This window comes from Ochlerotatus camptorhynchus, unplaced genomic scaffold (genome assembly GCF_037179485.1).
Source record: "Ochlerotatus camptorhynchus isolate MF236.1 unplaced genomic scaffold, CSIRO-AGI_Acam_v1.1 ptg000450l, whole genome shotgun sequence".
In the NCBI taxonomy this organism is placed as follows: Eukaryota; Metazoa; Arthropoda; class Insecta; order Diptera; family Culicidae; genus Ochlerotatus; species Ochlerotatus camptorhynchus.
Genome location: NW_027040936.1, coordinates 100,974 through 245,152, shown reverse-complemented (window position 1 = coordinate 245,152; position 144,179 = coordinate 100,974). Strand labels below are relative to the sequence as shown.

At 41.1% G+C, this 144,179-nt stretch overlaps 7 protein-coding genes and 2 pseudogenes across 11 annotated transcripts; 5 read left to right on the top strand and 4 right to left on the bottom strand.

Moving 5' to 3' along the window:
• Window positions 1-23,315: 23,315 nt before the first annotated feature.
• On the bottom strand, window positions 23,316-24,893 carry LOC135711984 (uncharacterized protein K02A2.6-like). The gene has a single exon (XM_065234955.1). The coding sequence runs from the start codon at window positions 24,891-24,893 to the stop codon at window positions 23,316-23,318; it is 1,578 nt and encodes a 525-aa protein (XP_065091027.1).
• Window positions 24,894-29,294: 4,401 nt separating this feature from the next.
• LOC135711998 (uncharacterized) lies at window positions 29,295-30,230 on the bottom strand. Its single transcript, XM_065234970.1, has one exon. It carries the CDS (start codon window positions 30,055-30,057, stop codon window positions 29,395-29,397), a length of 663 nt encoding a protein of 220 aa, XP_065091042.1. The 5' UTR covers window positions 30,058-30,230; the 3' UTR covers window positions 29,295-29,394.
• Window positions 30,231-31,027: 797 nt separating this feature from the next.
• Window positions 31,028-38,083, top strand: LOC135711983 (uncharacterized; annotated as a pseudogene).
• A 7,762-nt stretch (window positions 38,084-45,845) lies between these two features.
• LOC135711990 (uncharacterized) lies at window positions 45,846-68,672 on the top strand. 4 transcript variants are annotated; one of them, XM_065234963.1, is made up of 9 exons: window positions 45,846-46,227; window positions 46,336-47,091; window positions 47,158-48,576; window positions 48,899-50,246; window positions 50,306-50,519; window positions 50,589-50,831; window positions 50,907-51,227; window positions 51,288-51,404; window positions 66,051-68,672. In XM_065234963.1, exons 1-9 carry the CDS (start codon window positions 46,203-46,205, stop codon window positions 66,177-66,179), a joined length of 4,572 nt encoding a protein of 1,523 aa, XP_065091035.1. In that variant the 5' UTR covers window positions 45,846-46,202; the 3' UTR covers window positions 66,180-68,672. The 4 variants fall into 4 exon arrangements, with proteins under 4 accessions (XP_065091035.1, XP_065091033.1, XP_065091034.1 ...); XM_065234961.1 differs by having other exon boundaries at window positions 50,571-50,831; XM_065234962.1 differs by having other exon boundaries at window positions 47,155-48,576.
• On the top strand, window positions 58,730-60,204 carry LOC135711996 (uncharacterized; annotated as a pseudogene).
• A 10,343-nt stretch (window positions 68,673-79,015) lies between the features above and the next one.
• Window positions 79,016-97,228, top strand: LOC135711991 (dihydroxyacetone phosphate acyltransferase-like). 2 transcript variants are annotated; one of them, XM_065234965.1, is made up of 6 exons: window positions 79,016-79,292; window positions 94,116-94,379; window positions 94,446-94,622; window positions 95,009-96,415; window positions 96,478-96,650; window positions 96,713-97,228. In XM_065234965.1, the coding sequence occupies exons 2-6, from the start codon at window positions 94,146-94,148 to the stop codon at window positions 96,843-96,845; spliced, it is 2,124 nt and encodes a 707-aa protein (XP_065091037.1). In that variant the 5' UTR covers window positions 79,016-79,292; window positions 94,116-94,145; the 3' UTR covers window positions 96,846-97,228. The 2 variants fall into 2 exon arrangements, with proteins under 2 accessions (XP_065091037.1, XP_065091036.1); XM_065234964.1 differs by having other exon boundaries at window positions 94,113-94,379.
• Window positions 97,229-111,226: 13,998 nt separating this feature from the next.
• LOC135711989 (large ribosomal subunit protein eL6-like) lies at window positions 111,227-112,216 on the bottom strand. The gene has a single exon (XM_065234959.1). The coding sequence runs from the start codon at window positions 112,163-112,165 to the stop codon at window positions 111,371-111,373; it is 795 nt and encodes a 264-aa protein (XP_065091031.1). The 5' UTR covers window positions 112,166-112,216; the 3' UTR covers window positions 111,227-111,370.
• A 9,926-nt stretch (window positions 112,217-122,142) lies between these two features.
• Window positions 122,143-123,819, top strand: LOC135711988 (small ribosomal subunit protein uS3-like). The gene is made up of 3 exons (XM_065234958.1): window positions 122,143-122,273; window positions 122,725-122,921; window positions 123,284-123,819. The coding sequence occupies exons 1-3, from the start codon at window positions 122,244-122,246 to the stop codon at window positions 123,789-123,791; spliced, it is 735 nt and encodes a 244-aa protein (XP_065091030.1). The 5' UTR covers window positions 122,143-122,243; the 3' UTR covers window positions 123,792-123,819.
• Window positions 123,820-123,832: 13 nt separating this feature from the next.
• On the bottom strand, window positions 123,833-126,835 carry LOC135711987 (ribosomal protein S6 kinase delta-1-like). Its single transcript, XM_065234957.1, has 5 exons — window positions 126,506-126,835; window positions 125,716-126,439; window positions 124,580-125,654; window positions 124,202-124,520; window positions 123,833-124,144 (listed from the first exon to the last, which is right to left on the bottom strand). Exons 1-5 carry the CDS (start codon window positions 126,608-126,610, stop codon window positions 124,037-124,039), a joined length of 2,331 nt encoding a protein of 776 aa, XP_065091029.1. The 5' UTR covers window positions 126,611-126,835; the 3' UTR covers window positions 123,833-124,036.
• Between the last annotated feature and the right edge of the window lie 17,344 nt (window positions 126,836-144,179).

Below are 144,179 nucleotides of genomic sequence, written 5' to 3'. Positions count from 1 at the left end.
GAGATATTTTTTGAAGATAATAATAAAAATAATAATTTTAAGTTGCCATGTGTTAACTGTTTTCAATTTAATTTGAAAGCGATACGTATTGCTTTTCTGTAATTGGGTTCTTTAAGGGTATTGAGGTAAATGCAGATTCGTAATCTGCATTAAAAATGGAATCCAAACCCAAAATTTCATCAATTTTGGTACACTGGAACTATTTTAAATAAGAACGATTACATTTGCAAAAATCACCTTATTAGCGCCCCTTGTTGTCGCTTTGTATGGGAGCGAGCTGTCAGTTTGTCAGTTTAGTGTCAAACAGTGAAGTTATTATTTTGCTTTAAATCTTGATTTAAAAATCGAGATAAAAGTGTGTGGGTTCGAAAAAAATATCGCTGTGCTCAGAAAACGAAGCTTTTTCAGATGATATATAAAAACCGATATATTTTTCAAAATTAAAGAACCCAAGTATAACCAAAAATTGAAGAAACTCCAAGCGAATACTTGTTTATTTCTTTAAATTTGCGTTTTTGGAGAAAGAATACGACTGCACAAATTTGGAGTTTGATGAATACAGTTTAAAGTAGCAATATTTTGGTACAAGTGTCCTGGTTTATTTATAAGTATTGCAAATCTAAACAAGCTTTCAAAGTCCTACCACCAGTATAAAAATAGCTATACTGAAAAAAACATAGTGTGCATTGAGAAATTGAAGTATATTTGCTGGCGATTCTTGGAAGCCTTGTTCATTTGATAGCTGTAGTGGAACTTCTTCTTCTTGGAATTAATACGTAAAACAGACATAAATCTCTGGATATTGTGGAAAATATGCAGTGTTTTGAGTTGACCTTGCATCTTTCCATTCACAGGAATTTTGCAACAAGGATGACAAACGAAATCGAGCGCATATCGATACCTGTAATACCCATGGTTTCAACCCTCTCTGTGTTTCTCAATTGCGTAAAATTGAATAATTCTGCTCAAATCCCAACACAAAGATCTACTGACTGGTTATCTACAATATGACTGGTTAACCACGCGCTTGATTGACTTCTGACCGACTTGAAAACACGCGTTAATAAATTCATTGATAAGCCCCCTGTGCCCTAGAGCTATAGTCTAAAAAATAATGGCCGCATTACCTTGACAATTCTCGCTGAGCATTGCAAATGGTCCTATCTGCTTTGATCGAATCTCTTCATCGACTTTCTCTTTTCATAACCGCTGCTATGCAAACAGATTTCGCGCGAATTCTACCACATAGTTTGATAAAAAAAAAGGTTCTTATCTAGCGTCCAAAACGTTAAATACAACAGGGAAAGGTTTTGCAGCTGAGTTATTGACGAAAGAGAAAGTCGATAAAGAAAATCGATCAATGCAGATAACACCTTTTGAAATGTTTATCTGTGTTTAACTCTGTAACTCTTTACTCCTATGGTAAAATCCCATAAGCGAACGTCAGTCTGTGCGTGAAAGATGTTAGACATTACCGTACCCTTTCACTCCACACAGAAATTCAAAACAACCCAAAATTAAGTTCTTTTCACTCATCTCCCATGTTCCGTACACGCTAACTTGAAAGTACCCATTAATGGTTGAAAAAGACCCATTTTGAAGAAAAGTGGCTTAACTCATTAAATGAATAAATTTTTTACCCATTAATGAGTATCTGTTACCTATTAATAAGTAATTGTTAATCATTAATGGGTAACAGATACTCATTAATGGGTAAAATTGTTTAATCATTAATGAGTTAAGCCACTTTTCTTCAAAATGGGTCTTTTTTTACTCATTAATGAGTACTTTCAAGTTAGCGTGTACGATAAGCCAAATTTGGGTAAACCGGCTCAAAGTAGTTTGCATTTAAGCACGGCAAAAAAATTACCCATCGCTAAGTTATTTTCAATTTTTTCTACCCAAAATTAAGTTCAATTAACTCAAATTTGGGTACATCGCATATTACTCAATTTTGGCTTCTTGTACGGAACTAGAAGGTTGAGTCGAATCTTTCATTCTATTTTTGACAACAATAGCGAGAGGAAATGAAACGGACAGAGGTCAAATAACTCAAATTTGAGTTTAAAAAACCCAAGCGGTGGGTAGTTTTGTTTTTCTGTGCAGGGAAAAATCTCATAAGATCCTGTTAATCTTTGCATGAAGAGACGGTGGCTCGCAGGTACCGCATGGTGGAGTGAAGAGATAAGAAAAATCCGCTAGATTTCAAACACATATTGACAGATGCTTTTGGGATTTTATCATAGGAGTAAAGAGTTAACCTTCTCAAAAATGGGTAAACTATGTTGGGAGTTACAAGCTGACAGGAGGGCAACATTGTCATGGATCCGACCGACGTTGTTCAATTGTTATCCTGTCACTCCCAACATAGTTTACCCATTTTTTAATAGATTCAGTTTTGACCGATCAGGGTGGGTTTTACTCAAATTTGGTTAGTTTTCAAATAGCGTTTAATGAGCATGCAACCAAATATCTGATTTTCTTTCATATGGGCCAATGTCACAAATTTAAACACTGACTTTTCCACGAATTTCTGGAGAATGAAAACTCGCTCAAGTAAGCCATCACATAGTAAGATTTTTTTTTATAATCCATTTATTTGTCAAGGAACATAGTAAGATGTTTGTGTAAAGGGAACGTCCCTATAGCTAGATAGAATTGCTGGATTACATGAATTAACTTTGAATTACAAGATATTTACGAAAGAAGCCATTGCTTACGTTTTCGACATGCCCCATATGAAGACTCAGTGTCGAATCACGAAAATTTAATTTTGACAGATCGATGTCCAACTATACCAGTTATGCCACTGAGGAAACACAAAAAAGGGGTCAACTGTTAGTCAGCAGTTTTGTATGAAGTTCCACATATGTTATGTGGCTATAGTCTTCTTCAGCTGCTTATAAACTTCTCTAACGTTTGTGAAATGCCGAATTCACTAATACCTGGGGTAAATTATAAGTATTAGTGCAAGAAAACCTTTGAATTTGCCCAAAGTTCTGCACTAATGTTTGTGCAATTCACAAACGTCAGAGAAGTATATGTATTGTATAAAAGTTGAGCTGTCAAAATGCTATGGCCTTCGCAACGAAAAGTGGTCAGGTTTTGACCACTTATAACTCTATCAATAGCGGATGGATTTTAATTCTAAAAAAGCCATCTTGAGCCAATCGAGCAGAGAGAACTGTCAAAATGTGAGCCAAACCAGCATTTTCATTAGAAATATTCAGAGATTTTCTTGGAGTTGAAAAGAATTTTAATCGAGGTGAAATTAATTTCAACAAAAAGTTTATAAATAGAAACAGAAAAATGTTATAGCAGTAAAATGCGTAAGTTAACATAAGAGAGTTTTAAGCATAATTAACAGTTAGATAATAAATTGTGAATGGATGATTCATATAGATTTTTCAGTTAAGTTATTTTTTCCTAATGCATCTGCAACTGGACAGCCCCAAAAATGTAAAAAGTGTGATAACAGTGCACGATTCCGTCAAATCGTTTTGGTGTCTTTGGAGCATTTTTTGCTTGTATCATAAGGAATGAGAATGAGTTTATTTTCAGCTTTTCGATGATGGAACGTCTTCATATTTATATTATAATGATCCACCATTATGTCAGGCAAATCTAAGTATAATGCATGATAACACTGACTCATTTAAAACCATGGTCGCATCACTTATCACCTGATCCAACGAACCCAACTTACTAACAAAATCTCCTTTCCTATGTCTTTGGTTGGGGTGCAGAGGTAAACATGGCCCACAAACAACAAAGGTCAGTCTAATATTCCTTCCCTACTCCCACCTGATTGCAAGGACGTGGCCGGCGCCGTTATTGATCTACAAAATATGATGTCACTGAAACTTGTACAATGAGAATGGACGGTCACTCCCAGCCCCATTCAGTTGATTCATTGTACGATTTCACTGATTCTGATCAATCACGGAGTAGCAACCATTGATATGTGCAGTCAGTCTAAGCTAAGCTAAGCTAAAACTCCAACCATTTTTTGAGAAGTTCAGCGTATTTTGGAAACCGGAAGAAAAAACACACATTGTTACACTTTGTTGCACTTCCACGACCACGCTTAGGGCAAAAATAGTTCACCAGTTCACTGAGAATTCAACAACGTAAATAAACAAAACTCGTAGCGTAGACAAGGTAAGCGTATTACCTCTCACCCCAGCAGGTCTGGGTTCAATCCCAAAGCAAGTAAAGCCGTTGGTCCCCGGTTCATGAGTTGATGGGTCGATAGGTAGGGTGCAGGTGTGGGAGTTGCCTCCCTGGCGTCGGTAGTATTGGTGCTCAGCACAGAAAACAAGATCGACGAAAAACAAATCAAGGGAAAAAACGACAAAGTCAAGTCAGCTTTTGTTAAAAAAAAAAAACAAATCATGTTATAAAATCGTCTAATAATATTTCCGCGAATCTCTGTCCATATGATTACTAATCACCGATTACCTGCAAAAAGTGCTTTCCCTAACACAGATTTCAAAATCGAATTATATCCAATAATAGCTCAGAATTACTCAAACATCACGACAAAACGGTCCTTTTCAGAACCACCATAAATTTGTTAAAGAGTATTTTCTACACATTTGTCAAGGTCATCAATCGAATGTTAGCTCCCATAAGTTTAAATGTAACATACCATGTATTTTTAAGGCAACTTTGGGGTGCAATTTCAAAAACCAATGTCCGTCGCGGCATGAAAGTGGTTTGATTTTAATCCAGAAATGATGGGTTTTGATTCTTAATACGCCAATCGATAGGAATTTTTATAACGAATCTCTTAAAATTAAGGGTATCAATTTTCAAAAGTCACTATTGAAAATTGAACGAATGTGCAACTATTGCTATCATAGTTAAAATTATCACCGATTGCCTGCGAAAAACGCTTTCCCTAACACAGACTTTAAAAATCGAATTACGTCCGGTCTCGCCGAACAGTGTTTATTCAATCATAGCGTGTGGTAAGTGGTGGTGTCCGGTCATCATCAGCAGCAGCAGCAGCAGCACTGCTTTCGGTGCGTGGCGTTGTACATTTTTCTCTAGTACGCAACGAAAGGCTCCACTCAAGCAGCTAGCTACGACGGGCACGCACTAGTCTTTCAATACTACGCAGCCTGTTAACCAAATATTTAAAATCTTGTCATTACTGCTTTCCTTAATTTAAATACACTCTAAATCTCATTAAATACTTTGAATATTGACAAAATTTAATACTTTTATTATTATAAAGACATTTAAATTAGTTGCCGTTACATAAATTATCGTTAATTATATGTTGATTACTTTCATTACCCTTAAAAGTATTCAAAATAGAATTATTACTGTCATAAAAGTATTTAAATTACTACGATATATTTTAAATATCACGCACTCATACCTGGTAGTGCGCGTCCTTCGGCTAGCTATCAAGGCTGCCCTCAATAGCCCTCAATAGCCCTCGATTCACCGGAGAAGGAGAAAGAAGCTGCTGATTGGATTCAGTTGCTCGTCCTGAGCCGTGCCAAGCGCGTCACACTCGTTCCAAATAGCTCGCCAGCCTCATCCATGTTGAACACCCTAATAGCGCAGCAATACTCAACCATCACAACCAAACGGTTCTTTTCAGGACAACCATAAATTATTGTTATTTAAGAGTTAATTTTCATTGAACGTTCACTCGCCTTGCTGCCAGCCACATCACCACCAAAGCTCTTTGATAATGTACCCAGCAACCAAACGTTTGTAGTCAAATGCGTAACAGTATTGAAGTGGTACATACAAATTCTCGCAATGACCGAATACCACATGACCTTGTCAATTAACCAAAAACACTTCGAATTAAGGTAGGGTTTTCTCAACGACGCTAGAAAAAAGAATCTCGAAATTATTATTAAGGGCCCATGCATTAATTATGTCACGCTAAATCGAGGAGAAATTTACCCCCCCCCCTATCATGACGTTTTTCCTATACCTAATGCATTGCTTGTCACAAAACCTTAGACCACCCCCCCCCCCTCATAGCTTGCATTAAATTGCCAAAGTTCAGTTACAATATAAATTTTCCACAACTGACTAGGACTGATATCGAAAGCAATCACAGCTTCTATCGAAATCAATGGAAACTTTTAGCCTAATAGATCATACTTACCAATAAAAACGGACAAACATTTGAACAAATATGCTGCTACTTGAAATGAAACTGTCTCCATTGTCAACGGAAGTTCAAACGGAAATTTTCACAACGTTTGGCTATTTTTAACATAATTACTGTCAACTGTTACTATTTTTTCCAATGTCGAACTCTTTTTGAAATTTTCGAAACTGTGAACATAACCAACTTGCAAAGAACACTGGATGTAATTACAAAAGAAACGAATATTTGGTATTTCCCCGGCTCTAAGATTGAGCCCATTGCTAAAAATCTGCTATTTATCAATTTTATCGTCATTGGGACGGTACTAATGGATATTTTTGAACGCTATTGATAATTTAGTTGATTGCTGAATTTATGTATGGGCCCAAATTAGGGGCATTTAGGCCAAAATTAAGTCCATTTCCCCTATATTGTCCTTTTTTATTGTAATTTTCAATAATTTGGAATCCTTTAGATAATTTAAAAAAAAAATAAAAGTCTCTTGTAAATATATATTCAGTAATTTCAGGGATATAATTATACAAATCTGAATATATTTATTCAATTTCATCGAGAGTCTTTATTTACGTCCCATTTACGTGTTACATCACAATGCAATAATTGTTATGCGCCCCTGTATACAGGTAAAATAGTAAAAAATATATACACCATGATCTGTAACTTAAAGCTTTAAACTGTAGTGAAGAGGTTCGATAGATCGCAATCCACAGCTGAGTTTAGATGCTACTGGTAAATTTTCATGATAAACACTCAAATTCAGTAGAATAATTAGGGGCAAAATAAGTTGGACGTGGACCAAATTCCGAGAAGTTCTAGCTTAAAATTATGATTCAGTTGGAGGCTGTACCTTTTCTACGACTCAGACTCCATCTCCTTATCCCCAAAAATACGTCTTCCTCCGACTCCGACTCCACAGCCCTGATATTAATAAACTATAATCTATCTATATATATACTTCAGAAACATAAAACTATTGCCGCGGATACACTTGTATGACAAACTCTGAACATGAGCATTATGTGTATAATAAATTATGAGCACATCCTAAAACTATACATGGATGTGCTCATAATTTATTATACAAATATGCTCATGCTCATAGTTTGTCATACAAGTATATCCGCGGCATAAGTCATTCGAATAACTATCCACCTACCTTCTCTTCTACTGCTCTCCCGATCACCTTGACCGCAGAAACTGTCCTCGTCGCAATTGCCGCGCCGCTTCCCGAATTATCTGGATCTCCAATTACCGAACACACCGTCGTTGATAGCACTGATTGTATAGAACCGGCTATCCAGAGCCAACAAACCAGAGCACTTTTTACGTCGATTCTCACACTCACCCTATCACAGGCCCCGCAGTACGCAAACACTTTGGATAAAGATCTATTTACAGCGAGCAACTGCTCGGCGGGCGGCAATTACATTGAATCATTAGTGATTTTTCCGCGCACCACTTTTCAACTTACACGCTTAATCTAAACACTGATAACGATTTAGCTTAGAGCACTCTCACAGACAAGCACACCGAAACACGCACCGACCGGCCGAGCACGTGTAGGAACACCCAAGGGAAAAAGGCGGGGACCTTAATATGTACTGGAATTTCTCTGATGCTGCTACTAGTTCTACTCTTTTCTTCTTTTTTTGCAATAATTAAAATATTCGTCTAGCGAGAAAAGCGCGCACACACACACAAACGCACACCGTACACTTTGGCAGCAGGCAGGCGGTATCTACTGGGTGCCTACCACACTGCCGGTAATACTGAGTTTGCACAGAAAATATTTACTCTAAAATTTACCATCAACTCTTATTTATTTATATTCTCGGTGCTGCAGAAACCAACTTTCAACGGGGAACTTGAATAAACTAGAGACTATAGTATTTTCCTTTGCGTTCTTCAACATTCGGCTTCATCTGCCTATACAACTCGGTAAATAAATAAATTCGATGGCGCACTCGTTTCAACTTGTATGATTACATCCTTTGTCGACGGGCGGGCGGTTTTGTGAATGCAGCAGCCGAAGAAATCCGCGCGCGATCTCATAAACAGTTAGTCACCGTCCCCACCGAAGTGCACTCCACAACAAGCTACTACAGCCAGCGAACAACAGGTGCGTGAATGTTCCATCAATCAATTCGTGTCCTCAAATCCAAACCGGCAAGCACGTACTTCCACGGCAACCGAGAATCGGGTGGCAGGCGGCGATGGGTGGTGGATGCTATTCTTGGAAGGACCAACACTCACACACACACACACTGCACCTAAAAAAACTAAAGTGGAGAGACAATCCTGACGCGACCCGGAACAAAAACGCGTTCACCTAGCGCGACGTCCACGGACAAAGTGAGGCTGCGAAGCCGAACCGTCGGGATCAGTTAGCAAGCAGCAGCATTCCGTCCGTTCGACACACCGGATGTTCGGAAAACATCGCATTCGCGCCTTGACCAGCTGGAAAATTTGTTGTTGATCTCACTCTCCCGACCCACCACTCTCGCTCGCCAGAAGTGGGTGAAAGAACAGAAGAGTGCTGTGTGAGTTCTCGCAGGCTGCTGCGCGGCCAATGAAAATACCCCAAATTTGGGTTTAGTTTACTCATAAATCGCGAAGTGCAGGCAATCAGCGATGAGAAAATTTGATTCTCGAATATGAGAAAAGTAAAGTTTGAATTCTCTCCGTTTATTGGTACTACTCTTAGACTGAGAAAAATTTTCGTCTATTTTCCTTACTTTCCACAGGAAAACATGAGGCAAATTTACATACTTATCGCTGAGTTCCTACACTTTCTGCGATCGTGAGTAAACCAAACTCAAATTTGGGTCGTTCGTATTGCCCGTGCAGAGAAAGATAGTGGGAGAGAGAAGGGCACTCGAGTGAAAAGCAAGCGTGGGAAACGTTGTTTACATTTTCCCATCACGAGCGACGACGGGGGACGATTGCTTCGATTGATGCTGATGTCGGCGAAATTGGTAATCAATGCTTGATGGCTATCATTTGGGATTAGAGCTAGCTGATTTGGTGTTTAATATTTTCATTTTGGCTACTGTTACTAGGCGGGATCAGACCGACGCTCCTGCAATGCCCTCGATTCCTGGTCTAGGCCACGGGGACAATTGAGGGTGGTCTCTCAAGGGTCATTTTTGATAAAACTGGCAAGCTCGGATCATATGGCCTACCAAAAACAAACTAACTTTAAATACATAGGGGAAATGGCTCTAATGTTGGCCTATGGATCTAAGATTGGGCCCATCGCTAAAAATCTGCTCTTTATCAATTTTATCTAGATGGTCGCGTCATTGGGACGGTACTAATGGATATTTTTGGTCGCTACTGAAAATTTAGTCGATTGCTGAATTTATGTATGGGCCCAAATTAGGGGCATTTAGGCCGACATAACATCCATCACCCCTATATGATTAATAATTTCAACTACCGCTACGCGCGCAGCAACTATCGGAATTCAGGATGGATTTTAATTTTGAATTCCTTGATTTTTCACTGTTCTTCAACATACTAGGAAAAAAATAATACAACGTTTAATCAACTTCAGTTAAATAGAGGATAACAATGAAGGTTATAAGAGCATATTTCAATCAAGTACGGACTGAATTTCGATCTTACATGGTGGGAACTAGAACGTTGAACCTAAACGTCTACCGTACCGAGAATCGAATACATGTTCTGCCGTGCCTTGCCTAGGCAATTGAGAAGCTCTATTCGTCCCATTACAAGCTCTAAACTATCATCTAAACATATTCTGTTTTCGCAAATAAGCTGTCATAACAACACCACCCGCTATAATCATCTCGAACAAGCGTAACTACTCGAGTCAAGCATCAAGCGCCTCCACATGCTGACCGTTCACCACCAAACCCACCCACCACCCATTATTCCCATCCGGGTTCCCACGGTCCACTAAACAACAGCTTCCACACTTCACGGCAACCTGTTGTACGTTGTTCGCGGTCGGATATTTTCTGGTTACGCACTTACTTCACCTGCTCTGCCCCATAGTTGCATTTGAACGAGGATAGATCTATTGGAATCGCATCATGCTCGGTCGGTTGTTGAACGACTGAGAGGAAAAACATCGCCACAGACCCCCAAAGAATCAACAGATATCTGTTTTCGTTCTGGCCCTGTCACTCGTGGTCGTATCTCCAACCCGGCGTGAGTGAGTGTTCCATTCTCTCACTTGCTGATATGCTTGGCGAAAGAAAGACGTGTGCGGGTGCGGAGGCTGCGCATTGCGAGCTGTGGGTATATACAATCTGTTGTTGTTGAGTAGAGGTGAAGAATGCGCGAGAAGAGAGTGACCGCCGCCCTTCTCACGAGATCCGGATTTGCTGATAACAGCTTCAATTGCTTGATTCGGGGAAAATATAGGGCTGATCAACAATTCTTAACGACTAAAGTAACTAAATGCAACAGTGCAATGAGGGCTACAATCTTTCAATTCCATTAATATTTGTGAAATGATGGAGACGCTTGGTCGTTAAATATTTTTTTTTTTAGTCACTCATAATTCGACCTTTTCTATCCTTTCGGATCATTCGAACTTTTGTCCTTTCAGAGCTATTTCCATCTATTAACGTCTCTTTAAACAATAGTTTTCAAAACTCTTATAGTTCATTCAAGACGGCCAAATCGTAACCAGCACCAAGCCGATTAGCATCCCAGGTAGCGATAATCACGGCTTACTTAGAGTTGGCTATAACCTATTTTATTATTATTATTATTATTATTATTTCTTCATCAACAGGCTTCTTGGCCCCAATGATGGATAAGTTGTTGCCAATGAACTAAATTAATATACATTAAAACTACACATATGTTTCAAATTATCTAAAAACATTAAGAAATCTAGCCGTAGCAAGTCACGGAGAAACGTTAAAATCAAATTGACTGGCAACCCGGTTGAAAACTCTCTGTATCCCAGAAATGGCACTGTTCATTCCGTAATTGGTGCGGTGAGGTTGAGGTCGTAGCATCGCATTATTCCGTTGAGATCTTGGTCGCACATACAAGTTGATTCGTTGTACGATTTCAGGACAGTCAACTCGACCCAGCAAGACATCAGAAACCAGCATAGCCTTAGCAACGTCTCTTCGTGTACTAAGTGTATCCAGACGAATTAGCTGACATCGGTGCTCGTAGTTTGGTAGACGAAATGGATCCTGCCATGGTAGTCGACGAAGTGCGAATCGAACCGCCGTTGCACTGATTCTATTCTCTCAATTCCATTTTGGTAGTGAGGGCTCCAGTCGAACAGTACTCCAATGCCGACCGAACTAATGCACAGTAAAGCGCCTTTAGACAGTAAATGTTCATGAACTCCTTTGTTAACCGGAAGATAAAGGCTAGAGATTTTGAAGCTTTATTCACTACGAACGACACGTGCTGCTTGAAGGTCAACTGGGAGTCGAGGATAATTCCCAAGTCCTTGATTTCGTTCACTCTTACCAGTGGTACTCCAGAAAATGAATAATCGTGGAGTTTTGGATCTTTCAGTCGAGAAAACGTAATAACTGAGCATTTTGCAGGATTTACGGTCATACGATTCATCTGGTACCAATGAGCGAATGTATCAAGTTGTTGTTGTAGAAACTGAGCGTCAGCCTCAGAACGAATCTTGACATATAGCTTGAAGTCATCAGCAAACGAAAGCCTTGGTCCATCCAGCACTGCATTGACATCGTTGAAGCATAAAAGGAAGATGAGTGGTCCAAGATGACTTCCCTGCGGAATCCCTGACGTGATTGGAAATGAACCTGAAGTGGATTCGCCGATGACTACTTGCAAGCGACGACCGTTCAAGTAGGAATGGAACGAATCCAAAAGAGTTCCATGAATTCCAAGCTTTTCAAGCTTCGCTACAGCAATTTGATGGTTGACCTTATCGAATGCTACGGATAAGTCCAAATATAGTACATCCGTTTGTGCTCGTTCAAGCATACTGTCGGTTACGTAAGAAGTGAGACATAAAAGGTTTGACGCGGTTGAACGACCGGGAATGAAACCATGCTGTTCTGGGCTTAAAAATTGCCTGCAATGAAAGAATAATTGGTCCATCACAACAAGCTCAAAGAGAGCTATTTGCTATGTCATCGTCATCACTGACACTAGCGACTTATAAACAATAGTGCATTCCATTAAAAAAAAATTGCACACGTCATCATCATGTGTCTCACACTTAATTTTGTGCTTATTGTGAAACACATCCATATCATGTGTGAATCTTATGCTATGAATCATGCCTGAATACAATGGATTTGAATTGTGACACACTTGGATTCTATGTGCCTCATTTGGTGATATCAATAGCTTTGCACATCATAGTTCAATATTCTACAATATTCTACTTTATCGACTTCAACTTAACGGACTCTAAAAATGAATCGACAAATATATTAACAAAACTGCCAGAGGGCAGAACTTTCACATATCTTTTTAATGGGTCTGATTTGGGACTCGATCATGGACTGTTGGGGTGTGCTGCTGCCGGAGTCTTCGTTCGATCTCACTGTGCCACGGTTGTTCTAATATATGAGGCGGGTTGATAGGATAAAGTCACAAGTCTTGTTTTCGATGTTTACCTTTCTGAGCAAGCAATTCACATCGCATTGAAATGCAAAACACTTTAAATCTATCTGTTTTGAAAAGTAGTGTGGTTCAATGTGCAATACACTTGAACAGATAGTGAAAGATTTTCAACATTTCAAAGTTTGAAACACTATAAATTAACGTGTATAACACATTGAACCAAGGTGAAATACACTTAAAGTAAATGTGATTGTGCATTTAAAAAAAATCAAGTGTTTAAACACTTCGATCAAACGTGTGGAATTTTTTGAGTGTAGTGACGACAATGAACCCCCGTTCTTGTTCGCATTACTGACGGCAAATATCACCGCCAGCAATCCCACCGTGCACCGCGTGGAGGTAAGAATCGGAGTTCAGGTGCACAGAGGTCGCAAATCGCCGATCAGGGCAGAGCCCAACAACCATTGATAGGCGTTCTTATGCACCTGCATTACCCGGCCTTTCAGAGCTGGTGATGAGTCACGGTGGCAATAAGTTTGCTAGACAACATCCGGAAAGGGCAGAAATGACAGAGCTTCTGAGCGGCCATAAAGTACATCGAGCAACTACAAACCGTCGACTAACAATCATGACTAACAGATGGCCAATCAAATGTGGAATCCGGTGAAGAGGAACCACGTGTACCAAGACACGGGGCCAACGGTTACAGAGGTGGACAGGACGAAGATGGAAGAGACAGCTACGAAGAATCCTTATCGAGCTACGACAACGGCAGTTTCAGATACCCCCATCGACGAGATACACACCGTCACAGACGTTACGCTGGCCAAGAGCGTGTGGAGAAATGGAAGCTGAGATCCTCTGGGAATACACGCGGAATGTCAGTAGAAAATTTCCTCTACAAGATCACCAAACTATCTGAGCGAGAAGGGATACCAAAACATAAGCTGTTGAGGGATTCACTGGACTGGTTTTTCACTTATGTGGACGGTCTGTTAAAATGGGAAGACTTCCAAAACGGAATTACCTACCGTTTCGGTAACCTGAACAAGGACCAAGGAATGCGATCCAGAACCCAAGAACGGAAACAACAGCGAGGCGAATCGTTCATAGCTTACGTATCCGAGATCGAGAAGCTCAACCTGATGTTATCACAACCGTTATCAAGAAGACGGAAATTCGAGGTCATTTGGGATAATATGCGGCAGCACTAAATATCGAAAATTTCGATCGTTAGATTGCGGGATTTAAATCACTTGATCGACCTGAACTATCGCGTCAAATACAACTAATTTCTAGAATCAAAAATAATATTCTTACTTTATTGATTAATCGATCTTTGTTGGTTAATTAATGGCACCTAGAAATGTGCAAAATATTGCGATGCACTCAATTATGATTTTGCACGTAGGGTAAACAGTAGACTGATTCAAAATTTGACTTTTTCGCTCCAATGGTTTCAAATCGGGTCCTGATTAGTCTCTCAAAGTTACAACTCATTTGGTTAGAAACAGACTTCGCACAAGCCATTTGAAGTTTACATGTAAATTAATATGGAAAATCTCAACTTTTTGTTCATTGTCTTCTAGTCTTTTTCCATATTGAGCTGCGAAACAGTTCGAGAGCCATTCCTATAGAAAATTTTCTCAGCTAAAACTTTGCTGAAAATCGTTTATATGTAAAACGAGACAGGAAAAAGTTATTAATTATTTAAGAGATTGGTAAACTTATGACATGATCAAGCAGCTGCTCTGTAAGCAACACTGTATTTAGCAGTGTGACATAGTAGCCATGATTTTTGCGTCCTATTCAACGCCCCAGAAACACCAAACACCAACAGAACCGTTGATAACTTTCGATCTTTTAAATTTAATCAAAAAGTGGTCTTCAGCAAAGTTGTAGCTGGAAAAATTTCCTACAAGTACAGTTGAAAGCTTTTGAAGCAGACCGATATGGTGAATTATTAGATAGACATGAACAAAAAACTTGGTTTTACCATAGTAATTCCCATACAAACTTCAAATGGTTTGTGCCATCTCAGTTTCTCACCAAATGGGTTCAAATTTTGAGAGGTTAGTCAGGATCCGATTCGAAATCGTTTAAGTATTGTGGAGCAAAAATTTCAAAATTTGCATCACTCTAGTAAACAAGTATAATATAGATTATATTTGTACAATTATCACTTCAATCACTGAATAAAATCTCAGCAGATAAATTTCAACCCAAAGTGGAGAAATTTCATCCAGATCTCTTCCAAATTAGAATAAAATATAATTAGCGAGATAGTTAGTGCAAACACTTTGGCTAATAGCAAAGATAGCTAATTAACAAGATATCCCACTAATCAATTCCTCATACAAGGCATATAAAGGGTGTCCACGATGAAATTGCCACACACAAAATTGATTCGCAAAATTCGAGTTTTCATCCGATTGCCATCAAATTTTCAGGGATTGAGAAATAACTATTAAACTTCATTTTACCATTTTACTCGTATTTTATTTACAGTCCATACGCAAATGCCCGCACCTTGGCCTTAACCCCGGCCATAAGATTCTGCACAACCTGTGAATCAACCGTTTTTTGCATGTAAACCCATACTTTCTTCAGTTCCTCGACTGTCTTCACTACCTTAGGTCGTTTAAGAAGGTGCTGCTTCATAATCGCCCAGTACTTCTCGATGGGGCGGAGCTCCGGAGTGTTGGGAGGGTTGAACATTTTCGGCACGAAATTGACCTTATTGTCCGCATACCACTTCAGCACGTCCTTGGAGTAGTGGCATGAGGCCAAATCCGGCCAGAAGATTGTTGGGACGTTGTGGGCCTTCAGGAGAGGAAGCAGCCGCTTCTGGAGGCACTCTTTTATGTACACCTGTCCGTTCATCGTGTCCTGGGTCACGAAAGGTGCACTCCGCTTTCCGCACGTGCAGATGGCTTGCCAAACCAGGAATTTCTTCGCAAATTTGGACATTTTCTGAGTGCGGACATCAGTGTTTGAAGTTTTCACTGTTCACTGAATAATTCACGTGTATTTCCGCAACCGTTGAACCCCCATGTGTCAGTAAACTAAACTGATTTCATTGTATCGGCGGGACAACGAATCATGGCACATAACGAAACAGAGAAAAATAAATCTTGCTGCATCGATGATCAAATACGTTCACACAAACGATTTCCTACTGACGGTATCATCGAAAGAATCTTTATATTCGTGTGTACCATTCGGCATGGATTGTGTGCGTTAGTTACTGTTCATGATACATCTGCGTATCGCAGTATAACACTGGCGAATGGTTCATATTCAGCAACATGTAATGACACTGAATATGAATGGTCAAAAGCTGTTGCATAAAGTGAACATTAACTTTTCACATCGAATTACGTGGGTTATTAGGGGAGATTTTGTATTGCCAAGTTCCTAATTTTGCGTATATATTCTTAAGAAGATTAACCATTGAAATACTATATTCCTGAAAACTTTTTCAGAGTATTTCCAACAAAATATAATCCATAGTAACCATCATGTTCTTGACTGAATTTTCTTTATTGGTCGTGATGTTAAGGTGTCGTCCACTGTTGTGGTGATGTGGCATGTGCTAGCAAGTCAAAACATCATGAAAACATTCCTCTCATTCCACAAAACATGCATGCAACCTCGGTTAATGTCAGACACCCACTACCCCACTACTGTGGCGGCGATGTGGCATGTCAAAACATTATGCTGAAACATTGCATGTGGCGAACGTCAACATGATGTTAGTCAAGTTAGTTTCTGATATGGCGGCGGAGTGGTATCTGTTAGCATGGTAAAAAAGCTTGTCGAGGTTTGCCTTACGCCACATTTCATCCACATGATCTTTTGGCATGTTGTATGATGCCGCACCGTCGCCACAACAGTGGGCGCCTCGTCTCGTGTCCGAAGTACGTTGTTCTAGAGTTTTTTTTTCCGATTACACGAGTGAATCCCGTAAATTTAATACACGTATCATGTGGAATTTGATTTAATTGGTTCAAAAATGGAATACCACGTGATGCCGGCGATGTAGCAAGTTACTGTGTTCGGCAAACATTTTCAGGTGACTAAGATCTTTCGGATGGTGGACATATAAGTTCAGAGTTCAGACACTAGGTGGCGTAAGTGTATATATGAGATTTTTTATGTGCTTTATATCTCATGAACCTGACATTCATGGAAAATACAGTCCTCAATTTTTTTTCCCCTGTGGACAGATGGATCCTCATAGTGAATAAAAACCACATTTATGACAAGGATATCTCGAAGGATAAACGAAGTTGGAGGAAAAATTCAAGCGATGCTAACGACCGAAGGGAAGTCGATTTCAGTAAAATTTAGTTCTTTAGCACTTTAGAACCAGCACGTCCGGCGGAACGGGTACCATCAAGCAAAATGGCTTTAGATAAATACAATTCAGTCTGCAAGTTTTCTTCAAAAAAGCCATTTCAAAACCTTATGAATTTGTTAAAGATTTCTTGAAAGCAAAATAACTTTTTCACAAATGGCCCATGAAAATCAACTTTTATGCCTCCACCATATTACAATTATTTCGCTTGTTTTTTTCGAGAGGGACGAAAGTCCCAGATTTATTCAAATGTTGCCAAAACTAACTCTAAAATTCGATGAATCGATTCATAGTCGAACAAATCCATTTTATCGATTATATCGGATATAATCTAGCTTAAATCTCTAAACACGGATAATATCTGTTTATATCGTTCACATCTCTGTTATAGGATCACATCTTTATAATTATCATGACAAGTAACGGTGACACCCGTCTGTTTATAAGAAAGAAACATCGTGGAATCTCGACCAACAATACAAAAAGGTGAATTAGCTTTTGTAATCAAAATTTTAATGCTCTTTCCTCGTGAACCGAAGCTTGCCTGGCATCCGGTGAACATAAGCATCGATATGGTATCTATGGTTTGGTCATGTTTGGCCATCAATGCCGGTAGTAAATTTGGTCACCAACTCTCCATGCAGATATTTTCGTTGCTTCCAGAGTTGGTACTTGTACCAATCAGCATAATGCTCGATAATTCTAACACATTGAAGATTATCGATGAATAGTGGATGAAATCGGATAATATCGAAATGCGCGCGTTAATTCAAAACGAATCGATTGATTGGCCGATGTTTTGGATAAACAAATTTGAGAAAATTAAGCAAATTGAATTGAAATTCGTTAAAAGAAATGTAGAACAGATTACTTTCGTCCCCTCAGTTTTTTTTTTACAATCTTCGATTTTCAATCTATATTTCTTTGGATATAACTTTATTTAAATTAATTTAGCAATAAGAGAATATTTAGAATGCAAAAATCATGAGAAACAAAAATCTTGGCTAAGCTTAATGATCGATCTGAAGAATATATTTTTTTCTTAATGTAAAATAATTAGTAAAATCGATGTTTTCCGTGGGCGGACTCAAGTTTCTCGATGTTTTCACGTACATTTCACATCAAATTTTATATAGCTTGTGCATGTATCATATCTAAAGATTTTGGCAACTGTTCACTGCAAAGTTGTTCTGATGACCAAGGTCACTGCAAAGTTGTCCAAAAAATATATGAAAACTTTCCCGAAGACACCCATTCACGGATTTTTCATACGTTGTAGCAAGCTTGATTAACTATTTTATGGATAATCCGGATCATCTGGACAACTTGTTTGTGACCTCCAGTGTGCATAATTTGGCCTCAATGCCAAATTCAATCAGATAACACATCTACAAGTGCTTGCGCAAAAAAAACATGGGGCTCTAGGACCAGTTTAATTTATTTACCTCTTTTACGGATGTTCCGGATCTTCCGGAGGACCAGACTGTGATCATCAATATTCTGGCCACAATATGAAATTAATTCGAAAAACACATAAACAAGAGTGTTCGCAAAACAAAAATGGAGCTCTAGAAACAGTTTAATGAATTGACCACTTTTACGCATGTTCCGGATCTTTTAATGGACTAGCTTTAGTCCTCCAGGGTACATATTTGGACCAAAACCCCATATTTTTTCTTAAAACTCACCAATAAGTGCTTCCGCTAATAACTACGCAGCTCTAACTCCAATTTCATGAATTTACCACTTTTACGGATGTTACGGTGTCCCCGCTGGAAGACTCATTGTACCAAAAGAAGGACAGTTAACAATTTCCCCGAAGATACCAGGAAGTTATCTATTCATATAACTTTAATATCAGAGTTTTCTTGACAGTATATATTTTTTTTTTTTTTTTTTTTTTTTTTTTTTTTTTTTTTTTTTTATAGTCACTTTAACGCTCTTGGGTCATTCGTGACTTGTCCGGGGGTGAGATTTGAACTCGTGACTTTGGCGTGAGAGGTATGGATGCTAACCACTACGCCGGGGTCGCCCCCATTGACAGTATATAAATTTAGATTCATTCATTTAAAACCGACCATGACATTGATCCGTGTTCATTATAAATCAAAACTAACTAACTTATCCGCGTTCCATTTCTTCGATTACGACGAAGGAATGTTTCTTATGTACCTAGCTGCGCTGTGCTACTGCCAGAGTTGGTGCGGCAGAAACATGACGTTTGCGATTCCTTATGTATCATCCACTGCTTTGTATGGATCTGTACGGCAATGTTGTGCGGTAGACACGAAGAGAAGATATGTGCAGTTCAAAGTTGTATACAATCATTGAACGCGTTATACGGTGAACAGTTGAGATCGTTTTTTTTTTGTGCAACCATCGTTCTTCGTTTTGTTCATTCATTTGGTGCTATATGCTGAATACTCTTATTCGGCAAAGGTGTCTGACACTTCACTCATTTGTGAATATCTATTCATGACCAGTTACAAACCTGACTCACGGTAGTTCAATAGCATGTTGACAGATTTCCATACACTGGCGGACATGCTCCGGAACGCTGAACTTATCCTTGGCCGTGAAAAACAGGTTGCCGGGGATCTGTTTGAAGTCGGCCTTCACATATGTTTCGTCGTCCATGATGCAGCATTCAACTTTCGTCAGCATGTTGAGGTACAACTTCCTGGCACGGGTTTTGGCGGACTTGTTCTGCTTCTCGTCGCGATTAGGGGCATTTTGTACCTTGAACGTTCGAAGCCCAGCCTTTGTTTTGGCCTTCTGGACAAAACTTCGGCTTAGGTGCAGCTTCTTAGCCACATCCCTAACGGAGGCGTTCGGATTTCGGTTGAAGGCCCCAACTACGCGGTTGTGATTTTTGGTGTTGTACGGAATATTTTTTCCTTCACTTCTGGGCTTCCGATCGGTGGTCAACCGTTCCTCGAACCGCTTAATCACTCGCGACACCGTGGAATTCGCGATTCCCAACGTTTTAGCGATGGAACGATGCGAGAGATCCTTGTTCTCGTGATGAATGCGCAAGATTTTATCACGCACGAGCTGTTCTTTCGACTCCATTTCCGCGAGTTTTGATCACAGGACTTTAAAACTTGCAGGATGTAAATAATGCACTATGAACTAAATCCACTCAAATTTTCATTAAATTCTACCCAACGGTTAAAAAGTTAGAGCAATTTCATAGTGTGGCAATTTCATCGTGGACACCCTTTAGCTACCACCCTTATGTGATCTCAGTGCTATCTGTTGATGGCACATTGAAACTGTTGGGAGTTCCCCGCCAACTTTACCACCAGGGCTCAATAACTGTCAGGTGTCATCATGAGAGATGTCAACGCGGACGTTGATGATCAGCCGAAGCCGAAGCCGAGGGAGGAGGACGATATCATCCTCGAAGTCATCATCATTAAATTACTATAGCAAGATTCTTACTTGTTTGTGATTGCTTCGATTTTCAGTCATTACCACTTTATACGCAACAGAAACACTTGAGAAGACAATCACATATCCAAGCGCGCATCATGATGTGCTTGTAATATGGTTTGCTTTCGAGTGAAAGAGTTTCCAATATACCACCTAATAGTAATTGATGATTTACGGAGCTGTTGTTCAACATAATCTTAATAAGCATAGAAGTAAACATAGGAAACCCTTTCTCTTAAGAATTATTCCAACACCCCAGCTACTGGAAATGCAACGTATCGAAATCATTGCTAAACGTAATAAAATATGTCGTCTTCTTTGGCCAACGCAGCACGCAAAAATTACGTTGGAATAAACATTACTTTCCTATTTTATAACGTATGAAGTATTTGACAACGCCGGTGAAAACAAACGCAAACGGGAGTAGCCGAAGCTAAATGATGACGATGAGTGATGACACTGCTTCGTGTTTTGATTTGCGCTGTATCGTCCGCTCAGTTGTGTGGGTTCGTACATGTACACTCAGGTCTTTTTTTACACGGGGGATACGTACCGTGTAAAAAAAAACCGTGTAAAAAAAAACCTAGGAGATTTTGATTTTTCGCATGTTTAAATGTTTTTAAAAAATCGGATTTTGATGCCATTTGTAATTAAAGCATGATATGGTCCATACAGACATATTTTAAAAATTTGTGTATTTACACCAAAAATTGTGATTTTTTTCTAAGTATGCCATTCGATTACCTATAGCTTGAAACGGATAATGTGATTGGAATCAAGTGGATAGGTTGTACCGTTGTCGAGAAATCGTTAAAAACGTACCGTGTAAATCGTGGAAAACCGTGTAAAAATAACCGTGTAAAAAAAAACCACGTAAAAAAAAACCGTGTAAAAAAAGACTTCAGTGTATAGATGTTGGTGTGCGTGTTTTCTTCCAACGCAGCAGTTCAACGTTGTCTCGTCACAAACCGTTTGGCGCTATTATCTGTCTCTATAAATTCCAAAGAGTGAAGAGGGTCTGCTAATAGGCTACCTTTAAAAATTACGTCAATCAAACCGTTGGTTTACATCAGAATAAGGATTTTTCGCAACGCAAATGAAGGCCTTATTCATTGAACATCTTGCCAATATCCATCGGTAATTGTCTTATTTTTCGATTTTCCACATATCTGAACTATTTTTGTTTGTTTTATTATTGTTTTATTCGATAAGGCTCAGTCGAATTAACTTTACAAATCTGAAGATTCTTGTTCACTATACAAAACATTGTAAAACTAGAGTCAAATGGTACAACACAATAAACAATTTATCTTCCGCTATCAATAAGCCTTCTCCATCAGAATAGGATCCACTTCGAGTGGTTTCATTGTATGGCAGTATCACCAACGGGGAACAGAGCGCTTTCATTGTAGCAATGGACGCAAAACGTGGTCATCACTCACACACTCATTACGAAATGGTTGCCTTTCAAAGTCGACGACGCATCGATCAAAAGAACAACCAGCAGGACCACACAATGGTTGCTGCCGAGTAAACATACGATAGATCTATTTAATGCACCACCAACCTACGTGCGCCACACGAGTTCGAGAGGAAACGTCAACCAAACCGTTTGTTTACATCAGAATAAGGATTTTTCACAATGCAAATAAAAGCATTTTTCATTGAACATCTTGCCATCAGTAATTGTCCTATTTTACGATTTTCCACAAATCTGAACTTATTTATACCTCAGCTATTAACACACAAGAATTCCGGAAGATCAAGGCACTAATCTAATTTTCAATTTTTCTCATCAAAAATACTCCTGTACACCAGCAGGATCCTTTCAAGAACGGTACAAAATTAAATTTTCCAAACTATAGATCAAGTTTTCGAGCATCTCAGATGAATAAATTTATCAGGAAAAGTGAAAAAGTGTTCCGCTTCCTATGTACCACGGTTCATTGGTTAAAATATCTACTCACAACATTATTTTTTGTGTTCTCCTACTCACCACCAGAGGCTGAATCTATCGCTTAGTTTCTATTAAAAAGGCGTATCGCGTGACACACATCGAGAGTGGCCTGCTTCAGAGACGTTGAATAGAGACACGCAAGACTAAGGCAAGAAGAAGCAAACGAACTGTCAAACGCTGAACCAAACGAGCAAAGTAAATAAACATTACTGTTCGCTCAATAAGGCTGTCCACAAGACAGTTGCGATCAGCTGACTTTATTGTTTACCAAGAACTTTTGACAGATCACAGTAGACCTGGCAGTTTATTTTCATATGAATTTCTGCTTTGCTTATGTTGACATTCAGCACCATTAACACCAGATCACTCACACACTCTAGATTTACCGCTGTCAGTTCCACTGAGAAACGTCTCTTGGATCACCTTATTTACCAGAAAGGAGTATTGTGCTCAATGATGAAAAAAGTGTTTAATTATTTTCACGAAATATTTGATATCTGTTATATATTTATTTATTGTTGATTCAAAAAATACAGCATTTATTAGTGATTAAAAACTATTTCAAATCGGAACGTTTCATTTAGTTTTGTTAATAAAAATGATTGCGCTGCAAGCAAAACAGTAAAATATGACAAAATTTATACTGTCATGGAGCGACTGGCATGCTTATTTGATCGAACTTCGTACGGCGCATGGCTTCTCAGCCTAAAGGTAACTGAAGTGTTCTTCTCAAAGAATAAAGAAAGTTTGAGTGCTTCTAACTATACGTTTATTCAGGTTGACATCTACACTTCGAATCCTAATTTTTCCATCTCGGTCGCAGCTGTAGGTTGCTGCGATTACTTGAATGGAACATCTCCCCTCTTAATTCATCCAGTACTCCTCGAATCTAGCTGGTAAACGAGTCTGCCGGTGTTCCCTTGTTGCTGGCGGAACTGGTACTGGATCTTGCTGTGGTGGATTGTCTGCCTCACTATCATCCGGAAAATACTCCGCCTCATCACTTCCAAGCTCTTCATCAACTGGACCAAGTTGGTAGGGCACTGCAGCCCGACGTCTAGGCCAAAACCGTCGAAGAATACCGATAACAGACAAGGACCTTGGCTTGGACTAGGATCACGACCAGATTCGACCGCACGTTGCTTCAGTTGATTGGCATGAGAACGGATGAGCCGCTGATTATCCTCCAGGAAAACGTTGTAGTTGACTTTTCCGACACGCTCGATTACTGTGGCAGCCTGCCATTTCCAGGAATTTGCTTGATGGACTTGAGCATATACAGCATCACCCGGAAAGAACTGCCTCGAAATCGCTCCATGCTTCTTGTTGAAACGCTTGTTTTGCTCGTCCGCTTTCGGTTGTGCTGCTGATGTACGGTTGTGTTGCGGTAGTAGCATTGACGAAACTGTGCGGACCGGTCGTCCGAACATTATTTCTGCAGGAGACTTTTCACCTAGGTCAGCCGTTGGTGTTGACCTGTAAACTTGCAAAAACGTCTGCAATGCTTCCTCCAGTGTGTCTCCTCCCGATCGAATCTTCCGAAGAGTGCGCTTCAAGGTGTCCACGAACCGTTCTGCTAACCGATTTGATTGAGGATGGAATGGTGCTGTGCGGACGTGGTGAATGCCTTGATTCTCACAGAAATTCTTGAACTCGTAGCTGGTGAACTGGGTACCATTATCTGAGACGATGGTTTCTGGCACGCCAAATGTTGCGAACGTTTGAGTAAGTAGCTTGATTGTTGTTCTTGTCGTTGTGGTTTTACTTGCGTATACTTCGGGCCATTTGGTGTACGGGTCGACAATTACCAGGAAAAATACGCCGTCCATAGGTCCTGCGTAGTCAATATGGATGCGTGACCACGGCTTATCAGGGATGGGCCACGATTCAAGCGTTGTTTTGACTGGTGCTTTTCCAGCAGTGCAGCAGGGAGTGCATCGCCGGACGAAATTCTCGATGTCGTTGTCGATTCCGGGCCAGTAAACGAAACTGCGTCGTGCAACAGACTTCATTCGTACCATGCCGGGATGTCCGCGATGAAACTGCTTCAGGATTTGCCTTTTGAACTTGCTCGGAACGACTACCCTGTCGTGGAATAGTATACAGCCATCGACGTTGGTGAGAGACTCCCGCCTGTTGAAGCAGACTCGAATCTCTGGATCTTCGACTGATCGTGCATCGTTTGGCCAACCCTCACGAATGAACTGCAGCACCGCTTGTAGTGGTTCATCTGCCTGTGTTGCACTTTTGATGTCTGTGAACGAAACTGGTACCTGCTCGATAGTGTTTTGAATAATGCTCACCATGTCTTTTTCTAGGGATATCGCTGCCACAACATACTCCTCTTCTTGCTGCTTGGAACGGTCGATGAGTCTTGACAGCATATCGGCGCATCCGAAGTCGTTGGTAGACACGTGCCGAATGTCGAAGTCGTAGTTGAGAAGCATCAATGCCCATCTTTGAAGTCGATTTGCGGTGTGCAAAGGAATGCCCTTCTTCGATCCAAAGATTTATAACAGCGGTTTGTGATCCGTGAGCAGAGTGAATCTGCGCCCAAGGAGGTACTTGTGAAACTTCGTTACCGCATATATTAGTGCAAGTGCTTCTTTTTCCGGCTGCCCGTAACCTTTCTCCGCTGGAGTGAGGGATCTTGATGCGTGCTGGATTGCCTTCAGATGTCCATTCGAAAATTCATGGAAGATGACTGCACCGATGCCCGTGCTGGAGGCGTTCGCTGCTACGATGATTGGTAACTTCGGGTCGTAATGCGTCAGCAACATATCGGACTGCAGGACTTGCTTGAATTGCTCAAAAGACAGTTGGCAATCGGAATTCCACTGCCACTTCGAATCCTTCTTGAGTAATTGGTCGAGAGGATGACGAAGTTCATGGATGTTGCGCACGAATCTGCCGTAGAAATTAACGGCTCCCAGGAACGATCGCACTTCGGAAACATTGGTGGGTGCCGGAATAGAGGCGATGGCTTGAAGCTTCTCTGGATCCGGACGGATGCCGTTTCGATCGACGATATGTCCCAAATATCTGATTTCGGTTTGGAAGAAATGGCACTTTTCCAGCTTGACATGGAACCCATTTTCCCCTAGACGTTGTAGTAGCTTGTCTAGTGACGCCTTGTGTTCCTCCCAGGTTCTTCCGAAGATGATAGCGTCGTCGAGAAACGACTGAACACCAGGCTGGTCGGCTATCATGCTGTCAACCAGTCTTCGGAATGTTCCAGGCGCTGACTTCACCCCTGGAGCGAGCCGGTTGAATTGGAAGAGGCCTCGATGCGTGTTTATGGTGAGGAGCTTCTTCGATTCTTCATCTACTTCCACTTACAGGTATGCATCGGAAAGGTCGATGATGCTGAATATGGTGCTTTCGTTGAGCTGTGCGAAGATCTCCTCCGGGGTAGGTAGAGGATAGTGGTTTGCTTCAAGCGCTTCATTGAGTCCCGTGGAGTAGTCCGCACAGATGCGAACTTTACCATTCGGCTTGCGTACTGCTACAATCGGAGCGGCCCACTCTGAGAAATCGATCGGCGTGATGATTCCCAGAGACTGAAGACGTGTTAATTCTGCATCCACCAGCGGAATCGTGTTGAACGGAACTGGTCGCTTCGAACAGAAAACTGGTTTGGCGTTAGGTTTGAGGAATAACTTTACCTTGGTTTTCTTGCAGTGGCCCAGCGAGTCGTCGAAAACCGCCGGATGCTCGGCTTGCAGCTGTGTTCTAGCTTCGGCGAAACATGGTCTGGATACAGTAGAAACTTGATTGCAGAGAGTATCGAACGGAACCGACCACAGGTTGAACATGTCGATCCAATCAATACCCATTACGTTGAGATCTGGTGATGACGTTACGAAACACTGACCACGCTTGACCATGTCATTGAGGACTGCTTCACAATGGAATTCTCCGATGAGAGCGAGTGGTCCACCAGATGCGTTGGAGGCTTCGATCGATGATGGAGTTAGCTTTGGTCGTCTCAGTTGCTGACAAGTTTTCTTGGAAATCACCGTGATATCACTTGCAGAATCCAGTTGTAGCGAAGTCATGACGCCGTTGATGATGATGGTCACATACTTGCGTTTCCGGTTGCTGTTTGCGATGTGCTTCACGAAAATTCCCTTGGCTTGAGATCTGGGACCGACCTTCTTCTGGAACTGCTTCTTCTCTCGAGGTTGAGTTGAAGAGTCGCTTGAAGACTTCTTGATGCAGCTACAGTAGCCTTCTTTATGACCGATGCGGTTACATACCTTGCAGAGATGATCAGAAAATGGACAGTCACGGACGTAGTGCATCTGACCACACTGCCAGCATGGAGTACGAGGAGTGGACTTGCTTTCCGTTTTCAGTGGACGATGCTGGTTTCCGGGTTTCTTCTCCGAAATGCTATGGACCGAATTCTTCGAACTTGATGGATGTTCGATCATCGTAGTGTCCGACTTGATGTTGACGAGCCGCTGGAACTCGTCGATCAGAGTTTGAATTGTCACCGGAGCATCAGCCGTTTCACCTTCAATCCGGGATAGAAGCCTTGCTTGAATGTCCGCTTAGCGTGGTGCTTTGAGACCACAGACGAAAATCAAGCGCTTGAAGTGATCAATCTTCAAATTCTGGAACTCGAACTCTTCACATGCCCTGTTGACTTTTCCGCCATAGGTAATTATGTCGTCGGCCTCGGACTTGAGTAGCTTCATGCACTGGTAGCGTTTGTGGAATACGGAAGTCTGTCTGCCGAAGATCTTTGTGAGTGTCTTGACGTTGACGTTGACTGTGAGAGGACGTGTCCAACTTCAGGAGCAGGAGCCTAACTTTTGCTGCGTCGTCCAGACTTCGTGCGTCGCTTTAAAACAAATCCGAGTAACGGGCAAACCATTTTTCGAATGTGGTGCCGTTCTCCGGATCGAAGCAGAACTCGCTGATGTTCGTCGACAGGGATTCCAAAACTTGCTCTGGGTTCGTTGCTTGTGGAACGGCCAACCGCTGGAGAAGCTGCAAAATCACTGCTTGGAGTTCTTCGTTTGTCGCCGCCATCCTTCCTCGGTTCGATTCTGGAATTTCTTGAACTTGTGAGCTTCCAGAAAAATCCTCGTCGCCAACTGAAGTGTTCTTCTCAAAGAATAAAGAAAGTTTGAGTGCTTCTAACTATACGTTTATTCAGGTTGACATCTACACTTCGAATCCTAATTTTTTCCATCTCGGTCGCAGCTGTAGGTAACAGTAACGAAACGCTTTATTCAGTTCCGGTCCATTCAAATTTCCTCAACAGCATTGCGGCACTGTATAAAAGTCATTTGAAGCCACTCGAAGAAACATGGTTGCTAGTGACATTGCCAAAAGATCCCTCAAAAACCGTGCTGCTGTTGTTGTCTATCACCGTCTCTGGCCTGCTTCTGTCGACAGCCGAGTGAACACCAGGGGGTAGGTCACTCTGCCCCTTTGTGTCTGTGCTTATTGTGTTTCATGTGTGTTTTTGAGTGCCTGAAGGTGTTTCTGGGTGATGACCGAGCTGTCAAAACTTCTACCCAAAAACTATATTTTCTGGCAACCATATCCTCAACCATAACATAACGTTGAAAATGACAGCGCCCTCTGCGAATCCTTTGCTGTTATTTGTTTAATGAAAAAGCAAACCCGACGCGAAATTATTTGGAGCAAATACCACCGACAAACCGACATGAATGATCATACAAAGTATCATCAAATTTCTGATCAAAGCACAAAACTGACATCTGCCGTCTTGTTCGCGAAAATTGTGTACTAAATATATGAGTTGGTTCGTGTCTAATCTATTCCGGGCAAATTATTTTTATCTAGATAACAAATTTATATGGTTTTGACAAATGGGATCGCTGCACATCCGCCGTTATGGATTCTCGATCAAGAGTTAAGTTTTAGGGTTTTAGTTTCATGTCGGTTTGTCGGTGGGGCCGTGATTGGGCTGCTGCTGGTGAGAACCTACGATTTACAAACTGTTCCGTTGCGTTTGTCTTGGTTTTCTTGCGAGACATTTACCTTTTTTAGCATCTGTAACTCCTGATGCTGCTGCTTTCGTGGATCCCAACCTGTTTCGGATTTCCTTTTCTTTATTTCAATCCAGTTCCAGAATTTTTTTTTTTTTTTTTTTCTTTACCGGCAGGATGGTACGACATTTTTTGGCTAGTTTTTTTTCTGAACAACAAAATAACAATCTAATGTAAACAGTATTTGCAGTGGTTCGATGAAAACTTGCGAGTGTTATGTCTGTTTGTCTGTGCTACCTTCTTCGGGTATGGAGATTTTAGTTCAAGTAGTCCCAAATTGGGTCCATATTCAGAGTCCTCGTTGGATTGATTTCGTACCACCAAAATCTACTCCAGAAGATCCTTCCACAAACATGTTTTCCCAGCTGTACTCAGCGTCCAGGGTGTTTCTTCGCGGCCAATTTTACACAATGCTATCGGTTGGTTTTTCCGAGAATATTTTTCACAATGCTATCGGTTGGTTTTTCCGAGAACAATTATTGGACAAACTACTCTGGTGTAGGGATTTAAGCTGGATGCAACATTAGAAACTAGCAGTACATCATCATACAGAATTTCAATTTACTGCAAAACGTTGAAAAAAGCGTGGAATTATGGTACTTCACGGAAAATCAAGAGGAAATTATAACATCAAAGCAAATGTATTGTCGGGCAAAATTTCTAAAGAGCATAACCAAACACGCTGTATTGTAGTACGATATTTATTATTCCTATGTCTAATGTACACAGTAAAGATATCAAGTCAACATGAAAAAAAAAATTGCTTCGATTCGCAAATTAAAAAAAATAATTAAAGATTCTAAGTCGATTTCTACAGACTAGGTATAATAATTCATGACTGCCTGTCTGTCTACATATATAGTATATGAATACACTTATGAAACATGGTCAATACGCAAATCCACCCGAAGCGAATCCACTAGCTCCCGTCGTCCTCATCCATCTGGCCAAATTGATTGCCAGCACTGATCAAACCCTTCTCCTGAATTGCTGCCACAACGGCCGTCTCGAGCAAATCCATGCCCTGCTGATGATGGTCCAGATCCATTCGACGTCCCTCGGCACCATCTCCCATCGATCCCGAACCGCCTGCCGCCCCATCGCCATCTTCCGCATCGTCTCCGAGCGGCTGCACGGGTTGCAATCCTCGTTCGCTGATAGCGGCCATTATTGCACGGTCTTCTATCATTTCCGCTTCTGGCTGCTCGGGTTCCATCTCGGCTTCCTCCACCGGATCGGCTACCACCCCTTGTGCCTCCACTCCGTAGTGGCGTGTTTCGAAAAAGTTCAAATACTGCTCCAGCACCATGTTGATGGTGTTGTCCTCAATGCACGCTGCGATTTGAGCCTCCTGCCAGCTGGCCAAATCCGGTGCCATTCCCGGACGCATGTCCACTAGAGCAGGCTGACGCACGTTGATTTCCTCCAACGAACTTGATGAAGGCCCAGCGGCCATGGGGGCACGACCACCGTGATTCACTGCAACCGACTCGGACGTGGGCCCCTGGAACGACAGCAGTCGGGGTCGCTTGAAACTGGATCCGTTGTTAATGTTACCTCGTCCGGGATTGTTCTCGCTCATTGTGATGGGTACTGCATTATATCCACCGAAGTTAAATCCAGCACTCGCGAATATTGGACAATATAATTTCAATTCGAAGATGGGAGGAGCTTCCTGCCAAGGGATTTGTTTTTATTTACGTTTTCAGTTTTGCGTTTGGCAGTCGCGATCGATTTTGGCTCGGGAAGTGCAGTGATGTCAGACTTTGAGGCAAACTTGGCTGATGATTTTCCTAATTATTTTTGTTCAATTTACGAAACTGACAGATTTATATGGATAACTACGGTAGGAAAAAAAGGAATGAACAAAAAAATGTAATGTATATGGAACCATTAAATCAACTGGATTCCTATTCTGGAATTTAAAATATTATTCACAATCAATCAATAATTCCTGAAAGAAAAAATCTGTAGGACCAGCAGCACTGCACTGGGGTGTGCTTTTTTCCTTTGTTTATGTTTTGAAAGAACAGCTGAAGGACTTTAGTACAATTTATGCAGGGTTGCCCTTATTTAGAACACGGTTAGAAGAGTGCTATCACGGTATGAATAAAATAACCAAATTTAAGTATATTTCACCCAACTTACAAGAAAAACAGAATTTAATATCAACGTAATTTCGGTCAAGTTGGACACCGGAAAACCAAACACGCAATATTCGATTTTACTCTAGTTCTGTACGTTAAACATAACGTTGGCCTAGCACTATAGCACATCATTGTGCGAATACAGCGAATACACTATGTTTAACGTACACTCAGGCAACTAGACTAGCAAAATTCTTAAGTTCCGCCTTATGAAGCTGCACAAACATTCAAAATCTAGAATTCATAAGGCAACTATGCTTTCCATATATTATTACCTATGATTATCTTTACAACAACGTAATATTTGCTTACGTCATACATTGGATTTTCATTGACGCGCCTTATGAAATTCAATGCTGTCATTTGTGCGAAAAAGTCATAAGACAAACATATGCAAAGGCAAAAATGGCGCCTATCGTAGTAGACGAGCTAAAGCTAATCGCTGATTTTTTGGACGGAGCACCCGGAGTCAACTTGGAAGTATTCCGACGTAAGTTAAAATAAATATTTTCAATTTATTTAATAAATAATCATTGTACCTTCCTTCATTGAAGAGCACCTATTACACGGATAGAAATCTCCTTATACCTTTTGGCAAATTTCCATTGCTGATTATTCATAAAATGTATAAGTCAACTAATAAGCAGACGCCTTGCAAAAAGTTAATAAAGATCATGTGTCAAATGAAATGTATAAGCGGTCACACATACCTTTTATGCATTCTTATAGGACCTATGTGGTTTGTTTTATGGAATGTATAAGGCTGATGCTTTGGCAAAAATGTATAAGTGAAACAAATGAATTAAATAATTGATTTTCGTTTCGTGTAGCATATAAGGCAGAAGAAAGGATTGAATCGTTTAGCGTGGTTAATTTAGACTAAATCGATGGATCACCATTAAGCATTCATGAAGTGAATAATAGATATTAATACAGAAATAATAAAGGTTTCTGATTTTTATATTTTTAAGTAAATAAATGTATTGCAAACAGATAGAAAGTTTAATTGAATATTGTTTATTTATAAATATATTTTTATAGTTTCAGATGATTAGATATTGTATATCGCCTCCTCATTAATGACCTTGGTTTATGCAATACACGGATGTAACCTAGATTTGGGTGTATATAATAGAAGTCGTAGAAATACAGGCGATAAGAAATCTAATTATTTGAGGATTCAAATTTGTATAGAGTTTATTCAAATTGAGATCGACATTAAAAATGTTCAATTTTATAATCAGTCATTTTGAAATTCATATAGCTGAATATGTATTTTTAAAAGTTTAAAATTTCAAACTTTATAAGGCTGTCGTATAAAAAACTTGGTGCATTCAGTTGATTGATTTTGGCTCGTTTAATTAGGCAATCAAATGGAAATCATACTGATTTCATGTGGCTAAAAAATATAAGGCATTTTAATGAATTTCGCTAGTCCAGTTGTCTCAGTGTACAGAACAAGAATAAAATCGATTTCCGAGTGTGGACCACCGACCAGGGTACCGACAAAAATCCCAAAAATCACCATCTTAGCCGAGGTGCAGAGTTAAAAGTGAGTGGTGCGGAGTCACTACACTAAAAAAAACAAAAATGGTTCTTATAAAAATATTGCCATTTCAAATTAAACGTTTTCCGAATTTCGTAGTTTACACTACACACAAAAACTAAAATTGTATTAATAAAAATAAAGCATTTTTAAATTAAAGGTTTCCGAAAACTCATAGTTTCAACTGCGAAAACATTCAAAATTAAATTATATTTTTTTTAATTGAAAGTGTTTCTTTCACTTTTGATTCGTAAATTTAAGAGTGTTTCTTTTAAATGAAAAGTTGTACAACTGTCAAAATACCGATTTTTTTACTGGGAGCATGGAACCAATGGAACCCTCTTTTACTGTTTTTTCCGATAAAATAAATCAAGTTGAATAATCTCAATATCATTATGGCAGTGGAGAATCTTTGTGTCCAGATGATTGGGAACTCGATGTAAGTATTGAAAATGAACAAATGAAGAAGATAAGCTATCACACCCGTCCATCATTCCTGTGGCCTCGATTACCGGCAATTTGCGCTGAATGCAGGAGCAAACTTCCGGAGGAAGAGATGATATTCCCACGCATGTAAATAACTCACCATCCTCACAAAGATAAAACAGTCACAAATAGGTAAGTGGGGGCCGTCCCCTGACTGGCAAGGAATGCTTCTATACAAATCCATTTTCAGTTACCCGTTTGAGCGGCCGTCATTACTCCCTGGATACCATAGCTATTACCTTAGCCTTGCTGGCAAAAAAACAGCAACGCTATGAATTCTTCAATGCAAGAAAGCATCGTTCTGTTTAAAAAAAATTGGCACTAATCTTTACATTGGTATGTGCTTTCTTATCTCACTTCGACAATAAATATCATAACTAACTTTCATTTCATTCAGGTAGATCATACACCATCGGACAGGTGATTATAGGTGATCCTCTGGCATTCACATCGAAGATGATCCTCTGCCGGAATCGCTGATGTTAAGTACCTACCACTTCATCGACTACGATTAAGCTGTGCAATATACAAAATTACGGAAGTAGAGTGATGGCAACCACGAGAAACAAGGAGATTTCGGTAGAATTGTCACACAAAATGCTTCAACCTTTCACGTCGAGGTAACGAGAAAGGGAAATTCCGCTGGCAAATGGTACACGAGAAAAGTGAGCTCCGATTTGGAATGAACGATTTGTCCTCGGAAACTGCGAGATTGTCCGTGAATGATGCCCTGGAAGTCTATTTCTTGGGGTGTTGCTTCCCCTGTTTGGAGCAGAGAACTACAACTACTGCAAGAATCTGGTCACAGGAGAAGACCTCAACGTTGTTCCACACGCTTTTGCCAAACGAATATTACCTCCGGGCGAAAGAGGTCGACTTCGAACTAAGCTCCAAGATTATTCAGTTCCAACGTTAAACGGTGAACTGCGCGCAACTTTACTGGTTTTTTCATTTTCAGTTTGATCATTATAGTAAAAAAATATAATAATTATATTAAACATATATTTGTACCTTTGTATTAAAAAATAGACACTGTAAATTTAATATTTTTTTAGAATTTAAAATAAAACTACGATGTTGTTTTGAAAATATCAATTTTGAATTTAAAATAATCCGCTTTCAATTTCAACACTGCCCCGTTTTTCATCTGACTGTTCTACAATTTATTTTGAAAGTTTCAGCTTTTAAAAGTAGGGCGCGGGCAACTTTTGAATTGACAGTTGGCATCGCAGTTGGCCGACTTTCGATTCGAAAGCTATTCGCTTTCTACCAAAAAGAACCAACGCAAACTTTCAATTCTACCAATGTTATTTTTAATTTTATCAATGATTATTTTTTGTGTGTACGAAAATATTCTGAATCACTAGATCAGATCACTCATATGCAGTTGCTACGCACCCCCAGATGGACGATGGAGCAATTCCACGAGATGCTGGATGGACTTACCGAAGAGCTGATCGGACGAAGACCGGTAGTCATCGGTGGAGAAGCGACCATCAGGCAATCCGATATGGTATCGGCCAATGAAATCCTGTGACAGTATGGAGCACGAGAACTTACGACCAGAAGTGGAAGACGAGTTGATAGAAATGTTAGTGAGAGCATGTGACAGACCTTTCCGAGGAAACTGGAGTCGAAGAGCAGACGGCGTCCAGCTTACTGGTGGAACGAGGCAATTAGCACCCTCTGCGATAGTTGTCTCAGAGCCAGAAGACTTTTTCAGAGAGCACGAACAGAAGCAGACAGACAGGAATGTAGGGAGTGTTCCGAGCGGCCAGGGCCGCACATAAACGAGAGATAAAGCAAGGAGCTGTGTCAAGCCGCCCAAGCAATACCCGATGAAATATACACAAAGAATCTGAAAGTCATCGTGGACGGACATTTCCCGAAGCAAGATCCAACGACCTGGCCACCTGCACAATACGAGACGGATAGGGAGATAATGACAAAGGCGAGGACAAAGGCACCATCGAGGAACTCGTAGCAGTGCCTACTGGATACACTCGGTAAATTCTTGGAGAGCATCATCCTGAGCAGACTGACGAAATGCACGGAGAGTGTGCACAGATTGTCGGAGAGGTAGTTCGGATTCCGAAAAGGAAGAGCAACGGTGCATGCAATTTCGATGTGGTTGAGATAGCCGAGAAGGCATCGAAACAGAATCGGAGAAGAGATCGATATTACCATAGAGGCAACTCTAAGACCACTGGGTCCCGAAGAAAATCATTATTATTTTTGGCTCACTCAGTACCAGAACAACGGTCCCAAGCAGTCCCAAGCTATTTCACTCACCCCTGCATGTTCTGCATGAATCCACACACCCCTGATGTTATCTGTCAAACTTTCATAGCGAATCAAAACAAACATAGTGTAGTAATAGAATTTCAACTAGAATAGGGTACGTTAATCGTTTGCTTAGGACCAATAGGCTACTAAAGTGGTGAGCCAATTTAAAATCGTTAGTTTCGTATTGATTGTTGATATTACCATAGAGGTAACTCTAAGACTACAAGACAAGAAACATATAGGAAAATCCACTAGCCCCTCATTCTATCTGTCAAACTTTCATAGCGAATCAAAACCAACATTGTTTAGTACTAGAATTTTGACTAGAATGGGGTACGTTAATCGATTTGCTTGGGACTAATAGCAACAATCAATATGAGACTATCGATTTGAAATTGGCTCACTACTTGACTAGCCTATTGGTCGCAAGCAAATCGATTAACGTACCCCATTCTAGTCAAAATTCTAGTACTACACAATGTTTGTTTTGACTCGCTATGAAAGTTTGACAGATAAAATGAGGGGTTAGTGGAATTTCCTATTTTTCGAGGGGTGAATCGATTAGCTTGGGACCGAAGATAGTACAAGAGCTGAGCCAAAAAGTATAGCTCGTTTCTTCGGGACCTACTAGCAACAATCAATACGAAACTAACGATTTTAAATTGGCTCACCACTTTAGTAGCCTATTGGTCCCAAGCAAACGATTAACGTACCCTATTCTAGTTCAAATTCTATTACTACACTATGTTTGTTTTGATTCGCTATGAAAGTTTGACAGATAACATCAGGGGTGTGTGGATTCATGCAGAACATGCAGGGGTGAGTTAAATAGCTTGGGACTGCTTGGGACCGTTGTTCTGGTACTGAGTGAGCCAAAAATAATAATGATTTTCTTCGGGACCCAGTGGTCTTAGAGTTACCTCTATGCTACTAGTCTTAGAGTTACCTCTAGACTAATAGGCTAGTCAAGTAGTGAGCCAATTTAAAATAGTTAGTTTCCACAGGTTGATATTACCATAGAGGTAACTCTAAGACGAGCTCTAAGACCAGAAGGTCCCGAAGAAACGAGCTCAACTTTTTAGCTCAGCTCTGGTACTATCTTCGGTCCCAAACTAATCGATTCACCCCTCGAAACATAGGAAACTCCACTAACCCCTCATTTTATCTGTCAAACTTTCAAAGCGAATCAAAACAAACATAGTGTTGTACTAGAATTTCGACTAGAATGGGATACGTTAATCGTTTGCTTGAGACCAATAGGCTAGTCAAGTAGTGAGCCAATTTAAAATCGTTAGTTTCGAATTGATTGTTGATATTACTGCCATGATAACGATCGACGTCAAGAATGCGTTCAACAGCGCCAGCTGGGAGGCCATCGCCGAAGCGCTGCATAGAATGAGGATCCCTTATTACCTGTGCAGGATTCTAAAGGGCCGAACCCAATGGGGGCGGAAGCGGAACGGCAACGGAAAGCGGAATTGTCGCGGCATGTACTAAAAATTTACCGCCGCGGTTAACGCGTCATCAACACGCAATGATAGCTTTGGCGGGAGAACGGTTTCTGTTTGACGTTTGTTTTTCTCAGTAATTTTGAGTATACATTTTTAACTGCTTCCACAAGATATGGCTTCGAATATTCTCCAGGTGCTGAAAACAATCCAACGCGTACGGGATATCCGGAACGTACGTCAACATTACCAGCAAACGAATCATCGACGCTGGTGGGTACGACCGTACGACCCTCGAACCAGACGAGGGCTACAGAAGGCTTTTATGAGATGGCTTTTCCGCTGATGAGGGAACGAGATCCGGAATATTTTGTTCGGTGCACGAGAATGTCTCCAGCAACATTCAACATTCTGCTAGGTCGGATCAAACACCGAATTGAAAAGTTTTCTATCCGGAAACCTGTCAATCCGGAATGTCGACTGTTTTTAACGCTCATGTAAGTTTATATATTTAACACGGCATAAAAACGGGGATTGGAAAGAGTTGAGAAATAAGAATAATGTTCAATAAGTCAACATCGGTTATTCAGAATTTCAGCTACACAGTAATTGAGTGTTTAAGGGATTATTTCCGAATAAAAAGATGCAGTTGTCTTTTTGCCAAGTAATGACCATATGTTGGTATATACATCAAAAACACTCCTTCTTTTTTATGACTTCGTACTTAACTTTAACGTACTTGTTTTATATTAATTTGGTAATATTTTTGACTAGGTATTTGGCGCATGGTTCCAGCATTTTTCAAATGTCCCGGCTTTTCCGACTAGGAGTCACTACGGTCCGGAAAATAACTCAAGAGGTGACAGCCGTACTCTGGGATGAGCTGAAGGAGGAGTATATGCCTGAGGTAGAAGAACAAAAGTGGGCACAGTACAGTAGCGAATTTGAGGACCGCTGGAATTTTCCACATTGTTGTGCCGCTGTTGATGGCAAGCACGTTACGATAACGTGTCCGCCGAATTCTGGTTCTCTGTACTACAACTATAAAAAGCAATATTCGGTGGTGCTTATGGCCATGTGTGACGCCAACTATAATTTTATTGCCGTTGATATAGGAGCATATGGTGGTAACGCTGACCGAAGCGTATTTGCCAACAGCGCGTTTGGTTTCCGACTACTGCATGGAGGTTTGGGACTGCCACAACCGGATGCATTGCCCAATGGAGAAGTTATCCCTTACTTTATTGTGGGTGATGCTGCGTTCCCATTGAAGGCAAATTTGATGCGCCCATACCCTGGCAGGAACCTGGAACCGTTAAAAGAAAATTTTAACTTCAGGCTCTCAAGAGCACGCAGGACAATTGAGAACGCATTCGGAATTCTGGTCGCTCGCTGGAGGATTTTATTAGCGCCATTGCATCTACATCCCAAAGCAGCTGAAAACATTGTTAAATCCACCGTTGTGCTCCATAATTTCATTAAAAGATACGAGGGACAGCAATATGCATCGCCGTCTTTTGTTGATCATGTTGATCAGAATGGGGAAATATAGCTCCTGGTGAGTGGCGTTCGCAAGCTGATCCTCTTGGAGGGATTAATGCCGACTGCATCCAGCGTGGCAATAATGCATCTAGAAATGCAATCCATGTGCGAAATGTTTTGGCGCAATATCTACATGATCATCAAATTCGTTAAATTAAATAAATATACTGTTGAATATTATTGTTAAAAAACCGAATACCGAACTATACACTTTTTGTTTTTCTGGACCTTGTTCTCACCACGTCATATACATCGAAGGAATCACTTACAGTAGTCTTATTGTTTACCCTGGGATACTTTCAGGAGCCAGTATTGCCCAGTTTTACGTGAAATATTCATATATTGGGCAATCGAGGTTGGGTGCCATTATGATCGCGCACGGGCAGAACTTTTCCTACGTTGTGTTTATGTGAATAAAAGAAACAGTTTGCTTGACCGTCCTGCCATGGCAGGACGGCCGAACAATCGGTGTGCTTTATTTCTTTTCGTATCAACACAACGTAGGAATCCCACCCGTGCTCGATCATATGGTGCCGTGACCAGGATCCAGTCCTCCAATCCTCTGAAGCCCTTTGTAGTTAAATTAACTGCTCTGAGTATCGTTGAAGTACTTTAATTTTATTGACATATTCAGAACTTCCCAGGAGATTGCTAAACTTTTCTGCAATTCACTTTATTTCTCTGAAATTTGCTTAACTTCTCCAAAATTCGCAAAATTTTCCTGAAGTTTCCTCAACATCCCTGAAAATCGCTGAACTCCCCTGTGAACAAATCAGTGAACTTCAGGAAAATTCTGAGAACTTAAAGGCCAAGAATCTTCAGTTGAAGATGAATTTATCTGAAATTCTATATACTTCACTGCTTCTTCAAATATCAGTGAGTTTATGTTAAGTGTGTTGCAATATCTTGATTTAAAAAACCCTGCACAAACCCTTCAGTTATTATATAAATTAAGTATTCTCTCTTAAGTAAAATAAAATCTTTGCTTATTTTCATCGGCGTGACTGGTTTCTAGTATGTTTGTTGTTTTTGTATGTTTCGGTGATTGATTTCACTTCATCGCGTATTTGTGTAAATTGATGTTTTTTTTTTTATTTGCGTCTTATCATTGTTATTAATTATGCTTAAGTTAATTGTCGTTAACTATGCTCATAGAATTCATTAGATCAAAATTGCTGATAGCTTAGAACTGGCTGATCAGTTTGCTATCAATCATTTGTACTCCTTTGCTGAGCCGTTCCTGGTTTGTTGGAAGGCATCATCAACGAGTCAACAAGTTTCACCGACAGAGTATAGAGATTTCCGTTGAAGTGGAGCTGAACGAGGATGATATGGAGTGGAAACATAAATTTTGAACTGAAAAACATGGCAAATAAGGTTAAGCACGTATGGAGGATACTTGTCTGATTAAAGGTGTCGTTTTGGAACAAACTTGTCTCACTGGAAGATGTCGGAACGACGACAAACTTACCTCCTTACCTTAGTAAATCTATTGTTTTTTAATTGTTTTTTCAATAGTTACTCAGCTGGATTCTCAAGAATACATAAGGATCAGAATAATGAGCACACGGAGAAGCTTAAATAAGTACTAACAATTTAATGGAAGATTGACGAATCAAAAAGTTGTGGATCACCTGTGCTACTATAGGAAGGAAAGGGAAACGGTCCTAACAATTCTATGTGATAACCCTTGGTAAGGTCACGGAAACTAAGCAAGTAATCAACTTGCACTACAATAAAACTCAAAGTTCGCATGGTGCTACGCAAAACTACGATTTGTACATTAGGGTAAGTGAGCAAGTTATGGCACATTCCCATAAACGCAATGGTACCAGTTGTTGGCTTTGTACCCATTTAAATCACTGGTACATGCCAAAAACTAAGCAAATTTTAAGTAATACCATAACTGGTGCCTTTCTCCTATATATATATTTTTTTTTTAAGTTCTGCTGTTTGAAGTAACCTTTTTGCAAACTGTATTTTTTTAAATACAACTGTTCTTCAGAAGTTTTGCTCAGCTGTAGTCAAAACCTAGATCTTTTAGCGTAGTTCAGAGATGTTAGTTGAATTTTTTGGTGATATCTCCACCGCGACATGTATTGCTGTTGTTGTCATGACCATCACAGCCACTGCGATGCAGTCAATGATCTGCCTGATCATTACGATCACTAAACCGACCTCCACGTTCATCTCCGCCGTTTCATATTTCAATCAGCTCCTTGATCATTCGTTTTTTTTTTATCTTCAATATGTGCTCTGAAACCATATACAATATACCTTGGCAAGCTTGCATCCCGATTCACCTTGATTATTCTTGTTGTCCCTTTCCAATAAAACGCTAATTGCTTACATAGAAATTAATACCTCAGCCTGTTCGGTTCCATGTTCGGTCTGTCACTGCAACAGTACAGTATCTATAGTCCTGATCCGTCATAAATGATAACCAACTTAGTCGTAGCTGTTGACCACTTCTGGACGCTCTATAATAAAAACATACATTAGGTTGGGTCCAGTTTGTATGGCAGATCACAACCCCCTGCTATTTCGATCTGTATTGAGGTCCTAGGTTGTATCGTTGTATTACGTATTCGCTGATGGATCTAGTCCGGCTTCAGACATGTCTGCCAATACATACATAGTACCTAGAATATTGCAAATCGATGCCCAGTAATCCTAGTAGCTAATAGCAAACCAATGAAAACAAAAGAAACAGCAAGTTCAACACTATGCAACAAAACAACTAAACTGTTCTCCTATATACGATCTATACTCACTCTACATGTAAAAATCCGAATATCGTAAACGGACAGTTGCTTTTCACACATGTTTTTCAGAATCTTGGTAGTTCCTTCAATGACTCCTTCGTTATAAAAGCGCGAAATCAACCGCTGGTATGTGATGCAATTCAGTTCGATGCCCTTCGCCATTAGATTGAAGTTGGAAATTTCCATAGCCTTATTCAAGTTGTTGGGGGGTTTCCAAAGCACCGTTAGTTCCTCCGGAACTAGACCTACCTACAAATAAACAAAAACGAATAATCACGATTATCACTTTCCCATCCGGCTACTAAGCATCGAACGCAATGCAATCAGGAATCAAAAATCTTACCTGATGGAACTTCCACACGAACACCGTGGATTTTTAACGAATCTTCCCTATAATGATTCTTGCAGCAAAGATGGAATTGGCACCGAATCCAGTCAACAATTCCATCGTCTCCCGATTACTACCACGAAGTTTTTTCCAGTGAAATACAAGTTACAAATACATTTCACTGTATCATCCTGCCATCAACACTGCGTATTCGTGTGTATCTCTAGGTTAAAGTTGTGCCGGAAGCTTTCCTCGAGCAACCTACATTCTGTCAAGTGTACGACGATTACTAGCACTGAAAGATTGAATAAAATTAGGGATTTAAAGGAACTAGATATTATACTTACGCTTTCGTAGCATTTCCTTTTGGTTCATCCAAATACTCATCTGCTGCAGATCTTTCGAACGCCATTCAAATTGGGTGCGATGATCATCCAGGGTAAGACCTTTTGGCACCCTGAAAGGCGACGCTCGGTTTTGACGGTGGCAGTGATTGGAATCGTAGCTGTTTCAACTGTGATAACGAAAGGTGATGTTTTGATTTTGTAATACAAGGTTAAGTTTGATTCACTGACGGCACTGGTTACAGAAAACCGGCAGTGGTGCTAGATTTCGGTTATCGTTATGTTTAGACTATTATCATCGAATTCAGTTTATTTTTTTTTTGCAAGTTTAAATCTATTCAATTTGTAGATCGAGTATGGAATTTACGCGACAGGTGAATTCCACCTCCAAATCGCGGGCAACACTCAGGGGCAGCATCTCCAGACGTGATGTTAAATACTGAGCGAATGCCTAATGGCGCCTGCCATTAGCTCCTAGTGGAACAGACACCATGTCCTCAACTTTGTCAAGGATCGTATTGATCCGGACGTCGATAGGATTCACCTTCCTTCTCTTCGGCTGTCTTTCTTCAATTTCCGTTTCGTTTCCCTCTTGGGTTGACCAAGCTTCCTCAACGAAACTTTCTTCGACGTTCGGCTCCGAACTGGATGGTACATCTTCTGTTGGCGAAGGATGGATTTCCGGGATGCGATAATTACCAGTCGTACTGAAAAAACGTAATAAATCATTATATTTCCAAAATTACTTCAAATGCAGATAACTTACGACCGAAATTCACAGTGGCGCTCTAGGAAACTCAGTTCATCATATAGCAACCACTTGCAAGCATACATTTCATCGCTGCCTGCTCCGGACGCAGATGTCTTGGATACCTTGCGGTTTTCCTTGACGAATCTGTCACGAATATTTTTCCACTTTCTTTTTGCTTCAGTTTCTACAAGTTAAAAAATACAAAAAAATAAACTAAAGAAAACTAGGCACATAGAGATTACTGTTTTACTCACCACTAATATCCATTTCATTAGCCACATCTCGCCAAGCTTTGTCCTTTTTCCCGGCGTTCCGAAACTCTTTACTTGCTTTTGCGTAAATCACCGGATATTTTTTCACGCAATTCACCAATTTAAAATTGAAATCCTCCAATATAAAGGAAGCACTTTCAACTTCACTGCCCGAAAGATCCATTTTTTTTTATTTAATCTTCTTTTCCGGCCTTGCCGCTAGCGCTTGTTTTGATAGTTTTTAAAAAAAGCGCGGTTTAGTACAGTTCCGCTTTTGCCGTTCCGCCTTCATAGATCAGTGCACGGTCCCTAACCTCACTTTTTACTTCCTATCATTTTGTCTGTGAGTAAAAGAGATGGCAACGAATGGGAGCCAAAACAAACCACCCAAAACTGTCAAAATTTACGTGAGAGGGAAGAGTGCGGCAAATCTTCGTGCACTGATCTATTGTGAGCTATCTTATCCACTTGCATGCAACCAAAAATTATATTTGCCGCCGCTTGCCGTTGCCGTTCCGCTTCCGCCCCCATTGGGTTCGGCCCTTAAAGGAGTTACTTCCAGAACCGGGTTCTGGTCTACGAGACAGACATGTGTCAGAGATCACGGTGGGAGTTCCACAAAGCACCATCCTTGCTCAAACGCTCTTGAACGGGATGTACAACAGCGTGCTAACGCTGAAGCTGCCCAAACAAGTTGAGATCGTTGGCTTTGCGGACGACGTCGTCTCACAGTAACAGCAACAAACGAAACTAACGATTTTAAATTGGCTCACCACTTTAGTAGCCTATTGGTCCCAAGCAAACGATTAACGTACCCTATTCTAGTTGAAAGTCTATTACTACACTATGTTTATTTTGATTCGCTATGAAAGTTTGACAGATAACATCAGGAGTGTGTGGATTCATGCAGAACATGCAGGGGTGAGTGAAATAGCTTGGGACTGCTTGGGACCGTTGTTCTGGTACTGAGTGAGCCAAAAATAATAATGATTTTCTTCGGGACCCAGTGGTCTTAGAGTTACCTCTATGGTAACAGGCAAGACGCTGGAAGAAATGGAAATGTTGGCGACAGAGGCGATCGACAAAATTGCAAACTGGATGCATGGATCTAAGCTGCAGATAGCCAACAAAAAATAGAAGTGCTTTGGTTAGTAACTTTAAAGCAGTGCAGTGAACAGAAATCACCGTTGGGAAGCACGTCATAGGTATCGGCTCAACAAACGGTACGCAAACAGTTTTGCCTTTTCGAGACGTTTGGTTTATCCTATGTTGTAGGAATAGTAAACATTTATCAGTTAATGGTTGATCTTGATTTTAAAATCATTTTCGAATTGGGTTGTTTAAGGGGTATTGACATAGAGGTAACTCTAAGACAAGTAGGTCCCGAAGAAACGTGCTCAACTTTTTGGCTCAGCTCTGGTACTATCTTCGGTCCCAAGCTAGTCGAATCACCCCTCGAAACATAGGAAAATCCAATAACCCCTCATTTTATCTGTCAAACTTTCATAGCGAATCAAAACAAACATAGTGTGGTACTAGAATTTTGACTGGAATGGGGTACGTTAAACGATTTGCTTGGGACCAATAGGCTAGTCAAGTAGTGAGCCAATTTAAAATCGTTAGTTTCGTATTGATTGTTGGTATTGAGGTATATTCTGTATCTGTATCTGACAAAATCGGGAAAATAGTGAACCACGATTTTCATTGTTGTGAACCATGAATTCCATGGTGATTTTATGGTAATCGACAAAAATGTATAATGTTTTAACAGTAAATATCATGGTTACAATGGCAATGATAATCATTGTAATTTTATTAGATTTTTTTACGGGGGATCTCAAGTTTAAAAAGATTCAATGGCCGTGTACACTGAACCAAATTGTCCATACATCAATGTATGATTATTGCTTCACTTGAGCCCCATACGGATTATTTTTCTATTTGTGAAAGATTATCATTCTCTGATTCAGCTCTCAAAGCACAGAAGAACTGAATAGCATTAATTCTAAAACAGGATGATTTTCATTCTGCACGCTGTAAACCATTAGTTCTAAATCAGCATGATTATCATCCATTCTAAGGAAGACTTGTAATGAACAAACCGTATGATAAACATTGAGAAAGATACGGACTCGTCATACAGTTTCAAAATAAATTGTCATGCAATGTTTAAATGAAATATAAGAGCAATCTGAATGAATTGAATGAACTGAATAAAAATTGTGATCATAACGAAATATATCTCTTCTAAATCGTTGGAACTGTAAATTAATGTTGTAAATGAAACGCTTCTGTTTTATAAGTTGAACAATTGTTTTATTCATTTATGATAAAACAACCACACTAAATGCTGCACTGGGCCGGCCTCTCCCCTGGCGTCCCCATCGAACAGTGGATTCGCCGGTTTGGACTCGTCATTCGCGGAATCGAACCCAATCACGTTCTGTAGGAACTTGTGCAATTTAGGATGTTGGCTCGGGTTGTTTGTGGCCTCGAAAAGCAGTTTGAAAATGTTGTCCAAAATCTGCTGGAACGAGCTCATCACTGATATCACTGGAAGATAAATTTGTTTTGTTAGAATCGTATTGCTTGAAACAAAGGACCTCCCTCCCAGTAACTTACTGAAGTCTAGGAACTTGAATCAACCAGCGGATGTTGTTTTGATTACACGTTTCTGTCGATGGCCACTTGGCCAGTTTGTAAAACTTCACTCGTTCGGCGACTTGCCGTAGTACGAAAGAGGCAGTTCGGCGTTATGGTACTTGCTTTCCTCAAAGTCGCTGACCACCTCCTCGAGGGGGGGGGGGGGGCTGGATCGCGAACAATCCACGGGCACTGAACCATTCGAATCAAACGGGAACGGAACGAGTAGATATTTTTTTGTCACATGAATCCGAAAACTTTTTTCTCGCTCGCTTTTTGGTGACACTCCCCGTGGTATGCGAAAAAACTGTGTACTGCTATTCGAGAGAGTCGCAACAAGCTGCGAAATAATGGTAAGGCCAAAACGCAATGGGAGACTGAAACGATATGAAAATGAATCGCATGACAATAATTGTTATGTATGATTTTCATTATGGGGTTCACTTGGATGATTTTAGTTCATTTCTGTTCTTGAATTAATTTATTGTTAATACCTTTCAAAATTTGAACGGTACTTCATTAAGTGGTTGATGTTATTTCCTTTTATGATATGTATGATGAATCATCCAATTTAATGTCAATTATCAGTCAATCGGGTATCTCATATTATTTTCGATGTTAAAGAAATCGGATAGCTCTGAATGATTAATCATGCAATGACAACATGGTAAATTCGCTCAGTGTAGAGCGAAACTTTACGTATATAGTATATGGATTACCTGCTTGTACTAAATTTTCGAGCACAGCCCTGCGGCGAATCGAAACTGTCAAAACTTTGCATCATTTTTTTCCTTTTCCTGGAGAAAAATCGAAACAAAAATGGCCTGCCGTCGTCGTCCTTGTTGCAGTGGGTGCTTCAGCTTCTCGTAGAGAAAAGTGATAAAAGTCGCAATTTTCACCACCGTATCGGTCCGAAAATAGTTCCATCGCGCGGTGCTCAGTACAGTACAGTGTGGAAAATGTTTTCCGTGCGCCGGAATTGGGTGGTAATGTGAGCGAAATCGGAAGAAAAATAAAATAGAACACAGAGAAGGGAGTCCTTCAGCAGCAGCAGCTGCTGTTTCCTGCTAGCACAGGCGACAAAGGAAAAATCGATAGGCTCTTCGGTTAGCACTCAGGGGGGGGTTTCTTGAAGACGAAAAAAATATCCTGTGGGTTATTTTGCGACTTGACTGAAGTGTTTCGAAACGATGGAAGTTATCGCGCTGAAACTAGGTGGGTAATACGAATAGTTTGATGTGATTGTAGGGATTTGTTTTAAATGAATCAGCTTCGCTGATGAGATAACTGCGTAAAATGCTATAATTGGAATTTTCATTGTAGAAAATCCGGAGGTGCTCCGGGGAGTTGGTAATAACAATAATAATAATCCCGCGGGTAGTTGCGATAAGATTGATGATAAGCTGGTGGACGGGCCGATAGCAGCGGCCATGACGAGCAGTATAGCGAGCATTCTGGACGATACGACTCCGAGCGATTCCGGCGTGCAGTTGCTGGATTCGGAGTCGAGTGGACTGAACGAATCTATGATCTCCAGCGCGGGTGGATTCGAGTTCGAGGCTACGAATTTGCAAAACAACAACAACAACAACAATGAAAAGGCGGAACTGGAGAGTCCGGTGAAGGAGGAGATTGGTAGATTTGTGGAAATCGATATCCAGAAGAACGATGGAGTCGTCGGAGGTGGGGCAGAAGTGGAACAAGCGCTGACCAGCAGTCAGATTCCGGACGAGATGATTTCGAGCACTTGTTCGACGTTCGATGCGGAGAATATTGTATATAGGAGAAGGGTGAAGAAGACAGCGTCAACTGCTAGCAAAACCCCGAAGAAGCGGGTTTCTTTCCACGAGGATATACTGAAGAACACTAAGACGGACAACATTCACATTGAGCATGGATTTATCACGTACAAAACGGGTGCGAACAAGAATAAGCAGCATGTTGGTGTGAAGGGCCGGTACTCCTGGTGTTCGGAGTACGATGACGATGGGTTTGACTATGGGGATGAAGAGGCCGGAGATAATCGGCAGTATGTGTACAGAAATGCGTGCTCCGAAGTGCTGGATTATGGGAAAACAGGTGAGTCGTTAGCGGAACTATCAGTCAGTAAATAGAGCACTTACCCACATATTTCGTTTTTAGTAGATGTCTTCGAGAACATCGAAGACCAGAAGAACTACGTCAAGTACGACAATTCGGGCATCTTCGAGTATGGGCCACCGGAGAAGCGCGCCCAGTCAAAGCGCGGGGCTAAAGATGGCAATGAATTCTACAAGTGCAGTTGCTCGGACTCGAACTCCAGCCTGGACTCGGGAAGCAGCAACGAAGGAGCTTCGAACTACAAACAGCAAGGCAAATCCAACAGCTGCGAATGCATCGGCCAGAGCAACAATAACAACAATATCATTTCCGACAATTGCTACTACAGTGAACCGAATATCGAACATCTGGACGAGTTCAATGGAAACAGTGTTGGAGGGGGAGGCGAGCGGATCGTCAAGTCGGTTTGGAGCAAGGAGAAGAAACCGAAGAGCAGCTGCCTGAAGAAAACCAAACGGAACATGATGTACACAAACGTCGTCGTTCCGGAGTACGATCTGACGAAGAAGGTCAAAAAATTCAACGTCCATCATTTGTCCGTGATCGACAATAGTAAGATGATTTTCGGCTCGCTGAAAGACATCTTCGGGATTTCACTACCCGAACGTGGCGTCCCGGAAGGATCGGAAGACCTCTCAACAGTTAAGGAGTGCATTCCGGAAACCAATGATTCCATGATCGACGATTTCACCGTAGTTCAGAAGCCGAAGAATTTCCTCTCCAAGAGCCTGGACGGCGGTTTCGGTGGCAACAAGCTGAACGGTCAGAAGAAGTACGTTCACAACGTGGACGAGCAGCTGCGTCGGAAGAACGACGAAGATTTATACGCTCCCAGTCGGAAGAACAGCGTCGAAGATGAAAAAGAAAAGCAGCAGCAGCAAGCCGTCCAAAACGAACCCGAAGAGTTGCCATTGGACGCTGAGCTGGACGTTCAACCGGCGAAGGCTCCGTACCGCAACAAGTACATCATCAACGGGGAGAGTACGGTGTTTGAGCACACCGGCGTGTCCTATTGCTATGAGGACGCCGAGGGCAAACCAATGATCGGCGACGGTGAGGGTGCCGGTAACGAAGGAAGCACCCCTAAGGAGCTTCCCATTGGGGAATTGACGGGCGGTTCGTTCATTGGCAAGACGCAAATCAAGAAAAAGCTATCGAACATTTTCCAGAAAATGAACGTGATCGGCTCGAATGCATCGACGCCGTCGGCTGCAGTGGCTCCGCCTCCGTTAGCAATAGCGCCCGCCCCTCGCAGCGGTGGGGATGGATTGGAAGTGGTTGAAGATGTCCAGCAAACGGTGGGATCGAGAAAGTCATCCAGAGATGAGCTGGATGGCGTCGTGCTCGAAGACACGAAGAAAGCCGTGCAGCAGCAGACTCGAATGGAGAGCAGTACCATTTCATCGTGTGGAAGCGACCACAGTTCGTCGATGCAGTCGGACAGCAGGGAACAGCAGAAGGGAGGTGAGTAAGAGATTTGTCATAGAACGGGATTTTCGGCTGGGGCCGAAGGGTCTCAGGATTTTATAAACTTTTGCCCACTATTTGAGTTTATGGTTATGCGAATTAAAAAAAAAAATTAAAAAAATTCGAGGGTGTTAATTTTCCCAGAAAATTTTAGTTAAAATTTTCGGATTTTCCCGGATATCATTAGCAAATAATGAAACTGAAAAAAATCGTTTTCGTTTATATAACCTGTGGGCAAAAAACATAAAATTTTGAAACCCCTCGACCCAAATCCCCAAACTGTTGAAATTTTCAACTGAAGCACCAATTTCTTTTCCAGCCATCGTCCGCGATCAACAGCCGTACAGCAGCAATCTCAGCTCGCCACGAGGCTCCATCGGCAAAAATCGCCACCTGTCGTCTCCGTTGCGCAAAAAATCTCTCACCACCCGACTGGAATCGCGCGTCCGCATGGGTCCGGACCTGTTCAATCTCGGCGGATGCCCGCCGGCTCGACATCTGAACATCGATCGTCAGCTCATGTCCGAAGAATTCGACGACATTCTCACCGTGACCACTACGGCCACCACCGACACCGACAAGGACAGCAACGATATCGTGATTCTGGACTACCCCTCCAGCAGCAGCACGCCGATTCCGCAGCCGGATGTGGAATTACTACCGGAAAAGGTTTCCTTTGTACCGCCTCTCGTCAGACGGTACAATCCCATGACCACATCGGCCAGCTCGACGTCCACTTCGAAGAGTTCCCTCATCAATCGATTCCTGCGGAATGTGACTCAGAAAAAGATCTTGGAGGCTACCATCAAGCAGAACAGCTTCTTCCAATCGAAGCTGAGCACGGAGAAGAAGCTTTTCGATAATCTAGTTCCGAAGGGGGTTAAATTGTTAAATCATTCGTTGATTGAAGATCTGAATGCGGAAATTGCGATGGAAATTGAACTGAGTTCCTCGGCTTGCCAGCTGGATCGCATTCAGTTGAATGATTCACACGTGGCGGATGGCGGCTATGGGCTGACACTGGGGGAGATCAAGTTCGACGGGGGTGGCGTTGGGATTGGGGAAATTCCAGTGGAGATTTTCAACGGCAATCGGTTGCACATTTTCCGAAACGAGAACGAGGCGCTGATGAAGGTTTTCAAGCTTTACAATGGGTACAGCCGTGAGGGTTACATGACACCTGTATTGGTCTTTCTGACCGACAAGACGCTGTACGTGACGGACCAGGTTAGGAATAGATTATGCAATAAGTTTGTGCTTCCTTACTCGGAATTGGATGTGATATTGGTGGGACCGTACGGGAATACGGTGCTGTTGAGCAATTCGGCGCGAGATATGCAACAGGTTCTTCTGGCTGGTGGCCCCTACCCGGCGGATGGATTGGTTGCCAGCTTGGAGCTCTGTGCCCGGAGAGGTGGATCGGTATTGCCAGCGGTTGGACAGCTAACTTTGGACCATCTGGCTCCGCTGCAGGCCTTTGTGAGGGATAATTCAAACGTCAGTAGAGATGACAAGTGGAAGTACTACGCGGTGGTGAATGTTCCTGCCGGGACACTGGGCAGCGAGGAAGAACCCCTGGGACCGCACATAAAAGGTCCCTTGATGCATCGAAGAATGTCGCATGCTGGATTCGTTGACCAGTGGGCCGCAGGGTACTTTTTACTGAAGTAAGAGTTTTGATTTCACAGCAGCAGGATGCCAGTGGTAACTAATTGCTTGTTTTCAGAGCCGGAGTTCTCTATCTTTTTGCGGATGCAACTCAGAAGCTACCCACTTGGGCCGTCACCTTGGCCGAGTGCCAAGGGGCTCGACGATCGCTCAACTCAGGTCGACCGTATTGCTTCGAGCTACTGCTGAGAACCGGAGCCTTGCAGCTGGCAGCTCCCGATGAGTACGTAGCGTCCGATTGGCTGCAGGCACTTGTGCAAGCTGCTAGTGGGGTAAGATGCTTGCCCGGAATATGTAGCCTATAACCATTCCATTAAAATCAGATTGCTTCTTCGAAACAGCTCTTCGAACTGCAGGAACGTCGGAAGACTCTGGGCTGTACGCTGATCATGACCTCGAATCACCTGCTAACGCTCCGAGAAGACTTCAGTGCACCTCTGCGGAGAAACAACGTTTCATCAAGCGCGAATTCCAGCATCATGGTATCCCCAGCCAAGGAAAACGTCAATCCAAATGCTCAACAACCGTCTAGTCAACAACAGAGAAAACTAAGCAATTCCAACATGCTGGACACTTGTAGCGAGGTTCGTCCATCTTGCTCGAAGCCATGATCATTTTTGTGTTCCTAAATTCTGATCTGTTTCAATCCCACCCAACAGATAAGTTCAATCCGTTCGACGGGAAGTACTCCGACCCGTTTCAACAGCGACCGCCGCTCAAATTCAACCACCAGCACTCCGACCAAAAACGCCATGTTGCTGCAGGGAGGTGGAACTAGTCACCATAATTCACCCACCCGAAGCAGCCATCGGCGGCGATCGTCGGTGGAAGGCATGATGCTGGGTGACGAACGAAGTCACACCAACATGAGTAGCTTCTACGGCAAGAATTCCGGCGTGGAGGTGCTGACCTGTGCGAGCATTGACGAGATGACGGCCGTCAAGATTCCGGCAGTGTCGTCCAGCTGGTGGTGCATTCTGGTAGGTTTTGTTCTCTCCGGGAAACGAAGTGCGTCACTGACAGACCGGTTTGCTCCTCAGGAATTCGAGTGCCAGGAGGTGCGAGAGAACTCGGACGATCTGGTGGTGTTCTTTTCCACTGGTTCAGAGCAGGAACGGTTCCTCTCGATGTTGGAGTCGATCTGGCTTACGAAAAAGGTAGGAACTTTTTTTAAGGTTTTTTTGTTTTATGCTGTCAACAATGGTGCCGACCACGTTCAGTCTAAATGAAAACCAAGTGAAGAAGGAGAATTCAAAGGGAATTCTGAAAATAATTCATTCTGAGGATAAATCCAAAAGCACTCTTATCAGTATTGCAAAGAAGTTGTGAGAAACGTTTCAAGGAAATTGTCAACGAAGTTTTGAGGTTAATTTCGAAAGAATACTATGGAAAGTTTCAAGGTTGTTCCTGTAATCATCTTTAGAGAACTCAAAGGAGAGTTTCTAGGGAATTCTGAGGATCATTTCAAGGAATTCACGAAACTACTCCAAAAGAATTCTAATGGGACAATTGATGAAATACGTCTGGTTGATAGTGGTGTGAAAGATGAACTAATTTATTTAATTAACATATATTAACATATATAACCAGGCATGGAAAATCATTTGCATTCATTTCATGCATTCATTTGCCTCTAACTTTTATCATTAACAGCATTCCGCAAAATAATGTATGTAGTTTTTGTAGGTTTTGTTATTAGCTACAACTTTTGTTAAAAAGTCAAATTCGTAGCTCTGATGCATGATGAACCAGAGCGAACAGGAGCCACTACTGTTTTTCAGTGAATGTATTTTACATTCACTGAAAAACAGTAACAAGTTCTGCCCGCTCTAGTTCGTGATGCATAAGAAATACAGATTTGAGTTTTCAACAAAAGTTGTAGCTAATAACAAAACCTACAAAAGCTCTTACACATCAGTTACCACCCCATGGCATCATTTTGCGGAATGCTGTCGATGAAAAAAGATAGAGGCAAATGAATGTAAATGATTTTCCATGCCTGGTGCTGACATACTTTTATCATCACTAATTCGATGGTTACTATGCCAACATCCCCCTTAACCGAGAATGCTTTTAGCTCCAATAGCACGTCTTTCGGTTTCGAATTTGGGAGCCGCAATCGCCTTGGTTAGAAGATCCGCCACTTGCTGTTGACTGGCCACGTGCTGCAAACCGATCATGTTCTCCTCAATTTTCTCACCAAACGAAGGGATGACGAATATCAATATGCTTGCTGCGTGGTGAGTAACCAACCTCTCTTTCAGCTGGATGCATCGCACTCTTATTGTCACAAAATATCGTGACCTTCTCAGAAACGCCGGATAACTCCTGTCGTAGTCCTCGTCACCAGATAGCTTCCTGTACTGCTGCAGATACTGCCATGTATTCTGCTTCCGTTGTTCACAAGGCTACTGTGGATTGTCTTCGGCAATTCCATGAAATTGGTCCACCTGACTTCATAAAAACGTAACCAATAATGGACCATGTTTCGATGTCGTTTTCCTAATCCGCATCTCTAAAGCCAGCTAAACCTTCATCTTCATGCTTGCTGTAAATTATCTTCATATCCTTAGTGCCTTTAAGGTACCGCAAAATGCACTTCGCCGTTGTTCAGTGTGGTTTTCCCCGGATCACTACAGAAATGGCTGACTACATTAACGGCAAAACTAATGTCCGGGCGCGTGCATTGCGCTAGGAACTATAAACCTCATACCATCACTCGAAATTGAACTCTCTGCATTTGCTCCCGTTCATCTTTGGTGCTTGGACTCATCTGTTTAGTCAGCTTCTGGTTGTGACATCAGATAACGAATGGTAGCATACCGGACCACAGGCGAGTAGGTCTCTTCGTAGTCGACACCATTGACCTGGGAATAGCCTTTGATAACCAAGCGGGCTTTACACCGCTCTATGGATCCGTCGGGATTTGTCTTCAGGCTATACACTCATTTGCAGCGAAGTGCTTTCCTCCCAACTGGCAAATCGGTGAGCTCCCAGGTCTGATTCTTCAACAACGCTTGATACTCCGCAACCATGGCATTTTTCCAGCAATCGTTTTCCTTGCAAGAAACTGCTTCCTGGAACGTCTGTGGCTCGACATCGCCTGATACATCGCATAACTGTGAAGTTTGTGTGTGTGGAGTATCATGAGGAAGAATACTGAGACCCAAATGAAAATCTTGGTACTTGCCTGGAGTTACGCGCTCCCTCGCACTGCGCCTTACCAACTGTTGTGGGTCCTCTGTTTGTGGAGGGAGCGCAGCAGGTTGAAGATCATGATCGACCAGCATATCATCGGCGTCACCAAATTCGTCAATTCAGTGCCAACATTTCAAAGGGGCGTAATTGCATTTGTAAACAATGGCTTTAGCCGTTGATTTCTCGCAAATAAAAGCTCACTCATGAAAATTGATTGCACCAACAGGTAGAGAAGAATGTTTCCTCTTCCAGCTAGCATTGTTAATTTGGAGGAGTGAGCTTTTATTTGCGAGAAATCGACGGCTAAAGCCTTTGTTTACGTGTGATCTTTTCCTCGGGAGTCACTGGTAGACCCTTGGTCGGTGAACGATTAACGACGTAAGAAGCAGTGGCTACTGCTTCTGCCCAGAATCGCTTTTCAAGCTCGGCATCGAACAACATGCTTCTGGCGCGTCCGGTTCATCCGCTCTGCCAACCCGTTCTGCTCCGGATTATACGGAGCCGTAGTTTCATGGTGGATTCCAGCGTGACAAAAGTACCTTCGCATCGCACGATTAACGTACTCCTTGCCGTTGTCCGTTCTAATTCGCTTTATTCGCTCACCTGTCTGGTTCTCAGCATACAACTTCAAAAGCTTCTAAAACATCCGTCTTTGATTTCAGAAAATAAGTATACACCGTCCTCATCATCATCATCATCGATAAACGTTAGGATGTATCGGCCTTCTCCTAACGATGCTGTCTTCATTGGTCCACAAAGATCAGAATGGATCAACTCGAACAACTGACTAGCCCGGTGTCCTTTCGCCTTGAACGGTTGTCGGTGATGCTTGTCTTGTATGCACGGAACGCATTTCAAAAAAGTTTCGAATTTCATTCCAGTTACCATATTTCTGAGCCGCTTCATGCCGTCTGCCGAAAGATGCCCCAATCGTCGATGCCACAATTGAAAACTGTTTTCCTCTCGTACTACATGGACTGATGGGTTCTTGATTAATTTCAGTGACATAATTAATGGACCTTCCCTAATGACCTTGCACGATTCTGCATCAACGATAACCTGATGTCCACTCTGGCACATCTTGCTTATAGACAGTTATGCTAAATCTGGAACGCATAGCACATTACTCATGGTAATTTCACAAAACGTACCTCCGATATCTGCTTCCAGATTGACGACACTCTTGGCAATGACGGCGGCTTCAGTGCTGTTTACGACATTGATGTTGGCCGACATACTCTCTGCTTTCCTCAAAAACCCCTTTGTTCCGGCACAGATGCGTTGTTGCACCGGAATCGAAAATCCAATCGACATCGTCCTTTGTCAACTGCACTGCGTTGAATGCCTGGCTTCACCTCGGACTTCTTTTTTCTCACTAGGCTTTCTCTGTGACGCATAGTGTCCTTGCTTCTTACACCGGTAACACTTGACCATTGACATATCCACCGATTTCTGCTCCGGTTTTGAATTACTGAAGAACGCACCGCCACTTGACTTACCATTGGTGCCTACCTTCACGTCCTGCAGGATTTTTGCCTTGACAATTTCTCCAATCCCAGTATCATCACCTGCTTCGATAGGCCCTTCATCAGCAGACTCGCCAACCAACTATCGTCCACTTCAAATCCTACCTCCGAAAGCTGGTTTCTCGTTGTGAAAAGCTCGTTCACGTAGTACTCCTGTATCGTTTGGCATATGACTTCTTCTTCACGTTTAGCGCCAACTAGTCGAATTCCCGTAAGCCATCTCAACAGGCCGATCTTCCTTGTGGATCCACTGTGTTCGTAGGTATTTCGTAGGTTGTCCCAAGCTTCTTTTGCTGTTTTGGCATTCCATACTAGTCCGTAGATCTTGGAATCGATGCTCAGGCCAGAGCTGGCAAATGTCATTTTCAATGAAAGATCTCACACGATATTTACAGAGATACTTCTGTCACTATCATTGGATGAGAAAACGATGATAGAGATTTTCTTCAAAATCTCATCGAATTTTTTGTCATGACAGAACGTGACAGTGTTGTGATCATCGTAATTACTAGCTCATTTAATGCTATTAAAGTTACTTGTACCGAGGAAATCTTAATAATGTATTCACTCTACCGATTACATACGGTTGTTAGCTTAAATTCATCTAAATCAGTTAGAAAAGCTGACGTCAAAACCACATAAGAATTATTCTCATGAGTGCTTGATGCCTGCCGGATTGTTTTCCGCTTGGTCCTTCACTGCGCACCATGTCCGTTCCTTGATCAGGATCATCTTGGTCGCGAAAGACCAGGAGCTGTAGTTCTCCAAATTGCGTAAAATTTTCCTTATCAGAAACGATACTGAGCTGCCCGGTGAACGTCCTCCATTACCTTGGACTCTGAAACCAGCTTGAGATCCGCTACTTTCTCCTCCGTTCATTTCCTTCAGAAAATTTCTTAGCGTTTGAAAAAAAAAATTCACACCAAACTTCTGTTTCCTTAGCAACTGTCTGGGCCCTAATGTGACAACTCCGTGCCAACATTTCAAAGGGGCGTAATTGTATTTGTAAACAATGGCACCAACAGGTAGAGGAATGTTTTCTCTACAACTAGCATTGTTGATTTGGAGGAGTGAGTTTTTATTTGCGAGAAATCGACGGCTAAAGTAATTGTTTACTAAATCAATTACACCCCTTTGAAATGTTGGTACTGAACTGATGAAACACGTCTGGTTGATAGTGGTGTGAAAGATGAACTAATTTATATAATTTATTAACATATAGTGCTGACATACTTTGATCTTCACTAATTCGATGGTTACTACTAGAAATATATCATTTGGGTCTAATTCGGATTTGAATTAACGGATTTGAAAACGGTTTTCACTCAAGTGCATGGTATTCCTTATATTTTAAGAAAAAAAAAATCCGAAGCAAATTATTCGTCGCGGTTTCGAAGGAATTCTCGAACTTTTCACTAAATACGACCCACCAAGCGGCGCACAACGGTCTCGACCACTGTTTTGGCGATTTTATCCCACAATTTTTTCATCTGAGCTGCCGTTTTGATGACTTTACCCTTTACCTTCAGTTTCCTCTTCATAATTGCCTGGTAGTGGGCCTGTACTGGAGACAATTGGGCGGATTGAGGGTTTTCCGAACAAACTGGCCTCCGTTGTCATTGTACCGTTGTAACCAAAATGTCGCCGAACCATCATGTGACTTCGCTTCTGAAAACATTCGCTTTTTTAAACCTCCGATTTCAGCATTTTCTCAGTGACGAAAACCTCTGTCTTCTTGCCGCCGCTGCAAATTCCCTGCCAGATCATATAGTTGTCAGCCGAAAAAAGAGTTTGTTCCATTACTAAGTGGGCCATGGTTTACTCAAAGTTTGGTACACGGCGAATGAGAACGACCCAAATTTGAGTTTAGTTCACTCATAATCGCCAAAAGTGCAGGAACTCAGCGATGAGTAAATTTGCCTCATGTTTTCCCAGGTTTTTCCAGGGAAAAATTCCCATATTTGAGAAAAATAAAGATTGGATTCACTCAGTCTATTGGTACTACTCCGAGACTGAATAAAATTTTCGTCAATTTCCTCATTTTCTGGCAGATTTTTTAGGTTTTCCACAGGAAACCATGAGACACATTTACTCATCGCTACTCAACTCAAATTTGGGTTGTTCTCATTCGCCGTGTAAGGTGCGATGAAAATGAAAGTACAGTACTACCAATAATCAATACGAAACTAACGATTTTAAATTGGCTCACCACTTTAGTAGCCTATTGGTCCCAAGCAAACGATTAACGTATCCTATTCTAGTTGAAATTCTATTACTACACTATGTTTGTTTTGATTCGCTATGAAAGTTTGACAGATAACATCAGGGGTGTGTGGATTCATGCAGAACATGCAGGGGTGAGTGAAATAGCTTGGGACTGCTTGGGACCGTTGTTCTGGTACTGAGTGAGCCAAAAATAATAATGATTTTCTTCGGGACCCAGTGGTCTTAGAGTTATCTCTATGGTACTACAGTCACCTACTTGAAGGAAGGAAATCCATTATATTCACCGACCACAAGCCACTCACAACAGCGTTAACTTCAATTGGGTTCTTTAATTTTGAAAAATATATCGGTTTTTATATATCATCTGAAAGAGCTTCGTTTTCTGAGCACAGCGATATTTTTTTCGAACCCACACACTTTCATCTCGATTTTTAAATCAAGATTTAAAGCAAAATAATAACTTCACTGTTTGACACTAAACTAACAAACTGACAGCTCGCTCCCATACAAAGTGACACCGAGGGGCGCTAATAAGGTGATTTATGCAAATGTAATCGTACTTATTTAAAATAGTTCCAGTGTGCCAAAATTGATGAAATTTTGGGTTTGGGTTCCATTTTTAATGAAGATTACGAATATACATTTACCTCAATACCCTTAAAGAACCCAATTGGGATTTGGACTTTTCGTGTGTTCAAAGCATTGGACTGCTGAACTCCCTGTAATCATGCTTGGTGTTATGTCCAGTACTTCCGGAATAAAATGATCTAGAGTGGTTGTAAAAAGTCTATCTTTATTGGAAGTCTGATGCGGAATGAATCATCAGGTGACAAATATTTAATTCAAAGGTTACTTTGATTGGATTGCGCGTCCATTGCTGGGATCCAACACTTGGATTATGAAGCGCTTATCGAACCGATTTCGGATGCTCGGTAGCAGAGTTGGTTTATGGCCAGACGCTGCACATACCCGGAGAATATTTCTAATCAACAGACGAATATTACGATCGCACTGAATTTGCAAAGCAACTGAAATTCACTGTGCGCAAATGGAAGCCTGCTGACCCAAACCAGCTGTATTTGTACACCACGAGCTTCAAAAGTGTAGTCACGTGTTCGTGCGAAAAGATGCTTATTACGTTGCACACGAAACTGTATTGGACGACCCCTCGGTCGCTTTGTTTACATAGTGTCTTGGCTGTCAGTGGATTTATGTGTTACTCTTGTAATCGTGTGTTATCCGGAAAAATTGGCGTTGACGGCGACTCTGTAGCTCTTTACTCCTATGAGAAAATCCATAAGCAAACGTCAGACTGTGCGTGAAACATGGCGGACTTTGTACTATCCTTTCACTCCACCGAAAATTCCCATAAGAAACTATCTAAATTTGCTGGAAGAGCAAATTTTTCGACGGTGCCGTCAACGCCAATGGATCTCGAACAGAAACGTAGTGCTGTGGTTACCTTGTTCCAAACTGGGAAACATCAGAAGGACATAGTTCGTGAGCTGTCCGATTTGCGTGTGTGCAGTTTTGAGCACCTTACAATCAAAAGATACCTGGAAACCGGAAGTACCAAAAACTGGTATAGTGGGGGACGTCGAGCTACTGTGGTGACACCTGCCATGGTGAAGATCGTCAAGAGGCGCCTTAAGAGAAATCCTCGACGTAGTGCCACTAAATTGGCGGAAGATTTCGACGTATCGGATCGAAGTCTCCGTCGGATCCTGAAAGATAAACTTCACACCATGCCCAACAAGATCCAGAAGGTTCAAAACCTTTCGGTGAGGCAAAAACAAGAATGGGTAAAAAGAGCTGAAGACCCAAGTAACAATTCAAGCTGAACATTGATAACAGAAGCTGATTATTGGTTGATTTAAGGTGTACAAAGCTGATTAACATCAGGCTGAATATATAGTTGATTAGTAGTGCATGAAGCGAATTGTACCCCCATAATCCAACCTCAATAAGTTAGCTGATCTAAATATTGAACAAGCCTTATTTAAGCTTAACACAATTCTCCACAAATCAGCGATGTGTTACACATATTTTGATAGCTTGATTTGTTAAATGTCGTCAGTGTCTGTGTCCCTCATTGCATGTCCGACATTTTAGTTCTTCTAAATTCACTGCCTACCTTTCTAATTACAAGCAGTGGCAGCAGTAGAGACAAGGAAAAGAGATTTTTAGGGATAGCTGGTAGATGTGGGCTGCGACAAGTATACATTTGTATTCCTGTGTTTTGTCTGTTATATTGCACTGAAGTTTCAGACCGCATTTCAAAAATATTAGTTGTTGTTTACAATTCTGCATTGCTGTATAATACTCTTCCGGTTGCTGTTATTCAACTTAAATTTGACGTGCTTCAAGTTAATGGTCATACCTTTTGCCACACATATGCTTAAATGGTCCAGTAGGTATGGTTGACGCCTGTGATTCAGCGACTGCCGGTTCGAATCCCATAATCCAAAGGTAATTTTTAAACTTATATTAACAACATAAATATGTAAATTCAATTAGTCAGCAACAATTTAAAGCAGGTGATTAAAATCACCAGATTTAGATGTTTAAAAGCTGAACAAAGGGTAACGTGGTCTATGTACAGCAATTATTCAATCTAAGGCTGAATTAAAATCGATTAAACAACACTTGTTAAGCATCAAATTGTTACCTGGGGAGGGCCGCGGAAGGAAAGTTGGAGAATATCACGTTTACCGATGAAAGAAACTCTTCATCGTACAGCAGTTCGTGAATAAGCAGAACGACAGAGTTTGGTTGCCAGAAAGATTACGAACCCATGCCGACGGGCTGACGAAACCAGCTTCGGTGATGGTTTGGGCCGGAATCACCCCTGATGACCCGACTCTGCTGGTTTTTGTCCTTGAAGGAGTGAAGATCAACCAAAATCCATATCGGGAACTAGTTCTACAGAACGTCGTCGAACTGTGGGCACGTCGTTAATTTGGGTTACAGGGATTGGGTTTTCCAACAGGACTCGGCCCCAGCTCACAAAGTGAAGAACACCCAACTCTGGATTGCGGAACATTTTCCTCGAAGTGGCCGGCGAGTTCGCCGGACCTGAACAACCCTATGGACTTCGCTGTCTAGAGTATGTTGGAGGCCAAAGTCTGCTCTAAAAAACATGAAGATGTGGGATAAAATACTAGAAGACCTGCGGGCCTCGTTCATCGATCGTCTGCGGCGAGTGGTTAAACTCAAGGGTAGAACTTGACCAGTGAATTTTCAAAAAAGTGATTTGTTTTCAAGTGAATGAATTGTAAATAAAATAATTTTATTTTGATCAATTTATCTGTTTGTAGCACTTAAATTTCCTCTAGGGTAGGTGTACCAGTTATGGCCATACGCAGTGCTGCCAAATCTCGACAGTACATGGTGATATTGACAATTCTGCTTTGGTCACTCATTTGAGCTAACAGTCATAGTCAAGGCAAACCATGTCAATTGTCAATGACAATGGTGTCAGTGAGGAACATGTGTAGATTTGTTTATTAGCTAAATTTGTAACGAAATTAAATGACTTGAGCAAAACAATTACATGGATCCATTTTAATGAACAAATATCTACGTCCTGAGCTACTTGGATAACAATAATGTGACACAGAATGTACTAAATTACACTTTTTGTTACCAGGTGAATCTTTGTCATTGACGAAAAAATGAATGAGATTTTGACGAAGGTTTTTTTGAGGATCAAGTCTGTCAGTGACTATGTGACGAACAATTTTGTCAATATCGCGCGAAAGTCTGTCAATGACAATGACAAATCTCAGCACTGGCCATACGTTTCTATTATGGTGTGTTCCAGTTATGGTCTATGGAATGCCCATTGGCCATAATTGGAACACACCATAAAAGGAACGTATAGCCATAACTGGTACATCTATCCTATATTCTGCTCAGAATTTGTTGGCGTAGTAACTAGAAATACTCAGAGAGAGAGAGATAGGCGGGGAAAACAAAATACAATTCGGCAGCAGAAATTTGTTCCTAACTTATCTTGCAACCCTTGCTAGAAGCTAGCATTTCAAATGACTTGTATTTATGATTCAATTTACGTGCAAAATATTAATTGATTGCATCGCAATATTTGCGCATTTCTTGGTGCCATTCATTAACCGACGAAGATCAATAGAGTTAGAACATTGTTTTTGATTCCAAAAACTAGTTGAATTTGAGAAGCACACAAAACATAAAGGTGATTGAATTTCTGTTCGATTGCAATACTCTCAAATTTATTCTAGTAAGAATAAGAAATCCTCGGAAAAAATCTAATTGCAATGTTCGATTGGCTCAGATTTTGACAGTTCATTTGGCTCAAAACATTCTCTCCCTCTGAGTACCCGACCAACCGTTCGTGAAACTTCTTCAAAGTTCTTTATACAGAAATAAAGATTTATGTCGGCAATTCTTTATTTCTTTATTTTAAATTTTCTATGATGTAGATGTAAGCATTTATAAATCTTTATTGATCGATACTTACATATACATCGGTCATATGATAGTAGTCTATAAAGGTGCCATACTAAATTTCTCTAAATTTCGATATGTCAAATGGACTTTAGTATTCTTTACAAATATTCATCAATAAATATTTAAATACTGATATCATCGTAACTTTGAACTTTGACAAAGAACAACAAAGATTGCCATCGATGAACATTTATAATCTCCTTGTTATCGATTTGCATCGCTGGTTAAAGAGAGTTCGAGACACACCAGGTGACAGATGGCAATGTTTATATTATTTATCGACATATTCGGCATTTCAGGGGAAACATGTCAGAAGGCTATAACTTGAAACGTAAACAATGAATTTGAACGTCGATTTCTCTTGAATGACCACACACCCACGGAATATGACTACACCAGCTCATAGAACAAACATTTCTCTGTCAGATGATTTAGTTCGTTTGAGTGGGTGTGTAGTCATTCGTAAGAAACCGACGATCCAAGTCATTGTTTTCGTTTCGAGTTAGAGACTTCTGACATGTTTCCCCTGATTTCATCGGAAGAAGAAATCTGCCGGTAAATGAACGAGAATACCGATGGCCGCGACGCAGCAAATGTTTACCATTGTAGTTCTTCAAGTTTACGTCTATATATTTAATAACCCATGATAGCATGCGTGGTGGGATTCTCGGCATTTGGAAGGAAAATTGATACCTTTTTGACCTCTAAAGGGCGAACACGAAATTATTGCGACACATTCAACAGGGCATAAATTTTTTACCATTGGGTAAAAATCAACCAAATTTTGCACACTTTCTCATTGATGTGTATTGTGTACATGCTGTCAAACTCGAAGTCGTGTTTTTCGATTCAACGAAAATGGAGGTGAACCAACGCGAGTTGAGAGAACAAATTCTTTCCAAACACCTGGAATTTTCTGACCTGTCGCACCGGCAGTTGGGAAAAATGTTGAACATTCACCATTCAACCGTCTCCAGAGTGTTGAAGCGGTTCCAGGAGCGGTTGACGTTGGACCACGTCCAGAATGCAAAGAAGAGAGCTGGACTACATACATACAAGGTACAGAACTTCCCAAACCGCGATGAGCGGCAACAATCGACGGCTAAAACTCGGGCACGGAAGCTCTACGAGAAGATGCTGACAAAATATGGCTGCTGTGTGATGGACGACGAAACGTATATAAAAGCCGATTTTAAGCAAATTCCGAGGTTGGAGTTTTTCACCGGCAAGAGCAAGTTCGATGTAGACGACAAATTTAAGAAGAAGAAAATGTCGAAGTTCGCCTCCAAATATCTCATTTGGCAGGCCATCTGCTCTTGCGGACTGAGGAGTGAGCCTTTCGTGACAAAGGGCACAGTAAATGGCGAGATCTACAAATCTGAGTGCCTCGAGAAGCGCCTTTTGCCGTTCTTGCAGCAGCACGACGAAGCTCCGCTATTTTGGCCAGATTTGGCATCATGCGACTATTCTAAAAGTGTCCTGGAGTGGTATGAGGCCAATTCTGTCCATTTTGTTCCAAAGGACATGAATCCGCCAAACTGTCCGGAGCTGCGCCCGGTGGAGCAGTACTGGACAATAATGAAGCGGGAACTTCGGAAGAGCAAGAAGACAGTCAAAGACGAGAAGGACATGTTAAGAAAATGGAAAAAAAAAACTGAGAAACTGGTACCGGATGACACTGTAAAGACTTTGATGGAGGGCATCAAGCGAAAATGCGTTCAATTTTACACTCAAGGCTCCATCGATTAACTTTTCTTTTGATTTTTGAAGTAAATATATGTATAAAACTACCCTAAAATTTTGGTTTGATTCTAAACATTATAAGAAAATTGGCATGACGTTTTCGGTGTCGCAATAATTTCGTGTTCGCCCTTTAGGATAAACAGCCCTGGGCGAATTGCTTGATGTTCTTGTTCATGTTTTTCCAAACATATCGATCAACAACCAAGCGACGAGTAGAGTGACCTCCAGGATGTGTTTCAGCATTGCCTGGTGATGTTGCAGAGGAATGTACGGTCTTACCTTATTTTGTGAAACGTCCAAGGGTGCAGAAGATGCTTCAATTCGACGTCCACCTGTTGTTATTTGGCAACCGTTTCGTAATCAGCTTCGATTCTGGACAGTGCATCCGCAACAACATTCGGTTCACCAATGACATGACGGATATCGCTGGTGAATTCGTGTAGCCATTTGGGATTTGGACTTGCGGTTAACGCTGTTGTGAGTGTCTTATGGTCGGTGAATATAATCGATTTCCTTCCTTCAAGTAGGTACTGTACTTTCATTTTCATCGCACCCTACCAATCGTTGAGTAATGGCGCACTTAGTAATAGAACTGCGGTCCTTGTGGACGTTTTCGGAAGCTTTTGAAGTCTATTTCATGACAACAACAGTAACAATGACAGTGTATTTTTTCAGTTCATTAAACGGTCTTGTTTTGGAGACAGTCACCATAGAGGAGCCTAGAAAAAATCATGCGTGGTCACCTGGAAGATCCATCGTGGCCTACGTCCAAGTTGGCTAAAGTGTTGAATTATGCTAGAAACACCGTACGCGTGCTTAAACGTACAGGGAAACCTTGACGACGACTCGGAAGCCTCAAAGTTAACGCCGGAGTGGAACTGCCAACCGTTAGCTCCATGGGAAAGTCATGAGGTCCATCAGAAGCAACTTAGGTATGTGCGATCGCAATTGGAGTAAAAAAGTATGATGCCGCCCGTATTACAGTGCAGCGAATTCACTAATACGAATGCTTAAAGGCATACCGCGCCAGTAGGCAACTAAATCGATCACTCAAGCAGAAAACCGTAGCTAGAACCCGTCCTCGAAAGCTGTGTGATGTATGACAACCTGCTGATCAAGTTCGGTGGGTGCATACTTATGGATGATGAACCCTATGTAAAGGCCGACTTCGGACAGCTTCCAGAACCAAAATTTTACAAGGCGAAGGCTCGAGGAGGTGTCTTGGCAGCTCCCATCTGCTTTATGATCTGCTCTGACGATATCGAGTAATTACTAGCGATCTTGTGAGCTTGAGACGACGATCGTGTGCTTGGTCTTAACATGGCTGTTAGAATTCAAAGAGAAAGTCGACGAAGAGAATCTTTCAGCTTGACTGGTTCTTCGTAGTCCTTAACGGATCTCACTTCGATTTCGTCCGGTAGATCGTTGATGGGTTTGTAGTCCGGATGAGGATCGTAGTCATCGGAAACATTGGCAGTGTTTACTTCATCGTCCTCCTGCTCTTCGGCTTCGGAAGTGGCGGCGGCTGCACTGATGCTCTGGTTGAACATTCCACGAGGGTAATGGTTGGTAGAGTTGCCTTCGGAGCTGGAATTGGGTGTTAATCGGTTGTTGCTCCACTGGGGAGATATTTTCTATACCGGATACTGTGGCGGTGGATGTGCTATGTTGGATGTGCTGCGATGGAATCGTCGCACTGTAGCTAACTTGTATGGTACCAACGAGAATGTTAGTCGGAAGGGGATCGGACTTAGTTATTGCCGAATTGACAGGTGGTGTCTTTTCCAATGGGACTGCTGTTACGACTACCAGAACAGAATAGCTGTTTGGAGAGCTTGTTTGATCAGCGATGATCCTTTCGGAGTGGCTACTTGGACTAGTTGCTGAGGAGGAAGAACAACTGCTGAAAGCTGGTTGGAAGTGAAGGTTGTTATTGGTAGTAAGCAGGCACCGACACAGGTTCTTCCATAATATTCAAGCTATTAAAAAGTCTCAGGATACACTTCTAGATAGAGCTGGAATTAGGGCCTAACAGCTTTTGTAAACAATGACTTCTATCGATGATTTCTAGAAATTCAAGGCTCGCCCACGCAAACCAACATCCTCATCGGGTAAGGAAAGTCTTCCACTATCCGATGGTTATGTTGGTCTGCGTGGGCGTACCTTGAGTTCCCAGAATCATCGATAGAAGTCATTGTTTACAAAAGCTGTTTCGCCCTAATTCCAGCTCTATCTAGACTTGGTTATACTTTGTTTACAAACAAAACTGACGTTTAATATGAGACGCATATTCTTAAAGGTAGTAAACGGAGTATGCAGAAAAAAAAATCAATGAACGTCGATTAAATATTGAGGTACATTAAGTTACTCGCTGCAAAAAAGCAACTTTTGGTCAAATGTGAGTTCTCAGACCAATATTTCGAACATTAAGAAATTTCCATGATTCTGGCAATAATAAGATGATTAGAAACTAACACGCATATGCGAAGCGAGGCTTCTATAGCTCTCAATTAACAACTGTGAAAGTGTTCAAAGAACACTACGTTGAGAGCCGACAAAGATGTAAATTCAGATCGAAACGTTAACCTTTGCACCCTTGGTTCCTCTCCTCTTTCCATACAGGACGATCCCTTCCCGGTATCGATCGTGACCAGCGAGGACGACCTGTACCAGCACTGTTCGAAACTGTTCCTCGAGATCAACCGATCCTGGGAACCACTGCTTTCGGCAGCCCTTGGCTATCCTCAGTAAAAGGCAGCACCGTCTATGAATCCCAAGAATGGTGAATCGGTACGTATGAAATGTTCGTTTGTTATTCTATATTTAACGCTTGTGATCCCATCCTTGGTTGTTGCTACAACGAACCAATTGGTAGCCATATGCGCAAACAGTGACAGGTGATAGTTAGGTATTATGAGTTAATTTGGAATTTTTGTTTAGCGCTTGATTAGAATTTCTTTTATGTTTTGGGCTGGTACCAAAGAGGAATAAGCGAATATGAAGTGAGGTTCGATTTCAGGGTCTATAGAAGGTTTTTTTTTTAATTATTTAGTTGATTTATAAAATTTACGAAACAAATAACAATTCCCGCAGAATGGAATCAAATTCGGTGCTCCCATTGGCATTTTCTTAGGTAAACAAAAAAGTTTATTGTTTTGTCGCTGCTAGGTTTACTAAAATCGTATCCCAACTTTATATATAGACAATATACCCGTAAGAAAGTTTACATACAGCTAATATATAATCAAAAGTCGTATATAAAACAATTTGAAGTATTATAGGAACACCTTTCCAAGCAAAACAAAGGAACTACTTATATACACTCACATTTAGCATGAAATGAAAAAAAAAACTGCTTAGCTTTATATATACTCAATGTGCTGTAATAGAAATGGAAAACATAATGGAGCTTTTTACTGTACGCCTATTTATAACTATATTTTTCGGTGGGTTATAACAATTTACATATAAATCCGTGCAACATATTTATCGCGTTGTCACACATACGCATCCATACAACATTTGATCAATCCGACGTACACGCAAAAATTAAACTACACACAGTTTCTCAAATCTAAGCAGTCGCTTGTTTACACTGTATGCAACATTAGTTGAATAACCATCGGATGACTAATCTTCATTAGTTGCTCCGTGATCGAATGATTCAATGATGCTCACACATAGGTACTGCTTTGTTATTTGCAGTAAATGACAGATGTTTTTCGAATATTTTAATCTGCGATAGAGCGAGTTTCCTTTGATATTACTGTGTAGATTTATTCCAGTGTACCTCGGTCTTTCGACATTGCAAAAAAAACTTTGAAGATTCGCATATTGTTTAGGTTTATTTTTGCGTGTACAAACATCGTTTTCTGTTAATTCGCTATTGATAACCAAAACATCAAATTCAAACTACCAGTTCTGGGAAATGTCGAATCGGAGGTTATGGTCATTCAATTTTATGCTATAAATTTGTTATCCTAAAGTCCGATCTGTGAACTCCAATCCTATCAATCCAGATGTTCCCAGAAATGCGGAAAACTTATAACATAACCTCAATATTCAGTAACCAATTGATCTCTCTTTTTACCGTTGAATTCTTTTTTGATACAAAATCTCTGCATCGCACCCCGAACTGCTTGAAATTCGCTACAATTAACGTAATATTTACTCAATTCGATGTGCTTAGCTTGTAAGAGCTTGATATCAGCATAAGCTTGACGAAAACATCACCAAAATACGATTTCTAACATGACAAAAAATCGTCTATAAATACACTGAAACAAAGAACAGCTTCCGAACTCTAATAATCTCAAAGCAAAACAAACAAAACACATCACAAAACGTATGCGCAAAGTTGCAACTGCTTTTGCAGGTCTATCATACACAAACAGAAATGCTCTGAAAATCTCTTTCGAATCTTACGCACGGAACTGTGACCAGCACCAAAATCTCACTGAATAAAAAAAATAACTCCCTTTAAGAACCCGTACTATCTAAGCAAAGAAAAACTCTAGTCAACATCCAATTGAAACGTAAATTCAACCCGTTCAACGCTTTATTCACAATCGGAAAAGTTCGTTACTGACTTTATGCAGGCGGTGTTTTTATAAGTTCTAACCAGTCGAATACGTACGATAATTTTAAGCCCACGGTGAAATCTTGGTGTTAGGACGCGTCCCGTAAGTGATTTCAACTGATGAAGCAACCGAACGGAATATTAACAAAGCTCTTGAACATGTTTTCTATAACCCTAAATATGATAAGCATTGTAGCAAAAGTAAGCTCGGAAAGGTAGGAGGAAAAGTAGAAGAAGATTGATAAGCAAACGAAATAACTAAAACTAGCAAAAGGTACAATCCTCTACGCGTATGAAATGACTGACTGATATTTTTTCTGGAAGGAAGGACCCGTTTGTAAAGTACTTCTGAAGGAAAATGATGGTTTATTAAATTAGTGGTAAAGTGAAAGACACACACACACAAACACAATATACTCTCTCTTTGACTCGTACAACAATAAGCAACAAACAACCCAGTTATTCGTCAAAAATTAGGGATACTGATTGATTGATTAATGGTAAAAACTAATTAACCAAACCAATACAAAAAAAGAACAAGAACAATATCCAGCCATAAACGATCCGATAGTTACCCACTTTCTCAATGATGAAGCATATATCAACAACGTGAAGAAAAAGAAAACAAACTCAATAAAGATATAATGTTGAAGAAATAAAGCAAAGGATGGAGGTGGGTCAAGTTACTTTATCCGAAATTCCTCGTTCGCGTAGGGTTGAGATCTTTTTCAAACTCTTTATTTGTTTCAAATTCCAATTAAATTACATTTCATTTTAACCTAGTTGTCCCAGCTACTACAGTAACTTACCAGCCTTAATTGTTGTGATATATATCTAAGTGTGTTTACATTGTTCCTGCGTTGGCAATTTAGTATTTAAAACAGGTTTTCTTTCGCTGGGCATTGGCATAACCTTGAGGATTGCTTAACTGCAGCCAGGCCCCAGGGCTTGCCTAGATTTTTACATTTTGAAAGATGCACACTAGTGATGCCAACTGTGATGTAGCGGACCAAACGTTTGTTGGAATTTAACTAATAGCCAAAATTAAATAATTGTGTAGTTTAGAATTATGATTTTAACTATGAATTGTATTTCTATGTTTGAGTCTAATGGGTGCAAAAATATATATATTTATTTGGCTCAAAACTTTTGGAATGCAACATCACACAGGCATGCTTGGCATACACAGTTTTGGTCACGAACTGCTCATTTGCTAATAACTTTGCACACAGTTAAAGAAACACAATTCGTAGTCGTAGTAACAAACTGAATTTGCTTTTGCGTTGTAAAAATGAAGTGAGAAATGCTCGCTGCACATCTCGGATTTTAACTGTAAAAATTCATTGGTGTTGATTTAAATGTTAAGATTTACCTACTCTTTGCATACCTATAGTAAACTATGATCCTAATCTATCAATTACTTTAAAAAAAAAACAAATTTCAACAACTGAGTGAAAAGTTATTAACAAATGAGCAGTCGGTGTGTACAACTGTGCATGCCAAGCATGCACACAGGTACTTACTACCTTTGAATTTGGCTTGATCGAGGGCGATTTTTTTTTTGTTTGACTACGGGACTACGTCTGTGATTTCTATATACGGGTACACTTTGTGAAAATCTAAAATAGAACATGTAACAACATTATGAAAGATTTTGAACGTTAATAACTCAGCTGCTCCTGAACCATTTTCAATAATTTTATCACCAATCGATCAAAAATATTTCTACGCATCGATTGTTGATTTTTTAAAAAGAAACTATTGAAAAAGTGGTAAATGTCAAGCATTGTCATATGTACAAATAAAAAGTGATAATTTTAGCACTGTTTTCATGAAATAAACGTTCTTCCCAAACCCAGTCGTCATAATCGAGTACCACTTGGTTGCACATCATTCTGCTTGAATCTGAAAAGATATAAAAGAGCGCTGCTGTCTAGCCTCAACTAATTCGACATGACCAGCGCTCTTCATCAGTGCCACAGCAAGCCCGAGCAGATCCAAGTGCTCGGTAAGCTTATTATTCAGCATGGCGTCTAAACCGCTAACTGTCATCACATGGAACGCTTGCTCTGTAAAAGCAAAAAAGCTCGAGCTTGCTGGCTGCCTATCGAATAGTATCGACGTTGCCCTCCTAACAGAAACCCATCTCAAATCCGGTGACAGCTTTTGGTTGATCACCACATTATGCGGCTTGATCGGATCATCATCAAGAAAGGAATCAAAAGTTCTGCACGCTGCCCCATATCCGCACTTCTATCACCGAGGCCCTTAGTGTGGAGGTGGAATCCCCAACTGGAAACGTTAGGTTCATTGCCGTATACTGCCCTCGTCAGTGTGCTGCCAGTAATGGATTAGGCATCCAATTTAAAAATGACCTGATCAACATCACTCGCACGAGCTCAGGATTCGTCATTGGGGGCGATTTAAATGCCCGCCACGAAGTATGGCGGAACTATCAGCGGAATCAGAACGCACGTCTGCTCTTCGACCACTCGCAGCATGGGCTGTATACAGTGAAATTCCCGGTTGAACCGACATTCATCTCTCCGGTGAGAAACCCTTCCACGCTGGACTTCTTCTTGACGAACTTCGGGCTATCCAAGCCAGTGGCAATCAACCAACCGGTGGTGGCTGAACTGGGCTACAACGTGGCCCCTGCTCAAAGCCCGCGCAAAGATTACCATCATGTCAACTGGGTGCAGTTTGGGCATGTGGTTGACAGAAACATCAATGAAAATCCACCGCTTGGCACTGTAGAGGACATCGACCGGGCTCTGGAAGGACTCCACCAGGCCATATCCGTGGCTGACGAGACGTGTGTTCGACAACTTCCTGTGCAGGGTAAGTTTGTTACCATTGATTCCCAAACCCAATTACTGATTTGCTTGAGAAATGTGCGTAGACGCCCGTTTCAGAGGACTGGTGATCTGGTTTAAAAACATGCAATGGTCGATCTGAACAGGCAGATTGCTATCAGAATGGACGCACTCCAAATGCAAGTTTCGATCGTGTTGTTCAGAATCTGAATGACCGCTCCCGTCCATTCTGGAAGGTAACCAAGGGGCTGAAAACTCATCCCAAACCCGTTCCACTTTTCAGAGTCGGAAATGATGACAATCGACTCATTACCCCACAAGTGAAAGCAAATGCGATTGGCAATCATATTACCAACAATCAATACGAAACTAACGATTTTAAATTGGCTCACTACTTGACTAGCCTATTGGTCCCAAGCAAATTGACTAACGTACCCCATTCTAGCATAAATTCCAGTACTACACTATGTTTGTTTTGATTCGCTATGAAAGTTTGACAGATAAAATGAGGGGTTATTGGTTTTTCCTATGTTTCGAGGGGTGAATCGATTAGCTTGGGACCGAAGAGAGTACCAGAGCTGAGCCAAAAAGTTGAGCACGTTATTTCGGGAGCTTCTAGTCTTAGAGTTACCTCTATGATATTACTGCATCGCATTTGCTTGGCTCAACTATCCAAAGTCCCCTCGAAAATCAGGTGACGCAATGCGTCCCAAATGTAGATTACTCCCCTTGTGCCGTGCCTCCGGAGGATAGAATTATGGTAGAACAGATTTGCTCTCAGCGCTGAAATATTCAAAGAATATGAAGGCCTCCGGTTTTGACGGCGTATTTAACCTAATCATAAAAAGGCTTAGCATGAAAGTCTATGCAGTTTTAACTGCCATCTTCAACAGATGCTTGGAGTTGCACTAGGTACTTTCCAAGCATCTGGAAAGTAACAAAAATCATAAATCCGCAAACCCGGAAAGGATCCAACATTGTCTTCAAGCTACAGACCAATCAGCCTCCTCTCAGCGCTGAGAAAATTGTGCGAGAAACTCATTCTCAATAGATTCCTCAAGTTTGTGGAGGAAAACAATATTCTCCTACCGGAACAGTAGGGGCACTCCACCACTCATCAGCTAGTACGGGTAATGAACAACATCCGAACTAACAAGGCTGTATCCAAGTCCACAACCATGACCTTGCCATAGAGGTAACTCTATGACCAGAAGGTCCCGAAGAAACGTGCTCAACTTTTTGGCTCAGCTCTGCTACTATCTTCGGTCCCAATCTAATCGATGCACCCCTTGAAATATAGGAAAATCCACGAACCCCTCATTTTATCTCTCAAACTTTCATAGCGAATCAAAACAAACATAGTGTAGTCCTAGAATTTCGACTAGAATGGGGTACGTTAATCGATTTGCTTGGGACCAATAGGCTAGTCAAGTAGTGAGCCAATTTAAAATCGTTAGTTTCCACCGGTTGCTAGACGTCGAAAAGGCGTTTGACAATGACTGGCATGACGGATTTATATACAGGCTTTGAAACTTCAATTTACCGTTGCATTTGGTCAAAATTACCCGTAACTACCTTCAGCAAAGGTCGTTCTAGGTATCGTTGAATGATTGTCTTTCAGATAAATTTTCCATCCCAGCAGGCATTCCGCAAGGCAGTTTGTCGGGCCCCCTTTTTTTCTCTGTTCGGGATCTTATACCACTGCGACCAGTAATTTGATCTATTGTAGTATATCCTCTGTCCTTAGTTTAGTCCATGTCGTATTACTCCATCACTATTGAGTAATGATGAAGTATTCAATTTTTTTACAGTTGTCATTCTTGCATTTATCGCAAGGATCCGACTGTAATTGAAAGGTCCCGCTATTGAAACACCCTCCAAAGGCGCGCCCCTCTGTCAGTCAAAATTGGATTCCTTAGCAACAAAATTAAGGAATGACACCGATAATGAGCATGCATCAGAACCCTTGTCTTAACCACTTCAAACTAGAGAACAACGAATAGAAGATTAGGAATCACATAGATGAAGACAACTGGCTAATTTTTCCCTTGTTTCAAGATCATCCTCGGTGGGCAAAGCCGTGTCTTGTCACTATCAACAAGGCATAAAAAGTAACAAGGACTAAGATGTGTTCCTTGAATTACTGAAAAATCCTGTTCCCCTAGTTTGAAGAAGTCAGGACTAGGAATCGGTGGTAGATCTTACATCCCGTAACGTACCACGAAAAGGTGATCTACCCACGTTACGGGGCTGTTGGGCCCCTTGCTCTACAGCTTGTATACTTCCGACATTCCTCCCCTCGGTGACGGTTGCGTGTTCTTCCTGTTCGCAGATGATACCGCGATAGGGTAGAGAACTACTTTGGCCTAATCGCCCATTTTGGGCCTATCGAGCGGAAAACTCCAAATAAATCCATGATTTCAGAGCTAACAAGTCAATTATGCGTTTGGTACTATGCTTTAGTTAATAAGCTACCGAACGAAGGCAATGAGAATGCGTGGTATCAAGGTTTGCACCCATTATTCCCAAAAACAAAAGAAGCGCTCCGACCGAATCATGTTTTATCTTCATCCGATAGGCCGAAGTGAATTCATTGGCTTAGTAGGCCGGAAATGGGGTAGTTAACCCTATCAGTCAAGGGCAGAATGCCTCTTGAAATTACAAACAAACTACAACGATGCCTTGACACCTTTGCTGACTATGCAAAAACTTGGAAAATCAAAATCAATGCCTCCAAAACCCAAACTATCATGTTCCTGCATTGGCAACCACCCAAACTGATACCGGCACCTTCTTGCACAGTAGTCATGGGCCATGGCACATACCTTGGAATGGTATTCGATGAGAAGCTTCTGTTCCGCTCGCATATAGAAAAGACGTTAGTTAAGTGTTCAAGCTTAGTTAGGTGTTTGTATCCGCTGATTTCTCGCAGATCCCGCCTATCTAGAGTTAACAAACTGGCTGTTTACAATCAAATCATAGCACCTTCAATTTATGTGGGAATCTATTGCTCAAATTCCAGGTGGCACAACGCAGAGTGCTTAGGATGATCCTCGATCGTCCTTTCGACACTAGAATAACAAATTTACACGAAGAGGCAGGCATTCCCAAAATAGATTCCAGAATTAACCAAATTAAGACTAAATTTGCACAAAAATTTGATATATCAGAACATGCTTTTATAAGCAATTTGTATATAGTAGTTGTAGGTTAGTTGTAGTTGTAAATAGTAGTTATAAGTAGTTTCCTTTTTCCATTTTAAAACAAACCAGTCCCACCAAGGTGGTCATTCTTTTAAATAGGCCTGATAGGACTAGTAACTTTAAATAATAATTAAAAATTTCAAATGAACTAAAGTTGAAAAGACGCATCTGTGTCACTTGATAGTTCATACATGTAAAACCACACAAATACCAGAAATAAAGATAATTGAAAGTGATTCCTTGTAGAGTCCACAAATGGCCGCCACGTAGGCTATACATGCACTTCCACTTCGAATTTTCAATTGCACAAATCTCGGAAATCGGTGCCCCATTTTACCTGAAATTGCTACTACATGTATCGAGAGAAGTAATTGTTAACAAAAGCTGTTACGCCCTAATTCCAGCTCTATCTAGAATTATAGATAGAGGTACAGTTCCACACAGATTCGCAAATCGTTTCGGATCGACCTTTTACGATTGTGATGAAACTTTGCACAGTTGTTTTTTATTGCCCAACATGTCATTTTACATATTTGGCTCCCTAGTTTTGCACACGACTAACACTTGAAAAGGCACAATACTTGTCCGCAACTTCTTCAAAGTCACCATCTCGATCAAACAAATCGTTCACGAGATATATATTTTTCTATTGAAGCGTATCATTTTTGCATAAGCCCTTTTCAAGTGTTAGTCGGTCGTGTACAAAACTAGGGAACCAAATATGTAAAATGGCATGTTGGACAATAACAAACAACTGTGCAAAGTTTCAACATAATCGTAGAAGGTCGATCGAAAAATTTAAAAAAAAAAGTAGAAGGGTCTGTGACTAGGGGCACGAACGGAAGCTTGACGTAGGACCGCTAGTGGACGGAACAAATGTGAACATTTAATTCTTTTAATTGATCAATCATCAATTATCTTAAACCTTTCCGTTTTTTATTTGTAAGCGTATCAAATGTCTAGTATTTATTTCAAAGAGAAAGTTGATGAAGAGAATCCAATGGACTGTCAACTTGAGTAATTTCGATTCATCTACCCGACTTTAAAATGTGTATTTTGATTTTTTGTTATTTATGACACAGGATTTCCTTCTGAATTATATGAATGGGGCGGGGCGGAATGTATCGTTCGTGCAGAATATGTAAAAAAGGAGGGACTTCGAGAGATTGAACTCGTGAGAGCTAATTTTCTCACAAATTTGGTTTTATTGGCTTTCTGGGGACTGAATATACACCCAAAGCGAATTATTCCCACTTCTCTCAAATTTTATATGGATTTTTAACACTTCCTACCAGCGTGTTCTGGAAAATGATCGGACGATGATTAAGGTTAAATTTACTTTGATGCTTTGTGGAAAATTTCAAAAGCAGTTTTTTTTTTCCGACGCACTATTTCAGATTGCAAAAAGCTCGCACTATTCGATTCCTTTTGATATTTTACACAAAATGACGCGAGCTTTTTGCAATCTAAAATAACACGTCGAAAAAAACCGCTTTTGAATTTTTAAAAATGCATCAAAGTAAATCGAACCCTAATCTTACCAATACATTCGGGCCTACAATTCCACACCTTCTATAGAGACCAGGTTGAGCCTTGATAGCTAGCTGCTTGCGGGAGCTGAAGACCTTGACAAATGTCCAAATAATACTCTTAACAAATTTATGGTGGTCCTGAAAAAGACCGTTTTGTAGTGATGGTTGAGTAATGCTGAGCTGAGCACGACGAGCTACTGATTCCGATCCTAGCCTAGCGATGGGACTTCTTCCTCCTTCTCTATGGTTGCTCATATGAGCTCTGCAGCTCGCTGCTTGCAGGCAGCCTTTCGTTGTTGTTGTTGAAAGCACTCCTGCTGCTGCTGCTGCTACTACTGCTGCTGCTGGACTGGACACCACCACTTACGGTGATTGAATGAGCACCGTTCAGTAGGACCGCATGGAATTCGATTTTTAAATCTGTGTTAGGGAATGTAAATTCGCCGGGAAATACCAGCTGGCGATTTGTTTTTTATGATAACAGACAAAAACTCACAAACAGGCTGCTTTTTCATGGTATACAATGTGATAATTCAATAATCAATAAATTATCTCAACATTTAGTGGCAACCCATTCATAAATTTTGGTAACATACAAAAAATTCTATAATCCAAATTAAATTTCATATGTAAGCTCCGATTGAAACACTCTTTTCGACGTCACTACAAGGGTGATTGATTAAACGAAAGAAACGAATCGTGCGGAATGAAAGCCGAGGAAAAACTAATTGCACCAATATATTCAGGCATGCAATTCCACACCTTCTATAGACAGGTTGAGCCTTGATAGCTAGCTGCTTGCCGGAACTGATGACCTTGACCAATGTCCAAATAATACTCTTTAACAAGATTTTGGTGGCCCTGAAAAGGACCGTTTTGTAGTGATGGTTGAGTAATTCTGAGCTGGGTGTTCAACACGGATGAGGCTGTCGAGCTGTATGTCGTTTGGAGCGAGGGTGACACGCTTGGCATAGATGACCGACCCGCAGCGACTAACGAAGAGCTACTGATTCCGATCCATAGCATAGCGGTGCAGCTTCTTCCTCCTTTGATGGTTGCTTATGTGGACTCTGCAGCTCGCTGCTTGCAGGCAGCATTTCGTTGTTACTGGAGAACAATTTTCAACGTCACACGCCGAAAGCACTGCTACTGCTGCTACTAATTTCGACGACCGAACACCACTACACAGTGGTGTGGTTCTGAGTATGGCGATGAGTGTGCAAAATATTACGCAATTCCATCCTCCCTATTCGCACGCGCCCGAGGATCGGAGGCGAATACCACTTCGACTTGTTTCGTCTACTTACTACTCTCTGACGACTGTGCTGGGGAAGCAGCATATGCATGTAAGTAATTGGTGGATTCGTTAGTTAATTCGACGCTTTTGGACAATGCTGGACATTTACCAGTTTTTCAATAGTTTCTTATTGAAAATTAACATTGTTATCGATGCGTACCCATATTTCTGATCGATTGGTGATAAAATTATTGAAATTGGACCAGGGGCAGCTGAGTTATTAACGTTAAAAATCTTTCTTAATTTGTTACATGTTCCATTTACGGTTTTCACAAAGTGTACCCCCATATAGAAATCAAAGACGTAGTCCTACGTCAAAATCGTCATTTAAAATGGAACTGCTGAGAGCTGAAATAAGGGCGTAACAGCTTTTGTAAACAATTACTTCTCTCGATGATTTCTCAAAAGTCCCCCTGGAAAATCGACATCACCATCAAGTAGAGGAAGACTTCCCCTACTAGATGGATATGTTGGTTTGTGTAGGCGTGCCTTAAATTCCTTGAAATCAACGTGAGAATTCATTGTTTACCTAGGCTGTTACGCCCTAATTCCAGCTCTATCTAGAATTGTCTCATGTCGGTCATCTTCTGCCTCAAACGAGTGTATCAAATCTACCGAAAATACGAATCATGCGAAGAGCACGACTGGTTCGCAAGAGTTGATGAAAATCCTGCATAGTCTGGAGTCATCTGAAGCATCCAGTTTACGGGAGTCTTGCGTGTGGTTTGAAGTTTGGGGAGTTCGTCATCCACCGGACAGGAGTTCAGAGTCTCGCCTCTTTGAAATCTTACTGTAAGTCAATACGGAAGTGGCGGCATTGAAAAACGATCTCTCGCGGCTGCTGGTTAAGCATTTCCCCGAGACCACGGTCATAGTCCGTTCGCATTAAAGTCGCCGCTCTTTGGCTTCACTTTCCTGTGACGGTGATGGTGGCAAAAAAGCGTGAATGACGTGACGGCATAGATCCCCGAACAGTGGCAACTGAGGGACGTTTTGATGGTTTAACAAATGGGTGGTATACAAGAATGGATGTAACACACATCATGTAGGGGACGACGGGGAAAGACGGCCATTCTTTGAATTATGTTGTAAAATACATTTTGGTAGGTGAAACGCCGAAATGGATAACAAAAACAATCATTCTGTATGTCGTTATTTTGTTGTTTACGGAATTTTATACTCTAGAAAAAACATATATCATGCATAAATATTAGCTCTGAGTACTCCATGCCCCTTCGGATATTCCCTAAAAATCAATGTAATTAGGAAAAGTACGCAAATAGTTTTTTTTTTTACTTTAAGCTTAGGGTGACCGTTTTACCCCGTCGCCCAATAGTCATATTATACTTTTTGCTTTCGCCATATTCCTTCCTAATTATCATACAACCGTACATCATCCACTTTATTCGTTTTTTATCTCATAAATTCGTTCCTTCCAGTGGCCCCCTGTTTAACTCTTTTCGATCAGCCAGTGTTCGAATACTACGCCTTTGGCCCCGAACGTCACCGCGTACTTGTGTAAACACCGGCTTTTTTTTTCGTTTATCTTAGCCATATCTGATATAGGGGAAACGGCTCAAATGTTGACTCATGGATCTAAAGATATGGACAATACAAATGAATATTTTTGGTTGCTGGTAAAAATTTGTTGAAAAATGCTTTCCTTCGAAATTTTTGTATGGTCCCAAGATTAGGGACATTAACCCTACGGCACCATCGCCTAAGTTTAAATCCCAAAAAAAAATCCCAATTGAATTAACATGCAATTATTTAGGATGATTTCTCGAAGCACACTTTGATTAACTTACGAAAATTTGTAACCGCAATCAATTCCTCCTGTGTGCATCTTTGCATTGGTGGGTTTATTTTGTCTGTTTGCATGTTTAGCTATTATACCTGACAAGCAGATTCTGAATATTTCCACTGTGCGAGCGACGTCGTCACGTTCTCCGATATCGCGCGTGCTCGCTCATCTCACTCTCCGATCCAATCTAACCCCCTGCCCTGCGCCATGCCATCGTCATCGCTCGCTCGCTGTTATATCGTAGCCGTAGGTATTAAGCCATAGAATGAAGTCATGGGAGAGAGAGAATGTGAGATATCAAGGTGCCCAATGCATTCTCAGCTCTTTGCACGAAACCAGTCAGCTCCAGACGTCGAAATCGCGATGACTGATACCAAGTGGTAGCGTGTTTCTCTCATTGTGCGACGGTAATCGCAACTTTTACAGATGATATAGGACGAGCAGAGTAATATAAACTCTTTTCCGTATCTACGGTGTATTTGCGTCAAGCACCAATTATTAACAATAGTAGGCGATAAAGCAATCAGTAGGCTGTGAGCAGCTTCGGGCTTGAAGGCCTGCTTGGTGGGTGTGTGAGAAGATTCGCCAACAAAGTGACTGACAACCGTCTTACTACCAGATCATCACAAAAAGGTGTGTTCTCTAAAAACATCTCCATTCAGTCTATTCCATTGAAGTGCATGTGTTTTCTGGATACCGAGTGTGTATAGTGAAAAAAAAAAAAAACGGGAAGCTCCAATCCATCGCCCCACTGACGACGTCACATTAATATTTACATATCGACCGGCTGCGTCGCCGTCTGGACGGAGGTGTGTTGTACCCTAATGAATGTGCATTCGTATTTGAAGTAAAAATTGCAATTTCTTGCTTTCGAGAAACTGATAAGTGTTACGCGACTTATTTCCAAACGGCCGTGTTAGTTCAAGGAAACTTTTTTTTTTCTTCTTTCATTCGGTACAAAATTAAAATATCGATCCGCGCATCATCCGACATCCAATGCTATGGGAAGTTTGACATGTCGCACATAAGCAAGCATCGTGGGCAAAGAACGGAGGTGCAAGGAGGTGAAGTAATATCTTCCGCAAACAACGCAGCATGCTTCAGGGTCCAATTGGCTTTGCTCGTTTTTTCTCCTTTTAATAACGACTTGAATATCGTGTCGGCTAACACACGGCAAAAGAGCGAGAAGTAACCTTGAAATTAGGCACCATCAAAGCCAACCACCATGAATGGATTAAGCAGTGTTTTTTTATTTGGTAAATTTAAACTTTAGGTAGAACAACACCTGTGATCTTGGCGTGGCGGGCTCCGTTGTAAAATAATAAGTTACACAGCAAGCGACTTCGCGTTTCTGTTTGTTATACATTACTACGTTCATTGATGTCTTCTAACCAACCGGTTTGTCGAAGTATCGACATAGCTTTGAGTCAATGTAAACAAAACACACTATGTCTACGAGGGGAAGAATGAAGTCTTCAATTGCGTGCGTTAGATTTGAATGGGGTTAGCGCTGACTAATTGTCTTGTGATCTTGAGATCTTGGGGGCCTTTCGATAGCTATAGCTGGCAAAGTAGCGGCATGCCATTTCGGAGGCGGTGGGCTCGATTTTCGATTAGAACAATCATTATTTTAAGGTTGAAAAATTCTCAACTTTCTTGGGTTGTTGTGGGCAGGTGCAATGTTCCAGTTGGGATGTATTAACCAAAGAAGAAGAAGAAGAAGATGCAAAAGAATGCGATCTTGATTTAACGTAGCAGCGTCTTCATTGCATTCATGCCATCAATGCCGTAGAAAGTCATCCTACATTTAATTAACCGCCTGGTAAGCTTTAATCCTGCATCAGGTGAAGACAATTTAATTTTTTTCGCAGCATCTATCAATCTTTGTTAAAAATAGGTACCTACGATTATCACAGCAATACGGCTAGTCATCTCGATGAATTTTGCCTGAAACGACTGACGGCACATCATCATCAGTTAATAAAATCAATGGCATCAATTCTACCGAATAGCTGAAAAAATATTCTACCATGGTAGGCCTTGATTGGAATCATTAATGACACATTTGAACAATACCATCGACTGTGGAACCCTAAACGAAATGGTTTACATTATACTCTCTACGATTTGAAAAGATTTCCGCTGTAAACCACTCAAAATTTGCGTTTTGATATTCTAGCTTCATTAGAATCTTCAGTGTACAGACTAAAGAAATATTTAAGATAAGCAAAATAGATTTGAATAAATATAAATTTTATCCATTTTCTATACAGGGTAAATCCGATTTCACATGTACACAATTAAAAAAATTCCATATCACATTTTTGTGACAAATTTCCATGTGAAATTCCACATGATTTACATGTGACCAGGGATGGAAAATCATTTACAATGTTCGTGCATTCATTTACATTCATTTGCCTCTAACGTTTTTCATCATCAGAATACCGTGGAATGATGTATGAAGCTTTTGTAGCTTGATATTAACTACAAATTTTGTTAATAACTAAAATCTGAATCTCTTATACATGACAAACTAGAGCTGGCAAAACATGTTATTGTTTTTCAGTGAACGCAATTTACATTCACAGAAAAACAATGGTGGGTTCTTTTCCTTCTGATTGACTGACATGCATAAGAGATACTGATTTGACTTGTTTACAAAAGGTGTAGCTAATATCAAAGCCTACAAAAGTTTCAAACACTATTTTACGGAATTCTGTTTGTGAAAAAAGTTAGAGGCAAATGAATGTAAATGAATGCACGAAATGAATGTAAATGTTTTTCCATCCCTGCATGTGACCACACATAAACAGAATCCACTCAAAAGTACACATGAACTTTATGTGTCAAATGAATAGTCACACATGGTTTTTATCTGTACACAGATTAAGTATGTGTCCGACACATAGATATGATTTGTTGATCACATTGCAAAAAACCATGTGAGGGACGAATAAAAGCAATCTTTGAAATTTTCTTAGTGTATGCAAATGGGTAAAATGATTAACACGGTAAGAAAAAAGTACCCAAAAGTAAGTTCTTTTCACTCATCTCGGCACTATAGTACAGGAACCCAGTCGTAGGTAAAACAGGTCAAAGTAGTTTTCATTTACTTGTGTACAATTCTTATGGAATTTTCCACTAGCTTTCTACCCAAAAGTAAGTTAGTTGTACCCAAAAGTAGGTAAATATGATTATATTCAACGTTGAGTTCCCACACTTTACTACCCCTGTTGGGTGGTTTTGCTCCTTCGTTTTTGACAACATTAGAAGGAGAAAAGGAGACAAACTAGTCAAAATTAGGTAAAAGTAAACTGTCCGTTGGGTACTTTTACTTGGGTGGGTAAATAAGTTTTCTTCTTCTTTTTTTTTAAATATTCTTCGCTCATCATTTTCTAAATGTATTGGTAAAATTCAGCCCAGTGCCTGTCACCACGTCAAAACTGTCCATGTTTCATAAATATCAGCTGGTATGGTGAGGAAAGATTCACCATCTCTTTTCTTCCTTCATTTCAATACAACAGCAAATGTGACGTCACACTACCTAGTGCATAAAGGATGTTGTAGACAAAACATTCACATTTCCAGACCACGCTGTGAGAAATAGTCTTCACACTCCTGATGGCGGTAAGCTCCAACCGGTATTATCCTCTGATTAAATCCTGAACACGAATGTCCGGCTGTCATCGTGTCGACGCCGATGTTAATCAATACGATCCTTAATAAACATTTGGCAGATCCTTCAATCAGGGCCGGTATTGAAAGTTGATGCGAGTTGGAGCTTACCGCCATGAGAGGGAAAGCGAATGATACACGGTTAGAAAAAAGTACCCAAAATTAAGTTCTTTTCACTCATCTCGGCACTTTAGTGCAGGAGCCCAAAAGTAGGTAAAGCGGGTCAAAGTAATTTTGATTTACTTGTGTGCAGTTCGTATGGAATTTTCCACTAGCTTTTTAACCAAAAGTAAGTTAGTTGTACCCAACAGTAGGTAAATATGATTATACCCAACGTTGGGTTCCCACACTTTACTACCCCTGTTGGGTGGTTTTGCTCCTTCTTTTTTGACAACATTAGAAGGAGAAAATGAGACAAAATAGTCAAAAGTAGGTAAAAGTGAACTGGCCGTTGGGTACTTTTTTCTTACCGTGTAGGTTACGTGCACTGCTGCACAGAAATTCAAAACAACCCAAAATTAAGTTCTTTTCACTCATCTCCCATGTTCCGTACAATAAGCCAAATTTGGGTAAACCGGCTCAAAGTAGTTTGCATTTAAGCACGGCAAAAAAAATTACCCATCGCTAAGTAATTTTCAATTTTTTCTACCCAAAATTAAGTTCAATTAACTCAAATTTGGGTATATCGCATATTACTCAATTTTGGCTTCTTGTACGGAACTAGACGGTTGAGTCGAATCTTTCGTTCTATTTTTGACAACAATAGCGAGAGGAAATGAAACGGACAGAGGTCAAATAACTCAAATTTGAGTTTAAAAAACCCAAGCGGTGGGTAGTTTTGTTTTTCTGTGTGCCATCTCTCCTGTTACACGGTAAGAAATAAGTACCCAATGGACAGTTTACCTACTTTTGACTAGTTTGCCTTCTTTTGTCTTTCTAATGTTGTCAAAAACAGAGAAGCAAAACCACCCAACAGGGGTAGTAAAGTGTGGGACCTCAACGTTGAGTATAATCATATTTACCTACTTTTGGGTACAACTAACTTACTTTTGGGTAGAAAGCTAGTGGAAAATTCCATACTAATTGTACACAAGTAAGGGCCTGTTCATAAACTACGTAGACAGTTTTTTTGGGATTCTTGACCCCCCCCTCCCCCTGCGTAGACAATTGTCCATACAAATGTTTTTAAATTTGTATGGGCCATGGATAATTGTCAACCCCCCCCCCCCCCTAAACTGTCTACGTAGTTTATGAACAGCCCCTAAATGAAAACTACTTTGACCCGCTTTACCTACTTTTGGGCTCCTGCACTAAAGTGCCGAGATTAGTGAAAATAACTTACTTTTGGCTTTTGGATACTTTTTTCTTACCGTGTAGGATTTAATTCAATCTTCTGCGACTTTTTTAATTGGACTGGTAAATGCCCAAAATGGTCGTGTTTGATTTATTTATTCAGTTTCCCATATGTATCCACCATAAAATACTTCCACTCATCTATGCTAATGAGTCAAACTTCAAAATTACTAGTTAAGTAATTTAATTTAGTAGTAAAGTTGAAGTGGTTTTCTTGGTGATCAATTTTGTTCACCAAGAAATTTTTGAAGCAGTTGTTTTGAGTTTCGTATATTCGATTGCTGTAATTGTGCTATGCTTCGAAGAATACAAGTAAGTAAATACAGTGAATGTGTAAAACTTTCGTTCTAAAAACATGAAATACATGTTGTAAATTTTCGTATTAATAATGTGTGAATGTATGGGTCGTATGGGCACATTAATGATGATGATTGAATGATATTTCAATACAGAATACAAATTTACTTACCCTTTGTAGAACCTTAAAGTATTTTAGTTTAAATGTGCGTACAAATCGTACTGATAATAAGATTAAAATTTTCATTCGTATTTGATGAAGCCATGGACGTAAAAACTGTGTCTTATTTTTTAGAAGCTGAAATCTCTTCGAGTGAATGAAACATGTGTATTTCTATTAACATTATATAGGTGCAGAGAAACCAGAATTCCGAGTCACAATGCATATATGTATTGAATACAGGGCGGACTCGATTATCCGGAGTCTTGAAAAAAAATTCACTCCGGATAATCGAGCCATGAAAAAAAAATTTTTTTTTTGGTCTTATGTGATCTCATTAAATGTTTTTAGTGGTCCCATTGAACGCTATTGAAGGATTATGGAATCGGACCACTGGTTTTGTAGATATGGCCGGAACAAGTTCCGGCCATGAGGCTAAATTTGACTTGAGAGGAACAAAACCCATTAAGCGACTCATCAAATTAAATCAAAATTTGATATCAAGATCAATGGTCGCAAAAATTAAGTACCTTGGACCATATTGGCCACTTCTGGGCAAGTTCCGGGTGCCTCCGGAAAAGTGGCCAGAACCAGACTTGAATAATAACCTATCATGCGACACATCAGATTATATCAAAATTCGATAACCAGATCAATGGTGGAAAAAATTAAGTACCTTGTACCATATTGGCCACTTCCGGACAAGTTCCAGGTGCCCCGGGAAAGTGACCAGAATCGGACTTGGATAATAACCTATCATGAGGCACATTAAAATACATCAAAATTCGATAAGAAGATCAATGGAATTGAACCCATGGACCATCCGTTTGAGAAGCGAACGTGTAGCCAACCACGCCATGGGACCCCTCAACTTGAGAAGAATCGTAGTCTAGTGACTCTCACGAGTGTGTAGAGACAAAATTGAGCTTGGCTAAAAATTACGGCTACCGTGAAGGCACCATATTTGACGCGGTTCCTAGCTTAACGCACTCGATCAATTTCGACCATTTTCCATTAATATTTTTGAAATGTTAACATTGCAAATATTATTTATTTATTTATTATTAATTTATTTGATAAGGCTCAACCGAATTAACTTTACAGAGCCGAGGATTCTTGGTCACTATACAATACATCTTAAAACTATAGTCAAAAGGTACAACACAATAAACACTTTATCTTCCGCTATCCAAAAAGCCTCCTCCATCAGAACTGGAGCCGCTTCCAGTGGTTTCATTGTATGGCAAATTGTTGTACGCCAACGAGGGTCAGAGCGCGTCCATTGCAGCAATGGACGCAAAACGTGGTCAGCACTCACACACCCATCACGAAACGGTTGCTTTCCAAAGTCGACGACGCATCGACCGAAAGAACTGCTGATGAAGAACAATGAGGAGGACCACACAATGGTTGCTGCCGAGAAAACAGACGATCGCGTAGCACACATCGAGAGTGGCCTGCTTTCGACGACAGCCGAGTGAACACTGATTGCAAATATTAGTTCCGGTGCTCTTGGGATGATAGTGTAACAATTCAACTGATGGTTGCTGATAAAGTCCAGATCTTTTCGTTGGTGGAGTAGTTCAGAAAATTCTCACTACGTGGCGCTAGTGTATACATGCAATTTTCGCATATACAATAGCTCGAGATCCTGAGCAGATAGAAGTTACTGTCTTCGGCAAACTTGTTCAGGGTGTCAAGTAGTTTTGGCTGGTGGACAGTAGTTCAGAATTTTCTCACTACACGGCGCTAGTATAAACGTGAAATTCTCTTACAAAATATCTCGAGATCCTGACCAGATAGAAAGTTGCTGTCTTAGGCAAAGCTGTTCAGGAGATCATAACTTTTTTGCTGATCAACAGTAGTTCAAAATCTTCTCACTAGGTAGTGCTCGTATACATGTTCAGTTCTCGCATGTGATACATCACTAGCTCCTGACGAGATAAAGAATAAATGTTTTGGCAAAGTTTTTCAGGAAGTCAAGATCTTTTCGTTAGTGGACAGCTGTTCAGAATTTTCTCCCTACTCGGTGCTAGTATACTCATGCATTTCTCGCATATACAATAGCTCGAGATCCTGAACAGATAGAAAGTTACTGTTTTCGGCAAACTTGCTCAGGGGGTCAAGACTTTTTGGCTGGTGGACAGTAGCCTAGAAATTTTTCACCACATGGCGCTAGTAAACGTGTACAATTCTCGCGTATGCTAAGCTCGAGATTCTGAACAGGTAGAAAATTACTGTCTTCGAAAAAGTTGTTCATGAGGTCAATGCCTATTGCTTGGTGCACAATAGTTCAGAATTTTCACACTACGTGGCGCTAGTATACACATGAAATTCTCGCATGAAAAATATCTCGAGATTCTGATCAGATAGATTTCGCTAGTGGACAGTAGATCCTATTCAGATAGAAAGTTACTGTCTACAACAAAGTTATTCAGGAGGTCAAAGTATTTTGGCTGGTGAACAATAGTTTAGAATTTTCTCATAAACTCTAGGCTTTAAACTACTGAACAACTTTGGTCAAGACAGTAACTTTCTATCTGGTCAAGAACGTGAGATATTTTATATGCGTGAATTTCGCATGTATACTAGCATCATGAAGTGAGAAAATTCTGAAATACTGTCCACCAGCCAAAAGACCTTGACCTCCTGAACAACTTTCTATTTGATCAGGATCTCGAGATATAGCATATGCGAGAAGTGTACATGTATACTAACGCCACGTGGTGAGAAAATTATTAACTACTGTTTACCAGCCAAAAAGTCTTGACCCCCTAAACAACTTTGCCCAAGACAGCAACTTTCTAGCTGATCAAGATCTCGAGCTATTGAATATGGGAGAAAGGCACGTATATACTATCACTGCATAGTGAGAAAATTCTAAACTATTGTCAACCAACAAAAAGATCTTGACTTCCTGAAAAACTTTGCCGAATACATTTACTTTCTATCTGGTCAGGATCTAGAGATATTTTATATGCAAGAGATTCACATCTATAGTAGCGCCGCAAAGTGAGAAAACTCTGAACTAGTGTCCACCTGCGAAATAGCCTTGACATCCTGAACAACTAATCCGAAGACAATAGAGGCATTCCACGAAGGTTCGCTAATCGATCCTGACCGATCATTTCCAATTACGCTGAAACTTTGCACAGTTGTTCCTTTTTAGTAAAGGCGCCATTTTGTGCTCTCAGTTTTTCATATTGAATTACGACTACTTTTTGAAAAGGGCCTGTGTAAAAATAGTACTAATGAGTTTAAAAATATATATTGCCGAAACGCTTTGTTCGATTGATTTGGGGTCTAGAGCAAAGTTGTAGATATTATTTTGGCAATTGTGTAAAAAATATACACTGTAAAAAATTTCGTTTGTATCAATGAAAAAAAGTATATTTATTATTAAAAAAGTTAATTTCTCAAAAAGTACATTTTTGAAAATTTTCGTTTTAAGCCTCATTGAAGCTCATAATGTTTGCTACTAACTGGCAAAGTTTGGTGATGGTAAACTCAAAAAAGTTATGGTTTTTTGAATATTTCACGATTTTTACATTTTCATTAAAAACACATTTTTTTAACCGTGTATATTTTTTCAAGAATTGCATTTTAATTTTGCACAACTTTTCCGAAGACACCATAGCAATCAAGCAAGCCGTTTTTGCAATGTATTAAAATGTTTATTTTATAGGCGCTTTTCTACACAGGCCCTATCGGAAAAGTAGTCGGGGTTCGCTATTACAATTTGTAATAGCGAATCCCGACTACTTTTTTATTTTAAAATCTCAACTTAAATCCACAAAATACATTTATCTGCTCTTTTTTACTTTTCTTTTATTCGAAAACCTTATGGACAAATGATACATAATTTATTTTCATTGTAATACACTTACTTTCTATTTTTATTTACATCACTTCTTAAATACATCGAATATTTTGGCATCATTATGATTACAGTTTGAGTATCGTTTGGCTTTAATTTTATTTTCTGATACAGGAATGAAAGAATGAAACTTTTGAGTTCCTTGAATTATTTTTGCATTATTATATTGCTCGTTGAGGTGTTAAGCCATACATTCGTATTCCTCTGTTGTGGCAAAACTAAATGATAATTTTGTTAATTCTTCTTCTTTTCGATTATTTGCCCAATTATAAAGCTCTCTTGCATTTTTTATTGGATGTTCACGTTCTTTGGCCAAACTTGCTCTTGTAGCCATACGTTTTATTGTACCTCCAATAGCGTCACAAGGACCTTTCCCATGTGATGTTGCAAAGAAATGCCATTCGGCTTCAATTCCATACTTTGATTTAAATTTACAAAGGCTAGCAAAAATTTTCCGGTTCTTGTACTGTGACACGGCTCCATCGGACATAAAATAAATCTTGTTGATATTTTTACTTTGGTTAATGCGTAAAAAACTTATCATTTTAGAAATAAATAAGTTAACAGCCACTGAGTCATGCCTTAACTCTTCAGAAATTATAATAAAAGTTAAATGTTTAACTTGCATATTTTCTCTAAAATATATAACAAATGAATGAATGGTAGCTTGTTGGACATTCCAGTGATGAGACTGAACTTCATCCTGTAACACAAAGCTGTTGTTTTCGGAAAAATCGCAAGTAACTAAAAATTCACCTTCTTGCAAATTATTTCGTGTAGTTTTCAAAAAATTATATTGCTGTGTTTTTATGAAATCATGTGGTATCAAACTTGTCAATTTCAAGCAGAAAAATGAAACAAACTCGTCTGCAGGCTTTACAATAGTTTCTAAATCACATCATCGACAATCTTCACAACACTGTAGATAGCAATATGTTGTCTTGTTTTCACAAAGTAGGCTGTCAGTGAACGTTTTTACATCATTTAAATGGTTAAGTTTTTTCAAACTGTGTAAAATTAGATTGATGTTTTCATGCGTTGTGCACACGCAAACATTGTGGGTTCCAGAGCTGGTTAAAAGTTTACATTGCTTAGGGCGGAGTTTTGCAAATGAAGAGAATCCAATTTTTACATTGCAGTGAATTTCATTGAATCGTTTATAAGCTTCTCTCAAAGTCATAATTAGTAATCTTTTTTGAATGACTTGTCGTTTTCCTTCTTTCTGCACAGACACATAATCTTTTTGACCAGGCATTGCCCGGCTTATATCATCATCTTCAAAAAAATTTATGACTGCCAATTTTGTTTCATCACTTAAGGCTGTGCCATATTTTGCGGTTTTTGACGAATGACCTTCCTTTATCAACTTAGCCTCTGTTGCAATATATCTACTAGCATTAAATTGATCCATAACTTTTTGTGTTGACCATGAATAAGGCAATAACGATAAAATTAATAATTTTTCACTTCTTGCAGTGGATGCATTGGAAAACTTTTCTTCATGTTTTCTAAAACTTCTTTGAGTTCATTCACTTCGTCAGCCTCAGGCGAGAAGTTGAAAAGATTCTTTCTAATACCTTCGTTGATTTCACGGTGCTTCTTTTCGGGGTAGTGGATGTAGTTGAGTTTTCCCACGTCTATCGGTGATACCTGGATTCCTGCAATGCCTCGGTTGAATATCTCGATGTTGACTGGTTGAGTAAATTCTTGGTACGATTGAACTGAAGTAACTGATGTCATTGATGGTACAGTTGTAAGGCTTTCACAGCTCGGTACGACAGCTACTTTTACTGTAGTTGGCATCTTTGAGCTTCCGGCAACATGCTGTTCCTCGTTTGAGATGAAAAGAGCTTGTTTATCAACACGAAGACGACAGGACGTGCAAATGCGAAAACCAGTATGAAATAAACATATCTATATTGCAAAAATGGCTTGCTTGATTGCATTGGTGTCTTCGAGAAAGTTGTGCAAAATTAAAATGCAATTCTTGAAAAAAATATACACGGTTGAAAAACATGTGTTTTTAATATAAATGTAAAAATCGTGAAATTTTCAAAAAATCATAACTTTTTTGTTTTTGAGTTAACCATCACCAAACTTTGCCAGTTTGTAGCAAATATTATGAGCTTCAATGAGGCTTAAAACGAAAATTTTCAAAAATGTTTTTTTTTGAGAAATTAATATTTTTAATAAGAAATATATTTTTTTTCATTGAAACAAACTAATTTTTTTACAGTGTATATTTTTAACATTATTGCCAAAATAATATCTACAACTTTGCTCAAGACACCAAATTAATCGAACAAAGCGTTTCAGCAATATAAATTTTTTAACTCATTAGTACTATTTTTACACAGGCCCTGTTAGAAAAGTAGTCGTGATTCAATTTGAAGAACTGATAACACAAATTGGCATCTTTACTAAAAAAGAACAACTCGACAGTGAGCATGCATAAGGGCCTATACGCGATGATCGATTCTCTTCGTCGATTTTCTCTTTTGTTAATAACTCGCTAGATTTAACGTTTCTCGATGCGTTTGCTGTTGCTTTTGATAGCCAATCCAACCTGTTACTACTCTGCATTGAACAATTTCTAGAAAATTGTTTCGCCTAGCTGTAGCAATGCAAAGAGAAAATCGATGAATAGAATCGATCATCGCGTATTCGCCCTTATGAATGCTCACTGTCGAACTGTGCAAATTTTCATCAAAATCGGAGCCGACAAATTAAAAAAAAAAAAAATTAAAAATTTCGTCAATCTGTAGAGAATTGCTCCTCTACGGAATGGGTCTAGTCAGCAGAGGAGGATACATGGTTAAAATACTATTCTCAAGCTACAACCGGATGGTCAGACTCGCATCCGGAGTTTTTGTCACCAGCCCCACGCGCGCTATCATGGCCGAGGCTGGCGTGTTTCCGTTCAACTTGCTGGTCCTACAGTTGTTAGCACCTGAGTGCGGAGAAACACGAAATGGTTGTCAAAAAGAATCCAACTGGTGCTGTCAAAAAGAATCCAACGATCTAGAGCTGCTAAAAGTGATACTTTTCTCATACAATCCCCGTCGGCAGAGAAAGTATTGTGGTCATTGTTGAAAATATTGTCATTTCGGCATTTTTTTACTAATATTCTTCAACAAAAAACTTGCTCAAATACTCGGATGTAAACAATGTAACGAACGAACGAACCTGCACGAACTGCTAAAGGAAGAATGCAAACAAACTTTATAAGAGTCATGTGGGTAGGTGCACTCCCAACACCATGTACACGTTATTTATGGAGCAAAGGGTGAACCAGCGCTGCCATTTATACAGATTTATCTGTATTATACAGATTTTTTAATCTTCATACAGACCCGATACAGAATACAGATTTATCACAGATTTTTAAATTACAATACAGATTTATACAGATTTTTATAAAATGCTTGAGAAAAAAAATTAAAAATTTCTAAAAACAAAATATTTTGCTCGATTTTATCAACGTACCCCCTTCTCTCCAAAATTAAGAGGACAACCGCTTTCGGATGCATATGGAGCTGGTAGTAAACGATTTGAGATTGTATGGGGATTTACAGTATTAATTGAATATTTCCAATATAAACATGTATGTTAAATACAAGAAAAGTGCCCGAGCACATTAATATGGTACAAATACAAGTACTCGTAAGCATTTTACTTGCATTGAAAATGTATTTCGTAAGAAATTGCGGATGTTCTGATATTCTCCATACTGCAAAAATGATTTTACCAGCACTGGCGGGGCGACATCTCTCGACTTTTCGGTGTAACTACCACACAAATGATGTAATTAATCGTATTCATCTATATTAAAAATATCAAATAGTAATGAACTCGTGCACTTTTTTGCATTTAAAACTGCTTATCAGGAAGATAATGAATATAAACTAAAATCTCCATACATTTTCAAACGGCTTCATATCACTCTTATAAATAAGTACGGACGATATCACAAATGGCGCAATTATATCCCGTATGGTAAGTACGATAGCCCGAATAGGTGGTTAAGCACTTTTTATGTTCAAAGTGTTTTTTATGTTACTTCATACGCGAAGTTAACGATTTTCAGAGTTGGTTGGAAATGCTAACATGAAGCTTTAGTGTGATGATTTATTAGCTAGAGAATGATCTTTAGAAGAGGGTAGGTGGATAGTTCCGTTAGAGTACGGCAGTATGAAAATTGAATAGAAGTTGAAAATGAGCGAAGGGCCATTAAAGCGACAGTTTACAAGATAGACGCACATTTTTGCCTAGCCCGTACGATTTACGCGGGGACTTGAAGTATGTCTCCAAGTCCACAGGCAAAAATGTGCGTCTATCTTGTAAACTGTCGCTTTAATGGCCCTTCGCTCATTTTCAACTTCTATTCAATTTTCATACTGCCGTACTCTAACGGAACTATCCACCTACCCTCTTCTAAAGATCATTCTCTAGCTAATAAATCATCACACTAAAGCTTCATGTTAGCATTTCCAACCAACCCCACTTTTTATGGTTATTTTGTATGCACTGTATTTGTAAAACAACAAAAAATGATTAATTAAGAAAAAAATCGTCAATACAGAAAATACAGATTTTTTAATAGAGTGGATACAGATTTTTTATAAAACCACCTGGCAGCTCTGGGGTGAACTTTCGACAGCATGTATATGCAAATTGTGAGCAGTGCATTAGCAAAACAATTTGTGATATCGGAAAATTCTCAAGTTGTTTCCTGCTGACTTGCAAAACAAAAACGGCTGTGTTCGCAGTACCCAGGTTAGCACGACTATATATTCGCCTTATGGAGAAAACTAGCTTCCGATCTTCCAGTCTTCCAAAGAACAGGAAAGCTTTTCACTGAAGAAACCAAAGCAACTATCCCCCAAATCTGCCAACGTCATAGGAACACAGACCGCGAATGAAATGTTCCAAAACCAACGATCATCTGGGATGTCAAAAAGTTTACTAGGGCTGGGGACCCCCCAGAAAAAGTCCGTCCTATAGTACAAGAAATAAACGAGCGACTTTTTCAAGGACGTACCCTGCTATACACAGACGGATCCAAAGGCGACGATACAGTCGGCGCAGGCCTTTTCGGAATAGGCGTCACCAAATCCGACGCCCTGTCAAGATGCTGCAGCGTCTTCTCAGCAGAAGCCTACACCCTCAACCTAGCACTCAACACTCCACGCAAGACACAAATAACCATTCTAACGGACTCTGCCAGCTGTTTATCTGCGCTGGAGACGGGTAGATCCAAACACCCATGCATCCAATCCAAAAACGTCCAATTCTGCTGGATCCCCGGCCATGCAGGCATCGAAGGAAATATCGACAGTGAGCATGCATAAGGGCGTATACGCGATGATCAATTCCTTTATCTAAATATTTTCTCTTTGCATTGCTACAGCTAAGCGAAACAATTTTCTAGAATTGGTTAAATGCTGAGTTGTAACAGGTTGTATTGGTTATCAAAAGCAACAGCAAACGCACCGAGAAACATTAATTCTAGCAAGTTATTAACAAAAGAGAAAATCGACAAACAACTTTTGCATGCTCACTGTCGATATTATAGCAGACCGTCTTGCTGGTGAAGCTAGAAACAACGTTCCACGCGATAAGGGAAGTCAAACGTGCTATACGACAACGATGAGACCATCTTTCGCATACATCACGGGATGTTAAGCTCCGTGAGATAAAATTTACCACTAATCCATGGAATGACACCAAACAATCCAGTAGATCAACAGATCCTAACTCGGTTAAGGATCGGACATACTAGACTTACCCACGAGTGCCTGATAAAAAAGAACAGAACCTCCCGTATGTGAATGCTGCGGCACCGTCATCAACGTTCGATTGTTATTGATTATTGTGCTGGACTGCAGGGAATATCATGATACTCGTGCAAAATACAACATTGACCTTTCTTGTCTGCAAACAGTACTTCGTAACGAGGAGGAAAAAGAGAAAAAACTAATAGCCTTCCTTAAAGATACAAATTTGTTCAATACATGCAGACATACACCCAATAACGTGTGACTTATTGACTCACTCACTTTTTGTTTTTATCCGTTTCCTTCTTTAGTAGTACTTACCATAGACAACTGGTTCCACCGCAATGTCCCCACCACCACCGTCAGGACCGCCACCGGTCAGGCAGCATGGCGACGCTCCTGCCGGAAACTATTTGGACAATTTCAAGAACCTACTCGGACCCGGCATGAGTGACCTTACGGACATGACTAAACACTATGGGCCGGCCTTTCCCTACCCGAAGGACAGCCACATGACACCGGCCGAGCTGAAGAAACTGGTGATGGCTAGCGAGCGGATTCAGACCTTGATCGAGAAGGTATGAGTTAACCGTAGAATGCATAATTTGTAGAATGGGTCGTGATTGTCTTTTTTTTTACCACAGGAGTCAGGAGGCGATTCGAAGAAGAGAGCGGAGCTCGTGAGCAACGTCAAAGCGATTCTGGACGAAATAGGACTGGATGAAAGTCTACCAATCATTCGGACGTTGGGTACGATCCTGAACTTCATCTTCGGCCGGATCCTCAGTGGGATGCACGTGAATGAAACCAAGCTGCAGCAGGTAAGTGCAGAGATGTCTGGAAGAGCTCTTGCATTCATTTCGATGATTTCGATGGCTAATTAAAATACGTCCAATACTTCTATTGAAAAGCTTACTTTTCTGACCACAATGACATGTTTTTCGTTTCCATAGATCGAGTTGAATAGTTGAATTATTTCGTGACAAATAACTCACATACTCTTAATACCTCCAGTCAACAATCCTTCAAATGTCGGTCAGAATTGTTGTGACCAACTACCCTAGTAGGGATCCTTGGAAATCTTAATATCAATCAATGCTTCTAAAAATGTCAGTCAGAATAAAGACTTCATCATAATTAGAATTCCGTCTAGATGATTTAAATTCAACCCCTCACTCATCCATACTCATCCCTCTTGACCCCACAGTTGAAATCAAAATTCGGCAACCAGACGGTGCTGTATCTGCCGAGCCACCGAAGCTACGGCGATTTCATCCTCATGTCGTACGTGTCGTTCTGCTACAACATTGCCATCCCGGGAATCGCCGCTGGCATGGACTTCCACTCGATGGCCTTCATGGGCAGCATCCTGCGGAGCACCGGAGCGTTCTACATGCGACGTACTTTCGGCAACGATGCCATCTATTGGGCCGTGTTCAAGGAGTACATGCGTCAGCTGGTGCGGGTGTTCGACAACGGGGTGGAATTCTTCGTCGAGGGAACCCGCAGCAGGAGCAACAAGGCGCTGACTCCGAAGATCGGGTTACTATCGATGGCACTGGAACCGCTGTTCATGGGCGAGATTCCGGACGTGCTGGTGGTGCCGGTTAGCGTGTCGTACGATAGACCGTTGGAGGAACAGCTGTTTGTGTATGAACTGATTGGGGTTCCGAAGCCCAAGGAGTCCACCAAGGGTCTACTCAAAGCCATGAGCATTCTAAAAGAGAACTACGGATCTATCTACTTTGAATTTGGGGAACCGATTTCGGTAAAGGAATACTTCGGTCATGAGCTCAATCGGTTCCAGCACGCAATCAATCCAAATCATATCCAGACACTGTCCAAGTCGGAACTGGGAATGATTCAGAATCTCGCATTCGATGTGGTACATCTGCAACAGCAGAAGATTGTCCTAACCACGTTCCATCTGATATCGATCTACTACAACTATAAGAAGTATCTTGGGCAATCGGTCACGCTTCCAGATTTGGTGGAAGGTCTCAGCAATTTATTGGATATTTTCAAGGATCTTGGAGCGGTTACGACCATTCAGAAGACCGGAAATCCAGAACTGGACAATCACCTAATACGAACGAGTGTCACGGAAGCTCTGGCAGTCCATCGAAACATCCTCCAACTGACCCGGGATGAGGTGCTCACTATAGCAAAATCCCATCACGACTTCAGCCAAGTCGACAAACGGAAACTAAAAGGACACAACCTATCAGATGTCGTGATGAAACTGTCGCTGCCAATTTTCACACTCCAACTGTACTGTAATCCGTGTCTCCACTGGCTGGCTCAACCGGCGTTGATTTTGCTGGTTGTCAAACATCTTTCCCGAAGCGGACTAGTGCGATTGGACAGTTTGAAGCAATCGATTGAAGAGCTGCGCAACCTCTTCGCCGGAGAGTTTGTCTTCCATGCAAGGCGGCAGCAGCAGGACTTTGATCAGGCCTTGAGGCATCTTGTTGAAGTTGGTCTCCTGGAGCGAGTTGTAGACGATATGGCCGTTCGATTATCTGGCAACATAGATAGTGAGCACATCTATCTCAGCTTGATTGGACCATTCCTCTGCTGCTACTTGCAGGTCACTACCGTATTGATAAATCAGGTTTGTCGAAACTTCCGCCAATTTAATCTGACTTTTAATTCCTAACATTCTGATCCTTTCAGTTCTGCAACTCTACATTCAAAGAGAAAGACTATCTCTCCAAGGTGCAGGAATTCGTGGAGCAGCTCCTTCTAGGGAAGGAGAAAAATGTCCACCCGTATTGCCTCTCGCTAGACAGTATCAATCTGGCCCTTCATTCTCTAGTCGGCCTCGATGCCATCAGCAAGTCGAAAGAGTAAGTCCAATCACTCCTAAAAAAACTCCCACAACCTCTAACCTGTCCCATTTTCATTGCAGAAACAATGCCGCAATCTTCACGATCGACCCGATCCGCATCCGGTCGCTGAATAGCACTCTCCGGTTGTACTGCGATCTGCTTCCGTTCGAATACCTCACCTTCCAGGGGGCCGTCACCGAGGCCAAGTTGTAGAATTTGCTTCCCCGGCCAGCCGATCTGGTGTCTCGGGTGCTTGGCCCACCGAGAAACTTCTTCCAGCTGGTCCGCCTGCTGTTGGCCATCGTGCTGCGGGTGCTTCAGAGTATTCTACGCTTCGGTAGGCTCATCGGTCTCAAGATCTTTGAGATGGTTGTGCCACCGGCGATCCGTTGGAAATAGTTTCCACAGAACATTTCCATAACCAGGGTTGAGGGTAGCAAGCTGTCGAAAATGGTAAGTCGGGCAGCGACCTCACACTGCTTTATAGGAAAAACCATCAATTCAAACAAGTCAGACATATTGTATAAGAATAACTATAAAGTCTCTTAACGCTAAAACTAACTATCGATTGTGGGTAGAAGTGCAGTTATTTTTTTTAACATGTTGGTTAGTCCTCAGTAGAAACATATGCATGCATCTGTGTTAATGTTATTGTGTAGCGGGTTTTCAAGCTGTATTGCTCATAAGGTATAAAATTGTGTCATATGATAAAAATTAAATTGTTTAAACTATTTTTACGTTGAAATGTTTCAATTGACTTGCAGTTCTAAGCAGCCGAAAGACCTGGACGTAGTTTATCTTTTAATGCCATGTTGCTCGAGTCTTCATCGTCTGCTCTCAGCAAAAGTTCGTAAACTGTTCTTGTACGAAATTATCTCAGCTACAACTATGCTGTAGAAATGCAATTTTTGAGTAGAGCAATATGGTTAATTGTTTGAAAAATATGAAACCATGCATGCTTGGTTTTTTCACAGTTGCCATATAAATTTCAAATGGTTTGTGAGACTTAAAAAGAGCTCATTTTTGGGAGGATGATCAGGACCCAATTTGGAACCGTTTGAACACTGCGCACAGTGGTCTAAACACTCTAAACACGCATTAACGTGGTCGTTCGAGGTTGGAGTGGGACAACTTGGGTTTTTGGTATATAAAGTCTGGTCCATTTAGAATCCGGACACACTATTTATGCTATACCAGCGCCTCTAGTGGTCGGATTTGGAATGTATTAACAGCAATTTGTTTTGAAAGTACACGTGTTTCAGTGGTGAAAGTTTCGTCAACAATCAATACGAAACTAACGATTTTAAATTGGCTCACCACTTTAGTAGCCTATTGGTCCCAAGCAAACGATTAACGTACCCTATTCTAGTTGAAATTCTATTACTACACTATGTTTGTTTTGATTCGCTATGAAAGTTTGACAGATAACATCAGGGGTGTGTGGATTCATGCAGAACATGCAGGGGTGAGTGAAATAGCTTGGGACTGCTTGGGACCGTTGTTCTGGTACTGAGTGAGCCAAAAATAATAATGATTTTCTTCGGGACCCAGTGGTCTTAGAGTTACCTCTATGGTTTCGTCTTGATACGTGCAGTACTAAAAAAGTTATAACAGATGGAAGACGAGAAAAGAAAATTGATCCTGCACACGGCGAAAACCCGACGTGGTCAATTCTAAATATCGCAAAAAGGTTGAAAATTACCGCTTCTACCGTGGGAGATGTTCTCAAGCGGTTCCGTTATCCTAAGAGTGTGATAAACGTCGTCCAGCTGAACTGGAAGGTGTAGAGGTCGATCAAGAGAAACCGAGGACTTTCGGATCGGGATGTCGCCAAAAAATAGGGTGCCAGCCGTAGTACCGTCCAGAGGCTCCGTCTGCGAGCAGGTTACCGTTCATTCAATGCCTCCAACCAACCGAACAGAACGATGAAGCAGCATCTACTGGTCAGAACATGCACCCGAAAGTTGTATGACTGGTACCTGACGGGACGACAAACCTATGTCAAGATGGATTTCAGTCAGGTTCTCGGACAAAACCAAGTTTTTCATCACCAACAAAACGATGGACTCGAAGCTGTATAAACAAGAGTGCCTGGAGAAATGTATAATACCTTCCATTAAGGCTCACAAAAGGTCCAATGAAGTTCTGGCCAGATTTAGCATGCTGACACTACAGTCGGCAGGTGTTACAGTGGTACCCCGACAATAAGGTGGCTTTCGTCGACAAGGATATCAATCCACGACTCTGGACTGTGGAAATACGACTCAGGATGCTGCACAGATGGCTCGATGTTGGATAAAAAATGGCCCTGAGATTGACCAGTCCAGTGTGCGGCAAATGATGGCAGGAATTCTAAAGAAAGTCCTCGAGTTCATGCGGACGCCGCCGGAGTAATTTCGAAATTACCATCATTTTGACTAAATTCATGTTTTCTTACGTCAAATCTATCAAAAGAAACATCTGGTTTTATGTGTCCGGATTCTAAGTGAACCAGACTGTAGTGTCTTCGGGAAAGTTGCTTAGAATTTAATTCTAATTCTGATCCCTTGAAAATAATAAATTACATACATCCCAGAGTGTGAATTACCCTACACGGATAGAAATCTCCTTATACCTTTTGGCAAATTTCTATTGCTGATTATTCATAAAATGTATAAGTCAACTAATGAGCAGACGCCTTGCAAAAAGTTAATGAAGAGCATGTGTCAAATGAAATGTATAAACGGTCACATATACCTTTAATGCATTCTTATAGGACCTATGTGGTTTGTCTTATGAAATGTATGAGGCTGATGTTTTGGCAAAAATGTATAAGTGAAACACATGAATAAAATAATTGATTTTCGTTTCGTGTATATCATAAGGATTCTGATACTAATAGCGAATTCGTTTATTATTCAGTTCCAACCTGGGCCTGCTTGTTTTCTGACAAACGTCAGTTCGATCGTTTGTTTTTAAAATCCAGCTCAGGTTGAGGTTCGCACTGACAAAAAGTTCGGTTTCGCTATAGACGAGTGCACGGATGGATTTGAGTTCACTCACTCGACAAAAAGTGACACAATAGCGGGGCCCTGTTTACTAATAATGAACACATATGTGTTCATTTTTAGTAAACAGGGCCCCGCTGTTGTGTCACTTTTTGTCGAGTGAGTGAACTCAAATCCATCCGTGCACTCGTCTATAAGGCTGTGAACCATTTGCCGAGTTAAATTTAATTCGTGGTTAAAAGTGACATTTCGAAAGTTATTTTCTATGTTCGAAAATCCCCGTGCTGTCGATCGACCGGTTTTTGCGAAGAACTTAGCCAAGGTTGTCAAAATTTAGGCTGTGAACCATTTGCCGAGTTAAATTTATCTCGTGGTTAAAAGTGACATTTCGAAAGTTAGTTTCTATGTTCGAAAATCCCCGTGCTGTCGATCGACCGGTTTTCGAGCCACGGTTGTCGAAATTTAACTTCTTGTCTGTCAGAAATAACCATGCTCGGATAGCAGGGTTAATCGATAACTTTCCATCTGTCAAATTTTAACCAAAAGTTAAAATAGTCCACCAAATGGTTCAGAGCCTTAACTTCTTGTCTGTCAGAAGTAACCACGCTCGGATAGCAGGGTTAATCGATAACTTTCCATCTGTCAAATTTTAACCAAAAGTTAAAATAATCCACCAAATGGTTCAGAGCCTAAACACATTTTTCAAAAGTATCCCATTCATCAAAATTTCAAAGTCTCAAACATTCGTTTTTAATAAGCTACGTCATCCTAGACGTAGCAGACGAGCAGGTTTGGACAGCCATCAATCGGGTGATCGCACACTATTTCTATGCGCTCTGTACATTCCAGCGAGCATTCCACCTGATCGAGTCCGGGACAATGAACTCATCGATACTCACTGTCGGTCAGTTTTCACAGTTATAGCAACAATCAATACGAAACTAACGATTTTAAATTGGCCCACTACTTGACTAGCCTATTGGTCCCAAGCAAATGATTAACGTATCCCTTTCTAGTCAAAATTCTAGTACTACGCAATGTTTGTTTTGATTTGCTATGAAAGTTTGACAAATAAAATGAGGGGTTAGTGCTTTTTCCTTTGTTTCGAGGGGTGAATCGATTAGCTTGGGACGAAGAGAGTACCAGAGCTGAGCCAAAAAGTTGAGCACGTTATTTCGGGACCTTCTGGTCTTAGAGTTACCTCTATGGTTATAGAAAGTGCCACCCCACTTGATGAGATATTCATTTTGGGTGACTTCAATCTGCCAGGCCTTTCGTGGAGTCCATCTCATAGCGGATTCCTGTATCCATATCCTGATTCTAGTCATGATAGCTCCACATTTCACGCAGGAGCTATTAGTAGCCTTCTCGACAACTACAGCGCAGCAACGCTTTCTCAAATTAACCATGTAGTTAACGAAAATGATCGTAGTTGGGACCTCTGCTTCGTGAGCACACAGGACAGGGCTCCATTAATTTCCTCGGCTCCATGTGCACTAGCTAAGCTAGTTCCACATCACCCTCCGCTAATTGTCACTGTCACACTCGTGCTTGATTTCGACGTTTATCCTGCTACGGTTTCTTATGACTTCCGTAAAGCTGACCACCGTAGCCATAGATGTATTGTCTAGCATGGGTTTGGGAGAACATCCTTGATCCAGATGACGGTGAGGCTGCAGCGCAAACCTTTTCACATGTCTCGGCATATGTCATTGACAGAAACGTCCCGAAAAGAACTCACCGCAAAGTGTCTCACCCTCCCTGGCAGACGAGAGAGCTACGTAGGTTGAAGCGAGGGTTGAAGCGAAGACAACAAATCAAGAAGACTGGCAACTCTTCCATTTTATCATACGAACGCTATGAGACAGGTACAATCGCGTCATCTGCCGCTCAAAGGTAAATGCTTCGAACGAATTGGATACCAAAGATTAAATCCTCAGAAGAAAGGTTTGTGTATTTGCCCATTTTTCTATGCGTTGCTTCCACCTTCACTCAAGCGCAGCGCCATTGTGTCTGTCGCTTGGATTCTGGCAAAGTTGCCAGTCTTCTTGATTTGTTGTCTTCGGTTGAAGTCAATCAATAGAGCAGCATTGTGAAGATTTACGAAGTAAAGGGTGATACGGTCAAAATTTGGTCAATATCAACTTGACGTATTTCTTTCAATTTTGCATTTAAAAAACCTGAACACCCCTCATTTTGAAGGTGTGTGTGTAGAATGTTGTTCCTATTTTGATTTTGGAATTCACTCTTCAGTTGTCAAAATGCCGTCCAAGCAAGAAGAGCAGCGTATCAAAATTTTGCTCGCGCATCGCGAAAATCCGAGCTACTCGCACGCAAAGTTGGCAAAATCGCTAAAAGTTGCCAAATCAACCGTTACAAATGTAATTAAAGTGTTTGGGGAACGTTTGTCTGGATCGAGGGGAAATCGAAAACCGGAAGCCGCTGAGACGACAAAGAGAGTTGCCGGTAGTTTCAAGCGAAACCCTAACCTCTCTCTCCGAGATGCCGCAAATAAGCTGGGTGTATCGTCTACAACCGTGCATCGAGCCAAAAAACGAGCCGGACTATCGACTTACAAGAAGGTAGTGACTCCAAATCGCGATGATAAACAAAATACGACGGCCAAAGCGCGATCCCGGAGGCTGTACACGACGATGCTGACGAAGTTTGACTGCGTGGTAATGGACGACGAAACCTACGTCAAAGCCGACTACAAGCAGCTTCCGGGACCGGAGTTTTATACGGCAAAAGGAAGGGGAAAGGTAGCAGATGTTTTCAAGCACATGAAACTGTCAAAGTTCGCAAAGAAATATCTGGTTTGGCAAGCCATCTGTACCTGTGGCTTGAAAAGCAGCATTTTCATAGCTTCCGGGACTGTCAACCAAGAAATTTACGTGAAAGAGTGTTTGAATAAACGTCTGCTGCCTTTCCTGAAGAAACACATCCCTCCTCTAGGAGACGGTTGCGTGTTCTTCCTGTTCGCAGATGACACCGCGATAGCCGTCAAGGGTAGGATGCCTCGTGAAATTACGAACAAGCTCCAACGATGCCTTGACACCTTTACTGATTATGCCACCACGTGGAAAATCAAAATCAACGCCTCGAAAACCCAAGCGATCATGTTCCTTCACAGACAATCGCCAAAACTTAAACCGTCTCCCTCCTGTACCGTAATAATGGATGGTACAAGGGTCGAGTGGTCCGCTGATGTTACTTATCTCGGGATGTTGTTCGATGAGAAGCTCCTGTTCCGCTCGCACATAGAGAAAGCCCTAGTTAAGTGCTCCGCCTTGGTTAGGTGTTTGTATCCGCTCATTTGCCGCAGATCCCGCCTCTCAAGGCAAAACAAACTGGCTGTCTGCAAACAGATCATAGCCCCCGCGATCTTCTATGCCGCCCCGGTGTGGGAATCGTGCGCTCAGACCCACAGGAACAAAATCCAGGTTGCACAGAATAGAGTGTTGAGGATGATCCTAGATCGTCCATTCGACACAAGAATAGCAGACCTCCATCAAGAGGCGCGCAGCGGGCAAGGTGGATCGACCAAGTAGAAGGTGACCTGCGGTCCCTTCGCAGACTACGAGGCTGGCGAACTGTGGCCATGGATCGAGTAGAGTGGAGACGACTTCTTCGGACAGCAGAGGACAACAAGGCCTTAGCCTGATTGGTAAGGTAAGTAAGTATCAAGAGGCAGAAATTCCCAAAGTAGATTCAAAAATTGAAGATATGACAACCAAATTTATCCAAAAATGCAATCTTTCTGAACATGCTTTAATAAGCAATTTGTACATAGCAGGTTAAGTGTATATAGTAGAGTAGGTTAGTTTTAAGCTGTAAATAGTAGTATTAAGTAGTTTCTATTCAAGTGGAGGCGAACCAGCCTAAGGCTGAAAGCCTCCTAAATAAAGCTAAATTAATTAATTAGTTTCTATTCAAATTCTAAAAACAAAGCGAACCAATCCCACCAAGGTGGTCGACCGTGTACTAAGTCTAGGACTAATTCTGTAAAACAAATTTTGAGTTTTGCCCATACCTAAAGATGAAGAAAGCAATTAAATCACTTAGACAAATGTATATGGTAATCATCCAAGTCGAACTGAAATAAAGATCATTTAAACTAAGCTTTCAGAGGGTCACAATAGCGATTAGCTGTAACGATGAGCAACGTGATGAGCGAGCAATCAGAGATAATAAAATCGCTAGTTGTGAACTTCTGAAAGCACAATTGATAAATTGAGTATGTCATACACAAACTTTACCATCCATTCTTGCTTCTTACAAATAAAAATTATCATTATAGTAGGTATCTCATAGTTTCATAATTCCAAAAAATAACATTTTAGCTGTAATGAGCAATTGGAAGCCTGGCCGAGAGCATTTAATCTGTACAACGTCGCTTTCTTCGTTTTGCGTTGCGTAGATTGCAAGGAATCAAAAATATCTCCATTTGAAAAAATGACAAGCGATCAACGAACCGAATAATAACGCTATGTCAGAAGTGGAAAGCAATAATGATATAATCTTCTTTGTACTTTTTCATGACAAGCAGCCCGTGCGACACAACTCATTCGGGGCGCTAGAAGGAAACGAGCAAATTGTTGGCAAGCTGCTTCACGAAGTAAAGCCGAATATGATACACGTGTGTTAATGGGAATTTTTTTGTTATGGCTTTTCCCGATTCATATCAAGCTATGTCCTCATCCGTGTATATTGCAACAAAGCAGGCAAGCAATATATCATTATCCTTCTACCACTCGGATCGAGCTTTGTTACAGAGCGAGTTTGTCATGGTAGTCGTAGCAACCGTTTTGTCTGTATCGTTGGTTGCTTTATGTGTTTGAATTCGCTGGTAGATTTAGGAATGGGCGTTTTGAAACAAAAAATCGATGTTGTCGAATCGATTCTAAAACTGACTATAAAATCGATCCTCTAAAATATCGAAAGAACAAAAATCGATTCGAGTAAAATCGATTTTTTTTAAATATTTGAATTATGCTTTATAATCTTCTATTAGACGAAATATTCCTCTTCCTGTTGTTTTAGTGTATGTGTGTGAGCATTTATTTGTATAAAACCAATTCACAAAAGCAATTGCACTCTATTTAAATCGTGGGGGGCGACACATCTAAATCTCAATTCTAGATGCTCGAAAAATCTCACACTAGCTAATCAATCTTCTAAAAATCCTCTTTCATTTCTCGCATCTACTTGCATCGCGCATCATCTTTTTGCAGGAAATCTCCCAAATCGTGATAAATCTTCTTTCTATCTACTCAGCGTACGCACAGCTAGCCACAGTAAATCACAATATTTCCTACATCGTAGATAGAGTCGTCCCCATCGATTTAAATATTGAAACCGAATTATTAAGAAATATTGCGAATATTTAGCTTCACAGTTAGAAATACCTAATTTTACATGTGACGGAATCCATCTTTGACAAAAAAGATGAGACGTAAACAAACATGTAACGTAAAATTAAATGCTCCGAAACAGAAAAGTTCGTTACTCGACGAAAAATACGTTTTGTTGAGTTGAATTTCACGTCTATTATGACACAATTTTATGTCAAAATTGACGCTCGTATATGTCAGGCTCAGAGCACCTAAATTTACATGATTTTTTCTAAGTGTGTTATACAACTTCAACTCTATATCTGAGCTTTCAAAATCTTCTGTACACACTTAGAAAATTTTAAAGAAATCTGTAAAATTTTACCGAAATCTCAACAGCTGAACGTTCGGTAAACAGTTTCGCAGATTTCCTGTAATGTTTCACAATTATCTGTGAATTTTTCACAGATGTCTGTAAATAATTACAGGAAAACTGTAAAATTGTTTACCGACCGTTCAGCTGTTGAGATTTCGGTAAAATTTTACATAAACCTGTTAAATAATCTTAGTGTGTAGGTATTAAAACTCACCTTTCCAATGTTTTTTTGCATCAAGGAGTGCGTGTTTTTTTTTGCAAACAAAATCAGCTGGATGAATTAGAAAGAATGGGTCCAAAGTACACACAACATAAAAAGTAACAAATAAATAAAGCCCAAGATTGAAAGGGTGTTTAGCAAAATTTGAGGACGATGAAATTAAAATCGCTTGATTTTCAATAAAAACATATTTTTGGGATAGTGAAATACCATTTTGTTTATCTTTTTTTTCAAGAATTCAATGATAACACTAGTTTACAGCATTTTTGAACTCGGTAAGGTGATGATCATTTCCAATGCAAAATCCTACGCTCAATTCAATGCCGTGGTCAGAAAAAATTAAAATAGAGCCATTTTTGAGATATACAAAAAATTTGATTTTTTGAATTTTGGACAAAAGGACGATTACTAAAATGTCAATATCTTTGGAACTAGTGCACCAATTTTAAATCTTTTTTTTATGAAAATGCAGCTAAATAAATTTGCTATCGTTCACTAGAATATTAAGTCTTAATTAAAAATTTAATTTTGAAGTCATTTAAAAATGTACAGCATTTTTTTTTTATTTTTCCTGCGAATTTTCCATAAAAATCTTGTTTTAATCAACATTTTTAATGGGATAAAAAGATTCAAAAAATCATTCCATAATTTATTCTTAAAGTCCATTTAAAACCGGAGAAAATGAGCCTTTAATGGATGAAATCGGTTGGAAATTGTCGAAGTTATGAGCATTTTTGTAAAACACTTAAAAATGTTGCTGAAATACAACAGCTTTAGAGTTCCTTTTCTAGGTGTCGCTGTAAGCATCCAAATCGCATGTAAAGTTTTCATGGGAGATTCTTTTCTCTACATATCAATTTGATTAAGGCATATCAGGATTTAAAACCGAGTTGATACAAAAAAAAATTATTTAGGTTTTATTAAAAATGATTGAGAATCGAATGACTTTGTCTTCGATGTTTTGAACTTGTTTCTCGAATCAGAAACCAACAATAGTCACCCATCATTGCTTCATCCCAAAACCCTTGGTAACGACGTTCCATCATCTTCATTTGTTGGTGAAAACGTTCGCCGTGCTCATCACTCTCGTCACCAAGATTTTCCGGGAAAAAATCCATGTGAGAATGTAGGAAATGTATCTTCAAAGACATATTCACACCTGTGTTCAGTGAAATAAAAGGATTTGAAATTAATTATATGTAACAAACACAATATTTTTGATTTATACCTATTTTCTTATAATGTTTGAGCAATTCATCGACGGCTTCCTCATAATCTGGGCTTCTGAAATTTACTAAAAAGGTTGTGACAACACGCTGGAACGATTTCCACGCTTCTTCCTCATCTGGTGTCAAAACTGTATTGAATGCGGAATCATTGAGCAGTTTTTTGATCTGTGGGCCAACAAATACACCTTCCTTTATCTTTGCGTCAGATAAATTTGAAAATACTGATTTCAAGTACTGGAATGCCGGCCCTTATTTTTGCAACGCTTTGACGAAATTTTTGAATAGCCCAAGTTTTATATGTAGTGGTGGAAGTATTATGCGTTCTTTTACCACAAGAGGATCATTTTTAACGTTGTCTTTATCAATTGTGAAATTATCCCGTTTTGGCCAATCTTTTCGGACGTAGTGTTCCTTACGAGCTCGACTGTCCCATTTACACAAAAAACACATATATTTTGTGTATCCCTGTTGCAATCCAGTCAACATGGCAACCACTTTAAGATCGGAACAAATTTTCCAATTGTGTTGATTGTAATTTATCAAATTGAGCAATAGAGCCATTGATTCATACGTTTCCTTCATATTAACGGCATGAGCTAATGGAATAGAAGGTTTCTCATTCCCTTGATGCAGTAAAACGGCTTTCAAGCTCAACTTGCTGCTATCGATGAATAAACGCCATTCAGCTGGATCATATGGCTCACCAAACTCTTCAAACAAGCCGTTTACGTCATGGCAAAAACATGCCTTGTCCTTTGTAGAATAATATTTGTCAAATTTCTTGTGACCTCCTTGCTCAGCATGTTGTGTTCTTTCAAGCGTGATGCCAGCAATTCGGATTTCTCCTTCGATAAGTCGAGATCTCGCACCAAATCATTAAATTCGGATTGTGTAAACAGTTTTGGGTTTCTTTCCAATTCCACCTCGAAGTCTTCCTCGCATTCCTCCTTGAATTCCTCCTCACTTTTTGTAACGGTCGATTCAACAGAGGGCGCTCGTTTCCGCTTTGGATAAACAGGATACGGGACCGAACTTAAATGTGGAACAGGTTTTGTCATAGAAGCCACTTGTGGATACTCAACTGTTTTGTGACGTCCTTGTTGCTTAACTTTTGTCAAGCAGAAATAACAATCCGTTGCATGACAAAACGGTCGACGCCATATGGTTGGCATGTCAAAGGACAAATAGCGACTGACAGATAACAAATAAGTGAGTTAGTAAGTAAGACATTAACACTTATCAAAAATAGATGAAGTAAGATAATATCGATCAGGAAAGAACAAAGCACTACCATGCTGTACATAAATTGTTTATATGAAAGTTATTCAAAAAATCAATTTACCTTGCGCCTGACATCCACCTAGCCAAGCACGTTTTGCACGAACTACATAATACTTTTGGAATCCACGGTTCGTCAAAGTCTCCAGGATCAATTTTAAAATAAAGCCTGTATGCAGTTTGCAACGAAGTAGTGAAATTGACCGATTTTGTAAATATATAGTTGCCACACGCGTAACAAAACTTTTGAGGATCATTTTTACACTTGAATTCACGTTTTGTCGTATACATCGTTAAGCAATGTTAAAGAAAGAAAGCTGTCAAATTGAGTTGGTTGCGTTAGGATCTCGCCGAGCGGTCTCACAAACACTAGCGTAAATTATATTGTTGAAAATATCCCATTTAATTTTGCGTGACAGCTGATAGTGTTAGTGAAATGCACCGTATGCGTACACGTCCGCAGAAAGGCTTACTGGAAGTGGTGCATGAACCTAGGAGCGGGACAACGGCCAATCTTAAAACATTCAATTTCCATGATTTTACAAAAAAATTCATAACTTCGACAATTTCCAACCGATTTCATCCATTAAAGGCTCATTTTCTCCAGTTTTATAATGGACTTTAAGAATAAATTATGGAATGATTTTTTGAATCTTTTTATCCCATTAAAAATGTTGATTAAAACAAGATTTTTAAGGAAAATTCGCAGGAAAAATAAAAAAAAATGCTGTAAATTTTTAAATGTCTTTAAAATTAAATTTTTAATCAAGACTTAATATTCTAGTGAACGATAGCAAACTTATTTAGCTTCATTTTCATAAAAAAATATTTAAAATTGGTTCACTAGTTCCAAAGATATTGACATTTTAGTAATCGTACTTTTGTCCAAAATTCAAAAAATCAAAATTTTTGTACATCTCAAAAATGGCTCTACTTTAATTTTTTCTGACCACGGCATTGAATTCAGCGTAGGATTTTGCATTAGAAACGTTGGTCAACCACTAAAGTTCACACTTTTTATGTTGTTTTGTAAACTAGTGTAACATTTGATTCAACATAATCAACAACAACATAAAAAGAGTTCGGCGATTTTATTTTCTCCTTTGGTAATTTAGGCGTTTTGTTTTTTTAAAGGCTTTATAAAAAAGTTTAAATGAGTAAAAAATCGATATCAACTTTGAAAAATCGATTCTGTCAAACATCGAACAGAAAAAGATCGGATGAAAAAAATCGATTTTTCGAGGCAAAAAAATCGATTCTGTAAAAATCGCATCGACATCGCCCATTCCTAGCGTAGATTGCCTTGGAATGATCCGTTTCGATCACCCAGTTACGAAAGCCGTTGTCAACTTATCGACCTAGCACTTCTCCGGACTAGAAGAGACACAAGCAGAGCCGATATCCTGCAAGGAAGGACAGATGGCGAGGCTATCCTGAGGCAAATTAACCTGAATGTTCAACCCCGACTGCTTCGTAACAACCTTATGCTTAGACTGAACCTTATGCGGACTGCAGAGAATATTCAACAGAGTTGCATCTGTTTTCGACTTTCATCGAACGTGATGCGCTTCGTCGAAAGTTTTCTTCTGTTTTTCGCTGCCAGGAGTAACTGACTATAATAAAGGGGAAATGGCTCTAATGTTGGCCTATGGATCTATAATTGGGCCCATCGCTAAAAATCTGCTATTTATCAATTTTATCTAGATGAACGCTTCATTGGGACGGTACTAATGGATATTTTTTGTCGCTATTGAAAATTTATTACAGTACCTTACCGTTTTTGGCAACACGACCTCATCAACTAATTCTTTCTTCAAATTTGTGCTAGAACTTTCTGGGGATTTTTTCATGACATTTCATGCAGAAGGGTCTAGGGATATCAGATATGGAATTAAGTGCTGGTTGGATTTTCTAGAAAGTGAAGAAGAGAAAAATCATGTTTTACCAAAAACGGGAAGGCACTATAGTAGTTGATAAGGTTAACATCATTGGGGCTTCAATTTGCCAGCCTGTTGATGTGAAACAACAATAAAACAATTACCATTAAAGTGGTAAAATCATAAATAAAAAGGTTATAATATAATTCCTTTTCCGAAAATGTATGGAGAAAACAAGAATTTGGAATGGTAATGGTTCTTAACAACCCATCATTTGTAAGGTTCACTTCCAAAAACCATAATACATAAGGTTGAAACTTTATCACACAAACGTTCATATAAAATTCCATAACAATTTCAGTTTAGTTTAGCAGGGATTATAAACAATTTTAAGTCAAAGTAATGGTTCGCATTTATGCGGGATACTAACCAAATTTAAGAGGTTTCGGAAATCATTGAGTTAGGTAAAATATTTCCAATTCCCAGAAATAAATATTGCATTTGACAACCGCAGCTTTGTTTGTCAAATACAATGCTAATTTTTCTCGCTATGGATTGGCAATATCAAGGAAGGTATAATTACATATTATATTAAATTTAACAATCATATCTTAGCAAGATTTCCTACTCACATAGGTTATGCGTTTATGGGTAGCAGAGGTGACTGTATATTAAATTTAATCCAGAAATGCTCAATCTTTGAGAAATGAAAATTGATACCTAATTCCACTATTACTGTTGCACCAACTGTACCTACTGATACTTCAATTGAATTTACTAAACAATAATTTCTCGACACTTCATTTTTAAATAAGCCGAGAATGGTTTAATAAAGTCATAATTCATAGATGGATACATTGTAAATACAGTGAAATTGAACCAGTTTTTGAATGTTTGCTTTTGTTTACTGACGTCACCTACTATATAAACATCCGGAATGAAGAAGCGATCCTTTTCGATGGAATATCAATTCAATGAAATAAATTAATTTAATTACGCACAGACCTTTACCAAAAACAGAGAATCTCACTTCATAACAGTTATGAATGCAGTTAAGACGACTAATTACCAAAAACAAAACCACAGCAGTAGCATCAGACATCCGATGAAAATCGCAGCAAACTCTCTGCAATTGGAACTTCACGATAATTCTTCCTAAAATCAATAGATCCAATTAATACAAGCGGTCCTCCCGGGAACTTCTTTTTCATTCAAAACAAACTGCAATGCACACTAATCCACGTTTTTTTTTTCTCACTGTAAAGATAGCGATCTTCAAATGTATTTTTATCCGTACCAGTAAACAATCCAGTGTTGTTACAATTTATAATTAAACCTTAAAAACGACGTTCCTTGACTCGAGAGAAGGGGTATGGGAAGCGACTGTGCTGGATGTTGTCGCCGGTGTTGAACTGTCCCTCTGCCACCATCAACGAGCTTAGAACTGCATACGATGCGGGAACTGATTCGTCCGGAGCGAGAACATCGACTTCAGGTAGCGCTGGACAACCTTAGCTTCCTTGTGCTTCTTGATTGCCTTCAGCACGGATTCGTCGACGGTCTTCTGGTCAGTCTTGCGCTGCTCAGATGGAACGTACTTTTCAACCTTTTCGGCGAAGATGTCCCGCTCGGCCCGGGAGTTCTTCTTCTTGGGCATACGGCGGAAGTAGGTATCGTTGATGTGTTTCGGTACCTTGTAGTCCTTCAAGTTGACCCGGGTCTTGGTAGCAATCACGTAGTTCTGCGAGATACGACGCATCGGGCAGCTGTTCAGGGCGAATGGTCCAGTGACCAGCAGCAGACCCGACTTCAGTGCCTTCAGCAGGACGACACGCTTTCCCTTATGGCGACCAGCCAGCAAGATCAGAATCTTACCCTTCTTCAGGGTCTTACGGATGTTGCGCTTATGGTTGCGGAAGCATTTCTTGCCGGAACGCTTCTGGACGATGGATAGGGTCGGCAGGTAGCTCTTGTTCTTCTTCAGCAGCACCGTACGCTCTCCACCGTTCTTGGCTCCGCCGATCTTCTTCACAACAGTAATGGCGACCTTCGGCTTCTCGGCACGCACCTTCTTGACATTCTTCAGGGAGAACAATTTCTTGTGGGCCTTCTGCTTACGCTTGAGATAACGACGTACTCCATCGGTCAGGGGCTGGAACTTCTTGGCGGCGGGTTTTTTCACTACTTTTCCACCCTTTGGGGCCGCGGCGGCCTTTTCCTTGGTCGGGGCCATCTCAAAACACGTGTAAATAAGTGAAACACACTCGTAGAAAAGAACTCCCTTTTGAGGTTACGCTTCGAACAACTGTCACCGAGCAAAGAGCGGCGCTGGCGTCGCAAAACGCATGTCAGTTGTGACAGTTTGCATGACAACTGGATTGCGTTTCCGATTCTTGCAGATCGTTGGGTATCGGATGCTAAGTCCGAATAGGAACAAAATTTGTTATTTGAGTCAAAAATATTGTTATTGTAGAGCTTTTTGATGTTTAATCGGCGCACGCTACTGCACCATTTAAATCGAACAAGTATCCATGTGTGCTAGATAGAGAAAGATGATTAAACGTCAAAAGGGTCTATAGTTTAATGTACAGCCAGAAATTCTCAGAGGCATGCTTGGCATACACAGTTTTGGTCACGAACTGCTCATTTGCTAATAACTTTGCACACAGTTGACGGAACATAGTTCTTTTTGAAGCAGTAGATAGAATAGAGTGTAAGCTTGTTATAGATATGTAAAAAAGGAGATTTTAATGCTAGTAGTAAACTGTATTTGTGTTTGCGTTGTAAAAATGAGGTGAGAAATGCTCACTACACACTTAGAAAAAATCACCGACTTCGGTAATTCATTTACCGAATTCTCAACAGCTGAACGGTCGGTAATGTTTTCGGTAATCGAGAACATTACCGAAAAATCTGTAAACTGGATCAGCAAAATTAGCTGTCAAATTTACCGAACGATCGGTAACGTTTACCGATGTGCATTGCTTGATTTGTAGTCGACTTTACCGGAGAACTGTAATTTTGAGGACGATATGCAAATCGAAAATTACCGAGAGATCTGTAATTTTTTAAAAAGGTCACCGACTCAACTGTAATTTGATTTAATATTGTTTCAAGGTGGCGATCGCTGCAACCCATGCAAAAATTTGGCTGCAGTCGTGATCAATAAGTTAGTGTTGCAAATTGCACCACCAATGAACAAAACCAAGTTTTTGTCGGAATGATTCGGCGCTACACTGAAAACAAGGAAGCATTGGAAGAATATTCCAAATGCTGTTTTCAGATCGTCGCCAACGGGAATGGAAGTTGGACCGAAAGAAAAAACAAGCAACAACATCGGCCATCTGTAATCGTATTTATTAAGATAATGAAAATAAATTATTTGCGGAAAATATCTACGATTCACTCATCTTGGTGTTGAATAACAGCCTCCATAATTTCACCTTTTTATTTTTCACAAGCACGAACGCTTTTAAAGTCGATCGAAAATAACAATATGGTGGATTTGACGTTTACCTAGACCGTTACCGAACTCAGTAATGGAACGCTTTGGTTACCGAAACTTCAGTAAAATATTTCACCGAAGTCAGTGATGAAGCTGATTTACAGACCTGCCGGTAAAAATGTTTACCGTTTTCGGTAAATTAAAATGAAATCACCGAAATTCGGTAATTTCATTTACAGTTTTCAGCAAGAAAGCGAGAAAATACCGAAACATCTGTAATTTTTAGCATTACCGATCTAAGACGGTAATTTTTTTTACCGAACTCAGGGTCTCTGTTTAAGTGTGTACACATCTCGAAATGTAGGTGTTAAATTGATTAGTGTTGATTCAAATGTTAAGCTTTACCTAATCTTCGCATATCTATAGTAAACTATGAGCCTAATCTATCAACTACTTTAAAGAAAAATAAATTTCAACATCTGAGTGAAAAGTTATTACCAAATGAGCAGTTGGTGTGTACAACTGTGCATGCCAAGCATGCTCAGAGGAATAGATGAGCAGAGAGATTTTTTTGATCCAAACAGGAAAGAAATTTAGCGGCGCCGGTGGTGTAGTGGTAAGCGTGATTACCTCTCACCCCAGCAGGCCTGGGTTCAATCCCAGTCGGCGCCGCAGGGATTTTCTGAGGCATAACATCTCTGATCACGCCTTCCTTCGGACGAGAAGTAAAGCCGTTGGTCCCCGGTTGATGGGTCGATGGGTACACTGAAACAAATCGACATGTACCGTTTACTGGATCCATCTTATAACATAGCAATGTCAGCAGATTTATTCATTCTATGTGATAATTGATAGATTCCATTGTATTATCACTTTAAAACTATGACTGCGATATGGAATGATTTCTATCGTAATTTCACATACTTTGTACTTGATAATACTTTGCTTCGAACGTGGTTAGCGATAGGTAAAAAGTATATGAATATTGTCTGATTATATTTCATGGTGAAAAATTGTTGATATGTCATGTTGATATATGTGGGAACAGACATCTAGAAAGTAATGGAAAATCATATAAGTTTGCATTATTAGATAATTCAGTACAATATACCTGTTTTCATGATGAATATTGATCACTAAAAGATATATCTTATAAGATAATCATGTATATTTTATTGAAGTTGCTTTTAACGATTTTTGACGTTTGTTGATATGTCGCGTGTAAACAGACATGTAGAAACTATTGGACTGTCATTTAACTTTGCAGTATAGGAAAACATGTATATCTCATATCTCATTGGAATAGCTTCCTTTGATTTTTGAGGTTTAAAGATTGTAAACAGATTTATCCCAATCATTATATAGTCATATAGATTTGCCTTTTAAGAAATCCAACAGCAAACATTTGTTTTGGCATGTTTTTTTTGGGATGAATATCGCTCAAAATAAAATACATCTTACATGATTGTTCTTCATACATTATTGAAACAATTTTCAACGATGTTATCGTACACTCATTAAAATGATTAGTTGATAATGTTGATATTGTAAATATTGCTAACAACAATGATACTGTATTGAATAATCTTTGTTTGTTATTGTTTCATAAGATAAGGGGTTCCGGAAAAGAATGTATTGAGATTGAAAAAAAAAATGATTCTACTGCAATATTTACTTTGCTGTGATTCTAATTGTAAGCCTTCTACACAGCTAATTCAGATTCCAGCCCTAGTACTCGAACTTCATGAACCAGTTCCATCAACTCATATAATTTAGTCGTTGTTTTATTGCACACAGGCGCATTAAGAAAGATTTGAACAAACGACACCACCGAAACGGAACATAAACTTGTCAGTGCTATTTGTCTTCACTCTAGCAAAACGAGCATAAAGTTGCACTACATTCCATGTCGGGAGAGCTGTTCTTACTTCATGCTAATTGAACGAGCTCAATCTTGAAGTCAGCCGTGGCCCAGTGGAATCGAGCACAGAAACCGAAAGCATCACACCTCAACAGTTCTTGATCGAATCCCAAATCAGCTACAATAAAAAAAAGACACAACTGTGAAAGCTCCCACTGCCTGATGTTTATTTTTCGATTTATTTTTAGAAATCGATTAAATATATGTGTCAGAAGAAGAAGTAAATTTCATGTGATTTTCACATAAACTTTACTTCGATTGATTTATGACACATATATTATATTGTGGTGAAACGTAAAGCTTATGCTTATGGGTTTCAAATCCATTTCAGGTAATTATTATAATTTGACTGATTTTCATTTATCATATGACGATCACATAAAAGTTACCAAATATCAGCATTGTAAATGTATCAGATATTCATATAGAATTTACCTGACACATTTTCAATCATATCATTTTCAATGGATTATCTTATAGCGCAAATTTATTAGATTTCCACATAACAGGAATATGTCAAATTGGTTCAGTGTAGGGTCCAGGTATGGGAGCTGCCTCCCTGGCGTCAGTAGCATTGGTGCTCAGCACGAAAAACAAGATCGACGGAAAACAAATCAAGGAAAAAAAGGTAAGTAATTCGAATAATTAAAAAACACCGGCGACACCAGCGTTTTAACATCCGAAGATGGCATGTAGTATAGATCGATACAAACCAATCTGAATGCCGCAGTTTCCTCCTCCGTTTCAAAAGTCATCTCTTCAAGCATCTGCAGCAACTCGGAAGCGCATGAAATATTAAAGAAAAAACATAGATACTTCGATCACCCAAATGAATAAAAGTAATAGGGTTGTATCATAGAGGTAACTCTAAGACCACTGGGTCCCGAAGAAAATCATTATTATTTTTGGCTCACTCAGTACCAGAACAACGGTCCCAAGCACCCAACAAACAATTTTAGCTGCAGCTTAGCTTATACAGGCAAAAATTAGCTGCATAAGGCAAATTTTGGCTGTATAAGCTAATCTGCAGCTAAAATTGTTTGTTGGGCAGTCCCAAGCTATTTCACTCACCCCTGCATGTTCTGCATGAATCCACACACCCCTGATGTTATCTGTCAAACTTTCATAGCGAATCAAAACAAATATAGTGTAGTAATAGAATTTCAACTAGAATAGGATACGTTAATCGTTTGCTTGGGACCAATAGGCTACTAAAGTGGTGAGCCAATTTAAAATCGTTAGTTTCGTATTGATTGTTGGTTGTATCAAGGGGTAAGTCACTCTGCCAAATTGTGTTAACACTCACAAAAACACACTTCGACACACTTAAAACACCCACAAACACCATTACATCGCATGATAAGCATATTTTTAATCAATTCTGGCACCACTGCAAATACTGTTTACATTCGTACCATCCTGCCGGTAAAGAAAAGCATTCTGGATCTGGATTGAAATCCAAAGAAAAGGAAATCCGAAACCGGTTGGGATCCACAAAAGCATCAGGCGTTACAGATGCTAAAAAAGGTAAATGTGTCGCAAGAAAACCAAGCCAAACGCAACGGAACAGTTTCTCATTGTAAATCGTAGGTTCTCACCAGCAGCAGCCCAATCACGGCCTCACCAATAAAATGCAAATTGCACATATTGCTTGGTCCTTCTTCCTGGGTGTCACGTGCCCATTCGTCTTTCTCCTGCAGCGGCAGGGTCTGTCTCACTCTGGAAGCCGGTGCACCGAGCTGCGGTCGTATTAGCTCCAAATAATCTTCCCGCCGGGTTTGCTTTTTCATTAAACAAATAACAGCAAAGGAGTCGCAGGGGGTTGTTTAGCCGGAATAGCCCAAGTTGGACTTCAAACGGAAGGTCTCTAACTCGGTCTCTAACGGCCAAGAATGCCATTTTGTTCGACCATCGATTCAAAATTGAATTTCCCTAGTAGGACACCGGATTCACACGGAATATGTACTACCATAGAGATAACTCTAAGACCAGAAGGTCCCGAAGAAACGAGCTCAACTTTTTGGCTCAGCTCTGGTACTATCTTCGGTCTCAAGCTAATCGATTCACCCCTCGAAACTTGGGAAAATCGAGGGGGACGACTCTATCTACGCTGCAGGAAAGATTAGAGGTATTCACTATGCGCATCGTAAACATATACAGTGTCGTAAAAATACCAGGGTCAATTGGAGTGTAATGGAAGTTTACGCACTTACGAGGCTGCAGGCATGGAAAATCATTTGCATTCATTTCATACATTCATTTACATTCATTTGTCTCTAACTTTTTTCATCAACAGTATTCCGCAAAATGATGTTTAGGGTTTTTGTAGGTTTTGTTATTAGCTACAAGTTTTGCTCATAACTTAAATCTGTATCTCTTATGCATCACGAACTAGAGCGGGCAGAACTTGTTACTGTTTTTCAGTGAATGTAAAATACATTCACTGAAAAACAGTAGTGGTTTCTGTTTGCTCTGCTTCGTCATGCATAAGAGATACGGATTTGACTTGTTAACAAAAGTTGTAGCTAATAACAAAACCTACAAAAACTTTGCACATCACTTTGCGAATTGCTGTTGAAGAAGAAAGTTAGAGGCAAATGAATGTAAATGAATGCACGAAATGAATGCAAATGATTTTCCATGCCTGTGTTGTGTTGTGGCTAGCTGCTCACACGCTGAGTAGATAGAAAGAAGATTTATGAAGATTCTGAAGATTTCCTGCAAAAAGATGATGCGCGATGCAAGTAGATACGAGAAATGCAAGGATATTTTTCGAAGATTGATTCGCTAGTGTGAGATTTTTTGAGTATCTAAAATTGAGATTTAGATGTGTCGCCCCCCTCGGAAAATCCACTAACCCCTCATTTTATCTGTCAAACTTTCATAGCGAATCAAAACAAACATAGTGTAGTACTGGAATTTATACTAGAATGGGGTACGTTAGTCGATTTGCTTGGGACCAATAGGCTAGTCAAGTAGTGAGCCAATTTAAAATCGTTAGTTTCGTATTGATTGTTGGTACTACCACAAACGAAGTGACAGACGGAGCGGCTCGAAAACTTTGGTGACTAACCTGCTATTGCAATTTTTCAGTGTACCACATGGCAACACCACTACTACTGGATTGTATCACATGGCAACACTAGTTCTAGATTGAACTAGCATTTTCACCAAATGTACTAGAATGTTTTGGTTCTATCTCTTTCACTCTACTCAAAACTGAAATGCATAAAAAAAATGACAAAATGATACGCACTCTTTGCACACTGTCAAAGAATCACACAAAATGTACACAAAATCAACTTTGTTCAAATGAAAACAAAAAAAACTAACCCATCTGGTGAATGATGGCACAAGCTTCCAAGAAAATTCTATTACAGTGAACCACATTATTTTAATGGATTTCTTCGCCAGTTAGTCGTCTGTCACTTCGTTTGTGGTACTACCCTACCCTAAAGTGGTGCTGGGAATTATTCGAAATGCTCCATTCGCCAAAGTGTCACTTCCTTTATGCCATAAATGGCATGTGACGATGCGATGAATGCCATAGGAATAAAATAGCGACTGTCTTTTATTAATTTTAATAAACAAACAGAGAAACTTTTGATATGATGAGTTTCACGTTTTTTTTTTAAAGCTCTGTACTTTCTACCAAAAAGAACCACACAGAAAAAAAAGTTGTTGAATATTACATCCAAACTGCTGCAACCAGGTCAATCCAACGGTTGTGTAATATAACGTTGTACGATGTACATCGATTTTGCGAACAAAATTACATCCATTGATGTAATATTGTATCTGCTTTTTGCTATTACATCATTATTTCATACATCAGCTTGAATTACATTGATCGATATTACATTTTTTTTTTGCTGTGCAATGATAACTTTTCATTCGATTAGGGTTGATGCATATATTATGTCACGCTCTAAGGGGGGGGTCTAAGATTTTGTGACAAGCAATGCATTAGGTATAGGAAAAACTTCACGATAGGGGGGGGGGGTTAATTTTTTGCTCGATTTAGCGTGACACAAGGGGTTGGTCACTCTACACAGTGTGCCAAAATCAAACTTTAGCACACCCGGGTGCAGTAATTGGCGCTGTTTGGCACCCACGGTTACAATTTTTTATGATCTTTAAAGTTACTGGCAACACTGAACTTTGTCTGCGCCAGCGCAGTTTGCATGTGTCAAAATTTGTTATTGATGTTGCCACAATATAATCAAATTATTTTCAAAACACTACCGTGAATCTCAACGAAGTCTCGCCATGGATTCTCACAATCGTTACACCCGTGACGGCAGTCGCGTCCACATTTCCTCCCAGACGAAGAACAGCTGACAGCGGTATCTTGACTTGACCGAGGTTTCCGGCCATGGCTACACGAACTAGCGATGCAGCTCCCACGGCTGCGGCTGCTTCCAATGCTGCTGCTGGTAAGTCTTTTTTGACGAATTTTAGAGGAGACGGACCAGCAGAAGGAACATCAGCAGCAGCAACAGCATTGGAAGCAGTCGCAGCCGTGGGAGCTGCATCGATAATTCGTGTAGCCGTGGCCGACGCTGGAAATCTTGGGCCGGTCACGACAAACGGTGCTTGAGTTTTAATCAGAAAGTCAACAACCAAAACAAAAACTGACCATTCGAACTGCTCGAATACATCCATGGCGGTAGCTGCTACACCGTCTTGGCAAAATCTCAAATAGTTCAATAAATTATTTTTACTCTCCTGTCTTTTTGCACTTCCAACTACCACAATAAGAAATTATAATTACAAATCATAACATTAATTACACAGAAAAAGGAAAATCCTTTCTTTCTTTTCTCAGAAAAAAGCTTCCGCTCTTCCAAGCTTACGTGTTTTCATTGTTCTCGTTGCTCCACGCACCGGAGACTTGGAGAAGGAAAAGCACAGCTTCATAATGAACGGGAATTTTGTGCCTTTGTGATCGATCGCGCTGTGGTTGCACTTCATGATGGCGTACACCGCCAGGGCTTCCCTCGGGAACTCGATCAATCCGAAGGAGGAACGTTCCGATTTCAGCGGGAACATTCGCACTTGCGACGCGTGGCTTTCCTTGGTGGCGAATGCAGTCAAAAGCAGATCCTCGGACATACCGGGTGGGGTATTGAAGAAGTGGAGAAGCTTGCTCGGGAATTGAAGCGATTGTTCTTGGAGGTGCTGTACACCTTGAAGATGATCGAATTGTCCGGCAGAGTATACGGGTTGGTGGACTCTGACAAGTAGTTCTGCTTGGAACATGCAATTTGAATTTTGATACCATCATTTCCATTAATTCAATGTTGTTCAAGTGCTGGATGCTGCGTTCAACTGATTTGACTGCGATGGCGTCTCCCATCTGGACCAAGGCGGTACCGAGTCCGTAGACCATCATCACTGCGCCCTGTTGCTGTGTTAGTTGAATGAAGTTGGCTGGTCCGTTTCGGGTCATCGGGTTGGGCCCTTCGTCAGTCCGACGTGTGGTCTGGCCGGTGCTGGTTTCCAGTTTTCCGACGGATGATACTCGGGCGGTAAAATCCGTTTCCTCCGCCGGCTCCCAGAAGGGCTGGTTGACTAATGATTGACGCACAGACAAACAGACATAACACTCGCAAGTTGTTCATCGAACAAGCATTTAACGATCAATTTAAAAGTATCGTAGTTGGTAGTACCGCCACCTGTGGCGCGCATAGTCAGTTCTCTTGCGTTTGACGTTTACACACTACCGCCATCTGTTCAGTGTACTACCCAAAACACAGTGTACTCAACAGATGGCGGTAATGTTTTAGCGACGATGTTTTACAATGAGGAATATTCAATGTGTTATGTCTGTTTGTCTGTGATTGACGTTCGTTGTGCGGGGTCGGCCTTCCGCCGAAGATGGAAGGATCGTGTAGCAACGGAGCTCGTCCGTTGCAGGCATCCTTGGCACCCAGTGTGTAGTCCCAACTGGAGTCCGTGTCTTCGCGCTTCGCATTGACGTCGCTGTCATCACCGAAACACACCTGGAGCTATGCGAGGGGGACGACTCTATCTACGATGCAAAAAAGATTGTGTTTTGCTGTGGCTAGCTGCGCGCACGCTGAGTAGATAGAAAGAAGATTGATGACGATTCTGAAGATTTTCTGCAAAAAGATGATGAGCGATGCAAGTAGATGCGACAAATGAAAGAAGATTTTTCGAAGATTGATTCGCTAATGTGAGATTTGTTGAGCATCTAAACTTAAGATTTAGATGTGTCGCCCCCCTAGGAGCTATGTTCATAAATGTTCTTTTGAAAACATTGAAAAACAAAACAAAAATGTTAAAATACCGGGTTGCCAAACAAGACATTATTCACAAGCAAACAAAAGTCAGTTCAATGACTTCTTGGCACTGCCTTTACAACTGCGGCACACTGGTGTACAATGAGAAAAATGTTGGCACAAAATAAGTGTGTAGAGTGACCACCCCTTGGCGTGACATAATTAATGCATGGGCCCTTATACCAATGGTTTTTTTTCAATTCTATTAACGATATTTTTTGTGTGTAAGGTCACAAAAATTTCAAATTAAAAAATAACCCCGTAAATATGCATAAAGAGTCGTTCAGAATAGCGGAGATTCACGGTAGCTACAAAATAAATATCATTCGTTCACCTAAACCAGGCGAGTTTCTCACTGCGTGCTAACACTTCACCTCGTACCTCACAAGATAATTGTCCATAACAAATTACGTTTTCTTAATATTTACTGCAGTTCGAACTACTCCGGCTGAACCCCGTTTCTTGCAGTTGACGATTCCGCGTTCCCGCCGGCTCTGACAGCTGTCAACCTCGGCGTTTGGTGAAACGCAAAGTTTTTTTTCTTTTTTTGTTCTTTTTCGTCCGCGATTGGTTGTCGTTCGGCCTGACATCTTTCTTTTCTGCTTCTACCACGTTTTGCTAAAGTTGTGGTTCCACCAAAATGTATAACTCTGTGTCGAAGAAACGCCGGGTAATTGCCATTTTCTGCTGTCTAGGATAGTTTGGTGCAGTGCAGGAATCCGTAGGAATGTGTGGAGTGTCGATTTGCCCCGGTTCCGTCCGGGAAAAGGGTGAAAATCCGAAGTTGCGCCGACGGCTGTCATCGGATAATCAGCCTCAGAGCAGCATCGAAGTGACGGGATGATGAACGGAGGGTAGTTCGAGAGGATTGTGAAAGATTTTTTTTTTTCTTGATTGGAAGGAATATTGGGTCGTTTTGATTGAATGGAGTGCGATTTGTGGTGAGGAGCATTGATCGGGAGAAAGAAGTGTTGATTTTGCGTGGAATGGATCCAAAAAAGTTCCCAACATTTTCAGTGTTTACTGGCATCGACATAACCTAGACGGATACCCTGCACTGTCTTCTCGTCTGAGTGGTAGTAAACAACAGTTTCTGATCATACGATCTTCTCTTCTCACAGTTCGTTGCCAATGGCATGTTCCGTGCTGAATTGAACGAGTTCCTGACTCGTGAGCTGGCCGAGGATGGCTACTCCGGTGTGGAGGTCCGCGTCACTCCGACCCGTACGGAAATCATCATCATGGCCACTCGCACCCAGAACGTGCTTGGAGAGAAGGGACGCCGCATCCGTGAGCTGACCGCTGTTGTCCAGAAGAGGTAAGTTGGAACTCCGAGCGTTTTGATTTGTTTTGTTTGTGTTTTTGTTGTAGGCAATAGATTCAAATTTAAAATTCAGTGGCACGAATCAAGATTATAGAAAAAAATTAAGTGAGTCTCCGATCTTAAGGACCATAGCATAAAAGACGTAGCATATATTTGTAATCGTAATATTCTAGACACCTTGTAGCGTATGTGCACCTGCTTTCCTCTCTAAAATTCTACGTATTTTATGCATGTCCTTTATGGGTTTTCCGGTTCGGAAGAGATGTAAAAGAATGTTCAGTATCTTTTTTTTTTGTAAAAATAACAAACAAATGGACGAATGGAAATCTAACGGTTGTTGTTTCTCTTTCCTCCAGATTCGGATTCGCCCCAGGAACCGTTGAGCTGTACGCCGAGAAGGTCGCCACCCGTGGTCTGTGCGCCATCGCCCAAGCTGAATCGCTCCGCTACAAGCTGATCGGAGGTCTGGCCGTCCGTCGTGCCTGCTATGGTGTGCTCCGTTTCATCATGGAGTCCGGCGCCAAGGGTTGCGAGGTTGTCGTGTCCGGCAAGCTGCGTGGTCAGCGTGCCAAGTCGATGAAGTTCGTCGATGGTCTCATGATCCATTCCGGAGATCCGTGCAACGAGTACGTTGACACGGCCACCCGTCACGTCCTGCTGCGTCAGGGTGTCTTGGGTATTAAGGTCAAGATCATGTTGCCTTGGGATCCAAATGGCAAGATCGGACCGAAGAAGCCCCTGCCGGATAATGTGTCCGTGGTGGAGCCTAAGGACGAAATTATGTACAGCACCCCGCGTAGCGAACCCAAGAACAAGCCAACGTTGGAACTGGGGGAAGTCGTGGAGCCTGTGGCCACTAGCTAAGCTCTTAATTGTAATGTTTACAATGTAATGAAGAAAGGGGAGGAAATATATTGGAAATGTGAGCCAAAAAAAAACTGGAAAAAAGTGTAATATGATTGGTAATTGGTGTAAACATTTATTATCCGATAACACAAAACATTCTAGACGTTTTATAATAATTAACGCTAATGCACTATTACTTTGTTCCGAAGTCGTATGAATTTGCTCTGGTTTGTTCGATTAGTACGTAGTTGCTCCGGCGAGCTCTAGTCATGACCGCGCTGTTTCACCTCGCTCCAATCTATCGCATGGAAGAACGCATTCGCGATGATCTCCTTGAACTCGAATCGGTTCTCCGGTAGGGGTTGAAGGAGCTGAAAATTTGAGAACATTAGAATCCGAGATACCTGCAAGCGAAATAAAATACCAACCCCTTCCAGTAGTTCCCTGGCCTCATCGGAGATGTCCACCCCTTCCGGGTACTGAATGTCGTGGTAGCACAATACTCCCGCCGGATGACAGGACAGGAAGCTCTTGTGGGTAAGCATTTCGAACAGTATCACTCCCACGGACCAAAAGTCCGACTTAGCTTGTAGGGGGCGTTCCGGAGCTACGTATAGCCGTTGGACCGCCTCCTGGCGAAGTTCCGTCGAGAGGGTTGTGATGTTTGGGAACTTTTCCCTCCGATAGAAGTACGTTAGCATCAGCTGACCCTCCGGCCCCAGCAGCAGGTTGTCCATTGCGAGGTCACTGCAACGGGAAAGATGAGATTTGAATGTGTAGGTATATTTATTTAAAGGAAATCCTACCCGCAGATAATCCCATTAAAGTGCAAATTATCGACGGCGATAACCAGCTCGCTGATCCACTGCTTGATGCATCCTTCTGGAATGGGATCGAAGTCCACTCCGTTGACGTTCATCGTTCCTAACTCTAATTGACTAGTATCGATGTGGGGTCGCTTCGGGACCTCAACAATCAATTCCTCTCGCTTCTGCTCGGCCGATCTACACATTTCTTTCGGATCCGGTTCCTTTTGCGACTGTTCTAGCGTTTGCGAAACGGATCTCAACAGCTGCTGACTGCAGCTGACCAGATCTTTGACATCCATGTCCCTCGAGAGGACATCGAACGATGGAATGTACTCCTGAGTGCTCTCCTCGCCTTCCGGTTCCACACGATGATCTACCTCGTCCGCTTCCAGACCATGTTCCACTTCTTCCTCCTCGACCGTGTGTACCTGTTCTTCAGTCTTGTCCCCTATCGTTTTCGTCTTCCTGTTGTAATCATTTACGAGATCAATAAAACCGGAATCGTAACCCGCCGTTTGGCTCGAGTCGGATTCATTGAAAAGTTCCTGGCTTTTCGCTGTCGGTTCGGAATCCTCCTGCGGTTCTGTCGCAACCGAAGGCGGAGATTCTACATATTCCTCCACCAGATCATCTTTCTTCCGGTAGCTGGCGATGTAATCCCAAAGCTTACCACCGCAAACTAGCTTCAACAGCAGGAAGACACTGGATTCCGACTGGAAGTAGGCCACCAGGGGCACCATGTAGGGAACATCGTGAGGGAAGAACATTGCATGACAGAATCCAGGCGGTTTTCGAATTCCTTTCATAATGTAGAACTTCTTGTCCGTTACATCCTGAACTTGCATGACGCGTCCTTCCACAACACGCACCACCTTGTACCGGGAGAGATAGTTAAGAGGACGCTCCAGCAGCTGAATCGGCGAACTTGGATCATTCAACGAGATTGGACTCAACTGAAGGATATCATCTTCCTCCTGATACAGGAGGAACTTCTCATAGATCTCTTCTGCCCGGGCAACGTACTTGCATGTCTTTTCCTTGGCGATTTTTTTCCTGGTGGCATTGGAATCATCTACGAATGGAAGAAAATCTTATTTCACACCCTCAAATCCCAACCAACAAAAACCACCTACTCTTAGCTCCGCTCAGCAGCTTGTCAATCCCCGCCTTGTATCTATTGAACGCCTCCCTGTAGCTCCCATTGGCTTCCGCTTGGACCGCTATACTGAACACCATGGCGGCTTCCACGATGTAATCCATAGAACCCTCCACTTCCTCCATCTCACCATCAACACAATCCCGCCCAATCCCGGCTGTCACCGTCATCGTCAATGTCACCGGTTCTTCCTGTAAGCTTGACTGCGAAAACATCGAATCCCCCATTGAACCATTCCCAGTCCTCACGGAATCACCCGCACTGCTACTAATGTCATCCACAGCACCATCCTGCTCGCTGTCTTCGCCACTCCCATCGCATCTACTCGGATCGATCAGTTCGATCTCCTTCGGCACCGGAATGGCTAGATCCTCGCATATCGCTGCAATGTTACCGCCATTTAGCGGAGAACCCTCCGGCGAGATTCCCCGTTCGAAAAACTTTACAAAAGCGTACGACAGGAACAGGACTGGTTCCGCTCCGGCGAAGTCTAACAGCTCCAGAATGTATCTTTTCCGGTCCTCAATAACCCTCGGATCAAATCGCTTAAAGTAGGTCCTTTCCGACAGGGCCGGAACCGTGCCTGGCAGGTGCCGCTCTCGATGCTTCCGGACGAGATCTTTGTACAACTTTTTGACGTCACTGAAGCGCTTCCACAGAGTCACGTTCGTCAGGGCCTCCGGGAGGTAGCATGGAAAGACCTTCGAGAATATATTGATCATATCATAAATCACATTCAAACTGAAACTTCCACTATTTCTACTCACAATGGAAGATATCTTATAGATCGTGTAACCCTTATGTTTTCGCGTTTCGGTGATGCTAAATCTGTGAATCCAATCTTGGAATTTTCTACTCTGCTCCATTGCCATCTCCTGCAATATGTGGGTGGCGAATGTCCTGCTCGCCCTTGTAATAATAATTATTGCACTACCAAATTAATACTATAATTCACTTTTATAACAATAATGGTTACATTGTTTCTGCAAGCAGCGAAACGCTCGCGCTGGCGTCACACTTAAATATCAGTACAAAATTCGCTAAGATACTGCTATTAAAAATTACAATTTTTCACAAAAAGTACCAGTCTGTTTTGGTGTCGCGAAATCGATGCAGTTTCTAGGCAGCCATATGACAAAGTTATGTTCCTTATATGCAAGCAATGACATTCAAACGTAAAATCCCAAAAAAAAATCACAATACACTCACGCAATCTAACTGATTGATAAAGAGTTGTTAAATTCTTGAATATATCATTAAAAATTCATGCCTGGACCTGTCTGGATGAGTTTTAATTCGCGAGAAATAATAATTGTTTACGTTAGGCACTTAGTCCATTTTCACATGTTAGCCTAGATTATGATAATGGGAATGACACAAGGTGGGTGCATAAATGCATCGGTCTGGATTTTTGACAGTTGGAGGTGGATTCTGCACGGTAAGAAAAAAGTGCCCAAAAGTAATAAAGACTACACAGCAAAAAAAAAAAAATGGGAAATATCGATCAACGTAATTCAAGCTGATGTATGAAAATTCAGTGCTAACATTTGAAAACGGCACAAAAGCCATTTGTAAACAAATGGTTTGTGGGCCCTTTACTCACTACTTGAAGTACACCCACGCGACACAACAGCAACATCGGGTAGGGGAAATTTCCCCCTTCCTGACGATGCTGTTGGTTTGCGTGGGCGTTCTTCGGGTAGCGAGTAAAGGGCCTACAAACCATTTGTTTACAAATGGCTTTTGCGCCGTTTTCAAATGTTAGCACTGAAATAATGATGTAATAGCAAAAGGCAGATACAATATTACATCAATAGATGTAATTTTGTTCGCAAAATCGATGTACATCCTACACGGAGATGAAAAACAACCCAAAATTAAGTACTTTTCCCTCAATTCCGGGGTTCAGCCCAATAACCCAAATTTGAGTAAATCGCATATAGTAGTTTCCATTTAACACCAGCAAAAAAAATTACCTACTCTTAAGTATATTCTACCCAAAATTAAGTTTAATTCACGCAAATTTGAGAATATGCAACTTACTCAAAAGTAACTTATTTGGCTGAACTATATCGTTGGGTCGAATCTCTCGTTCCTTTTTTGACAACAATAACGAGTGCAAGTGAGAGGCTGAAGTCAATATTAAGTAAAAAGAACTCAAATTTTGGGTAGTATTTTTTCTCCGTGTAGAACGCAATATTACACAACCGGCGGAATGACCTCTGTGCAGCTGTTTGGATGTAATATTCAACAACTTTTTTTTCTGTGTACTTAGTAATGCAAATTGGGTTGTTAGCGGAATGGTTCAATAAAACAGCAAAAAAGGTTATCTTCCATTTAATTCCACTTACTTAATTTTGGTATCCATGACAGATACGTATTTCAACTACAATGTGCAGTCTTCATCAGTGTCATTCCCACTAAAGAACTTATCAAAATATAACCCCCTTATGTACTCATCCCTACACGGAGAAAAAATACTACCCAAAATTTGAGTTCTTTTTACTTAATATTGACTTCAGCCTCTCACTTGCACTCGTTATTGTTGTCAAAAAAGGAACAAGAGATTCGACCCAACGATATAGTTCAGCCCAATAAGCTACTTTTGAGTAAAATGCATATTCTCAAATTTACGTTAATTAAACTTAATTTTGGGTAGAATAAACTTAAGAGTAAGTAATTGTTTTTGCTGGTGTTAAATGGAAACTACTATATGCGATTTACTCAAATTTGGGTTATTGGGCTGAACCCCAGAATTGAGGGAAAGTACTTAATTTTGGGTAGTTTTTCATCTCCGTGTAGGTAAAAAAAGTCAAGATCGCATAAAAATTAAACTACACGGTGAATGAGAACGACTCAAATTTGAGTTTAGTTCACTCATAATCGCCAAAATCGCGATGATTAAATTTGCCTCATGTTTTCCCAGGTTTTTTTTTCAGGGAAAAAATCCCGAATTTGAGAATAGTAAAGATTGGATTCACTCAGTCAATTGGTACTACTCCGAGACTGAATGAAATTTTCGTCAATTTCCTCATTTTCCGGTAGATTTTTTAGGTTTTCCAAATTTACTCATCGCTGAGTTCCTGCACTTTTGGCGATTATGAGTGAAGTAAACTCAAATTTGGGTCGTTATCATTCGCCTTGTAGAGTTCTCCAGATGCACAAAAGTGTGCGTGAGACGTGTTTTTATGTATGGATGATGGATTTTAGTGTTCGTTTCGCAACTGTAGGGATCAAAAAATATTAGTCGGCGTGTGGTCGTTCAGGGTTACCATATCAAAAACTTGAAAAAGAGGGCATTTCATTTGAGGTTTGGCGATTAAGGATGACAATGATTCCTTTCTTAACATCAAGCGGAATACAGGTATAAATGACTAATACGTGGAAATTGTGGCAAAAGCCTTGAATTAGTAAAGGGTTGGCTGGAAGTCGTTTCCTTGGATATAGTCCTGGCACTGCGGAAGCTTAAACGTGTAAATCCCAGGTCACGTGTAAATGGAAGTATTGTCGAGGACTATACTTGGACTTTTGATAACTAGTTACACCTTTGAATGTTTTTGGTTGATGCCTATAGCATATTTAACAGGACATTTATATCTGTAATTGTAACCAGCTCGATTTTGTTTGCAAACCTGGTTAAAATGTTTATATTTAATTATCTTAAAGATAACTCGTCCAGCTCAAACCTTCGTAGGGGTAAGAGGTGGGACCATCATCATCATCATTATTAACATTAAAATAGGACAATGAGTTTTTATCAAACGTTTTAATAATAATATTATGTGCGCTAGGTGAACCAGCCTTTAGACTGAAAACCCCTTAAATAAAGAAAAAATAAAATAAAATATGTGCGCTATCACAAAATTCATGATTTCCAAAGGTTCAATCAAAGATGAATACTAAGATGAAACTGTCGGAAGAAAAACTTTCTATTTTAGTGTCCTCTTTCACGGTCCCTTTCATCCAATGAATACCCCCCGTAATCAAGGTAATTTTGTGGTTTTGCTGCCCCCTTGGTAGAGATGAAATTTTGCGCTCATTTTTTTATCAAAACAAACACACCAAAATCAGAGATGTCCCATTTTTTAATTACTCGATTAACAACTAATCGATTATTTTTTGTTCGCTGTGCTGCCATTTTTCAACCAATGAGAGTGCAGCACATGTTTGAAACGATCGGTGTTGATGATCCTATGGAGATGTTAATGCTTATATTGGCACGATATAACCGATTACATATATTTAATTATTATTATTTATCTTTATTAGGGAGGCTTTCAGCCTTGGGCTGGTTCGCCTCCAACATATATTTTACTTTTCGGTTCGTTAATCGATTAATCAATTATTCGAATGAAAATCGGCCATCCCTAGATGAATGTGAAACGTCATATCTCGAGTAACATTTGAAATGGGCCTATGTCCAAAACGTAAACAAATCGGGTTTTGATACCATTCCTTAGCACTGCTTGATAGCTACTAATCGTGTAGGAAAGTTCCGCATAATCGAGAAAAATCATTAAAAATAACTCGATTTTCGAAACGGCCGATCAACGAAATTTTTCGATTCATTAATAGGCCCGCACGCTAAAACGGCCAACCATTCATTTATTTCATTTCATTGATAAGCCTAGTGACGTAGAAGGGCCGATGATTGAAAAATTTCAAACCAAAGCTAGGCCCTACTGCTTGAGGCAGGGCCGATGATTTGTTTTGAATTTATTTGACGTTGCGAAAAGGCTTAGCAAAGGGCCTACCATTTCTGATGACAAGCACAACGGCTTAACAAAAAGGGCCTATCCATTGAAAGATCACAAAAAAAGGCTTATTAATTTATGAAATTATATTGTTATCGATTTTCATATAATTTTGAAAGCTTTTCGCATATTTTGGATGTTGTATACTGAGATACAGTAACTATTGTTATTGCGAACAATATAAATGCCTAAAATACTTCAATTTTCTTAAATATGAATTGAATAATGGCGGTCAAAATTTAAAATTAATTTTCTGGTTTGTTTACGTTTTGGACATAGGCCCATTTCAAATGTTACTCTAGATTTCAAATATAAGGACCGTACCAGCGTTGCCAGATATACCGATTTATCGGTATTTATACCGATTTTCAAACTTGATACCGATATACAGATAAGGTTTCTCAAAATACCGATTTTTGAGTTTTAATACCGATTTATAGCGATTTTTTTTTTATTAATAATCAAAATGATTATTGTCTGCCCGCACTAAATTGTCACAGGAAACTATTGTGACAGACTTTTATCATTTTGAAAATTAACATTTTTGAGAGTGCTCTAAAAAAATTTCATCTTAAAAAATGTCGTATGATTGATACTCTTTCGACTAATGCTTCCATTTACTCGCCATTTTTGTTTACCAAGGAGTCGAGAAACAGCTAATGAGTCTTGCCAGTAATTTCTGGAAATCGGGAAATACTTCTATTCTTTGAAAAAATAGGTCCATAAAAACGTTAATTTTTGAACTTCCTGAAATTTCTTCAATCTTTTTTTCCTTTGAAGTTGCTTCCAATTTTTCCTAGGAATTTCTAGGAATGTTTGCCAGAAGGTTCTCAATGTTTGTCTTGCAAGATCCCGGATGTTTATTAGACATTTTTTGGAACTTCCTTCAAACTTTCTCCAGAAGATCTTCTTTATTCTTCCTCTGGAAGTTTAGTTGGTACCATTAAGAGACTTATTCAAATATTTCCCAGAGATTTCTTCCGATTTACATAGAAAGTACAACTTTCGATTTTAGTCCATAAAAAATTGAAAAAAATTGAAATTAATTAAAATAGTGAATACCGATAAATACCGATTTTTTAATCATTTGATACAATTGTAGAGAGTAATTGAAACACGTCTTTATCGGTTGACGTTGAACAGTGGAATGAAAATTTTATTCAGAAACTTAGCAACTAATAACAAGTGCATATAGCGACGCGAATTACTGGGTTGCTACGATCACAATACTCCTCTCTAATCCGCGACGCCAGTTAGCTTCCGAAACTTCTGCTGCTTCTGAACGGTCATCGGCTTCGTGAACCCATCGGCTGGCTGTTCCGTTGTCGACGTGTAGCTCAGTTGGACGACACCATGCTGCAGGCTATCATGCACGAAATGGTACCGTATACTGACGTGCTTGGTCCGGGGGTTATACGAACCGTTGTTGGCGATGCTGATTGCCGATTGATTATCGCAGCACACGGAAATCGGTTTGGCCTCGCAAAACTGCGACTGCAGATTACTCCACCACATAGCTTCCTGGATCGTGCGAGACATGGCCATGTATTCCACTTCACAGGACGAAAGGGCTACGGTAGGCTGCTTCTTGACGTTCCACGAGATCGCACCTCCCTGCATCATGAACACATAACCGGTTGTGGATTTCCGGTCGTCCGCATCTCCTCCCCAATCGGCATCGCTGTACCCAACTATGTCCGCTGGACCGCTTGTCGAGTACTCTACCTTCTTGGTTATTGTACCTTTCAGGTACCGGATTATCCTCTTCACCGCTTCCCAGTGAGGACGGCCAGGGTTGGCACTGTACTGGCTCACAACGTTGACGGCAAAGGCAATATCCGGTCGGGTGACTTGAGCTGCAAACGACAAACACCCGACTGCTTCCTTTTTTTTTTTTTTTTCCTTTGGTTTGTTTTTTCCGTCGATCTTGTTTTCCGTGCTGAGCACCAATGCTACCGACGTGCCAGGAAGGCAGCTCCCACACCTGGACCCTACCTATCGACCCATCAACTCATGAACCGGGGACCAACGGCTTTACTTCCCATCCGAAGGAAGGCGTGATCAGAGATGTTATGCCTCAGAACATCCCGGCGGCGCCGACTGGGATTGAACCCAGGCCTGCTGGGGTGAGAGGTAATCACGCTTACCACTACACGACTGCTTCCTTGTATGGCACTGACTTCATTTCTTCCATTTCAGATTTCGTCTTCGGTGCCATCGACTTGTCCAACTTGATGCTTGGATCTGCTGGTGTTGCAACTGGGTGGGCATCGGCCATACCGAAGCGATTGACGATGTCTTCGATGTAGGCTTGTTGATCCAACCACTGCTTGCCTTCTTCACGCTTCCTCGTGATTCTGATGCCAAGACATTATTGCGCCTCCCCGAGGTCTTTCATTTGGAACCGCTTGTGCAGATGGGCCTTCAGCTTCTTCTTTTGCTTCCGATCGTTTGTGAAAATCAAGAGATCGTCGACGTAGATAGTCACAAACATCATCTTTCCTCCACGGATGCACCAGTACAAACAGGGATCCACGCTCGACCGTTTCAGTCCGAACTCCTCCATCGTAGCTCGTCGGATCATCCATCGTATCATCGTCGCTCGTCGTGTTGAAGGATAACTGAGGGTAATGAACACCACCAGAAAAGGAACCGTAACTAATAAAGTCATTATACTTGCCTGGATTACGGCGCTCCCGACCGCTGCGCCTTAACCCTTGCTGCAACTCAGCTGGTCTAATCAGTTGCGGTGGGAGCGCAAAATCGGCACAGGCATCCTCGAATTCGTCTGCCTCACTGGACGAGCTGTCGACAACGACGATGTCTTCCTCCGTTGTTTCGGTTTCACCAGGATTGCCACCCGGTTGATCGATAACAACAGCAGGCCCGGCTGCACCAGGTACGACGATGCCATTCGGTTGTTCGCCTAGAGGAAGCACAGCGTGTTGACCATCTTCAGGAGTATCAGCTGCACCGGACTCAGGACGATCATGGATTTCATCCGAACAAAGCTCCATGAACTCCACCGGCTGCACTCGTTGTTCTGCCATACAGATAGCGACGCCTTCTTCCAGTACCATGACATCTCGGCTAACGTGGAAACGGTCATTCTCTGGATCATACACCCGGTAACCTTTCGTGTCTTCACAATAGCCGACGAAAATGCCTTTCTCGGATTTGGGATCAAACTTCTTCCTTTTCGCTTTCGGTACCAGAGTCATCACGCTCGAGCCAAAAATCTTTAGGTGCTTCAAATTCGGCTTCTTTCCGGTCCACGCCTCTTCCGGCGTTTTCTCTTCCATCGAACGAGTAGGACATCGATTCACCACGTGAGCCGTGGTCGAAATAGCTTCTGCCCAAAACTCTTTTCCCAGCTTCGCATCGTTGAGCATGCACCGCGCCTTTTCAACCAGCGTGCGGTTCATGCGCTCTGCCGCCCCGTTCTGCTCAGGCGTATACGGGCACGTGGTTTGATGTCGAATCCCATCGGACTCCAACACCTTCCGGAAATCTGCATTCACGTACTCCTTTCCGTTGTCTGAACGCAAGATTTTTACCTTCTTGCCCGTCTGTCTTTCCGCTTTGGCCTTGAACGACTTGAACGCTTCGAGTGCTTGATTTTTCTGCTTCAAGAAGTAAACCACCACCCGCTTGCTTGCATCGTCCAGGAACGTCATGAAATAACGGCTTCCACCCAACGACGAAATCTCCACTGGTCCGCAGAGGTCGGAGTGTACCAACTCCAACAGTTCTTCAGCTCTTGACTCGCTGCTTGGGAATGAACGCCTCGTATGCTTGCCCTCCAGACAGGCAACACATCCTTCTAACGACCCATCTTGGAAATCTATTCCGTTGGCGATTCGCTTGAGCTTCTTCAAACCACTTTCGTGAAGATGCCCCAGACGTCGATGCCAGAGCTCCATGCCGCTTGCCAAAAACGACTTCTCTGGCCAATTGACTCTGTAGAGGCCACCTTCCTCGACGCCGGTGATAACCAGATCACCGTCTTCGTCCCGAACTTCGCATCTATCTTTGGTGAAAATAACAGTTTTGCCCTTTTTGCAGATCGTACTTACGGATAACAAGTTGGTGGCTAGGTCGGGAATCTTCAGAACACCGCTGACATCGATTCGACCATCGTTGCTGTCCAACACGACTGAACCCTTCGCTACGACCTTCATAGTGGCATTGTTCGCCGTTCCGACGTTGTGGTCCATCTTGACTTCATCGAGAAATTTCTGATCCGGCCGTGCCATGTGGCAAGTGGCACCCGAATCGAAATACCATTCACTGGTGCTGACGTCTCCCATGGCAAAAATGGAACAGAGACCCTTGTGTTTGCTCGCCTTCGCTTGCTGCTGCTTCTCCGGACACTTGGCAGCTAAATGACCCGGCTTCTTGCAGGTGTAACATAACTTTTCGCCTTTGCTACCGTCCTTGGATTCGCTTGGCTTCTTCCGGTTCGCTTTACTTTACAGGGCACCTTCCGCGCCGCTGCTGACCGGACCACGATCCAGCTTAACGTCCTGTAGAATTTTGGATTTCACTGCATCCGCTGTCAAAGCCGCTCCAGAGGCTTCGAGTCCCATTATCATGGGCTCGTACTGATCAGGAAGACCCATCAGCAACATCGCCGCGAGCCAGGAATCGTCCACCTTAAAGCCCACGGATGCAAGCTTGTGGCTTGTGCTCATTAATTCGTCCACGTACGCCTCAACGCTAGCACAGTTGATCAGCCGTACCGACGTAAATTTTCTGAGCAGTCCAATCTTCCTGGTTAGTCCACTGTCCTGGAATGCAGATTGCAGCTTCGTCCAGGCTTCCTTTGCTGTAATCGCTTCCTGCACCAGACTGTAATTGTAGCTCTCGAGGCTTAAGCAAATCGTAGCCAGAGCATGCAACTTCAAATCCTCAGGAACACCTTCTCCGTCTCCGTCGATGGCAGACCAGCTTCCTTCACGGATTAGGATCATCCGCATCGCAAATGCCCACGTCGTGTAGTTCTCCCGGCCTCTTAGCTTGTCAATGGCTGGCAGTGCCACGGAACTTCTGGTGACTCGAACGCTTCCAGCTTCAGTCCTGCCGTTTCCGTTGGCGCCTCCATCTCCTTGACCTTGCTGTCCGGATCCTAAACTTCCGCCTGTGGACATACTTCTTCTGGTCTTGAAATTTTAAAGTCTTCCGGTTAGGTATCCTGGGCCCATAACCAATTGTAGAGAGTAATTGAAACATGTCTTTATCGGTTGACGTTGAACAGTGGAATGAAAATTTTATTCAGAAACTTAGCAACTAATAACAAGTGCATATAGCGACGCGAATTACTGGGTTGCTACGATCAACCGATAATCATGAAAACAATCTGGCAACGCTGGACCGTACATAAATAATGACACAATTTGAAAGGGACCGGGGCTAATAACAAATTACGTCCCCACGGTAACTGAAATAAACACGAGTGTTCACCGGTTGGTTCAATTGAGATTGTTGATAACTTGTAGTCGTTACCAATTAAATTCAGCTTCTCGTTGTACTTCTGAAAAATGCATCAAACTAATCAAACTAGCCTTCATAATTCATTTTTGATACTTGGAAATGATCTAGTCTAGATTTGCATGAAAACTACAGCTTTACAACCTTAAAACCATTCAAAAAATCAGGATACATGTCATCGCTGATTGAAACCAACATGGAACATCTAAGCAACCTGTTAATTTTACTATTGATTCAGCATAGGACTCTAAGGCCGCTGCCATAGTGAGAGCGAAGAGGCACGCTTAGCATTTTATACAAAAGATTTCCTATTATTGATATTATTCCTTAGGGCCCATGCATTAATCGTGACGTTTTTCCTATACCTAATGCATTGCTTGTCACAAAATCTTAGACCCCCCCTCCCCCCTTAGAGCGTGACATAATATATGCATCAACCTGCCTAATATATGCATCAATCGTGCCTCTTCACTCTCAGTATGGCAGCGGCCTAAACAAATATAAAATCCCATAGAATCAGAACCTGGCAGACCAGGAATCAATTTTGACAAACACCTCGAAAATCACACGATCGATAACAGAGAGATCTTCGAACATTATAATTTATTTTCAAAATGTCAAATTTAAGTAAAAATTCAGAAAAATTGATGAGCTTTCACTGACACTTCGAAAATAAATTATAATGTTCGAAATCCCTCTGTTGTTTATAATCCGATTTTCGAGAAATTGTTTGTCAAAATTGATTCCTGGTTTGTCTGAAATAAGTCTGGTAGAGTAGCAGCTTTATTTGAAAACTTTCCATCTGTAAAATATAAGTTTAAATTCACCAAATGGACCGCAAGCTAAATGTAGGGGGATTGACAGCTGTAGCATTGTAGTATACTCCTAGTCCCACCATCGAATGGCATTTGCTAGATAAGATGAGGTTGCGACATAATTAAACAAATAAGCTCTGCAAACAACGCTCTTTGAAAACAATTTTATGAATATCTTACTGGAAAAAATGCAAGGATTAAAATAGAGGATATTTTCGGGCAAAAGGAGGATGTAGAAAATTTATTGAAAAGGAGGACATGCCCTCCTTTAGGATACCATATTGTAACCCTAGTTCAGGGTAACTTGTCCCAAGATTAGTCCTTGGCATGGGCATTCCCAAATTTGCTGATTCAACTAAAAAAAAATGTTTATTCAGCTTTTAATCAGCTCAAAATGTTTGTTGGGTTGGCCCTCTTGCTGCAGGAGGAAGATGAATGGACACTAGATGTCGTGATTTTTAGTTGTGTAGCCGTGTGCTCTGACGAATACGTGGTCTTACTGGTCTTCCATCGCGATCCGTTCTTTGTATGTCGACCCTAATGATACTGATGCTGCTTTGTCAGGTGGCCAGCGTTCGTCACACTGTCCGAATGTGGAATCTGAGTCTAAGGCACGATCGCTGGATGGTCCAAGCGAATACTGTTCGCTTCACCGTCCGATAGTGGAATGAATTTGAGTAGTAGTAGTAAAATTTATGTTTATTTTCTGGGTTTTTATGTTTCAACATTTGATTTAACATTTCAATTGGTTAGCCTTTGGCTCTTCATCTCTGTTCTAGTTAATTGGTAATTCTAATGTGATGATTGCGTTTAGCGCTAATTTACAGGATACCCTTTGTGGGATTGTTTTGCTTTGAATTTAAAAATTTGATAACTTACCTACTTAAGCACCTAACTACTTAAACTAGGTTGCCAAATCACGAATGATCTGGTGGTTTGATCGCAGACAGGCGACTCTGAACCACCTTTCCAGCGTGGACGTCTTTCGCTCCTCGAGTTTTTGAAGACCGGCCAGGTGGTGAATCTCAGAATTACGAGTTCGCGGTGGACTGTTAAGGATCATTCTGAGGATCTTGTTTTGGATCCTCTGAAGCTTTAAGTGGTGGCACTTAGCACAACCATAGAGGTAACTCTAAGACCACTGGGTCCCGAAGAAAATCATTATTATTTTTGGCTCACTCAGTACCAGAACAACGGTCCCAAGTAGTCCCAAGCTATTTCACTCACCCCTGCATGTTCTGCATGAATCCACACACCCCTGATGTTATCTGTCAAACTTTCATAGCGAATCAAAACAAACATAGTGTAGTAATAGAATTTCAACTAGAATAGGGTACGTTAATCGTTTGCTTGGGACCAATAGGCTACTAAAGTGGTGAGCCAATTTAAAATCGTTAGTTTCGTATTGATTGTTGGCACAACTCTCCCAGATTGGCATACCATACTCAATAGCCGGCAGAATGATTTGCTTGTGGACAGCAAGCTTGTTTTTGAGGTACAGGGTGGACTTCCTGTTTATCAGAGGGTAGAGCGACCTGATCAAGATATTACACTTGGTGGATGTCTTGTCCACATGGGATCGGAATAGCAATTTGCTATCGAGGGTGAGACCAAGGTAGACTACTTCACTCGACCATTCAATGGGAGTGCTATCAAGATGGATCTTGACGTTAGCGGGTGTGGCATACCGGCGCATTTAGCACAGCGTCAAGCTGTCAAGTGACGGTGCGATGTTTTGTTTACGCCCAGCTGGCAGCACTGCTGGCAGCATAAAAAGATAAACAAAATATACGGAAGGGTCAGTTGACTCGTGAGCTTAAAGCAAACTAGTCTATTTTCATTATACGGTCCGGTAGTTTCTCCTCTATTCCCAGTGAAGTTAATACTTGCCTACGAACATAAAAGTGGCGACGGGTAGGAAACGATTCCCTTCACCTTTTTATTTTCGCGTGCGATTTGGTGAAGAGTGAAACCGCAGTGCTATTCGTGCAGTAAAAAGTACGCCAGCAGCATCGAGTGTGTACAACAGCGGCGGGTGCATACGGAGGCATAGTGGTCATCAAGCGGAGAGATATTTTCTTTCCCAGGAGGGACTAGTTTAGCCGAGGTAAAAGCCGCCGGTATTTTCCGGGTTTTAGCGGAGGCAAAAGAACCGTAAGTAGAGTGAAAAGTGGACAAACTGAAGTGTGAAAACCTTTTGTCGGCGGGAATCGCCTTTGTTCACAGCGTGCCGGTGACTGCCGGGAGAGAGACAGGATTTGCTAGACGCGCTTTTGTTTAGGTGTTTTCTTTATACGGTTTTATAAATAGGGTGACCAGAAGTGGTTTGGAAGAGTTTTTTTTTTGTGTTGATCAAAATTATAAGAGAGTTTTTTTTCTTTCATTTGATAAAGGTTCGGCAGGTAAATTAAAACTGGATAGTGGCCGCTAAATCCATCCGGAGTGACCATATCACCAGACTTGACGGAACGGAGGGTGAGTTTCCCATACGGGGCCAGTGATAAAACACTTCCCCAAGGCGGAAGAGGATTCTCAGCGTAGTCAAAGAAGTGCATAGCCTGTGACTCTACTCCAGTGCCAGGATATCCGGCGCGTGTTTGAAAAGGTCGGCTGAAGGTCGGCAAAGACATTTTGTTTTCGGTCGGTACAAATTGGAAGCACAAACGAAGTGACAGACGACTAACTGGCGAAGAAATCCATTAAAATAATGTGGTTCACTGTAATAGAATTTTCTTGGAAGCTTGTGCCATCATCCACCAGATGGGTTAGTTATTTTGTTTTGATTTGAACAAAGTTGATTTTGTGTACAATGATTCTTTGACAGTGTGCAAAGAGTGTATCATTTTGTCATTTTTTTTATGCATTTCAGTTTTGAGTAGAGTGTAAGAGATAGAACCAGAACATTCTAATACATTTGGTAAAAATGCTAGTACAATCCAATAGTAGTGTTGCCATGTGGTACAATCTAGTAGTAGTGGTGTTGCCATGCGGTACACTGAAAAATTGAAATAGCAGGTTAGTCACCAAAGTTTTCGAGCCGCTCCGTCTGTCACTTCGTTTGTGTTGGAAGCGTAGGCGCGATGGCGCATCGTTCACAAATTAGGCCTTACCGAGAGGTCGTCTGGGAGTACCCGAATATTATTGTCACAGTGAAAACGCCTAGGACAGTTACGAACTGCGAGCCGGACAGTACCACGAGGGTGGATGTTAGTGACAGTGGAGCAGACGACATCGGTAGTGAGGAGTTGAAGGCCCCGAGTGGGGGAAGAAAAAGGAAACATCAGGAAGTGACAGTGACAGAGGAACCCAGAAGGTCGAAGAGAAATAAGAAGGAGAAGAAACTTGAAGACTTCTGTTATGATTATTAATATGAGTATTTTGAATTGATTGTGGTTGACGAAGGTCAAATTTTGAATTGATAGCCTGTTTAAAAGGGGAAGAATTGTGGCATACCGGCGCATTTAGCACAGCGTCAAGCTGTCAAGTGACGGTGCGATGTTTTGTTTACGCCCAACTGGCAGCACTGCTGGCAGCATAAAAAGATAAACAAAATATACGGAAGGGTCAGTTGACTCGTGAGCTTAAAGCAAACTAGTCTATTTTCATTATACGGTCCGGTAGTTTCTCCTCTATTCCCAGTGAAGTTAATACTTGCTTACGAACATAAAAGCGGGCAGAACAAGCCGAGGTGAATTAGAGTGTGGAATTTGATACAAATCTTCCAGCTCTTAAAATAGTCGGACAAAACATCCAGGCCTGATTGTAGTTTACTCGCCAGAGCACGGATAACTCGACCCTTATAGATGATGGAGGTGTCATCTGCGAACATAGACAGGATACCACCACCCGGCAGGGGAGGAACGTCTGACGTGAATATGTTGAATAGTATAGGCCCAAGCAGGCTACCCTGAGGGACCCCTGCATCAACGTTGAACGTATCAGAGGGGACATTGTTCAAGTAGACCTGGAATGATCTGCCTGACAAGTAGTTTTTGATGATCTTCACGAGGTAGATCGGAAAGTTGTATCGATGCAGCTTGTACACCACCATCATGCCAGACATTGTCAAACGCCTTCTCGACGTCCAACAATGCCATGGCAGATGTATTGGAAACGGACTTGTTCCGCTTGATGATGTGCGAGTTGGTGGATGGTAGAGTGGTCTTTCCTAAACCCGAATTGCTCTTTGAGAAAGATGTTATTATCATTTGAAAACACCAGCAGACGGCTGAGTATTAATTTTTCGAATAGCTTCGAGATGGAGGACAAGAGGCTGATGGTGCGATAGCTTTTGGCACTGGTAGGATCTTTGCTAGGCTTGTGTATTGGAATCACTTTGGCTAACTTCCAGCATGCACGGAAGTAGCCAAGCTCCAAACATTTGTTGAAGATAACGGTAAGATGGTTGAAGAAGTCAATACTCAAGTTTTTCAGCTCGAGGTTGACTACATCATCCATACCCGCAGCCTTCATGTTTTTAGTACTTCTAATAGCTGCTATCACCTCATCAGCCGATATTCTACTATGATCATGCACTACTACGGGGGTGTCAGCGACTCTAGTCATTGCCTCCAGTATGGCAGGCCCATGGGGGCTCACCATGGTTTGACCAAGATTATGTGAAATCACTAAATGTTGCCCAAGAGCATTGGCCTTTTCAACTGGGGTTATCAGTAGGGATGGGTCTAAGTTCTGGTCAACAGAGGAAAGCGAAGGGATCGGCCTCGACTTATTTATCAAAATTTTGGTCATCTTCCAAAATGGTTTTGCACAATCTGGGAGAGAGCGAATCTTTTTGGTAAAGTCGTTATTTCTGAGTTCCACCATCTTGGCCTGGATAATTTTGGTTAGCCTATTTATATTGGTCTTCAAGTGGGGCAGCCCAGAACGCTGGAACTGCCTACGAATGGTGTTACGGAACCTGATAAGATCTTTGGTTGGGCTGTCAAGGTTCAGAGTATGACTCACCTGTCTGGATGCTGGTACGTGTTGCTCCCTGGCACGGGATATCATGAATGCCGACTCGAAGGCAACCTGTTGAATGGTATTCGAGAGGTTAACTACCTCAAACCATTTATTCCTCTTTTAGCTAACCACCAGAGAACTGTAATTTGGAAGTAAAACAAAATTGTTCTGTACAAAGCATTCCCTCACTAGTCATTCGTCTGTACATAGTTGCGTTAGCGATGTCTTCAATATTACACATAGCAATGATAGAAACGGTTAAGCCGCGCTAACATAATACAGTTCGGTTCAAAAGTATTGGTAATAAAAATTGCCTTACTCAACACCTCCCTTCAATTTTTATGTTTAAAGATTCGAACAATTTGTTATGTTGTATTTTTGACAATGGCTTTGTCAATGCATGCAAAGTGAAGAGGTGCGACGCGAACACTGGCGCGGTAACCATAGTACGGTGATAGAGGAAATGCTTCACCAAACCTGAGCGTCTGCTCACCATGGAGGTGCGGCTCAAAACGGCGTCTGTTCTCCATGTTAGGAGCGGCTGATCACCGTCCTAGTGCCAGCGTGGGACTCTAAACAGAGCTGTGCACGATGGTCCCCCGGCGAGACAGGGGGTTGGGGCAGGCCCAACAAGCCGCCCTGGAAAAAAACAAAGTTGCAAATACCGAAGAAAGAAATACGGATCGGAACAATCGGCACAGACCTACGCGACGAAATAAGGACTACGATTGGAAACTCGGAACATGGAACTGCAAATCGCTCGGCTTCCCGGGTTGCGATAGGTTAATCTATGACGAACTTCAACCACGCAACTTCGAAGTCGTAGCACTGCAGGAACTTTGCTGGACGGGACAAAAGGTATGGAAAAGCGGGCATCGAGCGGCTACTTTCTACCAGAGCTGTGGCACCACCAACGAGCTGGGAACCGGCTTTGTAGTGCTGGGTAAGATGCGCCAACGCGTGATTGGTTGGCAGCCGATCAACGCGAGGATGTGCAAGTTGAGGATTAAGGGCCGTTTCTTCAACTACAGCATCATCAACGTGCACTGCCCACACGAAGGGAGACCCGACGACGAGAAAGAAGCGTTCTATGCACAGCTGGAGCAGGTGTACGACGGCTGTTCGCAACGGGACGTCAAAATCGTCATCGGCGACATGAACGCTCAGGTAGGACGGGAGGCAATGTATAGACCGGCAATCGGGCCAAACAGCCTGCATGCCGTATCGAACGACAACGGCCAACGATGCGTGAACTTTGCAGCCTCCCGGGGTATGGTAGTTCGAAGTACCTTTTTCCCCCGCAAGGATATCCACAAAGCCACCTGGAGATCACCTGACCAACACACAGAAAACCAAATCGATCACGTTCTAATCGACGGGAAATTCTTCTCCGACATTATCAACGTCCGCACGTACCGCAGTGCGAACATAGATTCGGACCACTACCTAGTTGCAGTATGCATGCGCTCAAAACTCTCGACGGTGCATAACACACGTCGAAGTCGAACGCCACGACCCAACATTGAGCAACTACGGGACACCGGAGTTGCCCAGGACTACGCGCAGCAGCTGGAAGTTGCACTACCCACGGAAGAGCAGCTTGGCGCAGCTTCTCTTGAAGATGGCTGGAGGGACATCCGTTCAGCCATAGGTAGTACTGCTGTAGCGGCACTAGGTACTGCAATCCCGGACCGAAGAAATGACTGGTTTGACGGCGAATGCAAACTGTTAGTAGAGGAGAAGAATGCAGCACGGGCGAGAATGCTGCAACACCGCACGAGATTGAATGTGGAGCGATACAGACAAGCGCGGAACAGACAAAACTCGGTTTTCCGAAGGAAGAAGCGTCAGCAGGAAGATCGAGATCGCGAGGCGATGGAAAATCTGTACCGCGTAAACGACACACGGAAGTTCTACGAGAAGCTTAATAGTTCGCGTGCCGCAAGCCGATATGTGCAAGGACTTGGACGGTAACCTTCTCACGAACGAGTGTGAGGTGATTGAGAGGTGGAAGCAGTACTATGACGAGCACCTCAACGGTGAAGCAGCAGAAAACGAAGGTGGCACGGCAACAGACCTTGGAGCACGCGCAGAAGACGACAGGCTACCGGCCCCTGATCTTCAAGAAGTTGAGGAGGAGATCGGTCGGCTGAAGAACAACAAAGCAACTGGTGTAGATCAACTACCAAGTGAGCTATTGAAATACGGTGGTGAAGCACTGGCTAGAGCGCTGCACTGGGTAATTGCCAAGATTTGGGAGGAGGAGATACTACCGGAGGAGTGGATGGAAGGTGTCGTATGCCCAATCTACAAAAAGGGCGACAAGTTGGATTGCTGCAACTACCGCGCGATCACACTGCTGAGCGCCGCCTACAAGGTACTCTCCCAAATTCTATGCCGCCGTCTGTCACCATATG

Bases quoted from the DNA above. Each gene is read 5' to 3' on its own strand.
- LOC135711987 (XM_065234957.1), bottom strand. From the start codon at position 126,610: ATGGCAATGGAGCAGAGTAGAAAATTCCAAGATTGGATTCACAGATTT. The intron at 126,440-126,505 runs GTGAGTAGAAAT...ATATTCTCGAAG, and splicing joins TCTATAAGATATCTTCCATT to GTCTTTCCATGCTACCTCCC. The intron at 124,145-124,201 runs GTTGGTATTTTA...TCAAATTTTCAG, and splicing joins CCAGGGAACTACTGGAAGGG to CTCCTTCAACCCCTACCGGA.
- LOC135711984 (XM_065234955.1), bottom strand. From the start codon at position 24,893: ATGCTTCTCAACTACGACTTCGACATTCGGCACGTGTCTACCAACGAC.
- LOC135711990 (XM_065234960.1), top strand. From the start codon at position 46,203: ATGGAAGTTATCGCGCTGAAACTAG. The intron at 50,247-50,305 runs GTAAGAGTTTTG...GCTTGTTTTCAG, and splicing joins GCAGGGTACTTTTTACTGAA to AGCCGGAGTTCTCTATCTTT. The intron at 51,405-66,050 runs GTAGGAACTTTT...CTTTCCATACAG, and splicing joins CGATCTGGCTTACGAAAAAG to GACGATCCCTTCCCGGTATC.
- LOC135711989 (XM_065234959.1), bottom strand. From the start codon at position 112,165: ATGGCCCCGACCAAGGAAAAGGCCGCCGCGGCCCCAAAGGGTGGAAAA.
- LOC135711991 (XM_065234965.1), top strand. From the start codon at position 94,146: ATGTCCCCACCACCACCGTCAGGACCGCCACCGGTCAGGCAGCATGGC. The intron at 94,380-94,445 runs GTATGAGTTAAC...TTTTTACCACAG, and splicing joins TTCAGACCTTGATCGAGAAG to GAGTCAGGAGGCGATTCGAA. The intron at 96,651-96,712 runs GTAAGTCCAATC...TTTTCATTGCAG, and splicing joins GCCATCAGCAAGTCGAAAGA to AAACAATGCCGCAATCTTCA.
- LOC135711998 (XM_065234970.1), bottom strand. From the start codon at position 30,057: ATGAGCGAGAACAATCCCGGACGAGGTAACATTAACAACGGATCCAGT.
- LOC135711988 (XM_065234958.1), top strand. From the start codon at position 122,244: ATGTATAACTCTGTGTCGAAGAAACGCCGG. The intron at 122,274-122,724 runs GTAATTGCCATT...CTCTTCTCACAG, and splicing joins CTGTGTCGAAGAAACGCCGG to TTCGTTGCCAATGGCATGTT. The intron at 122,922-123,283 runs GTAAGTTGGAAC...TCTTTCCTCCAG, and splicing joins ACCGCTGTTGTCCAGAAGAG to ATTCGGATTCGCCCCAGGAA.